Here is a 144179-nt window from a genome sequence, read left to right as displayed (position 1 = left end):
AAGAGACCAGTGATTTTAGATGCCTCAATTTTTGGGCGCTCAACTTCAGATACCTCAAAGGGGCCTGATAGAAAGTGCTCAGCACTCACCCTCTAAAAATCATCCCCTTTAAAATTATCTCCAGCTGGGCAACAAAAATAACAAGTCACTTCTGAAAATATAGGTCTCAATATCCATGGATAGATCTTGGCCTAGAGCCTCATTTCAATTACACAGTATATAGCAAAACTCCCATTGATCTTGACAGACACTGAATTCAGCCACTGAAAATCAATATAGAATTACAGCCTGATTCTGAAAAGTCCCTCAATCAGGCCTCCAGCTATGCAGTTAGGTAACTAATTGTTAGCATTTGGACCCAAAATTAACTGTGGATGCAAAATTGTGCCTGCAAAAATAGTAGCCATTTTTCAAGATAAGGTCATTAGCCAATAAGTGGTTGATATGTTAAGGTGCTAGTCTAAATACAAATGGGTAAGTAGAAGACAGATTTCCTACATCCAAAAGGCATCCTTACCTCTGAGAGGCCATCTAAGCTGAGTGTCCCTGTTGCATAACACAAATAAGGTTTAAAAAAAAAAAAAAAAAAAGTTATGACAATTGTAAAAAATCTTACCCTACAAGGAGAGACGCCTGGGTGTGACATCTTGTGGTTTTTTAAATGTTCATAAACCTGATTCTCCTCTTATAACACTGCTGTTATTCCAATTACTTAAGCTAAGTTATTCCTGAATTGTACTTGTGTAAATGGAAGGAGAGTCAGGCCCTGGATATGTTCTTATCTTTGAGTATTGACAGGATGGAAATGTACCATAAATTTATGGAGCTACTAGATGTAACATATGTTCCCAGATTTTTGTGGGTTGAATAAGTGGAACTTGAATCCAAGTCAACCATGATTTTCTCCCATCTCTATTTGAAACAGACTGGCCAAACCTGGAATCATTTATCCAGACCCTTTATCCATCCAAATTGTGGTGTGTTCATATAATTTCATGGACATATAATGGTTTAATGAGTGAGATAATGGCTCAGTGACAGGTCACAGTTACAATTTTCTGGAATTGGCACTGGGGTCATGTTGCATGCTTTTATGCGTTGTATTTATGCACTTAACAGTTGTGCTTCAGAGATGAAAGGTGAGCTCAGTTCGTTGGCAATTATGTGAAGAACATGGATCAGCAAATGAGGCTCCACTCCAGGATAAAAATGAACAAATGGAGTCACATCAGTTTCTATTTTTATTGTGTTCTGATATTTCTCTTTGTTTAATAATAAGGGGGAGGAGGAATAAGCATCCAAGCAGGCGCCCCCATTTGCAGCTCAGTGTTTCCTTTGCTGTGCATTAGAAAACAGGATGACTGTTAATTTCTTCCAATCTTATTTAAACTTTGCCAAAGGACATCTGTTCTTGTGTGCATGAAGCTATGTTATATTATTAACACTTTGTATGCAGTCGCTACAGGAACATAGACAATTATTTTGAGAGAATATTCCCAATCTAATTAAAATGCTGTTTTATGCTTTTTAAAATTTAAAATACCTTTCATTATGGTGACAGCTGAATTGCTATATCTAAAATGAGTACAGTGAGAAGAAATCAGTTTTAGTATAATATGGATTACAGTGACAAACTAGGTACTGTATGGTTTGTGTCAGAGATAGGACAAAACTGGAGTTGTTTGTTTCTGCAGTCACCTGCCCCCCAAATTTGGAGGATAAACGGGACCTGGATTCAATGTATTCCTGGGTTTAGTTTGTAAAACTAAAACCTGACTACAGAGGTTTTACTACATCCAAATCAGCCCTATATGTTGCTCATCTTTTTATGAAATAGAGATTGGCCAAAACTGGAACCCCTTATCCAGACTCCTTTTTCCACTCAAATGTTGGTGAGTTTATATAACCAAGATCGAAATCAGCTTTGGTTTGTCGTTTGCAAAACCACAAGCTATCTGACATGGTTAAGCAGAACCAAAAATACCTTCTCGTTTCATCCATCCATTGTATCTGTCACCACATTCTGTCACACACCATTAAGTCTATGTTATCCTATATATTGACTATATTATGCGATTTACAATGTGCTCTTTTCTACTGTAGTCATACTTTACACATTTTCCACTTTATACACTTTTCTAGTTTTTTCAAAATATTTAAACCCATTTTTCTGTCAATAAAATTTACTTCATCGGTGATGTAACTCCACTGATGTCAATGGAGTTATACTAACGATTAATTTTATTGGTCTGTTATATTTCATATATGGTAGATTCCTCTTTTTTCTATTTAAAGGGATTGTGAGCTGATAAAGCATCAGATATAAATCCTATATTATTCATACTGAGCCACATTTTCAAAAGAGCCTGATCCCCATACTCCATCTTTGTGCATGTAAATTTGCAGTATCATTTATGCATACAGAAGATTGTTTTTCCATAGGTAAAGTCTATTTGTCCAGAATTGTAAAGCATATTTTGAATATTAGCCCTGATATATGTTTTGTTTCATAATTTGAACGAATGTACTGAAAACAAGATCTCTCTGTTTGCAGATTATACGAAAACTAAAGGCAGAGCAAATAATTAGGAATAATACAACCAGATTCCAAAAGACTTGGATTATTTAGATGATTGGGCCATGAGATTGCAAATGCAATTTGTTGAAGACAAATGTAAAACAATTTGACTAGGAGCCAGGAACCAAGATTTGTGCTAAATGAAACAGACATCCAAAACACTGATCAGGAAAAATATATGGAATTTATTGTAGAAACATCACTGAAGCCATAAAGTCAGTGCACAGCAGCAGAAAAAAAGGCCCTAGATCTATTTTTGCTCAGATGCCATATTTCCATGTCTACAGTATTTATTTGCACATGGAAATTACTCATGAAAAGTAGGCCTGAAAAAATGTGTGTGCAAAGATATGCATGGACCTGGCACTTCACATTTATGAAAACAAGGCCCAAGATTATATCAACTGTTGGAGAAAATACAAAATGAAGACAGTACCATTAGATTAAAAAACAACTTATTAAAATCTTTCTGTAAACCAAGTGCCTAACTGGCCATCATTCCACAGGATTAGATCTTATTCTGTGTTTTGCATAGCACCAACCATGCTGTAAATGCTCCACAAAAAATAGTAAAAGAAGATTATTGCCTTGCCTATGATAAAAATGTGGCAACAAAGAAGATAGCAAGTCTGAAGAATCTGAGTCATCAAGAAAGTTACAGAAAGTTGGCATTGTTCTTGTTGAATTAAAAGAAATTCTGAGCTCCTTTAAGCGTACTTTGTAATATTATGAAAGAGAATGGTAAAATTTGTAGAAATAAACTATCCACACACTGACGAAAGACTCAAAAGAAGGCATATACACTAAAAATAAGGAAACGGAGTAAATAGGGAAGCCAGAAAAAACTATTGATGGAATAGTGAACGGACTAAGTTAAGAGGGAAAGCATTTGATGTAACTGAAGCAAAGAGCAGAAGGATATTCCAGAGACTAGATTTTCTGGTGGGATTCGGCTAGATCAAAAAAAAAAAGACAAAAGTGCTTTGCTAGACTATTCTGGATCTTATGTGTGTATAATGTACAAGTACACTGGTCAGGAGGCGGATCCAGGGTCAGAATGAAGAATCCCATCTCAACCCATGGCAATTGAACGAGTGGGTGAGGACACAGCTAATCTACCCAGATGTAAGTGTGTATGTGTGTTGCACTTTGTGGAAGGAGAGTCTGGTTCTCCTTCTATCTATCCAGGACTGAAATAACTTGAAGCCCACACACTGGGAGAAAGAAGAAGCTCTGTGGAGAACTGCTCAATACATATGCATGAGCGTCTCACTCTCCCATACTCCTGAGCTACTCTGGGCCTTGTATGCACTGAATGGGTGCAGATCCCCTCTTATGCACCCATCCTTACCATTCTCTGGGCTGGTCAATCCAGTACGGCGAGGACATAGGCAAGGTAAGGAACTATCTCAGGTCTGTAACCTGAACCCAAGATTTGGTCCATATTCCCACAGAAGGGGCTATTTGGCTATGACTTGCAGAACATCCTACATATTTTACTAGTAATGCTTAGTTGACATAAATACCCTTCACTGTGTTTTTTAGATATTAGTCCATTTAGTCTGATTTAATGGCTGCCTTACCACTATTTAAACTCAGTTTAGATTTTCAGGGAGTGCTTTGTTAATAGTGAAGGCCTCCAGGAGTTAGGAGATGGACCTTGATTTTCTTAATGGCTGCTCCTCGCTATGGGCGCCTAGAACAGTGGTAATCAAACTTTTTTTTCCACAAACCACTTGAAAATTGCTGAGGGTCTCGGCAGACCACTTAATGATCTTTTCAAATGTTGTTTGCACCGTTAGCTAACTATTGTAACGCGCTTTGGATGAAAGCGCTATATAAAAAAAACTTAATAATAATTAACTTTTTAGTTCTACAAATAAAAGCACACAACTCATATTTTAATATCAATAGTATTGATCTTTCTGATGTGATGGATGTGCCCTCTCTCCCCCGCTGGGGCGGGCAAGGAGGAGGATCTCTCCCTCTCTCCCCCACCACAGAAGCCACAGAGCTGGGTCTGGGAAGGACAGGGGGTCTCTCCCTGGCAGCCGCAGCTCTGGAGCTGGGGAAAGTCACCTCTTTCTCTGACCGCCGCAGCCCTGCATGTCCCAAATTCCCCCCAAACCCTCTTCTCACCCCACTGCCCCCTCCCACCTTCCCTCTATTCGCCCTAAGGCCACCAGCTCACCTTACACATGTGATCTTCTCCAGGGCACAGGCACCTAATTAGTGGAGCCATGCCTGCGCGGCTCCACTAATTAGGTGGGTGGCCTTCATTCTCTCGTATGTGGCCACCCAGGCTCACACCTTAGAGGGAACTATCCGTGGACCAGCTGAATGGAGCTCGCGGACCACTGGTGGTCTGCGGACCACAGTTTGAGAACCTCTGTCCTAGAATAAAGATTTAAAAGGCCCACTAGATCATGGAGCCCATTTGTGACAGTAATTATAAAACTTTGCAAGGTTTTAGGAAAAAAAATTCAACAGAGCCTCTTGCACACCAAAAACTGACCAAACCTGACTACTTTGTGCTCAGATCCATCTCCCTTACAGGACAAAGGCACAGTACAAAGGGTTAACATTTCCTCCACAACGTCTACATCTCGACTAGAAACAAACCAATCAGCCATGCCTTTAATCTTGCCGGCCTGCTAGCAATCCAGCTGTGTTACCACCACAGACACAATGGACCAGGAGTGACATCTCCATCACAATAAACAGCTAAAATAGAGACAATTCATTGTAAACCAATATGAACACTTTGTCAGATGCTAATATAATACACAGCTGCTGAAAATAGGGTCCCACAAATAATGATAAATATTCATTGGGTCTTAGTTATAAAGCTATGAAAAACAGGACTCAAGTTGAGATAGTATTGCAGGCATGGCTTTATTTCAGGCTGTGATGGCTTCTTTCTAGGGCCTACCATCAGATGTTGAGTCCTCTCTTATTCCATTAATGTGAGTAGAAACTGTAGATGCTCAGCACCTATCAGGAGATTCTCAGCTCCTCACAGGATTGGGCTCTTAAAGAGAGGCACATGTGGAGAGAGAGGCCTGGAGGCAGCTGGTTACCAGGAAGAAGCCATAGTGGGTGGCTGGCTGAAAAGAGAAGAGGTCATGGGATCTGGAACCGCCAGGAAAGTGGGGAAGAGAAAGGGAAGTTTTGGGGGAGTCAGGGTACACCTTGTTTCTGATGCTGCTGCCACTGCAGTAGAGGCGGGAGAGTTGGCAGTTCTGATCACTTGAGAGGAAGGCAGCATTTGGCCCTCTCTTTTCTGCTGCTGTCAGTGCTCCAGGAAATCAGTTTCTACAAACTTCAAGATTCTATATGGCTTTGAAAACAACAAGGAGTCCGGTGGCACCTTAAAGACTAACAGATTTATTTGGGCATAAGCTTTCATGGGTAAAAAACCCACTTCTTCAGATACAACCTTCAGATACAGCTTTGGTGGCTTTAGCTGTTCAGGGAGAGAATGAATAACAAAGGGAGGAGCTAAAATGAGGTGAGATCCCTGAATCTCTACACTAGTTGTAGATGGGGGTTCCAGACTGATCAGGACCTACAGGGAGGTGTGCTACACCAGTAAATATTCTCCCCAATTTGAACGCTAGCAGAATACATTAATGAGAAATTCCTTCTATTCAGTGAGATTCTTTCTATTCAGTTATATTGAATTTCATCTTGAAATTCAAGAAAGAAAAGTACAAAGTACCTGACTTAGGAAGGAAAAATCAAATGCACAACTACAAAATGGGTAATAACTGGCTAGGTGGTAGCATCACTGAAAAGGATCTGGGGGGGATAGTGGGTCACAAATTGAATATGAGTCAACAATCTGATGCCGTCGTGAAAAAGGCTAATATCATTTTGAGGTGTATTAACAGGAATGGTGTATGTATTGTCTCGCTCCACTTGGCACCAGTTACCTCAGCTGGAGTAGTGTGTCCTATTCTGGGTACTGCACTTTAGGAAAGATGTGGAAAAATTAGAGAGCATCCAGAGGAGACCAACAAAAGTGATAAAAGCTTTAGAAAACCTGACCTATGAGGAAAGGTTAAAAAGAACTGGGTATGTTTAGTCTTGAGAAAAGAAGACACAGTCTTCTAATATGTTAAAGGCTATTATTCTAAAGAGAACTGTGATCAGTTGTTCTCCATGTTCACTGAAAGTAGAACAAGAAGTAATGGGCTTAATCTGAACAAGGAAGATGTAAGTATTAGATGTAACTAGAAGAGTAGTTAAGTTCTGCAATAGGCTTCCAAAGGAAGTTGTAGAGTCCCTATCATTGGAGGTTTTTAAGAACAGGTTGGACAAACACCTGTCAGGGATAGTCTAGGTTTACTTGGTCCTATCTTAACCTTCTTGAGGTCCTGTCCAGCCCTACATTTCTATGGATTCTGTAGAATCTATGATTCTGTAGAATCATACCTGCAGTCAACTGCTATAAGGTTTACCCGTCAGTATGGGAGAACAGTACATTCTTTGGCACTACACTACTACATATTCTTCCAATTAATTGGTCCCACAAAAAAACATGAACTATGCTACATAGTCCTGAACAATGTTTACTGGACCTTATCTATTAACTATTTGCACATATACAGATACAGACCATTCATGTAAGAATGATGAACCCAAGGCGGGGCAGTAAATATGTAGGTTCTTACTCTGAGTTGATGTGATCTAACACCAGAGCCGGTATGTGGTGACCAGACTGGCTTCCCCGGCAGTGATTTAAGGGACCGGGGCTCCCAGCCACAGCAGGAGCCCCGGGGCCTTTAAATCCTGATTTAAAGGCCCTGCCTCTTCCGGTTGAGGCCACACCCCCGCTCAGAACTCCGATATACCGGTAAGTCCTTTAACTTACTTTCACCCTGTCTAACACAACTATAAAAGCTTTCAGATGGTAGGTATTGTGTCTGCCTTAGGGTGGCCAATGACAAGCATGAACTTAAGCAACTAATATAGTTCACCATCTGGTGGCTAGACTCAGTGTTTGCAGCCTGTGTATTACTAAATCCAAGATTTAAGTGGGAACTCTCATATTCCAAACACTTCCCCATTACAAGATGAATCACACATTGCACAACCTACTGTCGGAGCCTTCTTAATTCAACAGATAAGCAAAATTACAATATTTAAAAAAACCACAGTGATACAGTTACCAGAATGGAAAAATCTAAAATAGATTGACAGACAAATGGATGGATAATCACACTAATGTTAGAAATCGGGGCCTAAGACATTGTTTGAAGGCCTTGTGCCTTCTCTCAATATTTTACAAATGGAAACTGAGTGGTTTATACTTTAAGGGGTCTTTGTTTATTGTGTAGGCTGGTTACCTCAGAAAATGAGAACTAGAGGTAGAACTGACTAGTGAGAGGTACTGTATCTGCACAGGCAGTTTACAGCAACAGGTAAAATTACCGAAAACAGAGTAGGCAATGCCTCCCCTGAAAAGCCACTAGTGTTGATTTAAGAGTATTGTCAACAAGGTACTGGGGAAATAGAACAAAAACGTCTCTAATCATCTGTGAAAGGAGGTTATTTCCACCACACATTTGAGACATATAAAATATCAGAAGCAAAGGGAAAACAGACATATTACATTTTTCACTAAAGAAGTGGAATTACACCAATCTGAGAGTACAGGAAAGGAAAGCATTTCCTCATAAATCAAAAATAAGAGCCCATTGAATAAAGGCTGATTCATCACAATCTAAAACTGTAGTTGCCACCTACACCTCTGACACGTGTACATACACACACAAAATGAACAGAATTGTTCATGAACACTGGCACATCATAATATCAGATGAGTCATTGTGTAAGGTTTTTCAAGATTCTCTTTATCATAACACATGAGGAGGGATGTAGTTAAAGGACAGTTTCATTCTATTACATTTAGATTCAGTAAACCAACGCACATATATTTTGTCCAGTGCTTTGCTGGGTTACTTTTCCAGACATTAGCTACTTTTGAAGTCAAGAGATTCTCGCACCAGCCAACTTTTATGATTAGTCAGAAGATTGCTTGTGAAACTGAGCATCATATGCCAGTATTACTTTTGATAGTTTTTGGCACAAATATTATGCCCTCAACAGCTAGGACTTTTATGCATGCTTCTGTTTTGTAAATTCCTTTTCATTTCCACCTCCCACACCACATCCATCCCTACCCTTGAACATTTAATAAAAGTTATATAATCAATTATTTTAGGCTTGCCGTTCTTAGTGGGTCCAGTGGTTCACATTAAAATGGAAGCATTTATTTTATTGTAATGCTGTGCTTATTGTGAACACTTCAGTAGTTTCTATTCCTATAATGGGATGTTATGATAAGATGACAGCTATGCCACAAAGGAAATGCTTCCTTTATAGTGTCAAACACTGCTCACACAGATTTATTTAAAAAAAAAGATCCTAATAGTTATAAAAATGGAAGCACAACTCAATCTGGGAGACTGTGCTGACTGATTAAATGTAATAATTGATATTTGGGGTTTCATAGAATTTTTTTTTACAGCTGATGTAAAAAAAATTAAAGCCAAAACACATGTGATCCGTGCCCTCTGATTTTAAATCCCCTCCTTATTGATTTGAGTATATCACTCTAGATATACAACATTCAAGCATATATCCAGCTTTTTAGATCCTGAACCACGCCCAGTGGTGAGCAAGTACGATATACCCCAGATGTAACATGCATATCTCCAAGATGACAATCTATGGACTAGTTTACTGGTATTCTGTAACCAACAGCAAACTATTAATCTGCTGTGGCTGCATGGAGCTCCACTGAAGTCAGTGGGACTTTGCACAAGCTCAGCAGTCTGCCCACATACTTTCAGTTGTAGGATTGAGGCCTTTGTCTATCACAAGTCACTGTGTTATGCGGCTTCTTGTTAGTTTTGGGGCAAAGCTACAGCTCATTGCCTCTTAAAATGGCAGCAACCATACCTCTTTTGTTGCAGCTCATTAGCTAGAAAGCTTACTTGGGACCCACAGAGCCCATCTGCAGGATTACAGTACATGTACTGTGGGATGTCTGCTCATCATCCTTCACATTTTTATCTAACACCTTCTGGAGCCCGTGGTCACCTCATCCGTTAGGCTAGTGACATCTAAAATGAATCTCTGCAGTGACTCAGCTCATTATTCATTGTGGCTGTCAATATAAAGCTCATAAAATGTTACATAACTAGCAGGTAGATACTGCCTGCAGTCTGCTGCTCGGTTCTTGATAATAAGCTATTATGCTTCATAGTTTTAGGAAGATAAAAGGGGCTTGGTTCCTATCACATGCTGAAACAGAGAGTGCTCTGCCCTGGCATGTCTTCAGGTTGTGGTCCACGGGTTACCTATCAATACATCCCACACTAGCATCCATCATGTCAGCAGTCTGCCTCCCCTTCTAGGGTCTAGCCCCTGTGGGGTGCTAAGTGCTTCCTGCAAGATGCTAAGCTGCCTCAACTTTTGTTGGCTTTTGTGAGGTGGTGAGTATCTCTAGCTCTCACTGAAGGCGCTCATCATCTCCAGGGATTGGGAATTTACTTGGCAGGCACCTCAGATTCCCCATAGACTGTAATTTTAATCTGACAGGATGCCTGATAGAAACGGTTGTTATAGTAATGGCTAGTTTGTGATCTTTTGGTTGGTGCTTTGCTGCTGTTCTTTTACTCAAATAATGCCTTGCAGACAGTGGGTCTGGTTCTCCCCTGCCTAACACTTAAAGGTACTATCTTATACTCTCTTTGCACAGCTAGGAAGGCAGGGGAGAAATAGCCCAGTGTCAGGAAAAGTTTTGTAACTTCTATCTTTAGTACAGTACCATACATATCACAGCCGGTTCAGACTGTTTACGAAGCATACACCCATCCAAATATAATTTTACACTGGCCTTTTGGAGGATGTGTTGTATAGTCCTTTCCACTCCTCTCTCCCTGCAGATCATTCATAGTTTAAGTAGTAAAATGTATCGTAGAAGCCCAAGGTGGAATTAAGGTAATCAGTGGCCTTAGGAACACCATAACATTGGGTCCTTCATGGCTTCATCCCTGCAACTCCAACCTTGTGCTGTGGTCAGGCCGCCCCCACTGCAGGGGGAGGATCTCAGAGCTCTGGCCCCAGTGCAAGCATGAATGATCTCTACACTGCAATTAAACAGCCCCTTAGCCCAAGCCCCACTAGCCAGAGTCAGCTGACATGGGCCAGCCAAGCGTGTTTAATTGCAGTGTAGACATACCTTTATTGACATCAATGGAGCCAGCACTTCATTCATGGAATAATACAAAGTGGACTGAAGAGGGACCAAGGATCCGGCCCTGTAAGTCAAGACAAAATTATTTTTTCTTACTCAATCCACGTTATGACACAGACTTGAAATCTGTCATTTACACAGTACTTTCTACACTTTCAGAATTCATTTATCTGGGAGGCACAGATCAATTGTGAATTTTCCCAATAGTATAAACACTCTTTAGTCAAGCTATATAATATTTATTCAGAGTCCAAAAAATAAATAAAAAACAATAAAACCAGCAAGTTTTAAAAAAATCTTGTGTGGCTAAACTAGGAACTAGTTCCATTATTTACTAAGGCGCTACCTGTTATGAGTCATGCCTTCTCCAGTGACAATTCTCTTATTTTCTATGGTACACAAAAAAGAGATACAGAGACAGCTGAATCAGTGCATTTGAGCCTCTCCCTTTCTGGCCAGCCCCAGCCTCCCGCTCTCTCTCTCCCACACCCACACCCACTATATACCTGCCATTTCATTTTACCTCTGTCTCACCATCAAAGTATATTTCAATTTCTTCTCATTAAACTTCTTATAAATTCTGATCTCTTTTGATAAGTTTCTAAAAACTAATTGCTCCATAGTCAGGATGGGTGAGGGTGGAAATGGATCTCACTGAGCCATAAAACTAATGTCGTGTGCTGGTAGAACAATCATTTCATTACCATAGGGAAAGGGACACTATGGAATGCTCCCGTTAATTTTCTTTGACAATCCTGAGATATCTGTATTTTCTGCAACGGAAAAACACACAGATCTCTCCCTTCTCTACCCAAATACAGACAACTCTGTCAAAGAGCAGCAGCAACAAGGTGCTTTACCAGTTTGTAGATCTCCTCTATGCTTTCAACTAAAAGCTCTGCATTCAAGCTCTTTTTTGTGAAGACAATACCAGCTGTGGTGAGTAACAAGAAAAAGACCTCAGGCATCAGTTCAACTAACTGCAGCATTTCTGTACCGTCTCAATATTTCTCTTCCACTACATGCCGATAAGAATAGGTACTGTACACATAAAAAAACCAATTAGTCTGAGCTTGGGGCTGTGTGGTCAGCTGGTATTCCACAATGCCAGCCTCAGAAATTCAGAGTGGAATAGACTCAGTACTCGTTATCAAGTTAATAGCTGATTTCATTTGGATCTAAAGCAGTCATTTACCATATGCCCCAGGCCCAATTCTGCAACCCCTTATGTACAGATGCTCAAAGGTACTGCAGTACTTGCATGAGGAAGGACACCCAAAGAAGGGTTTGCAGAACTGGGCCCCAGTATTACGGTCAGTTGGGCTGGCCAGAAAACAAAATTCCAGTTCAAAAAAAATTGAGATTTTGAAAGCAGTTTTCTGTCTGATATAGAATGAAAATGAGACCTTTCAAAAGGTTTCTGAATAAATACAAGACCAACCTACTGCAGAAGAACGAATAACCCCACTTGAACCTGGGTTTCCCACATCCACTGGGAACCACTGGGCTATAGAGTCAGTGTTTCTCTCTCTCTCCTTCTGACTCCATGAATATTTAATTATTCATACAAAATGGGGCTACTCTAACAGGAGAGACTGACTCCATACACAAGTGGTTAAGGCACTCATCTGGGATGCAGGAATCAGGCAGAGCAGGGACTTGAACCTGAGTTTCACATCCCAGGCAAGTACCCTCACCCCTAGGGTGGGTCTCTCACTATTCTTTCCTGAAGCTGAGAAATCTTCTGGACAAAATGGCATTTCCTCATTGGAAAGCTAATTGTTTGACCAGTTCTAATGATCAGCACTGTGATCATTTACCTGCAGGAGGCTGCCCTGCAGTGAAGAAAGACTGCTGAGATTCTCCTCACACAGTTTTCCCACACATTATTCTGTCAGGGGGAAGGGGAAATTTCCACTTAACAAAATGAACAAAAGGTTCTCTTAGAGATCCATAAAGATCACAGAAGACCTGTAGGCAGTGAGACCCCTCTATGCCCTAACTCTTGGCTCCCCTGATCTCTGCTGGCTCCCAGGCAATACCCGGACAGGGTTTCCTCAGCTAGTGTCTGAAACCTGAAGGTGGCACAGCACAGTGTGGGGCCTGTGGAAAAGTTAACCCAGCTCTCCAGCTAAATTTGCTTTTTATATTTAATGTTCTATCAGGTTCACAAGGGATACATACACCTGACCTGGCCCTGCCCATTCGTCAGCAGTAGACCTCTGGTTCTCAGCAGGTTTGGCAACTATGCCCTCAAAGTTGCCATACAAAAGCAAAGGGAACGTAAATGTATAGAACCCAGCTCTGCCCTTAGATACATGGGAGCAGCTCCCACTGAAGTCAGGACATTCATATCCATGTGTCTGAAGGCAGACTAGGGCCCCCGATGTGTGTACAATAGAAATAATTCACCTGACAATTGTCTGGACAGCAAGTTTCAATGTAATTTCATTCTCTGTACTGGGAAGGTTGTGGGACTACATGTAATCTAATTGTCTATGTTGCATGTTCCGAAGACTACACGTAAAACAGAATTTTCTGTCTGGGATGATGGCATTTTGTTATTAATAGAAGGGAGGCTCACAGAGTGCATTTGAGAATATTTGTCATAGAGTTATAGTTCAACAGCAGCAAACAATATTATTCTCTATTTGCAAATATATTCAGTCAATAGATTTTATCCATTCCTTTCTAGGGTGTCTCCCCTCCCAATTTAGCCCACTCCCTGAGAAATCCCGGGCGCCTCAGCTCCCCTGTGCATTGAGGGGTCTCAGTACCTAAACTTTGCTGTTAGGCTGGCACTGTACCTGCTATTAGCCAATATCTAGGGCTCTGCCAGATGAGGGAGGGGGGTGATGGCACAGTAGTGCCAACTAGAGCTAGATATAGTACAGATAAGTGCTATAAATGCTTCCCTACACAATTTTGCCAATGAACACAAATAAGTGACTACCCTCTTACTCCAGCCCTTGGCTTGTTTTAAACAGAAATAGCCATCCATGCTGAGCTGTTTGAATAATTTCTGATGCTAAGTTTATTAAAAGCTCCATTGCTAAGGTTGGCATCATTAAAAACCAAACACACACACACACAAAGCTTCCCCAAAAAGAAATGGAGCCTTTGAAATTTTACATGCCCCAGGAAGAGATCAGGGTTTGGCAAAATTCAGAAAAGGAGTTTTGACATTACAGTGCTTCCAAGATTTCCTATTCACTTTCCCAAAAATCTCATAGCCCGAGTGTTGTTCATCATGTTTCCTACTTATGCCTCATTTTTTTGTTTTGATTACCTTGTTGAAGAGAGGTGCTTTTTAGAATTTTGAAAGAGGTTAGTAACGGGAACAACAAGGGCCAGATCCACTGGTTTGACCAAGGGTTCAGCAGAAGATATGTGGAGACAGGATCAAAGGTAGCATATCTGCACAAGCCCAGGTCCTTGTTGGCACAAATTACAGCAACCTAAGAGATGCTCTAATTTATGCCTGGAATTCATGACCCCCAAGAGATTGTTCTGGCCAAGGCATAAGGACACCCCAGCAATACCATCTGTCCTTGCTCCCATTAGGTGCTGAAAGTGAGGTGGCTTTACACAACCTGAGCATTCCCCAGTTTGAGGAGAAAACTCAAGGGACAATTTAAAGCAGCTTTAGGGCTTCTTTGTGCTGCCAGAGGGGAACAAAGCAGCCAGAGTAGGACCAAGGATCTGGCCCAGAGAATCCTTGTTAAGCACATACAGTGAAACATTTGGAAGGATAACAATGTGATTAAGTGACTAGAGTAGGACTCAGGAGATCTGGGTTCATATTCTGGCTATTCCACCGACTTCTTATGTGACCTTGAGCAAGTCACTTAATCTCTCTCTGCTTCAGTTCTTATCTATAAAATGGGAATAATACTACCTCGTTTCTTGGGCCCTTTGTCTTGTCTCTTACTATACTCATATACCTGCCATGGTGAGACCTTGAACTCATTTGGGACTTCTAAGCGTTACTGTAATATAAATAAAGTTAGCAATCATAAATACAATGTAATCGAAACTGAGCTGTTGCTGACTAATAGAAAAAACAGCATGAGGTCAATAGTTAAATTTGTACTCTGCAGTATGTCTGAATTTCTGACAAGTTTGTGGCAATGGGAGGATATATGCATGTTTTGCATGGAAAACAGCCTGAGACAGTTTGGTGGAATCACTGGTGGCAGCTAACAAACTATTCTGGAAAGAAAGTAAGGTACAACACTGCTACAGTTTCTTAGCAACCAAATTTCCTCTGCTTTCTGAGGGTAACAAGGTTGTGGAATCCTCCTCCTACAGGCAATCTGAAATCAAGGATGAAAACAAGGATGACCCATAATCAGTCTGTGTGCAGCAAAACTGTTTCAAAGCACAACGAAATACATCTCAGTGACAAGCAGCATCTGTTGTTGGTTCAACTGTATTTTACTTATGTCTTAGCCATGGTTAACCCCTGGAATGTCTCTAAAGTGTAACCACTGGAGAGGTAATACCAACCCTGATAATGGAGTGACAAGACTTAGCAAAAGTACTGGGAGAAAAGGAATGTGTAGTTTCAGTGTAATTTTAAATGACAGCCATTAAAATTAAAATCATGTCTCCCCAATTACTGCTCCTCGGAAATTCCTTTTAACTGGCACCTTCCATGACAGCACTCTGTTAACATTCTACGTCTGGCACCCAACCGAAGAACAGATTGAGACAATCAAGGAATTTCTATTGTTGTTCCCTGTGTCTTCCAGTGCTCCCCACCTTAGACAACTAAATTTTCTATAAGGAAGTTTTGCTGACTATTTTCTGTTATTTTTCTGACTGTGGGAAGGAGAAATTGGTAAGGAAAATCAGCTTTCTGCTAATAACTCTCATACCTTTTGTACTGTTATCAACTACCTGCATTGAAATGGCAAGTTGCAAATGATTCCACAAATTTATAGAGTATTAGTGGGCTTAAAATAATAAATAATAAATAATAATAAAAAAAAACCTGGTTGTTAATCACGGCAAGGTAAGTAGAATTTGACTGCGAGCCAGCACATACATTTCCTAAGGCAAGTTTCAATTCGTTCAACACAAACCAAATATGTCAAATCCATAGAGTAAAAAGAAATGGATACTACCAAATAAATTTTAAAAGTAAGGTAAAGAAGAAGTAGTAATCAGTAGCTGATAAAAAACACAATCAATTATTTCCCCAGTGTTCCGAGGTGAAAATGCTGCTTCAAAACCAGATTCCAATGCCCTGTGGCTGGAACAGAACACACAACTCAGTCTTTACTCAAGGAAAACTCCCATTCACACAAGTGAATGAAATTAGATGGGGAATTGGCCTAAACCTCCATCCTGCAAGCTTCTCAGTGTGTCCAGCCCTGTGAAGCAGAATGAAGAACCAAGGCCCTGTTCAGAGTGTTCAGTAGCTTTGTTAACCACCTAACAATGGCATTCCCATCAGCTTCCTACAGTGGAATACGCCTCTGTACTAGAAAGAGATGAAGTAAGATGATGGGCCGTGTTCTTTGCTCCATGCAGGGTATGTGGCCTAAGTAAACCAAGTTAATAAAAGCGTATTTCTCTAGAGAGGCACTGACTGTGACTCTCGCAGTGATCCCTTGCATTTTGGTAATCTATAAAGCGACACTGGTATCAAGTGGTTTATCCATGACACTAATGAGAAGAAAGGAAGGTATAATAGCTTGGAAGGTACAAGAGCTGTGGTCATGTGAAAGGTGAGCCTGGGAGAACTAACTGGATTCAAAAGGAAAATAAGCAGAAATTCAAAATATACCAGTGTCCTCTCTCATAGCATACAAATAAATTGAACATTTTTATTCCAAAACATGGTTCTTTTCACTTAAGCCAAGTTATTAGGCTCAATGCAGGGGAAACTGGGTGAAATTTCGTGGCCTGTGATATACAGGAGGTCAGACTGGATGAACTAATGGTCCCTTCTGGTCTTAAACTCTTTGAAACAATGAAGAAAGAAAGAAAGAAAGAAAGAAAGAAAGAAAGAAAGAAAGAAAGAAAGAAAGAAGCTTGATAGAAGAGCCTATTTGGGTGGAGACAGTGGCACTGGAGTAACATTTCCAGAAAAATTAGCATCCCCAGTGAGGCTGATGGGCCAACCTGAACTCCTTGCTCAAGGCCTGATCCTGTTATGTACTGCATCTTCTGGAAGGTGCTGGGCACCTCAACTCCCATTGCCTTCAGTGGTAGCAGGATCAGACCTTGAGTTTTTCTTCAGTTGTTACTTTAAAAAATTCCCAAAAAACTTCAGTGAGAGTTGGCCGGAGACAGCGTTGATTAACCAGATACCTCAGGATCTGGCCAATCAGACTATCTGCATGAACCATTACTGCTCCCCTGAATAAGCATCTGCAGGATCCCTCCTGGGTAACAAGCCAAATCCTAACAAGCACAGAGTAATCTACAACTAACACTGATTTCCGGATAAGCTGCAGGTGCTCAGCATATTTCAGGATGCGGGCCCCTGTATCTAGATATACAACTATGTAATTATACCATAGTGTATTCAGACCCCGATACAACCTATTTAATGGTGCAAAGTCTGAAGCGAGCCATATTGTCATATATTGAGGCTACATTTGCATTTATCAGCCTCCACCTCTGTTGCACCACAGCATGCTGAGTAGTTCAGTGACTGACGAATTTTCTGTTACACACTGAGGTTGTTAAGGGGTTGGATCTCTTCCTAAGCCTTGGTCTACACTAGAAGTTGAGGTCGAATTTAGCAGCATTAAATCAATTTAACCCTGCACCCGTCCACACGATGAAGCCCTTTTTCCGACTTAAAGGGCTCTTAAAATCAATTTCCTTACTCCACCCCCGACAAGGGGATTAGCGCTGAAATCGGCCTTGCCAGGTCGAATTTGGGGTACTGTGGACACAATTAGATGGTATTGGCCTCCGGGAACTATCCCAGAGTGCTCCATTGTGACCGCTCTGGACAGCACTCTCAACTCAGATGCACTAGCCAGGTAGACAGGAAAAGGCCCGCGAACTTTTGAATTTCAATTTCCTGTTTGGCCAGCGTGGAAAGCTGCAGGTGAGTGCAGAGTTCATCAGCAGAGGTGACCATGCAGAGCTCATCAGCAGAGGTGACCATGATGGAGTCCCAGAATTGCAAAAGAGCTCCAGCATGGACCGAACGGGAGGTACGGGATCTGATCGCTGTATTGGGAGAGGAATCCGTGCTATCAGAACTACGTTCCAGTTTTCAAAATGCCAAAACATTTGTCAAAATCGCCCAGGGCATGAAGGACAGAGGCCATAACAGGGACCCGAATCAGTGCCGTGTGAAACTTAAGGCGCTGAGGCAAGCGAACCAGAAAACCAGAGAGGCATACGGCCGCTCCGGGTCAAAACCCAAAACATGCCACTTCTATGATGAGCTGCATGCCATTTTAGGGGGTTCAGCCACCACTACCCCAGCCATGTTGTTTGACTCCTTCACAGGAGATGGAGGCAACATGGAAGCAGGTTTTTGGGGACGAGGAAGATGATGATGATGAGGTTGTAGGTAGCTCACAGCAAGCAAGCGGAGAAACCGGTTTTCCCGACAGCCAGGACCTGTTTCTCACCCTGGACCTGGAGCCAGTAGCCCCCGAACCCAACCAAGGCTGCCTCCCGGACCCACCAGGCGGAGAAGGGACCTCTGGTGAGTGTACCTTTTAAAATACTATACATGGTTTAAAAGCAAGCATGTTTAATGATTAATTTGCCCTGGCATTTGCGGCTCCCTTGGATGTACTCCCAAAGCCTTTGCAATAGGTTTCTGGGGAGGGCAGCCTTATTCTGTCCACCATGGTAGGACACTTTACCACTCCAGGCCAGTAGCACATACTCGGCAATCATTGTAGAACAAAGCATTGCAGTGTATGTTTGCTGGTGTTCAAACAACATCCGTTCTTTATCTCTCTGTGTTATCCTCAGGAGAGTGATATCATTCATGGTCACCTCGTTGGAATAGGGTGCTTTTCTTAAGGGGACATTCAGAGGTGCCTGTTCCTGCTGGGCTGTTTGCCTGTAGCTGAACAGAAATGTTCCCCGCTGTTAACCACGGGGAGGGGGAAGGGATAAGGGGCTAGCCACGTGGTGGGGGGAGGCAAAATGCGATCTTGGAACGAAAGCACATGTGCTATGTATGTAATGTTAACAGCAAGGTTTACCGTGAAAGAGTGTACCCATTGTTCTATAAAATGTGTCTTTTTAAATACCACTGTCACTTTTTTTTCTCTACCAGCTGCATGTGTTTCAAGGATCACAGGATCGTCTCCTTCCCAGAGGCTAGCGAAGATTAGAAGGCGAAAAAAATGCACTCGCAATGAAATGTTCTCTGAGCTCATGCTGTCCTCCCACACTGACAGAGCACAGATGAATGTGTGGAGGCAGACAATGTCAGAGTGCAGGAAAGCACAAAATGACCGGGAGGAGAGGTGGTGGGCTGAAGAGAGTAAGTGGTGGGCTGAAGAGAGGGCTGAAGCTGAAAGGTGGTGGCAGCCTGATGAAAGGAGGCAGGATTCAATACTGAGGCTGCTGGAGGATCAAACTAATATGCTCCAGCATATGGTTGAGCTGCAGGAAAGGCAGCTGGAGCACAGACTGCCGCTACAGCCTCTGTGTAACCAACCGCCCTCCTGCCCAAGTTCCATAGCCTCCTCACCCAGACGCCCAAGAACGCAGTGTGGGGGCCTCCGGCCACCCAGTCACTCCACCCCAGAGGATTGCCCAAGCAACGGAAGGCTGGCATTTAATAAGTTTTAAACTTTTAAACTTTTAAAGTGCTGTGTGGCCTTGTCCTTCCCTCCTCCACCACCCCTCCTGGTGCTTCTCTCCTCCACCACCCCTCCTGGGCTACCTTGGTAGTTATCCCCCTATTTGTGTGATGAATTAATAAAGAATGCATGAATGTGAAGCAACAATTACTTTATTGCCTCTGCAAGCGGTGATCAAGATCAAATCCGCACAGACACACCCCTGGAACCCTGACCTGGGATATTCTATCTACTACCCAAGATCCATAAACCTGGAAATCCTGGGCGCCCCATCATCTCAGGCATTGGCACCCTGACAGCAGGATTGTCTGGCTACGTAGACTCCCTCCTGAGGCCCTACGCTACCAGCACTCCCAGCTACCTTCGAGACACCACTGACTTCCTGAGGAAACTACAATCCATCGGTGATCTTCCTGATAACACCGTCCTGGCCCCTATGGATGTAGAAGCCCTCTACACCAACATTCCACACAAAGATGGACTACAAGCCATCAAGAACACTATCCCCGATAATGTCACGGCTAACCTGGTGGCTGAACTTTGTGACTTTGTCCTTACCCATAACTATTTTACATTTGGGGACAATGTATACCTTCAGATCAGCGGCACTGCTATGGGTACCCGCATGGCCCCACATTTTTATGGCTGACTTAGAACAACGCTTCCTCAGCTCTCATTCCCTAACGCCCCTACTCTACTTGCGCTATATTGATGACATCTTCATCATCTGGAGCCATGGAAAAGAAGCCCTTGAGGAATTCCACCATGATTTCAACAATTTCCATCCCACCATCAACCTCAGCCTGGTCCAGTCCACACAAGAGATCCACTTCCTGGACACTACAGTGCTAATAAACGATGGTCACATAAACACCACCCTATACCGGAAACCTACTGACCGCTATTCCTACCTACATGCCTCCAGCTTTCACCCTGACCACACCACACGATCCATCCTCTACAGCCAAGCTCTGCGATACAACCGCATTTGCTCCAACCCCTCAGACAGAGACAAACACCTACAAGATCTCTATCAAGCATCCTTACAACTACAATAGCCACCTGCGGAAGTGAAGAAACAGATTGATAGAGCCAAAAGAGTTCCCAGAAGTCACCTACTACAGGACAGGCCTAACAAAGAAAATAACAGAACGCCACTAGCCATCACCTTCAGCCCCCAACTAAAACCCCTCCAACGCATTATTAGGGATCTACAACCTATCCTGAAGGATGACCCAACACTCTCACAAATCTCGGGAGACAGGCCAGTCCTTGCCTACAGACAGCCCCCCAACCTGAAGCAAATACTCACCAGCAACCACATACCACACAACAGAACCACTAACCCAGGAACCTATCCTTGCAACAAAGCCCGTTGCCAACTGTGCCCACATATCTATTCAGGGGACACCATCACAGGGCCTAATAACATCAGCCACACTATCAGAGGCTCGTTCACCTGCACATCCACCAATGTGATATATGCCATCATGTGCCAGCAATGCCCCTCTGCCATGTACATTGGTCAAACTGGACAGTCTCTACGTAAAAGAATAAATGGACACAAATCAGATGTCAAGAATTATAACATTCATAAACCAGTCGGAGAACACTTCAATCTCTCTGGTCACTTGATCTCAGACCTAAAGGTCGCCATATTAAAACAAAAAAACTTCAAATCCAGACTCCAGTGAGAAACTGTTGAATTGGAATTCATTTGCAAATTGGATACAATTAACTTAGGCTTGAATAGAGACTGGGAGTGGCTAAGTCATTATGCAAGGTAACCTATTTTCCCTTGTTTTTTCCTACCCCCCACCCCCCTCCTCAGACATTCCTGTTAAACCCTGGATTTGTGCTGGAAATGGCCCACCTTGATTATCATACACATTGTAAGGAGAGTGGTCACTTTAGATAAGCTATTACCAGCAGGAGAGTGGGTTTGTGTGGGGGGGGGAGGGGAGAGAAAACCTGGATTTGTGCTGGAAATGGTCCAACTTGATTATCATACACATTGTAAGGAAAGTGATCACTTTAGATAAGCTATTACCAGCAGGAGAGTGGGGTGGGAGGAGGTATTTTTTCATGCTTTGTGTGTATATAAAAAGATCTTCTACACTTTCCACAGTATGCATCCGATGAAGTGAGCTGTAGCTCACGAAAGCTTATGCTCAAATAAATAGGTTAGTCTCTAAGGTGCCACAAGTACTCCTTTTCTTAGTGGGAATATTGGTTTCGCTGAGGTCTAACCGAGTCAGTAAACTGCGCCAGCGCACTTTTAAATGTCCAAATGCACATTCTACCACCATTCTGCACTTGCTCAGCCTGTAGTTGAACAGCCCCTGACTACTGTCCAGGCTGCCTGTGTACGGCTTCATGAGCCATGGCATTAAAGGGTAGGCTGCGTCCCCAAGGATAACTATAGGCATTTCAACATCCCCAATGGTTATTTTCTGGTCTGGGAATAAAGTCCCTTCCTGCAGCTTTTGAAACAGACCAGAGTTCCTGAAGATGCGAGCGTCATGTACCTTTTCTGGCCATCGCACATTGATGTTGGTGAAACGTCCCTTGTGATCCACCAGTGCTTGCAGCACTATTGAAAAGTACCCCTTGCGCTTTATGTATTAGCCAGCTTGGTGCTCCGGTGCCAAGATAGGGATATGGGTTCTGTCTATGGCCCCACCACAGTTAGGGAATCCCATTGCAGCAAAGCCATCCACTATGACCTGCACATTTCCCAGGGTCAGTACCCTTGATATCAGCAGATCTTTGATTGCGTTGGCTACTTGCATCACAGCAGCCCCCACAGTAGATTTGCCCACTCCAAATTGATTCCCGACTGACTGGTAGCTGTCTGGCATTGCAAGCTTCCACAGGGCTATTGCCACTCGCTTCTCAATTGTGAGGGCTGCTCTCATCTTGATATTCTTGCGCCTCAGGGCAGGGGAAAGCAAGTCACAAAGTTCCATGAAAGTGCCCTTACGCATGCGAAAGTTTTGCAGCCACTGGGAATCATCCCAGACCTGCAACACTATGCGGTCCCACCAATCTGTGCTTGTTTCCTGAGCCCAGAATCGGCGTTCCACCACATGAACCTGCCCCATTAGCACCATGATGCCCACATTGCCAGGGCCCGTGCTTTGAGAGAATTCTGTGTCCATGTCCTCATCACTCTCGTCACTGCGCTGACGTCGCCTACTCGCCTGGTTTCACTTTGCCAGGTTCTGGTGCTGCATATACTGCTGGATAATGAGTGTGGTGTTTAATGTGCTCCTAATTGCCAAAGTGATCTGAGCAGGCTCCTTGCTTGCTGTGATATGGCGTCTGCACAGAAAAAAGGTGCGGAACGATTGTTTGCCGTTGCTCTGACGGCGGGAGGGGCGACTGATATCATGGCTTACAGGGTTGGCTTACAGGGAATTAAAATCAACAAAGGGGGTGGCTTTGCGAGAAAGAGAATGGCCCCCTCAAGGATAGAACTCAAAACTAGGTTTAGCAGGCTGTTGATTTCACGGAGGAAGGGAGGAGAAAATGAATACAAAACAAATCTGTCTATTTCTTGTTTTGATCCACTTCATCTATCTTTATACATCTTGCTGGCAGCAGACTGTGCAGTACGACCGCTAGCCATCGTCATCTCCTGGGTGCTCGGCAGAAGACGGTGCAGTATGACTGCTGGCCATTGTCTTCTACTGGCTGCAGATTAAAAGACAGTGCACTGCCGGTAGGACTCAATCGCCATGAGATGAAACTTAAAAGGGAAATGACCTGGCTGAGTCACTCCCATGTTTGCCCAGGCACCCCTGACCTCATCGAGGTCGGTTAATAGAGCACCCTGGACTACGTCGACGACGGCTACCGGTTATACTGCACTGTCTGCTGCCAAAAGGCAATGAACTGTTGCTGTCTAGCAATGCAGTACCACGTCTGCCAGCACCCAGGAGACATACGGCGACGGTTAGCTGAGCGGGCTCCATGCTTGCCATCGTATGGCATCTGCACAGGTAACTCATGAAAAAAGGCGCAAAACGATTGTCTGCCCTTGCTTTCACGGAGGGAGGGAGGGAAGGGGGGGCCTGACGATATGTACCCAGAACCACCCACAACAATGTTTTAGCCCCATCAGGCACTGGGATTTCTACCCAGAATTCAAATGGGTGGTGGAGACTGTGGGAACCGTGTGATAGCTACCCACAGTGCAACGCTCTGGAAGTCGACGGTTGCCTCGGTACTGTGGACGCACTCCGCCGACTGCATGCACTTAGAGCATTTGTGTGGGGACACACACAATCAACTGTATAAAAACGCTTTCTACAAAACCGACTTCTATAAATTCGTCCTAATTTCGTAGTGTAGACATACCCTGAGTCTCTCATATCGATATATTTACAGCATGGGCTGTGTTTCCTGTTTTGGAAAGTGAGCCTTTTATTTTGAGTCACTATCTTTGTTGCTAAATAAATTTCATTTCCACTGTTGTTTGGAATGTCAGACTTTGCCTCTGCACAACAAAGTGCACATACCATTTCCAAGATGGACTTCTTTGTAATCACAAGACAAATCAATAACTTTTGCTCACTGGAACATAAAAGTTTAGGTTTCTTTTAAAAAAACAAAAAAAACCCAAAAAGCAACCCATCCCCACACATTTCTAGAATAGCACAAAAATTATTAAGTGCAGGAGCAATTTGAATTACTATCCAAAATGGAAAGTGTTACCTTATGAGTAAAATCCTATTCACAAACAGTGAACAGCAAGTAGCAGGGGAATGACAGAGAAGCAATGGAAGCAACATGGTAGGGACACAAAGCATCCTACTTGTATAGGTCAGGATGGTTCAAGCCAGGTGAAAGAAACATAGGATACCTTAGTGCTGTGCCAGAAAGGTCACCACTCAGGCTGTGCTGTTAACTTCCATATATGAGCAAGACTGCTGGATAGCCGGGTCGCCAGCCTAGCTGTGTCTTGTTTGATTGCACTCCTTCCTGCAGCTGCATGGGCACAGAGAGTGAAGACACTCACTGCTCCCTCTTCCTCAGCCAGTGTTGTCATCATGCAGCACAAGGCAGGCTTTGTTTCAGATTAGTTTCTTACTAATATTACATTTCTGCTATGCTGACACACCCCCCCCGCCTCCGCCCCCATCAACCTCTATCAAAGTCTGACAAAAATATATCAATGGAGTGACCCAATGTTTATTGTTATCCTCAGGTACCTTCTGGGAGATTCATACAATTCAGGATGACTAAAAGCTCACAAGATAGGTGAGCCTGCAAATTATTTGCCTTTGGGGGCTGAAATCTCACATTTTGTGCCATGTCACACCATCAAAGCCAAATTTTAACCCTAGCCCTAAACTTGATTCCCTAAAGACTTAAACTCCAAACCCTAGTGTAGGTCTAATACAGACTCTAGCCTAAAGCTACCATTGCCTCCACAGTTCTTTAAGTAAACACTGATACCATAGATACACAGGTGGTATTCAGTTCAGTAAGTTTAATGATTACTAATACATTGCTGGCATACTAGGAATTTGGGACAGATACTGTAGGATGCTTCATGCTACCTAAGTAAATGCAGGCAGGAAACACTTCTGCACATGTATATATGCAGCATTTGTTACACATAATCTGCCTAAATCAGAAGCAAAAGAAGTATAGAGTTTTGAAGACATATTGACATATGAGTCGCGTTTAAACAATTCAGGTAGCTATGCACAGAATTCTAATTAAGGAGAAGACTCCTTTCTTTTTATACCATAAAGGTACATGTGCAGCAGTATAAGTAAAATGTACTAAAGAATTTATAAAGGCTGATTAACATCTGAATATCAGTAAGAAGATGGTAGTTTGACAATTAATGGTACAGCAAAGCTGTTGATAGAATAATGACTAAAGCTTAATGTCAATCACTCAGTCTACTAGTGTGAATGCTCATCCTTCCTGAAATACATCCATCCACACTATCATGCAAAATAGACTGAACAATGGCATCATGGCAAAGAGATTAAAGGAAATCCAAAAGTGGTTAAAGGAAGCTACCATACTTGTGAAATATGTTTCTAGATGACACTCAGTGGCGGGTAACGATGGGATTCGGAGGTAACAAGATAAAATTTACAAAATGGAGACAAAATAATAATAAACAGCATTAGAAATAGCACATTCTGGGGAGACTACTAATTAAATAACATTTATTATTATTATTGTTATTACAAATAATTTATATAGGCCCTTACATTTACACAGCCAGTATAAACAGAGAGTTGCATTCCTGCCCCAAAGATTTTACAATCTAAATCAGACAAGGGCAACACTACAGGAAAGGGAGGAGGGATTGCTTGGAGAGGGGGGTTTTAAGAAGGGGAGAAAAAGTTGAAGACTGTTGCAGACGTAGGGGCAGCATGACAGAATGTATAAAGCTGAGAGTAGGAAAATGGGATAAAAGGGAGGAGTCAGGTGGGAGGATTGGGAAGAGCCTAAAGAGAGAGAATGCGCAGAAGGAGAAATTATATAGGTGAGGACCAGATTTGTAGGGGCTTGGAGAAGTGGACAATGAGCATGAACCTGACATATTAAGAGCCAAGATACCAGTGGAGAAAGATGAAGTAGTGACATACCTTAGCAAGACACCTGATATGAGCAAGATGGAAAGAGTTCAAGGTTACACAGAATATATGGGCCTGGGAGGGAGGGAGGGAGATCATTAAGGGTGCTGGAGTTGTGAGTGGAGATAAAGAAGGGAGGCAGAGGAAACTGGCTTAATTGCCTCCGTATTTTGTGGACAAGTTATCTACTCACACTGCCTCTCTACCAAATTTCTCTTTTGCCCCACTCCCATCTAGTTTTTACTCCAGCCACACCATTGAAAGTGCCCTAACCAAAGTCATCACCACTTCCCAGTGACGTCCCAAGCTCTCCCATTTATATCCTTCTTGATCCATTTGTCATGTCTTTGACACGATCAGTCATTCCGTCATCTAAAGACTCGTCTCCCGAGGCTTCAAAAGCTTTGGGCTACAGTGGCTCTCTTCCTACCTCTCTGCCCTTTCCTTCCCTGGAGTTCCCACCCACTCTCCATTAGTGTTGTTTTCTTTCTCCGGCCATCCTGGGAGACAACAGTGAGTTACACTGTAACAGCTTCAACTATGACTTGTCTGCTGACAACTCACAGATCTCTCACTTCTCCAGTTTCCATCTCACCTGTCTCTGGCTGTCCATTGGCACATTCCATTTTGAACTCAGAAAGCAAGGCTGTCCCAGTGGTTAGGGTGTTAGCTTGGGGTGCAGAAGACCCAGGTTCAATAGCATGCTCTGCCACAGACTTCCTGTCTGACCTTGGGCAAGTTATTTCAGGTCCCCATCTGTAAAATAGGGATAATAGTACCCTCCTTCCTCATAGAGGTGCTGTGATTGTGAGGCACTCAAATACAATAAGTACTTAAGATAGAAACTGCTGCACTGCAAGTGTGCTCACACGTGAGTGTAACCTGGATAGTGGCTGAACATTGATTATGTGATAATGAAGTGTGGATCTCTAGAGCTCTCCCACAAACAGATCTCCACCACTCAGGTACAATAAAGAGGCAGTAAAGGATTCCAAATGAGAGCCACATGAACAGGAGAGATTCACATGACGGTGTGGAAATCCACCTGTGGATTTGGGCCTTTAAAAGCATTATGCCAGCATCTGGTGTAGCTACCCTAGAACCATGAATGTCTTGTAATATAGGAAATACATGTTATGGTACTAAGCTCATTACAGTGAACTATGTAGCTGAACAGAGAGCAGTTTATAATAAACCAAAAGAAAATCAAACAGAAGCTGTTTTCAGAATGTGGACTGTTACTTAAGTTACATATATATGGCACATATTGTCATTAATTGGTTTTGGTTTTCTTGTGCACACTGTTGTAATGGGTGGAAACTATGAAGTTCTGAGCTCTACGCACATGGAATTTTCCATGTCACATGTTACGACAAGTGCTGGACTCTGCTGGCTAAAGAACATTTAAAGGAAAAAATGAATTCTAACCATATGTTCTGAAATGAAACAATATGCTCATTCTGTTTCAGCTGAAAACTTTAGTGACTGCTGTACAGTTAACAGCGCAGCAATAAAGTAGGAAAATGACCTTGAAAGAGAATTTACTGTGGAACAGAAAATAATTACAGCACAGCAATGAGAATGCACAATGTATATTTCTCACCTTTGACGCAACAGAATATTGATTAAGTTATTTCATTTCCACTGCATTATCTATTGGTCTAGTTATCCAAGGAGAAAAAGGCTGACAACAATGAAAAAGGAGTGGGGTTCAGTTTTCATTTTCACTATCCCAAGCCAAGGCTTCTTCCTCTTTAAAGGATCATGAAAAATAATGTTGTCTAGTGCCAACTGAACACCTAGTATCAAAGACTTCTGAATTTGAAGCATCTAACACTGGGTACTAGCTGAACATGGACTATGTGATAATCAAGTGCGGATCTCCAAAGCTCTCCCACAAGCAGATGTGATTATAGTATAGGTCCTGCCCAAAAAATCCAACCTGAAAAAATTAGAGAATTTCTTTTAGTAGGGCCATTATTTATTATTATTATTATTATTATTTTGGAAGAAGAGTGTGCTGCACCTAAGATGGTTGGTGGTAGGAATATGGGTGCAGTGGGCTGAATGTTAAGCTTTTGGTATGCCCTGCCTAGTGCCATTAAAAAGTCAACGTTTGCCTACAGTGTGATAACATTTCTTTGGCAGGGATAAAAGCTTTCAGAAGCTGATACATCTGGAGGAAGGAAAGACTGAGAAGATGGATTAAATTCAAATCCATATCTGATGGGCAACTTCCCTCCATAAGCCCCCAGAATTAGATGCTCTGTTAGTGGAGAAAGCCTTTTTATACTCTTTGGGGTTGTACTGGTTCAAAAGGTGGGGAGTGGGTACCTTGGAGCTCTCAGATTTTGTTTTGAATGGGATGTCTATCATCACCTGCAGCAATTCTCTGATTCTGTTCTGGGGACTTCTTATTGCCATGAGGCTTTCTCCATAACACACTTATGCAGTGCCTCCCCCAGCTGTTCTCTCTACTCCTTTGTGTAATATGTCTTAATGGCAGGCTTTGTTGTCGTTGTCATTGAATTGACATGGCTGTCTGTGATATCTCACAAAGGTCTTCTTACTGTAAGGCTGGAGGTCCAAACTTTACCCACTGAGGATGATGCTGGCAACTTCTCAAATTAAGTTGCTCCTGACATGCAAAATATAAATGGAGCAGCTTGCAGCCACCCTCATCTTTCACACAGAGGTGTGTCCTGCACAGAGGCCAGGCTCCCGTCTGCTTGGGCCAGGCTGCGACATCTTGAGATCTGTTGTCTCTGCAGGTAGGACTTTGGCCACATCTGATATGAAGGGAGAGGGAACACTGGCACTTTCTATAAATTGGGGGGCAAATTCAGACTCCACTTTTGCTGCTGTGGTTCTGCGGCACAGGGCAGGTTAGGCCATGCCACACTGGGCACCTTTGCACTCTGTGTACTTCACAACACTGCTCTGGGTTTTCACTCTCTGCAGCAGCATGGAGGAAGGCGTGAGGGGGGTGAACGCCTCTGCCCCCTTATTGATCGCTTTCCCATGTCAGCTCATATGCCCAATGATGCCACTGTACTTACACATGCCAACATTAACTCTTTCATTGCTTAGTTTTTGAGTAGCTAGAATGGGTAGAGATTGTGAACTGGTAGCTCACAAAGGGTAGGACATCCAGAAGAGAGACACAAATACAGGTAAAAGGGGAGAAAGGATGCTGGGGACGGGAGAGAAACAAAAAAGGAGAGAATCAGCAGCACATTTCCCCCACTGAATGGGACAGTAAGATCCTGAACAGACAATACGCAATGATCATTGATAAGCTCTTTGGGGCAGCAACAGTGTTTCTGTTCTGTGTTTGTACAGCACCTAGCAGGACATTGTCCGGTCCGTGAGCGGGGCTCCCAGGCGAAGAGTAATAACTGAATGCGTAGCTACTAGAGAGGCTCTATTTGCCCTTTGTGCAAAGCCCGCAGCTCTGCTGTGGGCGGAAGGGAGCAGGGAGGGAGCCCCAGACATACCCAGCAGCCCGGGGACCAAGCCCAGAAGAGCCATGCAGGAGAGCCCCGGGCACTGCACCGGGCCAACCAGCAAAAGCCCCAGAACCGAAAGCGAACGGCCCCAGGGCTCTGCGTTATGAGGCTGGGCCGGGGCCCAAGCTCCCTGCCGCGCCAGCCAAGCTGGGGACGCTGCGGAGCCGCAGCCGGTGATTAGATCAGCCCATGTAACAAGTTTAGGGAGAGCGCTGAGCCTCCTCCTCCCGCCCCCTGTGCGCCCCCGAGGGGCCCGCCTGCCTCGCAGCCAATGGCACGGAGCGAGGCGGCTGCATGTGGCGGCGCTGACCCAGGGCCCGGGCTGGGAGGAGACAGGAGCGGAGCCGCCTGCGCTCCCTCGCTCACTCCGCTCTCCCCAGCTCCGGGCTGCACTTCTCCGCGCGGCGGCGGCGAGCCCAGGCTGCACGCGGCGCCCCTCGGAGCTGCTGCGGCGCGCGGCTGCACCATGGACTCGGACTCCGCGGAGCTGAGCGAAGGGGAGCTGCTCGCGCCTGCAGGTAGGGAGGGCGGCTGCCTGGACCCGGCTCCAGCCTGGAGGGTCGAGCTAGGCGCGGGGGGACGGCTCCGGTCACTTTACACGGTTGTTTTACAGCCACTTCAAGGGCAGGACCGAGCTGCGGGGGACTCGGAGCCGGGATGGCGTTTGCAGAGGGAAGCGGGGGCCCTAGAGGTCCCTGTGTGTGCCGGGGGAGCTGGAGGGGTCCTGAACCAGTCTCCTCCCTTGAGGGACTAAGCCAGCACCTGCCCCGTGCTGCCGGCGGGGGGCATTCCCAATGCAGCGCAAGAAGTTGCTCGCCACATGTGAGCCGGGGTGGAGGGTGGAATTATGGACACGTCAGGCTGGAAGGAGCCTCCAAAGGTCAAGTCCAACCCCCTGCACGGAGGCAGGATCAAGTGAATTTAGATCATCCCTGACAGGTGGTTGTCCAACCTGCTCTTAAAAACCTCCAAGGATGGGGATTCCACAATTGCCCTGGGGAGCTTAGGCCAGAGTTTAACTACTCTTAGAGTTAGAAAGTTTTTCCCCATATCTCACCTAAATCTCCTTTCCTGCAGCTTAAGCAGATTACTTCTTTTCCTACTTTCAGTGGAGAACAATTGGTCACTGTCCTCTTTATAACAACCCTTGACACGGTTGAAGACTTCTCAGACTAAACATGCCCATTATTTTTAACCTTTCCTCATAGTTTTCTAAAACTTCTATCAGTTTTGTTGTTGTCCTCTCTGGACTCCCTCCAATTTGCCCATATCTTGCCTCATTGGAATTGGACACAGTACTCCAGCTGAGGCCTGAGTGCTGACTACAGCCAGACAATTGCCTCCCATGCCTTACATACAATGCTCCTGTTAATACAACCCATACTAGCCTTTTTCACAACTACATCACATGGACAACTCCTGTTTGATTTATGATTCACTATCACCCCAGATCCTTTTCAGCAGTACTAATACCTAGCCATTCTCCATTTTGTACTTGCACATTTGATTTTCCTTTCTAAGTGAAATACTTTGCACTTGTCTTTATCCATAAGTCCTCCCCTGGTGCAGCAGCAGTGGGTTAGCAGGATCCAACAGGTGATGGACTCTGCCAAAGACAGAGAAGTCACTGTAGCTGCCCCTTGCACCTTTCCATTCCTCTGCAACTTCAGGGACAGAAAAAGCAATAACTCCCCTTTTTGTTGTCTGAAGAACTAAGACACTAGAATACAAGGCATTCAGCCAAATTCTGCTCCCTGTTACACCCACTCAGTTGAAGTCAAACTGGTTCCTCTGGTGTAACAGTGTGATTTGGCTTAGGGGGTTAAATTCTACCAGGGTATGTGTGACAAACTGAACATAACAGAGCTTGTCTGGTGACAGATCTGGTCCATTATCTGGTCCAATATAATATTCAGGAGCTGCATTTTTTTTCCTTTTTATCCAGAACTACAAATATTTCACCAAATATTTGGAAGGGAAGACTTTTCCCCCCTCAAGCCCAGACATGCAAAATCCTCAGGCTTTTATTTTTAGAGTGTCTTAACTTGTAACTGTCACAAAAACGTAAAACAGCTGCTTTCTGGTGGCTGGAGCTTGCATAGTTTTTAGGTAAGACTGAAAACCACTGATGGAAAAACACTTTCCTCTGCCATCCCCAACCGACCCACATCCCTAAGTAGTGAGCAAAATAAATGAGTAATCGTTGATTTGTCCAGTAATTGAAGGATGCCCAGCACAGGAAGTGAATAAAGACAGTTCCCTGTAATGCTGGATTTTACATTACTTTACAGTAGTTCTAGCTGCCAGTACATTGTTTTCCAATTTCAGTCCAAAGGGAAGAGTTGTACAATAGAAAGGTCCCCCACCCCCATACATATCTTCAGGTTTTAATTTCATACAATTTCTTGTTGGTAACCCTGACATCAACAAAGCTGTCTACTGTAGTGTCTCACAATGAAAGACTTTCTTACATATGACAGCAGATACATGATTTCTTAATCTAGTCCCCGGAAGGGCCTGATTCATCTGACTTACATTGGTGTAAATCAGGAGTGGCTCCTTTGAGTCAGTGTAGTCACACCAGCAAAAATATGTAAGCGAGATCAGAATCATACCCATGTTTATTGTTGTCTGACTTATGTGATTAGAGTAGACAGAGATGGAAAAGATCTATTAAGAAACATTGCAAAGCCTTCTCCTTTGAGAATGCCTTTCTACAGAAAGTGCCACTCACAATCCAAACGCCCCTTTTATTCCCAATCACCATTTCCCCTTCAAAAATAACCTAGCCCAAGCAGAGTTCCAATCCCTGTAAAGGGAAAAGTCCATTAGAGACTTTGTTATTGATTTTACAGCGATGGGTGACAGTATAGAACTCTAGAATAGATAGGTCCCCTCTGGTGAAGTCTCCTAAAAGTATAGGCTTGTTTCCTATAGATTATTTTTTACTTTTGGCCAGCCTAGTTTTACAATGAGGTAGATCTGCAAGTGATGTCCTGGTGCATATTTTATCATTTGTTTAATAGCTTTGTAAGGTAATAGACAAACATCAGGCTGTCCAGCTCCCCATGCCTCCTGCATTAAGGGAGTGCCCTGTCATGTGTTTTATATTCAGGCTGATATACCATTAAAATATATAATTTCTTCTCAATGATCACATCTTACTCACTGTTTTAAGTTACAAAGGAATGTCAGTATTAGAGACAAGCTGCTTTAAGACAGCTCCTACCAACAATTTGTGGAGATTAAGAGTTTATTTTTTTTAAATGGTTTAGAATTTGCCCTAAACACTTTTTCTCACAGACTGCTAATTTCCAGCAGTTAATGCTGAGCAATGTATTAAACCTCCCTTTCATCCATGCTGTCTTTCCTCCTTGTACAAAATCAAAAAAATCTGGTATCCCCAGTCATGCAGGGCAGCAGAATTAAACAGGTAGTATGTAATTCTTCAAAAGAAAAGCACTATAATGCTCTCCCCACCCTCTGCCTAAAGGACTTGTTTTACTAGCTGTTCCTTATTTGTTTGGATCCACATATGCTCTGAGAAAGCACTGTGTGGTTGGATTCTTTTTTTTTTTTTTGTCTTTTTCGCCTACTATTCCATATGTACATGCAGTATACGTGTGTATGTGGGTGTTTGATAATCATACTGTCAGTCACTACCAACGGCATAGAAATCTAGGGGTTCGCTTATTTCACAACCAGAGGAAAGGGAGGGTGGGGAGGAATTAGTCACTGCGGCACCCCGTGGCAGTGGCCAGAGGTATTCTGCGTGCAGAGCGTAGCAGCAGAATGCCTCCAGGATAGCCAGGAGATGCACATTCAGGGCAAAGTCCTGGTTCTGTTGAAGCCAATGGGAGTTTTGCCATTGACTTCAGTGAGACTAGGATTTCACTCTCAGAAGCAGCACATACACTTTTTAGATGTTTAGCATGCACTCCCTTCAGCACCATTCCTAGTTGGTGTATAGGGCAGGAGGGCCCTGGCCACTCAAGGACACTTAGATTGTAATCACTTTGGGCAGGGTCTGTCTTTTTACTGTGTTTGTACAGCACAGGGGGGTCCTGGTCTACTACTAGAGCTCCTAGGTGCTTCTGCAATATAAATACAAACCACTACCACCCCTTTAAGGATTGAAATACTCCAGCAGTGCTAGTCTTCGTCCTGCACCCCCACCCCTTGCATTCGGCGAGTGCAAACCCCAGCATTCTAGCAGCCCGCTGCCCAGGTACTGAAGTATGCACTTTCGCTGGTCCAGCTGGAGTCTAATCTCTACATTCCAGAAGTCTTGTTTCCTTCAATAACCAATTACAGCTGAGTCTACAAGAGGAGCAGGAGTACTTTTTTCCATGTTTATGAACATCACGGTGGTAACTTCACGTGGATGTTGTACACAAAAAGCTCCTTGAATGCAATAATGTGGGATAAATGTTAGTTGTACTTGAAAAATCATCATCTCCATACTAGAATATCCAGCCATCCGAGACTTGGCGTCCATCACAGCCTCTGTCTCATCCATCCCTACTTTGTACTCAAGCTAACTATTTTAAGATAAATATATTTGACTTTAGTGTCTGGACAGACTTGTCCCCACACTAGAAGTACCAGACATGTCTTCATGCTTTTCAACACACACATTGTATAACCCAGTTTATTAAGGGGGGAAAAGTTACACATTTTGACTACATCCCAAATTTCACAGTAGCACATACCCTGTCCAGCTTCATGATTTTTACTATAGACTAGCCATGCTTACTCCATAAAATGTGATCATCCTATGGAACCTTTCCCCGTCCCCAGAATTGAGCAAGTAATACTTAGGACATAACATAGCCACAGAATAAGAGTGACAGACATCTAGGGAGTATTCTATAAAAAGTCATTTTCAGAAGCAGAATCAAGTTTTTTAACTTCATACTGAAAAGATGCTGAAGAAATGAGAAGTTACCAGTGAAGGCCCTGATCCTGCAAAGGCTTCGTTTTAGGCATGTGTGTAGTCCCCTTGAAATCAGCGGGCCTAATTTAAAATCTATGAAGACTAAGCCCCTGTGCTAATCTGGTCCATTTTTCTGCAGAAAACAGGCCATAGAATTTCAAGTTGCCTGCAGTAGTCATGGTATGTCATTGGTGTCACGGAGTGAGTGACAGAAAGAGAGAAGGGCAGATCCTCATCTGCTAGCTATCTCAATTTACACCAGTCTTCTATCATATTGGTTTTAAAACGTATTACAAGCTCCTAGCTCAGAATACAGACTGCTGCTTTTTTTTTTTTTTTTTTTTAAACAGAGAAGTACTGCATTTATACTCTGATCACATGAGGACAAAGGGCTAAATTACACCACTCTCTCTCCTATAAGGCAATGTAAGGCCCCTTCTCCCCCCATGAAAGTTTATTCTATCACAAGCCTGATTCTGGAGCCCTTTTTAGACCAAACTCTCTCAGTGATCAATGGGAATTTGGCCCAGGCACGACAGCAGCTACGGTCCCATGTAGAGTTCTCAACTGGTGAATGGGTTTTATGGAATATTAACACTTCACAGTTTAGGATTTTGTATGCTGCCAGTGGCCAAAGCAAGTATACACTATGGACAAAATTCCTGGCCCTGTTGAAGTAAGAGGCAGTTCTGCTATTGACTTCAATGAATTAGGATTTTCCCCTATCAATTCAGGCACAAAAAGCTTAATGCATATTAAAAATTGATAAATTATCTAAACTCTACCATGGGAAATAAATATGCAATTAGTAAACAGTATCAGATTTTAAAATGATTCATTAATATAAATAGGGCTCTAAAAACAGTCATTATTTATTTGGAGCTGACCAGTTATGTTATTTAATTTGGACTGCTTAGCAAGTCATTGTCTGCAAATCATTTACCATATTATATGATCTGCATACACATTTGTGTGTGAGCAGCACAAGTGTGTTTTGTATTTTATCTGGATAAGTACAATCAAAAGCCATTCTAGACAGAGCCAAGATACTTTTGTAAACAGACTTATTTTAGATCTTAGATCTTGGGAGACAGGCCAGTCCTTGCTTACAGACAGCCCCCCAACTGAAGCAAATACTCACCAGCAACCACACAGCACACAACAAAAACACTAACCCAGGAACCTATCCTTGCAACAAAGCCCGTTGCCAACTGTGTCCACGTATCTATTCAGGGGACACCACCATAGGGCCTAATCACATCAGCCACACTATCAGAGGCTCGTTCACCTGCACATCTACCAATGTGATATATGCCATCATGTGCCAGCAATGCCCCTCTGCCATGTACATTGGCCAAACTGGACAGTCTCTACATAAAAGAATAAATGGACACAAATCAGACGTCAAGAATTATAACATTCAAAAACTAGTCGGAGAACACTTCAATCTCTCTGGTCACTCGATTACAGACCTAAAAGTGGCAATTCTTCAACAAAAAAACTTCAGAAACAGACTCCAACAAGAGACTGCTGAATTGGAATTAATTTGCAAACTGGACACCATTAACTTAGGCTTGAATAAAGACTGGGAGTGGATGTGTCATTACACAAAGTAAAACTATTTCCCCCTGTTTATTTTCCCCCCCTTTCCCCCCGCCCCTACTGTTCCTCAGACGTTCTTGTCAACTGCTGGAAATGACCCACCTTGATTATCACTACAAAAGGTTTTTTTTTCTCTCCTGCTGGTAATAGCTCACCTTACCTGATCACTCTCGTTACAGCCATTGTTTCATGTTCTCTGTGTATATAAATCTCCCCACTGTATTTTCCACTGCATGCATCCGATGAAGTGAGCTGTAGCTCACGAAAGCTTATGCTCAGATAAATTTGTTAGTCTCTAAGGTGCCACAAGTACTCCTTTTCTTTTTGCAGACTTATTTAGAAACAGAAAAGTAGTGTTATAAATAGTAATGTTAAAATATCCTGGGGCAAAGTTCTTCGAGTTGGGAATTATGGAGGTTATGCAGCATTGAAACTGTATCTGCAATGTTTGCAACTACTTTTTGGAATGGCACAGTGATCATTTGTGGAATTTATGTGGCCATAAAGGCTGTACTTTATCAGGGTGAAAACCTGGGATTTGTTTTTTATTTATATTTTAGCAAGTTTTTTTTGCCTTTCTGTAACAAAGGTCTGAATCAGCAAACTGGGAAGTGTAATAGGGTCTAGTCAGGAAGAATCTGGTAAGACATTTACACAACAAATAAGCAGTATTCATAAACACTGGGAAAAGCAATTGACATGTTGCATAAAAGCCACTGTGCATTGCTTCAGGGCTGCACTCACCAACAGTGTACCCAGCTACTTGGATAATGGCAAAGGGCTCTGTTCACCCCTCTGCTGGAAGGCACAGAGAGGTTAGCAAAGCTGGATGAAAAGTGACAGAAGTATGGAGTAAAGTGGAGTTGATGCAACATAGTCCTGCCTTTCCCTGGAAACCTGTAGAAGCCCCTCTGTGACCTAGGGTTGAGGACATAGTGTAAGCAGGGGGAAGGCCAGGGAGCAGCTGTTTCTCATGCAGCTATTGGATCCTGGGACAAAACTGCCAGGAAACTGCAAAGGCTTCATTTTAAGCATGTGAGTAATCCCTTCAAAGTCAGTGAGCCTACTCTTTGTAGATTTTAAAGCTATGGTGATAATCTAGTTCATCCTTGTGCATAACACAAGCCATAGAATTTCATGGGGATGGCCCTTCCTGGACATGGGTTAGAATCTGCAAGATGATGCTCTATTTACCACATTAATCCTTGGAATCTACAGTGTTTGCAGGCTGCAACTCTTTCTCCCATCCAAGTGGCCACTACTCTCTATCCAGTGGGAACTCCAAGTTTAAGTCATGGAGTTTGGTTGGTTTCCATGATGGAAGAGTCAGTCAGACCTCAAACGTGCTGTTACTTTACCTTAGCAATTGCTGCATCACATAACCATTTGTTACTGTGCTGTAGTGTTGGTTCCTCAAACTGATGGTTTGCTTCTGTTTGGAATTTAAGGCTTAATTTTATGAACACTCAATAGAAAGCAATGTACTATTCTCGGGCACTTCTCATTGTAGCTGCTGACAAATCAGAAGTGAATTCTCTTACTTCTACCTCTCTCACTGCTCTGCTAACTGGCTTATCACACAATCTTGATTTTTCAGCCTCATTCTGCCTTGGTCTCCCAAGGCTGTGCATGGACAGTTGCTGGGCAACACAGATTATGTGCTATCAGTGATACTACCTCTCATAACTGATAATGAAGTCCTTCCTCACTGCCCAGGCAGCGTGCTGTTTTTCCTTCCTTTGCATCAAGAAAATTCGGGGAGCTGATTTCTGTCATTTCCTTCCTGCGGCTGCACTTAAAGATTCGATGATGTTTCATGTAATAACACAAAACGCCCTACGGTTCCAGGTGGACACAGTCTTCTCCACTTCTTTCATGTGCTGCATTGCAGAAAGCTGTTCAACCACCATTGTGTTACACTTCAGAGGTGAATGTTTATTTCACACAGGGTGGTGTGAGATTTAGTTTTTGCGGGTATAACACGGAGCTCCGCTGTTGGAAGTTCCAGTAGAAGTGAAATTCATAGGGCTTGTGTTTTTTAGGGTTTATTAATTTCATTTGTCATGGTTTAGTTTTAGCAATTTGAGTTTTATGTAGATGCCCAAAAACTCATAGTTTTATGGGTTTTTCTTTTTCTTTGTATATACTATTTGTTATGTATATTCGTTCCTCATTTCAGCAGTATATACTGTAATGAGTAATTTCTTTCTAATGTTCCCCAGTGTGCTTTAATGTAGTGCTGTTTCTAACAGCACTACATTAAAATGCACTAGGCAACCTTTAATGCACACCAACAGGTCTACACAGACCAATTAATACACAACACTTCAGTGTGCTTTAGAAGTCATATACCTGTTGTCCAGATTGCTGTTCTGTGTAGACAAGCTGCTAGATCCAAGTAACCATTTCTGGTGTTTCCAGTGCTTATTGGATAAACACCAATTTAATTTGTTTTATATTGGGGGTATTTTATAGGTTAAACCTAAAGTAAGAAGCTCTACTTCTGTACCATAATAATCTGCTAAATAAGGACACAAATAAAATCCTATGAAAGATTATTATTTATCTGATAGCTATCTTTCCTCTGTTTTGATTTGGCCAAGAAAACCTTGACATTTGCCTAAGGTTAAAGGAAATAATGCAGAGTTACATTTTTCATTTTAACCCTGAATGTTTATATTTACATTTGTAACCCCTTGGGAGTTAAGTGCTTGACAAGCCCACTAGGCACCTATCTGCATCTAAAGGCACCTAAATATCTTTTAAAATATGGCCATTAGTTCTTGGACTAACTGCAGTTGGTTAGGTTTTTCAGACTTCACCCCATCCTCCCCCAATAACTAGACCTTATCTCTGTCAAAAAATGCTCATGAGCCAGTATATCTAACCTACATACGATTATACACTTTGTCCATCTTTTCTCCCCTTAACATATACTTGTTTTTAAGAACATATTGATATATTAGTCATTACAGCTTAATTTCGGGTATCATCCTCGTAAGAAGGAATTTGGCATTATCAGGACAGACATGGCTGAGATTTCTCTTACTGGACCACTAAAAGGAGATCAGTCTATTTATCTAAATGCAATTGCCACTAAGGTTCCTTCTCAGAGCACTAATCTTATAGAGATCACACTGAGTAGATGGAAAGCCAGGAACAAAACAGATTCATAAGATAGATGAATACCGGTACCCACCAAAATTCCAGGCTTCTGCCATTAATTTTTGGAGTAAGTGAGGTGTCTGAAGGTTGAGAGCAGCTCCAGCAGTCAGTTGTTGATCTGCTGGTATTCAGTTATCCTCCAGACCAGTGTACCTTCTGCTGTTCTCCAAGGAGGTTGGGGGAGAGATTAAGTTTCTTTTTAAACTATATAAAATCGTTAATTTCAGCAAGCTGTAAAAGAAAATTGCACTGATTTTGGTTTGTGCAAGTGGTTTAAAGTTCAGTTATAAGAAGGGTGACTTCTCAGAAAGTAAAAGACCAGATTATGGCCTTAGGAACCAGTGTCATTTTAGGGTCGATACTGCAGATAACACCATAGCATGGCAGAATCTGGAGACATTCTGCCTGCAGTGAATACGGGCAGGTAGAATTCTACAAGACGGAAACATGAGGGGTGTCAACACCCATTAAAAAAAGAATAGCATGTGCTCCTCCCACCTTTGAGGATGCCAAAAGGCAGTGCAGGACCAGGGCCATGACTCTGCCCCTCCTCTTGGGTGTCTAAGGCCACTGATGCTGCTGAGTCCATTGTACCTTGATCTCAGGATTGTTGTAGCCAAAATTTTGGCTACAACCTGTCACCTTTACTCCGCTGTGTAGGAGCAACTTTACTCCATTACGCAGCTGTGTAGGAGCAATTGGAAAGCTCCTTTGCTGTATTTCCACCTTTCATATCTCCAAAGTCCACCTTTCTCCATTGCTAATACCAGGATCATCTCTCATCTTAATTATTTTAACTTTTCCCCTCTCTGGCCTCGCTGCCTCTCACTCAAGGCTCATATCTTGCTACTGAAGCCATCTGCTCCTGGTGCTCTGTCCCTGTCACACCCTTCCTTCTGCAAATTCCCCCATTGACAAGCTCCTCATCTTTGTTTCTCAGGCCCTGCATAATTTCCCCTTTTCCCCCCACCCTCCCATCTGTGTCATTTCCACACATACTTAATTCTCTTTGCATTCTTTCCACTCCTCTCTCCTTTGTTTCTCTCCTCCCATTCTTGGCTTCATCCTTCTGCTATTGAGACAGACAGTGGGTCTGTCAATAGTTTATATGTCATGACAGTAGAAAATTGTTAAGAGGAAAAAATCATATTCCCTTTGTAGTCAGTAGAGATAGAAATTGGTTGTTCTCAGCAGGTTGACGTTATCTCACCCCTATAATAAAGGGCAATGGACTTGGTTAGCAAGGTTGTTTAAAGAAAAGAGATCAAGAAGGATTTTGAAATTCTGAATGGGCAGACATGTAGGAACCTGCCAGAGAATGAGACAGACAGCACACCTGAGCAAACAATCGTGTGGGGAAAACGAGCGTAACCTAACCTTAATATGATAATGGATATGAAACATTTGGACTTCAGCAGCAGATCAGGTGAGGGAGATACATGTATCTGGCTCTGGACACAGCAGCATGAGGCTGTCAGACTGACCAAGGGAGGTCAGAGAAGGGAATTGCTTTCCAGCTATGTAAATTTTCCTTTCTCAGTAGAGAGGCTAAGGGATGCCTGCCTCTCCGGGCTTTGGCATAGTATTCATATGAATTACATTATGAAGACAGTCTGAGTAACAGTCTCTTTCCATTTTTAGAGAATCTTTTAAAAAGAGTTTGTTGTGTGGCATTTCACACAGACTGGCCCCAAAAAGAGCAAAGTTCTTCAACCTCTGAGGAGAAGGCGCAAAGGCAAGAGGTATCTGGAGCCAGTCCTTACTCGGTCTCTGGCCAAAGCGCATGGACAAGGGTAGCCTCTTCCAGTGAAGTGTCTTGCAGAGGTCTAGCACATGCACACCTACGAGACGACACCTAGGGACCCAAAAGGAGGAGAATGTGAGTTGGTGGAAGTGTGAGCAAAAGTGAGTTGCAACCTTTGCTCTGGTCCTCATCCAAGAGCTCACTCCCCTCCACTTCTGATACCATCTTAAACCCACTTTTTCAGGAAATCCTTCCTCCTCCTCATTGCTGTCGTGTGTGATTTGGTCTTGCCTGAATGAGATAAATTTGGATTCACAGCATACATGTTCCCTGAAGTTCCATGTAAATTTACATCACTTTATACTGTGAGTAGTTAATGATTGTTGCTCTGACGTGGAATGCAGTTTGTTTGCTTTGCACAGCTCACTTAGGCACAAATTCCCTTAGCACAATCCTAGAGGGGTACAAGAGACTTGTAGCAGCTGGATTTCTGTTAATACCATCATTCCATTTCCTTATTTTATCAGAAATAAATGGAGTTAGATTTTCTTGCGATTACCATAAATCAGCAGTGAGGTGGTGGAAAGGCACAACAAAAATACCTCTGCCGCCTGCACCCTGAAATACAGAAGCATCACCTGACCTGCAGAATAACCGTACGAGGCAACCACAACTGTACAAGGTTTATCGATTATACCCCAGCATACGCTGGGGCCTGAGACAACATTTCTATAAATATGGTTACATTTTCCTGTAGCCACATTTGATGGAAATCCATATCAGATATGTTCCATTATAATAAACTGGTAATTGTGGGATAGTTTATTTTTCATACTTCTGAGAAAGAGAGGGAAGAGGTGGTTAAGCTTCTTACTGGTGAAAATAATTTAGATGCTTATTTAGATCATCCCTGGCAACAATGCAAGCAAATTCTCTGCTGTACTGACCATATGGTTATATAAAAAGAGATTAAAAAGTTGCTTGAGAATAAAACCCTTAGACACTAAACTAGCTTTTGTAGCAATATTTTGTCCAGTTAATCAAGTGTTTTTTATAATCTTTACAAGCAGCTTTGATTATGAAGTTGAATGTTACAGGCTTCCAGTCTAATGCAGAGTGAATATTTTAAAAATGGTATTAAAGTCTACAAGCATAGTCATTCCAGGAAAGAAGTTTATTTTATAAGAGCACGTAACTATTCACATAACAAAGAGACAACAGTTTACAGAATACAGGCTATTAGCTTTTTGGTGCTTGTATGTAATTCCATTAACAGCTGCTTCTCATTACCTTTAATGGGAAACACATATGCACACCAACAGAACAGATCTTTTAAATCATTTTACACATTTCAAACAAATCTGAAAGACTAAAATTGCTGGGACAGATTCTGTCCTGTATCTCCCGAGAGGCACAGCTGTGGGACAAAGGGAAAGGAGACCCCGAGTCAACTTTGTGCCACCTGGATTCTGGGCTGCTGTCAGGGCCAGAACAGCCCAGAATTTGAGCAATCCCCCAGCCTGCCTCCCCACAACTGTCTATGGACAGCACCACAGCCCAGAAACCCTGCAGCCTAGGGGCAGAATGGGTTACATATAGCAGCCCGATGCTGCTTCTGTGCTAGGAGAATTCCCCCTAACCCTTTGCAGCTCCTTTCCAGCTCTTGAAGCTGCATATATGGACTGGGGTGGGAGTCAGAATAGGTGCCACTGGCTTTACTAACATGTTTTCAGTATTTATAAGTTAATGTGAAATTCACTTAGACACACACATGCACACACACCTGTTCCATGCAAAAAACCAAAGCTAGTGTTAATACAGCTGTCACTTTGAAATCCAGATTTCAAAAAAGGTAAAAAGCAAGATTTTGCAATGTTAAAACTGAGAAGTCACACCCCCAGAAAGTCAGGAATTCTAGAGCTGAGTCTGAAAGTTTCTTCCCCTGCCTCCTCCTGCTTATGTCATAATGTACAGAATAAAAAGGAATCACATTATGGGAGAACATTCTCCTGCACACAAAAGGGAGTTAGACACCATGCGCTACGTTGGCTGCAAAACTGATCTGACTGGTTCAGGGAGGACCACCCAGAGAAATAATGATCTGCCTCTACAGTGCCACAGATTGTACACCACTCACCCCTTCCTGCTGCCAGTGTAGCATTGGAAAAGTTGACAGCTACATTGTAGCTAGAAGTGAGCCGCCTAGCCCATGTAGACAGGCTTGCACTAGCTCGGCTCAAATTCCCATGCTAAAAATAGCTGTGTGGCAGTTGTGGCACCAGTGTAGGTTTGGACTAGCCACTCAGGGGGTAGAGTGGGTACAAGCCTCTGCTGATACACAAATATCCACACTGCTATTTTTAGGACACTAGCTCAAATTGAGCTAATACAAGCCTGTCTACCTGGGCTGGAGGGCTTGCTCCCAGCTGCAATGTAGACGTAGCCACGTTGTGAAGTGGCAACTTTCTGATATTCCAAGAGGCAAACATTGGATTAAAGAGGTGCACAGATCTCAGTTACAATGTCAAAGGGATGAACAGTAGGTTGGCCAAACTGTACATTTGGAAAACCGTACATTAGGAAAGTAGACAGATCCTCTTTAAAGCCCAGAGTTAATATAAATACTTAATCGTTGGTATGGGACTGGGAGATAGGGAAATCTTGCAAAAGTTTGCTTAATGATGCAAAATTGAGTGTGTCTGATGATGGTCCCTTCTGACCTTAAAAGTCTATGAGACAGTCAGGAGAGCTGAGTTCTAATCCCACCACTGCCATTTACCTGCTATATAACCTTGAGCAATTCATTTAAACTCTGTTTCCCCTCCCACCTTTTGTCTGCCTTGTCTGTTTAGATTTTAAGCTCTTTGGGGGCAGGAACTGCCCCTCCCTTTGTGTTTTTACAGTGCCTACTACAAGGGGCCCCAATCCCAGTTATACAAATAAATAGAAAGTAAAACGAATGCAATGCACTGGGAGAATGATAGTAATTGTAAAATTCATTAATACAGTTGCCATAATATATCAGTCATGAAAATTTCACAATAGCCAAAAGCCAAGAAGCAATTTCATATCTGACACTTGCTCTTAAACACCAAGGATATATATGCTTTCTGTGCTGGGTGGAGTAAGGGAAGTAAGGGCAATAAATTGCTCAAAGGAGATTGCTGTATGGAAACTAATTAATCTTAACCACACTTGACATCTTAAAACAAATGATTAGATAATTCTTTAACAAGCCATGCCAAAGCAAAGGAATGCTACAAGTAATGATAGGAAATTCCTATTTTCCCTTTTAAAAAAGCAGCTCAAGAGAAATCAGCAACATATTTCCATCCTTCTATTTGCTTCTGATTCAGATTGTCTAGCTATGTGGCAGAAAGCATGTTTGGAATAAAAATAGAATCCACAAATTGAAACTATATGTTTTTTTAAGCACACAGTTCTTGTACTGAACTAGAGAGAGAAGCCCTTTCACTGAAGGATAAGTTACCAGAAGAAAATGTTTGCCACTGTTAGCACGTTCATGACCATTAGCATGTTTTCTACTGTAGCGGGGATCTTCCAGGTTTACTCCCTGCAAATTAGGGATGGGCTTCAACAGTAAAGATCAAGTCCAGATCTGAACTCTGCAAAATTCAGCGACTGGAATTGGATGCAGGGTTTTGGTTTGGGCCCATCTTTACTGTTGGTTTGTTGTATACTCTGCAGCTCGAGGTTTTAAGCATCTAACGTAGCTGAGTTAAACAGCCTGGAAGCCAACAGGCCAACTCACCAGCCAGCGTATCTAAAACCACTCCCAACAGCATGCATATTTCAGTCCCGTTTCTTCAGGGCTTGAGTTTTAGTTCTCCCAAATAGACAAAACAGTTTAATGTAAATTCTATGAACCATGTGCCATCCCCTGGCCCAGAGTCTTCTGCTGGAGTATCTACTCCTTGCAGGTCTCACTCCTCAAAACCCTTTGCCTGAGAGTTAAGGAGAGTCTTTCTGCCTCCTTTTGTTTAGGTTTTCCTCCAACAACTGCATTTTTATCCTACAGCAGGGGTTGGCAACCTTTCAGAAGTGGTGTGCCGAGTCTTCATTTATGCACTCTAATTTAAGGTTTTGCGTGCCAGTAATACATTTTAATGTTTAATGTTTAATGTTTAATGTTAGAAGGTCTCTTTCTATAAGTCTAATATATATAATTAAACTATTGTTGTATGTAAAGTAAATAAGGCTTTTAAAGTGTTTAAGAAGCTTCATTTAAAATCAAATTAAAATGCAGAGCCCCCCAGACCGGTGGCCAGGATCCGGGCAGTGTGAGTGCCACTGAAAAATCAGCTTGCATGCTGCCTTTGGCACGCATGCCATAGGTTGCCTACCCCTGTCCTACAGGATTGTGCTCACAAGCCAAACCTCAGGCTGCCCTTTATACCCGGGCAGGTCTAGTTCTAAGTCACCCAGCCTCCATCAGCTGATCCCAGGATTTACTCCCTTTCACCTAGAGAACTGGGCTGAGCCTGACACAAGGTGCATCTGAGCCACATCCCCATTAGAGAGAGAGCTCGGGGTATACACAACCCTTCATTAACAGAGCTGAAACAACAGCGTTTGGCCTGTAGCAACACAGGAGTAGAATTCCCTGCCATACAGCCCTTTCAGTGGATATGCTGGTCATACATCTCTCATTCTGAAGAGCCACTGCTCAGACTACTACAATTACAATTATTGCCAACCCCAAGCATTAAAAAAAAATAAATCAGGAGACTGGGGCTCTTGCTATTTGCCTTCTGGTTTGAGCCTTTAGGGAACTCGGGTCATGTTTTCAAGCGGGCTTAAATATATGAAAAGTGAGATTCTGTCATAATCACTTGTTTCCATGAACTGGAGTTTTAAATATGAGTTAGCAACACTGCCTGGGGATTCAGTTTAGAGGACTTAGGGGTTTTTTAATACCGTTAGCTTTCATGAATTTAATTAAAAAGGTACATTTCACTTATTCTGCCAAGCCTCTAGGGCACAGCTTGGCATTAGGGTATTTGGAGGCCCGCAAGCATTGCGGTGTTAGGGTTACATAACACGTCTGAAACGATCCAGTGTCTCCATCTTGATTGCCAAAATATTTAAAGGAATAACATGGCAATGTCAAGCATGTTGTAGCATCTTTCAAATAACTAAAGGTTTAAATACAGTAACTCCTCGCTTAACATTGTAGTTATGTTCCTGAAAAATGCAACTTTAAGCGAAACGATGTTAAGCGACTCCAATTTCCCCATAAGAATTAATGTAAATGGGGGGGGGTTAGGTTCCAGGGAAATTTTTTTCACCAGACAAAAAACTATATTTTATACACACACACTATAAGGTTTAAACAAACAATTTAGTACTGCACACAGTGATGATGATTATGAAGCTTGGTTGAGGTGGAGGAGTCAGAGGGTGGGATATTTCCCAGGGAATGCCTTACTGCTAAACGATGAACTAGCCTTCGGCTGAGCCCTCAAGGGTTAACGCGTTGTTGTTAATGTAGCTTTACACGCTACAAGGCAGCACAAACGGAGGAAGGGAAGACAGATGTGCATTGCCCCTTTAAGTACGCTGACACCACATTCTTTTTAAGGGCAATGTACTTAGATCAGGAAGTTGAGACAGCAGCTGTGGCCAGGAAGCTCTCTCCCTCCTGAGCCCTGTTGTGTCTCCCCCTGCTCTACAGATGGGGTAAGCAGGGGGCAGGAGTAGGGGGAAGGGGGACACCCTGACTTTAGTTCCTCTCTTCCCCCCTCCCCTGCATGGCAAGCAGGAGGCTCCAGGTAGCAGCTCCAAGGCAGAGGGCAGGAGCAGCACACAGCAGTGGGTGGGGGACTGACAGCTGAACTGCCAGCAATTGGTAACCTGCTGGGCAGCTGCTGCACGGGGAACTTAGGGGGTGGGAAGCTGATAGGGGGGCTGTTGGTCCATCCTGGTTCCAAGCCCGCACCACTAGCTCCAGCGGGCTGCTCTTCCTGCAAGCAGTGGACAAAGCAAGCGGCAGCCAAACAATGTTATAAGGGAGCATTGCGCAACTTTAAACGAGCATGTTCCCTAATTGATCAGCAACGTAACAACGAAACAAGGTTAACCGGGATGACTTTAAATGAGGAGTTACTGTAGGGTGCTCAGCATCCATACATCAGAAATAAGAAGGGAGGATTACACCTGAGAAAAGCTCTCTATTTTTTCTATTGTATTTTCATTGTGTAAGCAAAAACATCCTTGTTATACTTTATTCTGCATTCCTGGATGAAATCTTCAGCATGTTGGTAAACTCTTCGGGGGCAGCGATTGTCTTTTTGTTCTGTGTATGTACATGCGAGCTCTGATCTATGACTCTACCACAATACAAAGAAAGTATAGCCTGTTTCCTTTTCGGCATAGAATCAGTAGGATTGAATAGGAATGTGTTCCTCTCCCCACTAGGGTTGCCAGTCCTCCAAGATTGTCCTGGTATCTCCAGGACTTAGAGATTAATCTTTAATTAAAGACTGTCTTGTGATGAAACGTCCAGGAATACATTCAACCAAATTTGGTAACCCTACTCCCCTCCAGTATGGAAGTATTTAGCTATTATTGGCTCATTCCTCATGTGTTACTAGCCATCTTCTGTTAAATGACTGTGTTAATTCTTTTAGTTCTGCCTTTAAGTTTTTCTCTTCACTTGGGGTGAAGTTCAAAGAGGCTTCACATGGGGCTTAAGCAGTACACAGTCCTTCTGCTGGCCCTCTGACAGAGGTGAATTTAGTCGATGGAGCATATAGTAGTAACATGTGAGGAGTATGTCCAGGAGGAAATACTTCAATCATTTCTTCAAATTGCTCATTTTGTGCTACATCAAGGTACCGTTACAAGATAAGAAAAGAGGGTTGGAACTTGATAAGACACAAGACAGGTAGAGACCTGAACTGTTTTCATGGAAGAGTCAGACAGCTCTTTGTCATAGTTTGGGTGTTGAAGACCAACACAGACTGCTCCTGAATGGAGCTGAACAGGAGTTACATTTCGATAAGGATGATGAAACCGGAAAAAGCTCACATCAAACTCAGTGTTCTGCTCACCACTTCAATAAAAAGAAAAGGAGTACTTGAGGCACCTTAGAGACTAACCAATTTATTTGAGCATAAGCTTTCGTGAGCTACAGCTCCGATGAAGTGAGCTGTAGCTCACGAAAGCTTATGCTCAAATAAATTGGTTAGTCTCTAAGGTGCCACAAGTACTCCTTTTCTTTTTGCGAATACAGACTAACACGGCTGCTACTCTGAACACTTCAATAAAGTTTGTCAACGCGACATTTGATCTTGTTGAATCTGAAGAAGCCAATTTTCTGAAACCAACTTTTTGAAATGAGCACAAATCCTTTTTAAGTTATTAGTGAACAGCTACATTTTCCTTGGAAGAATTATTTTTATTACTTCAGTCCATTCTATCACTTGTTTCCTGCTACTTCTTACAATTTTAGGCCTGTGGACTCAGAAAAATGTACACGGCTATTTGGCGATTAAACACTCATTTGCAGGAGGGGCACCATCATGGATCAAAGCATTGTGGTGCCAAGCAATGTACAGACACACAGACAAAAAAAAAAAAAAAAAAAAAAAGCAGCCACACAGCCCCTGCCCTAATGAGCTCAATCAAATTTATGACATGATGCAACATGAGGATGTGTGGGAAAGGGAAGGTGAGGTCATAGTAAAGCAAGTAAGTTACCATATATTACATACAGTTCTTGTATATAAGAATCACACTCCAGACACTGGACAGTAGCCATTTCTGGGTAAGACATGGCAGTCACTCTGCACCAGGAACATTAAATAGCAGTCTTCAGGAAAGGAGATTAAGAACTCCACTAATGAAACTAGAGATAATTTTTAGGAGTTAGAATTAGTCGTTTAAATAGGAACCTCACCCCTAAATTAACTTTCCTGATCTGGTGAAATCATGGAATCTTTTAATGACCATGAGTGTTTAGTTCCTCCTTTTGAAATAGAACACCTCTAGGAAACAGTGATTCTAACACCAGGCTGGGTCACAGATGTTCAAAGGGAAGAAGGCCACCTTTTCAATCATAACTGCTGAAGGCTGCCTTGGAGGTCTGTCATTAACAAAGACTTTATTGTCTTTTGAGAATATACCTTATATGGAAACATGAGAACCACCTTTTGCATCTATAGGCAAAGAGTTTTCATAAGATCAGCGTTCCTTCTGCAGTTTCAACTTGAACACATGCTCTTGCAGCTGCAATTAAATTGTGGCTGCAAGTTCTCTTATTGCACTGGTACTTATTTGTGGGTGCAAATTGCATCTGCAAAAAGGGAAGGTGGGTTTCAGCCCCTTTAAAAATATACCCCTAAACATAAACCTCTGATTGACTCCACAGTATTTTGCATCTTCTAGTGGGAACAAAAAGTGGAATTAAAGGAATAGCATGCAGATTTAATGGGCAATAGATACACAATTTGGCAAACCTGAAAATACCATTTTCTACTTTAAACATATGTTTCACTGATTTTCCTCAACAATGAAAACAATGCCATATATGGCAGAAGTAAAATCTTACAAAAGTAGGACTGTTCCTAACATGACTCAAGCTAGACTAAACAGACAGTCTCTCTCTGGCTCTCACTGACTTATAACATGAAAAGGAACATGGGAACCTATAAACTACAAGGAAGATTACTGTCCTTTCATAGGATTATGGCTTTCCCCTGGGTTATTTTTCTAAGCAGAAAAATTCCTTGGAGTATAGGAAAGGGAAGACTCCTTCTGTGGGAAGGGTAAGAGAAGTGCTTTGATGGCCCTTCAGTTACCTAAGGGAAGGGGACATTGAGCTTGTAACCAGACATACCAAAGGACCATCCAAGGAGCTTGAGCGGGTCAAAGATCCAATTACTTATGTCAGATTTTAGTACTCAGAGACCATTGGGAGTAGAGGAGGATAGAAAATTTACGGGCACTGAGAGAGAATGATTGATACTGTACCTCTCAGGCAGCCTTGTGTAGGTTCAAAGGAGAACAGGTTCATTTAACATGCACATGGTTGGCCAGGTTGGGGAGCACCCAATATTTACCTCTAGTTCTTCGAGTGAGCGCAATCAGCAGGGATGGGGGCTGCCACTAAGGAAAGATTAGCCCAGAACAAAGGGTATGTAACTTTTATTTACCCACAGATCAGGTGAGGTTAGCAGTTCGAGACACAAAGGTTTGGTTTATCAGGGTTAATGAGCATGTGGTATAGTAGTCAGTTGGGCTTAACTTTATCCAATTTAAGGTCAATGGGAGTTCAGCCTGCACAAGGAAAGTAGGATCAAGCCCACAGGTTAGACCAAGAGCACTGGTAAAAATGGGAGTTAAACCCACGTATCATGAAAAAAACCTGGTGCGCAAAATGACTGGCACCGATGCTCACATATCCTATTGCCAGATATGGGCTGTCCAGGCTGAAATTCAGTTGTAGGTGTTAAAGGGGTTAAAGTGTTCATAAAACCTCTTGAAACAAAAAAGCCTTGAACATCTCAGCAGAAAGCAATATGAATTTAAAGTACATCTCCAAGAAGAATTCAAGCGTCACCACTAACGAAGACTCATTCCAATTAACTCTACTTCTCTATGTCATGTAAGTTTGTTTATACCGGTCAGCCCCACTCTTTTGATTTCTTTCATGTTACACTGTGTTCTTGCTAGAAACAAAGTTCCTCCTGTGATTTCAGCATTAAGGTCAATGGGAGTTTTGGCTGCTCAGAAAAAACTCAGGATTAGTCCACGTGTTTCCAAGTCTCTAGCCAAAGATTCCCAGAGCCCTGCATTCAGTTACAAGGGACAAGAGCTAGATTTGTAGAAATTCAGACATTTTGCTTGGTGATTTCTCAGTCCATCCTTGTAAATGAAAAGCAGGCTGGAGCTGTTGTCTGAACTAATTCAGTTTATTTTTAACCTCTGCTATGCCATTGCATAATGTGCTGCAGGAAAAGGAACCGCCTCTCACTGCCCCTGACCCCCACTGCATCTTTTTGGCACCACTTTGACAGGATTCAGAAGTGCAATAGATATGTAAAAATTATTTTCTTTTTAAGTAGATTCAGGTTTGTTTTCTGAACCGGTTAGTGAATTTCTGACCATATTAAAGGTGAGACTTAAATGAAATGAATATTTCAGTTTGATAATAGCACGGTTTCTGCTCTGTAGGAAGCCTGGAGCAAAACAAAAATCTAATCACATTTAATATTCCACTCAGACTTTTTAATCAGTTTCTACATACCTGATACATTTACGAGGACGCTCTTGCCTGTCTCACTGGGTATTATAAAATGCTCTTGGATATGTTTGGGCAATACAGAGTAATATGATCCTTAGCTGAGCAATTCTTTGGCCAAAGAATTGAGGAATTTTTTCAGTACTGAAAAGAGATAGGCAAGGGCCTTTGACTTTGATATTTAGGAGGTTTTTTTCAGGTTCAAAAGTTCCCAGCATAGCTAAGAAGGCTCTCTTCCTTGGTTTCCCCCTAAACAAAGACAGGTTTTTTTAAAAGTGGTAGAGACCTTTCTCTGCTCTAAGATAAAAATGAAATCCAGAGTTCTAGCTATATGATGTCACATGTGAATGGCAATTGCATAGCAAGGTGCAAAGTGACTTAATGAGCTTTGATGGAGGTTGTTGAAATTTTGGTTGTTAGGATGTTATTGTCAACTTCCTTGAAAAATTGACTATTTTTGGAATCCAGTGACATAGTGTCACCTCTGCTAAAGTATTAAAATATTGTAATTAACTATAAGCACCTTCAAATGACAAAGTATTTCAAGAGCTCAAAAGAGCAATAAAGAAAAGATAGTCCACTAAGTTAGCCACAGGATTTTTTAAAATTACATTTAAACTTTCTACTATTAATAACATTTAAAGAATTCTCAGTAGTTCTTTGCATACTTTATACTGAAGCAGTATGCCTTTACACTGAAACAATTGCAGCCTTTATTCAGGCAAGCTTTGTGGTCAGAAATCCTGGTCCAGGGGATTGGGTGCCATATGTGTCTGTCTTGTTTTGGGAGCTGGAGGCAGGATTGTGTTTTTCCAACATTTTAGAAGGAGATTTTCAAATCCACAATTGGCACTTGGGTGCCTAATCAATTCTGTGGGAATTCAGAGCCTAACTGCCATTTGTGGCTCTGAAAAATCTCTCCCTTACAACCTAAAGGTTTAAGGTGTAGCGTTGAAGTGGGCAAGTAGAAAGAAACTGAAAATAATTAACTAGCTAGCCAGCAAATAAACCTAGGAGTAAGATTCCGCTCAGTGTCTGGAAATACTGTTATTCGGGTTTCTCTTTCACAGTCTCCAACTTACCTCTCATGGTTGCTAGGAAACCACAGCATTATAGTACAGTAATCATTTCCAGTTCATTCTGAGATGTAGTTAATTAGCTCATGTGTGAAATTTGGTTCAAAAGAGAAGCAACAGAATAAAGTTTATGTTTAACTATCTTGTATTGCACATTTTACAAAACGGGGGATTTATGCTAGATCAGTCTGGTGACAAGAGAGCTTTCTGAAAGGATCATTTTTTGTTTGCATGTACTGTATAATATTTGGGTAGGATCTACAAGAGAATCAGAGAATGGGGGGAGGGATAGCTCAGTGGTTTGAGCATTGGCCTGCTAAACCCAGGGTTGTGGGTTCAATCCCTGAGGGGGCCATTTAGGGATCTGGGGCAAAAATTGGGGACTGGTCCTGCTTTGAGCAGGGGGTTGGACTAGATGACCTCCTGAGGTCCCTTCCAACTCTGATATTCTATGATTCTATGAGTAGTTCTGCCCCTAACTGTGACATCCCATCCTGCTGCAAACACTAATGAAAGTTCACAGCTTGAGTCTGAATTCTGACAGCCACAATGAGAGAAATCAATGTGATCAGGAGAAAATATGAGCATTATTTTAGGGGGAAGAGCCCTGCTTTCTGACTCCCTTTCCTCACATCTCATTTGGCACATGGGGTTACCTGTCTGGCAATAGAATGGTCTATCTTTGAGTGGACGGACTACAAATCAGGGATCAGTTCTGTGAAGAGGGGAAGACAGTAGGGAAGAGGGTTACAGATTGGAGGGAGCAGAAGGAAAGAAGAGAAGGTAAAACATTAAGGATACTGTTGCTGCTCCTTTTTGTTAATCATCCCCAAAAAGAAAAACAAGGAATCCACTAAAACTGATTTGTTAATAAAAAAGGCTTTGGGTATATAAATATACAGTAGAACCTCCCAGTTATGAACTGACCGGTCAACCACTCACCTCATTTGGAACTGGAAGTACACAATCAGGCAGCAGCACAGACCAAAAAAGCAAATACAGTACAGTACTGTGTTAAACATAAACTACTAAAAAAATAAAGGGAAAGTTTAGAAAAGATTTGACATGGTAAGGAAATGGTTTGTGCTTGTTTCATTTAAATTAAGATGGTTAAAAGCAGCATTTTTCTTCTACATAGGACAATTTCAAAGCTGTATTAAGTCAATGTTCAGTTGTAAACTTTTGAAAGAACAACCATAACGTTTTGTTCAGAGTGACAAACATTTTAGAGTTATGAACAACCTCCATTCCTGAGGTATTTGTAACTGAGGTTCTACCGTATTAGTATATTAACAGTCACTTGCTATCCCTCCTTCTCTGCATCCCTTATTTACCTGCACAAGGTTCAATATTATGTTTTTATGGAAATAATCACTGGCCTTATTTGCTGGGAAGATCTCTAATTAGTGCAGCTTAAAGGAAAGAGTTTTGTATTTTATTTCCATTACACATGACAATCTGATATTACATTAGGAAAGAAATTTGAGTCCGCTCCAAATACAACTGCATGCCACATAAAGCTCATAACAGGTCTGTCAATGCCTTTCTATTGTTGTAGCAGTGTTGGTCCCTGCATATGAGAGAGACAAGGTGGATGAGGTAATATCTTGTATTGGACCTACTTCTGTTGGTGAAAGAGACAAGCTTGTGGTTTTAAAACACCATGTAGACATACCCTCAGAGTGCACACAAGTTACGTTTTGGGTATTCAGTAAACAAGACTTTGGATTCTGTTTCTCAGTATAATATTCTATGAAGTTCAGAAACTTCCTATGGTGCATGCGCAAGGTCCTATGAGGTAAGGAATACAACTCACATTGTGCAACTCACATTGAGATATTACAGTAGTAACTAGGGGCACCAACTGAGATCAGGGCCCCCACTATGCTAGGCATTATACAAAATAAACAGCGAGGCAGTCCTTGCCTCAAAGTGCTTACAAAGCTAATTAGACAAAGCATGAAGGAAAGGAAGTATTATCCTTACTTTACAGATGGCAAGTTGAGGCATAGAGAAATTAAGGGATTTATCCAGGATCACACAGGAAAACTATGGCAGAGCCAGGAATTAAATCCAGATCCCCTTTTTTAAGCAAGGTACAAGCTGGAAGTGTTTAATTTGCTGCTAAGCCAGACATCAGTTGATGTGGGACTGAGTCTGTTCCCATAAAGATAAATGGTAAAGTTAATGGGTTCCATCATGAGGTTTTGGCCACCATCAATACCTTTGAAAGTTCTGTTTCTCCTTCATTTTGTCATAGTTTTGGCACATCTGTAAGCAGCGTTAGCACTCTTTCACTTGCATTGCTATGGAATTTGCAAGCCTTGCTACAGTAGAAGGAGCTCCATATGTCATACTAAACAAGGCAAGTACAAACTAGTGTGCGAACAGAGGGAAAAATTACAACAGAAATAAACCAGGAAGCCTACATCAGCATGTTACTTTAGAGTTACTAGCTGAACAGCACTTCAGATTATTTTGCTTCCAAATACTGGTATATGTATTTTTATCTATACATACACACGTACAATATTATTTGCTCTTATTACTGTCTTGCATAATTTCACACATTTACTCATGAACAAATCACATTTCACTTCCTTAGGTATGCTCTTGCCCCCGTAGTCTATGTAAATTTGCTTGCAGAGCTTTGTATCTTCCTATCCTTTGTTTTTTGCTTCATAACTGTACATACACAGTACACGAGGTCCTTTGTAACTTCCTCCTTTCCCAAAAGATGTTGGCTTCTCTTATTTTCATACTAAGATCCTCATTTCCGTCCTGGATGCCATTTTCTGTGATAAACTGCACAATCTTGAAGACATCCTCACAATGATCCTTCATAGTGTGTTATGGGGACTTTCCATATAGCTTTGCGTTCAAGACTTCTGAACACAGCAAGGGGCTATTTAGACAGCAAGGGTGATCAGACAGAGCTGGAGGTGTTGGAATGAGGGCTTTGGATGTATCTTGGTGGAACGTCTGAAGGGGACTCTTGACTTTTCCCATGAGTACTCAGCTCCAGCCAGCACCACTCAGATTCCAAGGGGGACCTAAGCAAACAGTAGGAGTTGCAGCATGCACAAGGAACATGATCACCACCTACTGTTCACAGAAAAGGTATCAGAAGAGTGGGTTATGTCAGGGGATGAAAGGGCTGTGACTGGAAGAACATTAAGCTCTGGTTGCACAAGAATCAGTATGTGAATGAACATGTGTCATATTTTTAAGGGTGCCCACTCTCCCGGGACTCCTCTGGCCACAGTAACTCCCAGAACTCCTGTGGTGGGGAAGGCACAGTAGGAAAGGTAATGTAGCCCCAGGCTGTCATGTTTTCTTGGGCATCTATGTGTGGCTAGAGGGGGGTTAAGTGTGTGTGTTCCCCTTCCGTCTCCCAGTCCACCCTGATTTGCTTACTCTTGCCTCCACCTAGCTCAGATGTAGGATTTGAGAGCGTTAAGACAAAATATACTGCTTGAAGGGAACAGGTTTAATTAGGACATCAATTTCCAATGGTTTAAAAAAAAAAAAATCTGTAAAAGGACAAGTAGTTCTTCTTCTAAGTACTTCGCCAGCCGAGAAACCCTACCTTGTATGAGTTATTTGAAACCCAACTTTGTTCTAATAGTTCAAGATTATTTTTTATATCTGCTGGGGAAATCATTGCTGTAGCTCCATTTTATTTTCCAAATAAGGAATCACCACAGAAGGTATGACCCTCATATCACCAATCTAATAAGCACCTTCGTTATGCACTGCATAGAGACAGTCATGTTCAGGAAATGACTGACAACTCAATATAAACAGTTCTGCCTGGGTTAGATCTATTAGGTCTTATTTCCCTAGCGGTGGTTATTAACCTATGCAGTGCCATCATTCTGGGTTATGATGGTTTATCAAACTGGATATTTTCTACAGTCAAAAACTTCAGTATTTTTCTGTACAACATACTCTAAAAGCTTTTAAAGTCTGCTAATATTTTCTGAGTATTTAGAATTACCAGTCCTTAGAAATCTGTATGTATATCTATAGCTTTTTCCATTGACAGAATACAAGATACTCAAAAGTTACGACTCATCTCTCAGCTCTCTACTTTTCTTCCTCTTTATAATGATGTAAAGACTGATATATCTTCTAGGAAATCAATGATTATATCATTTTACTACTGATTGGGATGTCAAAAAGCTTTTAGATGTATTGTAAATAAACAATTTGAGATAGGCCACCAGATTGGCTGCCACCCAGAAGAAAAATGTTACTGCAGCTTAGGAGCAGATCAGTGCCCTTATGGAAACAAGCCCAACAAATCAGCGGTTGTCAAGGGACTGGAGAAGTTTAAAGCACAAGATTGGATGCTGCTGAAGGAAGAAAGTAAAATTCACACCAGTGCAGGGGGCATGGATAAGATCCTCTTCTCAGTAAGAGCCCGATGGAAAGGTCCCATTGACTTCATTGGGCTTTGGTGGGGCTTTATACTGAATTCAAGTGATGCATAATGCCTTGTTCAGACTCTCTGCATTTAGATGAATTTCATGCATGGGGAATAAAGATATGAATACTTTAGATATTATGGGGTGAAAAACCATCCCTGAGCAAGGGGATCAGGAAGGGTCTGCTGCACAACCGAAGCGCCAATTAACTGGTAAGGGTTTATGAGGGACGTAAACAGTATGAAGGGCTTTGCATGACTCCTTCTCACAGTAGTGAGTGTCACTCATAATGAATAGTTTTGACTAAATCATAAAGATCTTAAATTCTGGCTTTAAATGACTATTCCCCATTGTTCTCAGTTGGTAGTGAGAGTTCTGTGAAGGCTTCCTGGCCCCTTGCAGTGAAGAGAGAGCTGTAGGAAGCATGGCACTGAGTCAATTTGTGCAGTTTTGGTTTTTTTAATGACGAATGCTTTATGAATACAAAAAGGTGTGTTTCAATGTGCTGTTGCCCTTTGATCTGTCACAGGAGTGCAATGAGGCGTTGTAGCATTCTGTGAGGCTCATGGGTTCTTGCTGCTAATCTTCAAAGATGGTGCAGCATTTCACCATGAGGATTTAATTCCCTCTAGTATATTTTGAGTTTGTGGTTTCAAGGACTGATGTTGGAAGTAGTGAGCCACGTAAATTAAGCCATATGCTGTGGCTCACCAATGTATTTCATTAGATTAACTCTCAGCCTTATTTAGGGCCAGGATTGTTATACTGTAGCACTGACACACTCACCCCTTCTCCTGTTTATTAGAAGACATCTCTTACCATACCATGGCTTGGGTCAACTGCTACAGACATGTAGTCTGTACTCCCCACACTCACTAGGAATAGCCACAGTTTCTATCTATGCATACAAGGTGTTGGAGAATTGTAGAGGTGCTCTGTAATCTACCACTCTGAGCACTTACCATCTCCATCATTCTCAGCTGTTAATTTAATCCAGTCCCTGCAGTACCCACCTGTCCAGTATTTCCTACGTAATCACATAAGGTCCTGCAAGCCTGTTGACTCCTATGGGAGTATTATGCCCAGAATGCTTCCAGTACTGAACCTTATGTAAGGTAAGCTTCATAAAAACCAGCACCGTGTTTTGATCTCTAAATACCAAATCCTGAATATATACTCTGCAGAGAAGGCCCTAACCCAGCACAGTGATGCAAGTCCACTCAGTAGCCAGTGAATGAAAAAGCTATGCAGGATGATTGCATGCTTTGAGTACTGAGGAGAAGGGCAGATAGTGGAGGTTTCAGGGAGATGGAGAAACAGGACTAATGTGCTTGACTACCAGGCTTCCTACAAGTTCCAACCAAAACTCCCACATGGAGAAAGAGTAGTGACAGCTACTATTATAGCATATGGGCCAAGGCAGCAGTGGTGGAGGTGCTGGGCCAGGCCTTTAGACAGCATAGAAGGATTGCAGTCCCTCAGTCCCAGTGGAATTCCCCTACGGCTCTCTTATCTCTTTTAAGTGCTGTAGTACTTTAGCTTTCAAAGGGAACTTGAGGGACAGCACCATGGACTATGCGCCCAAAGTGTATCCCTTCCAACATGAAAGGAAACTCTGCAGCTCAAAACTTAGTTGAACAAGATTTTTCTTTTGAACTCACAGAAAGCAACCCAAGGAAAGAATCAGCAACATACACAGTACAATACAGGCTCCTATTTCAGCTGGCAGCTATGGAGTGCGCTTGTGCTGATCTATTTCTGAACTCCTTGGACCAGAATAATTTCCATCTTTGTAAATCATTTTTCCAAGTAACACAATCCGATTTCAGTTTGCTAGCCTTGACGCATGAGAAACCTCTATTTAAGCCTTGTAAATGTTCCTCAGTAACCAGATGAACGCCAGTAATGTAGCCAATAAATAATCTACACAAAGCCCAAATGAGCCTATTAAGTGTCTGCTCTGGAGTGCCAGAAAGCAGTGGTTAGTCCTGTGGCAATCCCTTTAAAACGACTGACTCCTGCAACATAGAGAGCTTGTGTACACTGGATAAGGGAAATTGCCTTTCCTTGTCACAACAATGTTATGTGCCTTTAAGGAGAGAACAAAGGGAACTCTGCAGTAACATTGAGCAATTTACTGTGCCAGATGATGGAAGGGCAATACCTGGAGAGATACAGAACTCATCATCCAACAATCTAGTCAGTTATTCACGACTTTCTTCCCACTTTTTTTTTTTTTTTTAAACCTCACTCTTCTCCCCCACAGCCAGCCAGACACTGGGCAAAAGTCTGCTCTGTGATGCCCGTGTCTATCCAAAGTAAATCCATTTACTTCTATGATGTTACTCCAGATGTGCACAGATCCATTATTACACATTCCCACAATGCTGTGACCATATCCTCCAAGGCCGGTACTTTGTAAACCTAGATCCAATATTTCCCTAATGTTATACCTAGGGTAACAGCGCTAATAACTGTGGTGAAGGGGTGAAATTCCTCTGTGCGCACAGAGCCAGCACAGGCCTTTGTATCACACAAGCAGTGTGCATAGGTATTGTGTTGGGGTTCTGTACAGGTGTGAATTTCACCCAATATATTCAATAAAGTATGGAGTTTTGGTTAAGCTATCATCTTAGCTCCACCGCCAGTGGAATGCTGGTCTCATTCCAGACTTCACCAAGAACACTGAGGTAGCCTTTAAGATAAGTTTCTTGTACATTTTCATCAAACAGACAAAAAACATAAGTGAGCAACTTTGAATCTTAAATTTTATAGATCAATACAACTAAAAAGAAAGCGGGAACCACTTCACATAGTGAATAGCTACATGAAGACTCCTATTAACTCCAATAACATGAAAAGATACAAAAGAAAAGTGCTAGGCTTTTGTTGTAAAACATTAATAAACTATCAACTTCAGTCATAGAGACGGTATGAAAGGCATATTGAACACAGCCATACAGAGAAGTTAGAGGTAATGCCAGCCTGTAATCTCAGTGAACATTATCACTTGGCTAGCTTCTTCAATAATTAGCTGAAGTCATCCCAAATCTTTATATATTTAGGAAGAGTCTTGTTCAATCCATAGTTTTTCTCAAAAGCAGAAATTTCTCTCAATCATGTAAAATAATCCTGCTGAGTTGGTGGTAAATAGCATTTCCTCCTCAGAGCAGGCTGGATTTAACCCATATTACGATGACAGTAACATATCCTTTTGTGACTTACAAATATTTTGTATTCCACTAAAGTCATTAACAAAATACATCTTGGAGATTAATACTGCCCTGAAGCAACAGTCACCATGGGCCATATCATGCCATTAATTTTAGACAGAACTCATAGTTGAAATCAGTGGGGAGATCTGCATAAAAATGGGGGCAAAACAAAGTCATAAATCATGAATTTACATCTTCTAAGATAGAATCTGAAAACATGACCATGATATATGCTCAGTAGTACAAGCAATTCTTTTATGTCTGCAGTGTCAATTGCTCTCCTTCAGTCCATTTAAAAAGAGATTGCATTGTTATAATTGGTTCCCAGCATGGAACAGATCCTCACCTGGTGTAAATCTGTGCAGCTTTATGCCAGTTTACATCAGATGAAGATCTGGCCCCGTATTTCCAAAAGATTTTTTTTAAAGTCTATTAATATGGATTAGAATTGTGGGGTAAAGAAGATGGGAAAAATTGCAACTTTTGGGCCAGGGACTATGTTTTCATTAAGCTGGCATAGTGCCTAGCATAATGATGCTCTGACCCGTTTTGGGCCTTTAGCTGCTATTGATATATAAATATTTTATAGTAGGTTTGCATGGAAATAATAAAAAGAAAAAAGAAAAGGAGTACTTGTGGCACCTTAGAGACTAACCAGTTTATTTGAGCATGAGCTTTCGTGAGCTACAGCTCACTTCATCGGATGCATAGCATATCGTGGAAACTGCAGAAGACATTATATACACACAGAGACCATGAAACAAAACTTCCTCCCACCCCACTGTCCTGCTGCTAACAGCTTATCTAAAGTGATCATCAAGTGATCATCAAGGAAGGCCATTTCCAGCACAAATCAAGGTTTTCTCACTCTTCCCCCCCCCACACACACACACACACAGACACACATACAAACTCACTCTCCTGCTGGTAATAGCCCATCCCTCTTTGAAACCTCTCTTTATAATGCGCATGATAATCAAGGTGGGTCATTTCCAGCACTAATCCAGGTTTTCTCACCCCCCCCCACACACACACCCCCCCTCCAAAAACCACACACACAAACTCACTCTCCTGCTGGCAATAGCTCATCTTACAATGTGCACAGCAATAATCCAAGTTTAACCAGAACGTCTTGGGGGCGGGGGGTTTGTAGGAAAAAAACAAGGGGAGATAGGCTACCTTGCATAATGACTTAGCCACTCCCAGTCTCTATTCAAGCCCAAATTAATAGTATCCAATTTGCAAATGAATTCCAATTCAGCAGTTTCTCGCTGGAATCTGGATTTGAAGTTTTTTTGCTGTAAGATAGCGACCCTCATGTCTGTGATTGCGTGACCAGAGAGATTGAAGTGTTCTCCGACTGGTTTATGAATGTTATAATTCTTAACATCTGATTTGTGTCCATTTATTCTTTTACGTAGAGACTGTCCAGTTTGACCAATGTACATGGCAGAGGGGCATTGCTGGCACATGATGGCATATATCACATTGGTGGATGTGCAGGTGAACGAGCCTCTGATAGTGTGGCTGATGTTGTTAGGCCCTGTGATGGTGTTCTCTGAATAGATATGTGGGCACAGTTGGCAACGGGCTTTGTTGCAAGGATAGGTTCCTGGGTTAGTGGTTCTGTTGTGTGGTATGTGGTTGTTGGTGAGTATTCGCTTCAGGTTGGGGGGCTGTCTGTAGGCAAGGACTGGCCTTTCTCCCAAGATTTGTGAGAGTGTTGGGTCATCCTTCAGGATAGGTTGTAGATCCTTAATAATGCGTTGGAGGGGTTTTAGTTGGGGGCTGAAGGTGACGGCTAGTGGCGTTCTGTTATTTTCTTTGTTAGGCCTGTCCTGTAGTAGGTGACTTCTGGGAACTCTTCTGGCTCTATCAATCTGTTTCTTCACTTCCGCAGGTGGCTATTGTAGTTGTAAGAATGCTTGATAGAGATCTTGTAGGTGTTTGTCTCTGTCTGAGGGGTTGGAGCAAATGCGGTTGTATCGCAGAGCTTGGCTGTAGACGATGGATCGTGTGGTGTGGTCAGGGTGAAAGCTGGAGGCATGTAGGTAGGAATAGCGGTCAGTAGGTTTCCGGTATAGGGTGGTGTTGATGTGACCATCGTTTATTAGCACTGTAGTGTCCAGGAAGTGGATCTCATGTGTGGACTGGACCAGGCTGAGGTTGATGGTGGGATGGAAATTGTTGAAATCATGGTGGAATTCCTCAAGGGCTTCTTTTCCATGGGTCCAGATGATGAAGATGTCATCAATATAGCGCAAGTAAAGTAGGGGCGTTAGGGGACGAGAGCTGAGGAAGCGTTGTTCTAAATCAGCCATAAAAATGTTGGCATACTGTGGGGCCATGCGGGTACCCATAGCAGTGCCGCTGATCTGAAGGTATACATTGTCCCCAAATGTAAAATAGTTATGGGTAAGGTCAAAGTCACAAAGTTCAGCCACCAGGTTAGCCGTGACATTATCGGGGATAGTGTTCTTGATGGCTTGTAGTCCATCTTTGTGTGGAATGTTGGTGTAGAGGGCTTCTACATCCATAGTGGCCAGGATGGTGTTATCAGGAAGATCACCAATGGATTGTAGTTTCCTCAGGAAGTCAGTGGTGTCTCGAAGGTAGCTGGGAGTGCTGGTAGCGTAGGGCCTGAGGAGTGAGTCTACATAGCCGGACAATCCTGCTGTCAGGGTGCCAATGCCTGAGATGATGGGGCGTCCAGGATTTCCAGGTTTATGGATCTTGGGTAGTAGATAGAATATCTATAATAAATATAATATATATAAATATAAAATATAATAAATAATAGTTGCTTTAACGCAGACAAAGACTTAGGACAAGCGTTGGAAGACGTATGGGAAGAAAAACGCCTGGAATTCTTTTTGTTCATGTTCTGGCCAAATCCTGCTCATTTTACTCACATCAGTAGTATCATGTAAGGCTATCCACATGAGTAAACTAAGCAGGATTTGGCTCTGAAGCCCTTAGTTATTAAAGAAGTGAATTTTGATTAGGAGTGAGAGGCAGCTAAAAGTAAACAGGAAACAAACAAATACTGCTGAAAATGAGCCAGATACCAGAGCTGGCAACTGAGAGTCTCTGGAGCCACCAGCCATTCTAATCAGGGTACAACTGAAAGCACTGTGTTGAGACCTATTCTCTGGCACTGGAGAAGAAAATGGCTGTTCATTCATTCTCTCTCAAACTCTGTGGGGTTGGACAGGAGTGACGGAGCAGAATAGATCCCTTATGGTAGCTGTTGAAGGGGAAATTTTTTTAAATGCTGGTGTTGTCGTCTGTGTTACTAACTCCTAGCACTTATTAGCACTTTAGAGACATTAATACTTAATCCTCCTCACCACTCACACTGCTTATTTCACTTTTGGCACATCTCTCTGTCAGACAACAGACTAGCTCATTTCACTTTCTGGATTTCATGCATTAACACAATGCTGCAATGTTGCAAATTCTGCAAGGAAATGTTTAAAACAAACCAAACTTTTTCCATTGAATGTTCTCATGATTCCACACAAACATTTCTAGTACCATAAAGTTTTGCTAAGCATTTCCCCTCCCCTGACCAAACCTAAACATTAAGCCGAAACTATTCAACAGGGACCAACTTAAGCTGTGGATAAAAACAAACAACAACCCTGCAACACAGTGATTAGTGCGTATAGATCCTTTGGGGAATGCCTGTGATTACAAAACAGCTTTCTTGATAGTTACCACACAGCATTGCCTGTATATCACATGGGAAAGATGTGATTGTGAAGGGGAGTGACAACAGTTCTGTATTTTTGTCTTACTTCCTTGTCATCCCCAGGGTGTATGTTGCATCTATAAATCTGCTATATACCACTGTACACTTTGTGTACTGATAACTTAGCATAATATGCCATTTATTTTAATAGGTTAACTCTTGAGGCAGCAGAGTGAAGGAAGGGACCAGAGACCCTATAAATTGTATTTGTGCCATTGCTGTGTTTTGTCTGAAGGGAGCAGAGGGGTGGGTGATTAGAAGGAACCAGGTCTTTTCTACTCTTTTCAGTGAATTCAGTGCTCATGAAAGGTACTTTATTGACAAACTTGGTATTGCCCCATGCTTTTCCACAAAACAGGGATAGTCTGAACAGTGGTAGAGCGAACTTTGCCATGGCCTTGTCCTTGGTCTCTAGGAGTAAGAGAATATCCCACTCAATCCTGTGCCAAGAAGAGTTCCAGTTGTAGAGATGTGGATTGTCCACTAGAAATGGGACTAAGATTTTAACATTACATCACTGCTACCAGTGCCCTGACAGGGAAAAGAGAAGCAGCAGTTGCTGAAACATTGAAGGCAGAAGTACTTATATAACCATGTGATGGGAGATATGAAGAGAATTGCAAAGGTTATTTTTTGGAGGGGGAATATGGGGAGTGTTCTGCCTTGTTTTCTTGCATCTTTGTAGCTTGGGGGAAATTTATTAAATTTGTTCATTCCCTTTACAGAGCAGTTAAGGAGGAAATACCTCTGCTGTTGGAATGCCAACTGTCTATAAAATAGCAAAGGAAGAACAAGTCAACAGATGTCATGTCAATCACTGCCTGCTGGCAATCATTTCCTAACCCCACAACCCAACGAAATACAGTACAGCCCTATTTCAGATGTAGGGTTTTCCAGTTATAATGAGTGACTATCTTGTCAGACTACTGCAATCACCTAGGAGAATAAATGAAGGCAAATTTCATCATTGGCTAACTAATGAACGTCAGAGAGTAATGGTTTAAACGTTCCTGCTATTCTAATGAGACATGCAGAGAAGGAAATGTTTCCTGTGTTAGTTTTCTGGATAGGGAAAATGCAGTTTTATGGAAGCACTGTGCAGAGAAATAGAGTGTATAGTTCTAGAGCCAACTGCACTTAACATACAGTAGCTGATCTGTCTGAAAAGAATGATAGCCAAGCAACTACATAGAATCTATGGGTTCTGAAGACTTCATAAACCATGACAGCACACCTTAGTGGAATGAGCTAATGCTATCGCAGGGTTATTTGATTCTTTAGCATCTAATGCATGGGTACATCCAAATCTCTCCATCCTCACCTTGTGCTACTCCTGAACCTGGTCTTCTATTTACTGTTCGTCTGGCCTAGCCCTTCTATCCATTCACTTTTAAAACTAAGCAAGGATATTGCTTTCTTTAAGAAGTCAGTCATAATACACACATTCTGACATTAGTAATTTACATTCCATTACTCCAAACAAGTCATATTATCATCTCATGACGGAAACGAGGAAGCAAGAGCAGACACAATAAGACTTCAGTGATCTCTTTGCTGGAGAATTCACTATAGTAACATGTAAGCACATCTAAAGAGCAGTTAGTAGAATCATTCCCCCTTTGCACTTGCTGATCCAGTCCCTAGCCTTGAAGATTAGAGCCGGAATACCACAAAGACGTCCTTCCTGAATTCAAGCCATTACTTCAGTCAGTGTCCCCTGGACTGTGTGTGCTTAAGGATAGTAGCTTGTGAGAAACTGGAAAATTAATGCCAAACATCATACTCAATGACCATATAGTCTGAGAAACGAATGACAGTGTAACATGTATCTCTTAAAATGTATAGTAGATTACACTCAGATTACAATCCCCTTTAAATAACAATCCATCTAGAAGAATTATGGAAGAGCATCTGGTAGAGGTTAATTCAGTCTCATTTGAGAAACTCTTGGGATCAAACCAAAAGGAGGAGTGGGAGGCAAGGGGAGCATATTCTGTCATGTGTTATTGTCATGCATAAAATCACAATTGTATAGGGCCAGATTCTGCTGCCTTTACTAACACTGAAAAATTCATCCCTCTGTGAAGAACTGAAGTCAAAAAAGGCTCCCATTACCTTCTACTGGAGTAGGATCATGTCCTAAATTCCTTTGACCCTACTGAACATTAAACTGCTTTACTACTTTAGGTGCAGTTTCTCTGGCAGGAAAGGCTAGTGCTTGGAGATACAATGAACCTCATAAATAAAATAAGAGACAAAACCTTTTTCCTTCATCATTTAATTCTTTAGTTTCTCTGAGCAAATGCCCAGGACATTGCAATAAGAGCTTGTTATAAATGCTTGTAAAATGACTTTTTTAGAACAATGAGGTTTAGAGGGCAAAGATGGGAACTCTCTCTCAATGTATATTTTCATTGTTTATTTTATTTTTGCACAGATAAAAAAAGCAAGCAATACAACTAAGATCATTCATACGTAAAAACAAAACAAGTAATAGACACATGATTAAACAGCATTAGACAGTATAGTTACAAGTGTATCCAGTGTTTCCCAGGACACATTCAGAGGCATACATTTTTTATTTGATAGAAGTGGTGACTAGATATTGAATGGTAAAAGTGTAGCATATTGTCTTCCCAGGGTTTATTCTGTCCTCACAATATAGCACTGAGCAACAGTATTTCCTAGCCCAAATCCATTACATAGGTAATCAGATTTCTCAGTTCATCTTTGACTGACATATAACAAAATTCATAATTATTGTAGCTGCCTGGATTAAGAAAGGGGGAAAGTTCAGCATTGCCCAGTATAAATTCCTGCATTCCGCTCTCTGAATCACTATTTACAGTTTTGTGTTTCTAGCATTAATGCTGCCAGTTACAGAAGAAGCTAGCAGATGATCTTGAGAGATTAATTTAAAATTGATTTAGAGTTTGTGTATAAGTTACTGAGCCCTGAGATGGGAGCGGGGGTGGGAGGAAAGCCACAGCAGAGTGGCTTTAGCATAATCTGCTCCAGGCATGGATGTTGGAATGAAGCCTTGGGAAGGCTAGCTCATTAATTATCCTTTCGACCTCAGTGGCCATTAGTTAAGTTCTGAGTTTTTTAGAATGAAAACAACAAGTCCTAAAGTGCTGCTCTGATTTCCAGGCATCCTCTTGACAGAGAAAAGGGAGAGAGGTTTTTGCCATTCTCTGATCTCATGTCCTTGTGTGATGCAGCCCTTCACTCCTGACTTCTTCACAGAAACTGTGCAGACTCCCCTGGTTGTGCATTCCCAGCACCCTTTAATTTTAAGTTCCTCCACCACTACCACAACAATCCCCATGCAACAATCTATTTACATTATCTACAGTGTTTTTGGCCCACTCCTCGGGGCCTCAGGGGAACAGAGGGTTCCCTTCTCTGAGGCCTCCATGTGACTCGTCTCAGCTAGCCCTGTTCCCCTCCCAGTCTCTCTCGCCAACGATTCTTTACTGTGCCTCTCTATCAGACCTGGGGTCATTGACATTTTTATCCCACCCAGCCAGCCAGACTGATTATCTACCTCCATCAGCTTTCTCTGGGGAACTAATTGGCATCTCAGGGCAGGTCTACACTAGAAGCACTACATGGGTGCAGCTGCGCCGCAGTAGCGTGTCTGGTGAAGACGCTCCATGCCGTCGAGAGGGCACCCTTCTATTGGCATAGCACCAGTGAGGACATCGCTTAGGTCGGTGTTACTGGCATCACCCAGGGCAAGTCTTTTTCGCACTTCGGAGCGACGTAAATTAGAGGGCTGGGTCACTTGTTAGCCTGTAGCACTCTGTCACAGGCTTCTTCACAAGTTATTGCTTGTATATTACAGTCAAATAAGTGCCAACGGAGGTAATACTGTGCCAGCTTCAGTGGGCTGCCAAACGGCCAGGTCTACACACTGTAAACTTACATTGGTGTACCCGAGTTGAAAAATCCACACCCGAGCGATGCAGCAATAGCGATCTAACCCCAGGCGCAGACAGTGCTATGCCGACAGGAGAGCTCCTCCCATAGCTACTGCCTCTTGTGGAGGTGAATCAGCTACTCCGACTGGAGACACTCTCCCATCGGCGAAGCAGCATCCTCACTAAAGCACTACAGCAGCGCAGCTGCCCCAGTCCCACAGCAGTTTATTAGGTGTAGTATGAAGCTGCTCTAAGACTTGTCTGGGGAGTCCATGTGCTGTAAGAAATGGCTTTAGCATTCGTATCTCTCACATAGGAAGCATCATAGCTATTAAGTATGCTAGAAGGATCGAGCAGCTTGGAAAGCTCGGACATTTGTTTTCACAGCAAGCACTACAGTATTGAAAGCGTGGGGAAAGGCCACTGAAAAGTAGTTAATAGTAAATTGTCTTCAGGCTTTGAGCTCAAAAGGAGTACAGGCAGGCAGCTGGCTGATGGGAAGATGTTATTTCTAAAATAAATTTTGAAAGAGACAGACAAGCAACCACGAAGGACTATGCTGCAAGATGCTGAGGATGTTCTAGGAACCCTGAGTTCACCCCAATAGGAATGAAAGCCTGGAACAGCCAGCGCCAAGGAGGCCCTCAGCATTCTGCAGTGTTCAGCCCAGAGGAAGGGAAACAGATCACTTCAAAAGAAACTATCTGAATAGACTTGGGGGGAAAATAAAGCTGGCCAGCACTTGAATTTGGCAACAAGTATAACTCCATTAAGATCAGGTCAGCTTGGTTTAAGTTCTTCATCAAGTGAAGCTTCAAATGCAATTCAGTGTAGGACTCAATGGCAGAAAATTAGCAACTCAAATTAGTGATAAATAAAACCAGAAAGAAGGCTAAAACAGAGCCCTCCTTCTCCAGACATGAATATGGTCCATTAACCTTTTTTGTTAAATATTTTAAGTTGTGCTATGTCACTGTAGGCAGACCGCAGATTTTCTGTTATTGCCTAAGTAGTGTCGGGAAGTTTCCTTCACTGAATGATGATCATTAGCAAACGTGAAATCATTTAGTGAGGTTTAAGAACATTCAGCTTGTTTACTAGCTGGCAGAGTTTATTTAAACACGACCCTAACAGTTTCTACCTTATATAGCAATAAAACACATGCACTGATCTTTATATCTGTTGCCTAAACATTAGGCCATTATTTTCCAAGTGTTGTGTGCAAATGCTCAGGAAGTACTCAAGCTTATTTCTGGTATGTGGAGGAACATTAACTCATGACAGGTATACTAATTCCTTTTCCATAATAGAATCTACTTAGATTGTAAACTGTTTGAGACCAGGCCATCTTTTAATACAGTGTTTGTACAGCATCTGGCATAGTAGTGTCCTGGTCCCTGCATGGGGGCTTAGATGCTACGATAACACAAATACATTTAGTTTCAGCTTTTCAGACAACAATCCACTTTCCACTGCCCGCAATGCACATCATGATAATAGTTTTATTTCCGTTGATAAATATTTTACATGGATGGAGCTGCAAGTTGAGAGACTCAAACAAACAGATTGCCAGAATTGAGACCAGATTGATCTGGTCCTTGATTTTCAAAAAACCATCTGTGAAAGGATGCACAGCTCCCATGAGGTGTCTAGCAGGGCAATGGTTAAAGCCCCATCTCTGAGCTGGGAATTAACATTGGCACCCACCCTCCGTAGGGGAAACCTAACAGGGAGACAGAGGGCTGGACTCAGCTGACAATTTTCCCGTGCCCTGTTAGAAGAGAGAATGATGAATAAGAAGATCCTCCCACCCTCAGTAACGTAGAACTCCCAACCAACTCAGTGGGAGCTTTGTCCAAGCAAGGATGGCAGAACTACACCTTGAGATTTCCTATAGCAGTCACTAGGCTCCAAATCTGATTGACTATGGTGGCTTAGAGAAAAATTGGGATTGTATGCCATGAATCTGTTAGGGTGAAAAAGGTTCTCCTTCTTCTAATGAATCCTCAATCATATGAGCTAACTGTTCTGAGTATGGACAGTATGATGAATCCAAGCTGCTTCATCCAGAATCAGAGATGATTATTCAGATTGGGAGCTTTCCCATTTTGGGGAATAAGAGACTGGAATTGACTGGGTTGACTATCTCCCTTGTAACTCATCTTTGTCAGAACAAGATTTATGTAAAATTGCACACTCTAATTGACTATTTTTTTTTAATTCAGAAAGCCAGTAGAGCATCCGTCTAAACAGTATGGATGTATGTACGTACTCCATTTTAATACCTTTTAAAGTAAAGTGTTTTGCTCCTTTGCTGATACTTACAAAAAGTCTTGTGGGCAGGCCCAAAAGCAATATCCCTGTATTTACTACTTCTCTTTGCACACTCTTGCCTGCTGCCTTTTCTGTTTCTAGTACTCCTAGTTTGAAAACAAGGGATTGATTGAAGTTTGAATTGCCACTGCATTACACAGCGCTGACAAATTGAGTTTAGATTTCACGTTGAGCACAACAGAGGCATGCAGACACTTAAACTTAGTCTACAGAGATTTTGTACTGGTATGACCATTTCAGTTAGGAGTGTGATTTTATTTTAACCGATACGCCCCCTAACAAGGACACAGTTATACTGGTATTAGTGTGCTGATATAGCTTGTTTCCCTTCCCACAGAGAAATAACGTATACTGCATAAGCCCATTTATAGCTGAATCCATGCTAGTCAAGGCCATACAACTCTCATGTTTAGACAAGGCTAGATGAAATTGTCTGCAGTAAGCATCTAAAGGGATCTCAAAGTTTCTGTTAGAATAAAACATTTTTACATTTAAGCGAGTGATGTGCTAGCACACAAAGCTAGCAATGGTCAATGCTGATATCAATAGTCTCATTGGATCAAAGAGGGAAGAGATCTTTAAGGCTGCTAGGTTCTTACACAGAGATCTTCAGATCTGATTTACAATCTGTGTTATAAATTAGAGGAACATCAGCTAATCAGAATCCAGAGAAATACAACTGTCTGCTTTAAATGACAACGAAAATCTCACCACTATGTATGTCCAGTCCCAAGGTTAGAGCCTGGACCAATGTCCCTGAACCATGTTAGATCCATTTACCATATGTTGTAAGTGAAACAAAACAGTTCTTATAGAATGTAAGGGCTTGTCTACATGGGGACATACAGGAAAATTAATCTAGGCTAACTAAGGCAAAATTACAAAAGATTATATAATTCCTGTCCTGCAGTCAGTCATAAGGGAATCAGGGGACACTCTGTGGCTGGGGGAGAGCTGCTGCTCATTTGGTGAGAGGTGTGTGGTTTGGGGAGACCTGTAGCTGGCATCCCCTGAAAAGCTACACTAGCTGCAGTAACTCCTGCTCACTTTCCCAGTGCTTTAGAGCTCCCTTAGATACTCCGTGAGGCCTGGTGCTTGGTGAACTCCTTGCTATCTAAGCCCATAGAGCTGTGACTCCCCACACACACACTTTATGCTGCTCAGTTTACACTGGGACTGGAAATTCTGTTACTGTGAATTACAACAGTTTGCATCAGATAAAATAACCTAAAGTCTTGCTGTTGTCTCCAGTCCTCTGCGAGATCTACAATTATGATAGAACAAAACAGAGTGAGACAAGTTCATGCCCTGTGAACCTCTCAGGGCAGGAGAGTCTTACAAACTTCAGTCCCCTGTCAGCTCATTACAACAAAACCAGCAAGGGCAGCAGAGTGACAATGCAACATGCACATGTCCACACAATGCCTACATTGGGTTTAGCGTGCTTTGGGAGCAAAGATTTTCATACACTTAACTCTTACATTGGGAGAATTTAAAAATCCATCATCATGGGACATTGTAAAGTACAGTGTGAAGTACAGAATATTATTCTGAGGGGATGGGCTTTACGCCTATAAACCTTGGGAGTGTGCCTTTAACATGTGATTCGTTGAAAGACAAACATCTTCTGTTACATTCCTTGAGCAAGGAGCAGCAATATCCATTAATGGAGGCTAGGAGAAAAAAGTTTGGTACCATAGGTCAAAGCAGCTTTCACGCATGTTACTCCAGTCTGTTGGTTCCAGGAAGGTTAACTATGTGGTCACTGCCTTAAGTATAAGGGCCAGATTTTCTAGAGAGCTCAGCACTCAGCCTATCTAGCTCTTCAGAAAGTCATAAACATCTATTAGGATTAGCACTAAGTAGCAAGGTAACTTATTTAATGTTTATGCAAATTATCATTTAGAAAGAAGAGGTACTACAATGAATAATGTGTTTTATTTGAAAAGCAGTATTAGTCACAAGATTTTAAAGGATCTATCATTGCTTAATATTCTCAGTGGCAAATTATACTTTGGCAGGAAGATCATTTCTACTCTTGATAATTACCACCTTTGGGGGAAGATGGTAGGGGAGATCATTAACTACTCTTCTTTTAGAAAGGTCCATGAGAGGTTTCCTTCATCGTGACAGTTGGCCTAGTGTTCATTACATCCCTGAGATTTCCACAGAACTCAGGACATGTCTTTATTGAGGAATAAATACTTCTGTCATGACTATCAGGAGTTAGTTATTGTCCAGTCATATAATTTTCACAACAGGACATTACAGCAACAAGTATAATTTTTCTTTAAAGAGGATAATTATCCTTATAATTAGGTGTCTGTTACACAGCACAATAACTTCTTTCTAAGTGCACATTACATTACAAGATAAATGTATTTCTTGAAAGAAAGCAGGTCTCTAAGAAATGTCATGATGGGAGGAGAAAAAAAAACAAAAAACAAAACATTTTCAAAAGATTTAATTGAAGCATTCACGGCTTAACGCCCAGAATTTACTATGGTAAATATAGTAGAGGATAGCCTGAAAAATCATTGTCAGTTATTGAGAGACCTACCCGATTCACGATGTCTACTAAGGTTTTAAAAGCTCTATGCAGTGTTGTAGCTGTATTGGTCCCAGGATATTTTCTTTTATCACTTCACCCACCTTATCTCTTTAAAAGTTCTATACAGTGGTGTCCGTGAGTCACACACGTACATCAGACAAGGTGCTGTAGTAGTTAACACATTTCACCACAGTGGTCACCCTAAAAAGTCAGTATTTACCACATGTTGCTGAGATATCACAGTCATTCCCTATCTCAAAGTACAGAGAAATGCTATCATATCTCAGACAACACAGTGTAGTAATTTCCACTCCAGCTGCTCTACCAGCAATACCTAGAGACCATCTGGGTGATAGAAGCACATTGTATTGCTATACGTGCAATATGGGGAGCTAAATCGCATGTATACAGCCCTGTCCGTGGGCATAGAAGGGAAGGGGATATGTCATGGGGTGCTCACTGTGTTAGTGGCACCTCCTCAGGAGGTTAGCTCTTTCCAGGTGCTGTACCCTCCTCTCATGGTTTCTTCACCCCTCCTGTCTCGCCCTGCAGCCTTTCACTTCAGGAGCTACAGTTTCCTCTTCGTGAGTTGGCTCTTCAGCCAGGTCACTGTGGTCCTCCCCTTCCAGAATATCAAACTTTTCTAAGGCAAACTGCCCCAGACAGTCCACTGTCCGGTGTGCACCACTTCCCCAGCGGCTGGTAGGGCAACCCAGGCCTGCCCTCTACTCTGGATTCCAGCTCAGGGCCCTCATAAGCAGCAAAGGTCTGCCCTATTCTATCCCTTACTGCTTTTCTCCTGAGCCTTTCCTACCTTTCCAGCTCTCTTCCTTCCCTGGGTTTGCTAGCCTAAATGCCCTCCTCCCAGGGAGTAACTAGCTCTAGCCCTAAACACATCTCACTTCTCCTTGTGAGAGACTGCAGCCTACTTCCCTGCCGCCCCTTTCTGGTCTCAGCTCCCGGGTGTTATCCAGGCCCCTCCTGTTCCTGTCCTGTCCTGTCCCGTCCCATTTAATCAATATCTGCTCTCTGGCTCCTTCCTCGGGTGCAACCTGGGGAGTTAACTGGCCCACCTGACCACCTTAACTCCTTCAAGTCTTGTGCGGGGTGGACACCCCATCACAGGGGCCAAACCTGGCCATTGCCATGCTGATGGCTTCCTTCCCTGTTTAAAGAATGCAAAGCACATGAATTATGGCTTCCTTTCACATCTCCAGCTCCCTGCAATGAACCTCTACTGGAGCAAGCCTAATCTGTCCTGACTACTCCAGGGAGGTAGACTGTTGTTTTGATTTGTGGCTACAGCATAACTACAATATACCATGAAGTGATCCCTTTCTGGCTTGGTGTTGTGGCATATTGGGGGAAAACTAAGCTGGAGAGTTCAGGGAAACTAGGCTTTGGCAAGCATGTGTTGTTTAGTCTATTACTGCTTGACTTATTGCAAACTCCTCCCTGTTCTAATTCTTGCCTTTGATGTGCGAGTTCATGTTCTTTGTGTATTTACTCCTGTTAAAATGCTCATTAGGGGCATTTTTCTTTTTGACATTTGTTTGCACTTAGTATCAAAATAATCTTCCAGTAACACTGAAAGTATTTAAATATTTTTATAAAGTGCAGGGTTCAGTATATCTAGAAGCATTTTTTTAAAACTTATAGTAAACAATAGATTGGAATTTATTGCCACACTAGCCAGCCATACCCACTCCTTCTTACAGCTACTGGACTTTTCCAATTAAGGTAACAAGCATGGCTTGTTTTTGGTGTGTGTTTATCTTGGTGTATAAGCAAACTCTTCCATGTTTTTAGTTATCAACCGGCAAACTTTAACCAATAGGTGTTTTGCTTCTTTGGCTGATACAGGGAACACCACACCTTTCCTTATGTCATAACACAAAAGAGTATAAAGTCAAAATAGGGTTCACTTGAAAGTCAGGTTTCACAGAGACTATTTCCTACTTTGTGATTAAATGGTGCTTTTTTATAGTGATTGTAGGTATTAGAAAGGATTGAAGGGAAAGCAGCCAATTTTTAATTTTGCTATTTCCCCGCTTATGGTAGTGCTGCTATTTTCCAAATGCCCAAATCAGTGAGTACATACGATTAATGGTGTTAGTGTCCCCGTATTTGGATGCTGCTAAGCTCTCCTCCGGTTAGTTGTGTACCATAAAACCACTGGGTTTAGTTTTTAAATGCGTGGAAGTTCTTACCTTACAAGGTTTTGCAACTTTCACAAATAACTTCATTGCTTTTGCTTGCTTGGGCCACATTTACGTTATGTCCAAAACACCACAGCTGTATCACTTATGAAGCATTTGATGTTTAATACTTCCATTTCTGGTGCAATGAAGCTGGGCTAATAGTGTATGATGACAAACCTCTCAGTTAAACCTTCCAGAGTTATTTCCTAGTTCAAGTCCTGCACATAAGACTCTTGCCTGCAATGTCAAATAATAGTGGTACATAATTGCCAAATTGTGTCAGTTTTTAAGTGGATACAATTAAATAGATTCTTATGAAGCTCACACTGTGGGTCAGTTTCATCTTTGGTAGAACTCCATTCACACCAAGGGAGCTCTATTAGAGATGAATTTGGACCAATCATTTTAAAGTTAACTATAGGGCTGATATTTTCAAAGCCATCTAAAGGATTTGGACATCCAATTCCCATTCAAATGAAATAGCATCTAGATCCCTTGAATATTTTAACTGCTGAAATGTACACACGCCGCACAACAAGGTGGGGTGAGATATCATCTTTTATTGGACCAACTTCTGTTGGTGGAAGAGCCAAGCTTTCCAAGCAACGGAGTTCTTCTTTGGGTCTGTCAGCCTGAAAATTTTTCTCCCTCACCAACAGAAGCTGGACTCATAAAAGATATTACCTCCCCAACCTTGTCTATTTAATATCCTCGGACCGACACAGCTATGCCGCATACACACTCAGAATGGACAGATCTAGTCTCCCACTCTCTGTTCCCCGTATTTATTCAAGTATTGATTATGGGCTCATGAGGGAGAAGAGCTGTCTAAAGCAAGATCCTGTGCAAATTCTCTCGCATGGCTTTATCAGACTACCTCATTCCTGACCCTCTTTTCCCAGCACCCTTAGTTAGTCCATGCCTGGGCCTCTCTTGAAGAGATGATGCCAGATGGTGAGGTGGTTTTGTAACATACACAAAATATAGGAAGACAACCCAGTTCATTTCCACTTCCAGATCAAGTCTGAATTTCAACTCCTATCTTGAGACATAAATTATTCCACTACTCTATTGTGCTAGCTAACCCCATTCACTACTGGCCAGGAAGTGCTTTTTTATAGTGATTGTGGGTATTAGAAAGGACTGAAGGGAAAGCAGCCAATTTTTAATTTTGCTACTTCCCCACTTATGGTAGTGCTGCTATTTTCCAAGAGCCCAAATCAGTGGGTACATAAGATTAATGGTGTTAGTGTCCCCATATTTGGACACTGCTAAGCTCTCCTCTGGTTAGTTATGTACCATGGTTGTGTTTTTTTAGTCCTCTCTCCCAGGTTGTTGTGAAATCAAACTGTCTTTTTACACATGGGAACATATTCATAATAGCCATTTAAAAGCTTTAGAAGTTTGAGCATGGGGCCCTATAGACTTGCACATGTTTAACTGGCCTTCTTTAAAAATTACTGATAAATTCCATCTGGTCCATAGGATTTGATGGTTTGAAGTTGAAGTTGTCAGACACATGGGATATTTCTGCTGCGCAGATCCTGCAGTTACACCACAGTAACATGCACACTAAGAGCAAACAGGCTGGTTGTAGTGTTGTCCTACAATCACATTTTGAATACTTTAACTGCTCCTTTTTCTACCAGATCCTCTGTCCTACTGCTCATTTCTACAACCTTAATCTTAACTAAGATAAAGGTCACGCACAACTTTACTGGAGCCTGATAATGGGAAATAAATTAATAGTGTACTACCACTAACTACCTTGTCTATAACTCCTAGAAATAAAGCCATGGAAGTTATTTACACAGCCTCTCCTTTCTAAATCCATGCTAGCTATTTCTTATTGTACAGTCATGATTCTACCAAGCAGTTCAGTACAATTTCTTGCTCACTTCTTGCTTAATATGAGTACATTTAGTACAACAGTTTACAAATGGTTAAAACATGATGAATAGATGTTACAGATAGGGATGAGCAACAGTTATAAATAGGCTTGGAAGGATTAGATTTTTATTGGTAAATGTCAGTAAATGTCAAGTTCTTCATACACACAGAAACCAATAAAAATATTTCCACCAATAATAGACATTTACAGATAGGCAATGTAAGAAAAATTATGCTTGAGAGCTTTAGAGTTTGATTTAAAGATATTTACTTTGTATATTTGGACATGTTGATAATTTTAGTTAAAGGTTTAATGTGCCCTTAATATAAAGTGTAACCTATTTCTTTTCCATTACATTCAAATTAACAAATGTACCTAACATTTATTATAATCAAATCCACTTCTAGCAGGCATAAGTTACTGCTGGAAATTTGATGGAATGCCCACTTTTTCACTAGCTGCACTATTGTTAACTCCAGTCTGTTCCTTATATATTAAAATGTGTTTAATTTTAAATTGAAGCCTTTACATATTCATGAATATCTTTTTAAACAAACAATTTAGGTAGTAAATGGTTTTTAATGAGACACTATGGTCCAGCTCCTCAAGGGTATTTGCAAATAACTCCCATTAAAATCAATGGGAGTTAGGCACCAAACTACCTTTAAAAAATCTGTCCTTGGTAATTACCTCTACACTCTCATGTGCCCTTTTTACCTTTAGCTTGAGGTCAACTGAGAGCTGAAGACCTGTGCTTATTACACTGTAGGCACAAACATAGACCATGGCAGTGCAAGTTCCCCTTTGTAACTAGCACCAGGTTGGGGGACCTGGGTACAACCAGATAGTCTCATGACATTTAAAACATGGATTGGTCTTGCAGTGTGTGCATGAGATCACACAACATTTTAACCATGGTCGGAACCCCTGCTTCAGCCTTGGGCTTTTACAGGTCTAGAATTGTTTGGAAACACAATGTGTGGTGTCCACCCTGGGAGACATCTTTGTTGTAAAAGGGTCTCCTAACATGGTGAGATTGACCGCCTAGATGGGTGCTAACAGCCACAACTCCCATTGTGATCAGCTCTCAACCTTTTTCTTTCAGAGGCCCTGCCCCAGCAGGCTATAAAAGCTCCACCTCAACTTCTTTTCCTGCATATAAAAGCCAGGGCCGGCATTAGGGGGTAGCAAGCAGCGCAACTGCCTGGGGCCCCACACCACAGGGGTCCCCACAAAGCTAAGATGCTCAGGCTTTAGCTTCAGCCCCAGGTGGTAGGGCTCAGAGCCCGGAGCTTCAGCCCCACACAGCAGGGCTTCAGCTTTCCGCCATGGGTCCCAGTGAGTCCGACACTGGTCCTGCTTGGCAGCCCCCCTGAAACCTGCTCTGGTCCCCCAGGTGGCCCCAGGCCCCCAGTTGAGAACCACGGAGCTGGAGGGAAGAAAGCAGTGTAGGCCCCTATGATTGTTGATTAAGTTACCTAAATTGCCTATTTCACAGTTCTCAGTGTCAGACATGCAAAAAGGCTCTGACCAGGCATATTGGATCAATTGTAAGGCAAAGCAAGAAAATTCTTTTCTATCCATCCTCACATAACAGGAGGATGCCAACGCAGTTATAGCAAACCCAGACATGAGTGACTCCTGGCCAGGTCCACGCTACAGTAAACAGGGGACCGGCTAGCACAGATTCCCTGTCGAGCACAGAGAGGGATTTTTGTCTGTGCATCGTATTAGCCTTATCCCTACCCCTCGTTATCATTCTTTAGCAGTTTCTCAGGGAAGAAAAAAAACCCATCCAGAACTGTCAGTTGTTGTACCAGCAACAAACTGCGCTTGAACACAATTGCTGGTAACATGGCTTTATATTTCATGTGGACTGGGTCTGAGTCTGTTTCCATTAATAGTCATGCAGAATCTGCTTTGTGAATTGTGTTTCTGGGAGTGTGCACGGTTTCTGGTAATCCATGCAATGTGTATATAATAAGTAAATGCATATTTACATGCAAATAATATAGCTGAGCACTTAGTCCTAAACATTTTGTACTCTATTCAGCCATCTGGAATCAAAATATTTTGAGAATATTACAGATGGTCTTTATTTTAGTTTCAAAATCTCTTAAAACAAATATAAAGACTCTTTATAGCCAGTCTTGTCTCTACATTTACCAAACTTTTTCAGCATTTCTAGTATGTGCTTTTGGATTTGAGTCGCCATGGTAGATATGCATGCGCTTACATGCCCTTTTCATCACCAAGTGCCAATAGGTGGGCACTCACTCCGAGAAAGAGCAGGAAGCTTTACTGGTGCTACCCTAACCTGAGGATTTTTCAGCTCTAAACTTTGGTTGCAGCTCTTAAGGAAGCCACTTCAGCTTCAGTTCCTGGGTGATGTAGCCACACTCCTCCCTTTTCAGACTATTTCCTACTTCTAAATGTGACTAGTTTTTTACTCATCATCTGTATTCTACCAAGGACCTCATTCTGGATGACGAATGCAGAGCAGACTTCCTGTCAATATCTTCTGTAGATATACAGTGCCGTTTGTGTCTACAAAGAATGATAAATGGCCAAAATGGATGTTGGTAAATGCCTTGTCCAACATCTGTATGGCCAGCAATTGGCAACCAGTTATCCTCTCCTAGCTGTTATGATCACAAAATACATATAGCCAAACAACTGAATGTCTCATTGTTATATTTTTACATATGCCATTATTTGCCTTCCTCAATGGGTGTTGAGACAAGAAGTGAAGGAAGTTACCCATATACTGGGCAAGCTGCTCTGCTAATGTAAATGCACACAACTCTGACTTCAGTTGAGTTTTGCCCATTTACACCAGCAGAAAATTTAGCTGGCTGTATCTGTCACAGATGGAAAAATGCAGATAGGTAAATACAATTTATTAATTGGTTGGTAGATCAAAAATCTTTCAGGGCCACTTCTACTCTATGTCCCAGAGGGGGGATATTTTGCCTTTGGATAGCTGATTTCTATAAGAAATATAAGCTAGACAGCTTTCTACTGGCTGCGCATATGAGGATGCCAAAGAACATTTACTGTTCCAGTGAAAGTCAGTTATTTATACTTAATAAACTGGCTTCTGCTATCAGTATAAAACAAGTTCTGCCTTAAATTTTGCCCTTTTTGCTTAAACCAGGTCTTTGTATTTTTGATTAATTTATCACAGCTGCAGAAATGCAAATCTGGAAAGCCACACTTTCTGGAGGATGGCAGATTACTAGAGACCAACAGCTTAGTATGGAGGTTGCTGACAAAATATTTCTGATACAAGTCATCTGAAGTTTTAGGGATCTGCAGTGCAGATCTGAAGTCAGAAGTAGTCTCATTTCAACAGATGCTGAAATGTCAAAATTCCTAATGCAATCTAATCATTACCCAGCTACAAGCGGTTTTCTGTAGGTTCAGTTTTTAAGGGTCCTAAAAGGTTAACAGCATTTACAGAATTGTTTGTACTCTGTTCTGTTACTCAAGGGAGAGTAGGAGATAGAAACAAAGGAGTTATATTTTTGAAGAAAGCACAGCTTAAGGCAGCAAGATAGGACTTCTAGAGTAAAACTTTGTTCCCCAGACCTCATTAATGTCTGAAATCTAATCAGTGTGGCTAGCTGTCTGTGATCTTTGAAAGGCAATCACTGGCTTGGTACCTGAGCTCTGATTAATACTTGGAAGCAGGAACCCAAAACAAATAGCCCTCTCTCAAACATTTATATGTTCAAATATTTAAAAAAATCTGAAGTTGGCTCTTTATCCCCCTATAGTGGCTATTCAACAGGGTTTATGAGTCTGCTACTGCCTCCTACTTGGTCCTTTAGCTCTACCCGTAGCAGCTCAGGTTTTTACATCTAGTGGTCTGGGGTTTGCTCCTTGCCTATGTTACTTATAGCATCATTCCTGATATTTTAAAAAGACTAAAAAAACCCACACTAGACTTTACACACTGATCTGAACAAAAAGGCTCAGGCTTGAATTCTTCAGACAAGGAGTTCTACAGCTGGGATCCTACCACTGCAAATATTGTGGCCCTTGCACTCAATTAGACTAAACCTGGTTCGCTCTAGCAGCGCTAGCCCTATGGCGTGCGCCTTATCTATATTTTAATTAGGGCTGTCGATTAATCTCAGTTAACTCATGCGATTAACTCAAAAAAATTAATTGTGATTAATCACAGTTTTAATTGCACTGTTAAACAGTAGAATACCAATTAAAATTTTTAATATTTTGGATGTTTTTCTACATTTTCATATACATTGTATTCAGTGTTGTAATTGAAATCAAAGTGTATATTATTTTGACTACAAATATTTGCACTGTAAAAATGATAATAGTATTTTTCGATTCACCTGCACTACAGTACTTGTGTGAATCTTTGTCGTGAAAGTGCAACTTACAAATGTAGGGGGGTTTTTTTAAACACATAACTGCACTCAAAAACAAAACAGGGTAAAACTTCAGAGCCTACAAGTCCACTCAGTCCTACTTATTGTTCAGCCAATCGCTAAGACAAACAAGTTTGTTTACATTTACAGGAGATAATGCTGCCCTCTTCTTATCCACAATGTCACAAGAAAGTGAGAACAGGTATTTGTATGGCACTTTTGTAGCTGGCATTGCAAGGTATTTATGTGCCAGATATGATAAACATTCGTATGCTCCTTCATGCTTCAGCCACCATTCCAGAGGACATGCTGCCATGCTGACGACACTCGTTAAAAAAAGTGTGTTAAAATTTGAGACTGAACTCCTTGGGGGAGAGTTGTATGTCCCTTGCTCTGTTTTACCTGCCTTCAGCCATATATTTCATGTTGGATGATGACCCAACACATGTTCATTTTAAGAACACTTTCACTGTAGACTTCACAAAACGCAAAGAAGGAACCAGTGTGAGGTTTCTAACCAACCCAAGGTTTAAGAATCTGAATTGCCGTCCGAAATCTGAGAGGGACAAGGTGTGGAACACGCTTTCAGAAGTCTTAAAAAAGCAACACTCCAACGCAGAAACTACAGAACTCGAACCACCAGAAAAGAAAATCAACCATCTGCACGTGGGATCTGACTCAAATGATGACAATGAACATGCATTGGATTATTATTGAGCAGAATCCATCATCAGCATGGACTCATGTCCTCTGGAATGGTGGATGAAGCATGAAGGGACATATGAACCTTTAGCGCATCTAGCACGTAAATATCTTGCGATGCCGGCTACAACAGTGCAATGCGAACGCCTGTTCTCACTTTCAGTTGACACTGTAAACAAGAAGTGGGCAGCATTATCTCCTGCTAATGTAAACAAACACATTTGTCTTAGCGATTGGCTGAATAAGAAGTAGGACTGAGTGGACTTCCAGGCTCAAAAATTTTACATTTATTTTTAATGCAGTATTTTTGTGCATAATTCTACATTTGTAAGTTCAACTTTCATAATAAAGAGATTGCACTACAGTACTTGTATTAGGTGAATTGAAAAATGTGATTTCTTTTGTTTTTTACAGTGCAAATTCTTGTAATCAAAAGTATAAAGTGAGCATCGTACACTTATTGTGTTGTAATTGAAATCAATATATTTGAAAATGTAGAAAACATCAAAAATATTTAAATAAATTGTATTCTATTATTGTTTAACAATGGGATTCATTTTTTAAAAATTGAGATTACTTTTTTTAATCGCTTGACAGCCCTAATTTTTATATGGCAACTGTGTCCCTAGCATCCAGGCACATGGCTTTGGAAGGTTATGGAGGACGAGGCCATTTCTGAAGTAACCAAGTCACATTCTGTTCACAGCTTCATAGACTAGGAGTAGGCCTTTGAAAGTTGTTGGGAGGTAAACACAGAGCCAATGGAGTTCACAGAGCAGACAGGTGCTGTGTCCTTCTTAGCCAGCATTGTCAAGCCTGCAGGAAACATCACAGCCTTGTGATAGCTGTGGATGGCCCTAGACAGAATGTGTTACAATTGGCTCTTGCCCAAAGGAGACAAAAGCAAGGATCAAAGTAGCCCACCAAAGCAGAGGCCCACCTGCGAGGAAACTGTGACCCCCTGTGAAAAGAGCTCACATTCAATAAAATGTACATTGTTCAGACAAAACAGAATCTCCCTGGAATTGCTGCAAGCCGGTACTGTACTTTCATGACCCAATACTGTACTCCGAGATTAAATCTTATCAAATTGCCATAGTGGTGACAAACTGTTATGTTTAAAGCCTACTAGCTTGTGTCTTATTTTATAAACTCCCAAAGTTATCAAGTCAGTGTAAGAAAAAAACTGCCCTGATAAGAGAGAGACTTCAAAGAAAAATATTTTTTTAAGAAAAATGATTAAAATACAATATTTACACTGAAATATAAAAATCTGAATTTTATTACTTCCGTTTTGTCATTAATATGCAATATCATAAACTAATTTTTCAGCCAGCCTTCATCTAGCCTCTAATATTGAACGCTTGTTTTAATGTGTGCAACTGACTGCAGCTACAGACGGTATGTGCAGCTTGTGTATATATACTCATCATGAAGCAGACTCCCTAAAACCGTAATTTACACACACAGGCTTGTGTGCACAAAACAGGGTGCACCAACATTGCAAAACTGATTCTTTGCAAATGAGGGCCCACCCAGTCCAACTCCCATCACCTTTAAGAGGAATTGGATTGAGTCCCAATGAAGGCCAGATCTAAGATAATGGGCTTGTATGTTTAGATACAGAGGAGAAAGGCTATCAGAATACTTCATCATGGATGAAGTAATCTGAATAACTGAAATGTACGTTTTACCAGTGCTAACCATTGTTTCCTATTATTCCTTTCTAAAATGTTTCCCTGATTGGTAAAAAGAGGCTGTTTAAGACTAGGAATTTTAGCAATAGCTGTGTGGAATATTCCTTTTTAAAATACCACCCTTAATTCAGTAGTTATCAGATTAAGAGTTGTTTGCACTAATTCATGTCACATTTAATTCAAAATTAGTCACTCAATTTGCATTTTGAAACACACACCCTGCACACACACACACACACACACACACACCAAGCCCTGGTTAATTACACAGCTGTAGTAGGCAACCAGCAAAGAAATATAATGCTTGAACATTCAAAGCTTCAACATCTTCTGTTTTTTAAACTAGCAAAAAAGAGCAAAAGTAACTGAACGGCCAATTTTGGAATAGTCAAAAAAGTATTTCATATGTTTTGGTATCAGATATATGGGGTAGTGAAACAGTTCTTCTGGAAAATAACTTGCTTCTGAGATTACAGTGAATTAGAACATGTTCTCACTCTATTTTAGTAAGAATCCAAAACAATGAGACTCAAAATATCTGAGACATGAAAGTGCCAATCTTCAGCGGCATTCAGCAGCTTTACATCACTCAATCCACGTGAGCACCCCAAAACTGGGATAGCCAGTCTCAGGAGGATCATTCCAATGCAAAAGGGATCCTCTAGCACTGTAGTGCTGATGTAGCAGCCAGCTGTGCCAATTCAGATATTTCTTAGAGGTGGGGAGGAGCAAATTCCAATTCCCACTTGTCTCCTCCCACAGGAACCCCAGGTCTCTTTCAGCTAGGGAGTCTCCCCCCCTCTTTTACCCACACAGCACATGAGCGGATGCTGCCAGGAATCGAGTTCTGAAAGAACTCCCCTGCACTCCCTGTGCACCAGATCACAACACTATTTGACCCAGCTGACCTTCTATATGGACAGGTGGGTGGCCAGGCGAAATTTGAGCAGCGCTGCAAGGCTGTGCACCAGGTCACAATCCGACTCACTGAAATTTGGCTGAGCTGTCTTTCCAGCCATATGGAGGGGTGGCCAGGTCACGTGTCAGTGATGATGTGACCACACTGCCGGAGCAATGCTCCAGACCGTTCCAGCAGCAGCCATCACACTGATTTAGTCTGGGGCCACTGCTCAAAAGTGGTCAGGCCATAGTCCCCCAGCTCCACAGAACTATGGGACTTTGAGCAAGTGCAACCCCCGCCAGCCAGCCCTCCTTTATTGGCACCACTTGTAGCAGCTCCTTTACCAGCTTCTATGGCTCGGGTTACCCTGGGAACCATTGACAGATAATGTAATGTAGAGCGGCCTTCAGCCGCATTACTGGAGAAATTCTATGGTTATTCCTCTCCTTTGGGCCTTTCTCCAGTACTGGAATAGGTCTTCAGAGGTCAGCCTAGTCTCCCTAAAGGGCAGCAGCCTCTGAGAATCTATCCAGTTACAACAGCTAGATACTGTTATTGACTCAAGGCAGATAGTGCTCCAATAAAGTTCCCTACCAACCATATGTTGGAAACACTACAGCTTGTGCATTGGGGTTTATGGGGCACTACCTGCCCTTACATTTGCTAGAGCAGGAAAGTGAATGACCCCAAGGTGGGGCAGAAGGGGAAGATGTCTGGGTATTCACTTTGTAGGTATTGCTGCAAATGTACATAGATTCAAGACTAGTCTCAGCAAATGAGAGTTGTTTCTCTGTAGATTCTCCAGGGCGAGGACTAGGCCTTCTTTTGAGTTTGTTCAGCATTTAGCACATGGTAGGTGCTACCAAAAACATAGTACTTAGTCCCAACCTCTCAAAACAGCACTTTCCAATGTACCGCACACCATGGTGAATGTTGCAATAATACCTAGACTGCTGAGCTACTCACTTGTGAGAGAGATGAAAAAGAAGCCCCGTTTCACCATTGTTTCCCTTTTAAAAAAATGTATAACCATGTTCTGCTTGATATCTCATAGTCATTAGGGGGAGCTAATTTATCCTTTCCACTCCACAAAGTGACCGAGAGTCACATTAGAGCTTTGTTTTTGCACCAGGGACAGTAGCACTCCGCTTGTGAAAAGTTTGTCTGTTAATTTAGAGTCAAATCCTGTCCTTGGGGACATCCAAAGTTCAGATAAGTGAGGATCCAGCTGGTGCGGACAGAATCCCTCTTCCGTGGCCATGGAGCTGTTCCACAGGTACTATTCTACTGGAGTCTCAGAATCCTATGGGCTCCACGGGTGCTGCTAGAGAGAGAAAAATTAGCTGTCCAGTTTTCTGTGTTATCTCCCCTATTCCTGCTTCAGGCTAACAGTTCACTGTAGCTTCACTCCCCTCACTTTTGGTCTATCTTATTCATTTAGATTTTACACTCTTGGGGACGGGGACAGTTTCTATGTGTTGGCGCAGTGCCTAGCAGAATGGGACCCCAATCTCCTTGAGGCCTCTACAAGCTACTGTAAAATCCAAGATACCCAGGTTTGATGATGATGGTTATGTAAAAAACTGCTCAGATATTTTTGTTCTGCAGGAGAAATTCCTACAAAAGCTCAAATACAAATTACTCTGTAAAAGTCAGTTTCTCAAATTAGGCACATTGGCAAGAAAGCCAAAAAGGCACCATTATTATAGATTAAAGACATAAATTTATGTTTATGGATATGTGCAGTCAGCTCTTCTAAAGATGCTGCCTAATCATTTCAAGCATGGAGCAATAGTGACACCCAGTGACCAGATTTATAATTCTTCATGGACCTCGTATTTCTCAACCACATTTAATCTTAAGAGTGTCTTTGACAGGTAATTTACATTTCTGTGCACGTTGTCTCAACAAAAGCTTTCAGGTGAGGAAGCTTTAATTTTAAAGCTTTGTCTATTTTAAAACCAAGAATATGCATGGAGTTTTAGTGTTTGCAAAGGACAAAGTAATAAAGTAAATGTATATCTTGAATATTCAGTTCCTACCATCTACAACCGCCCCCTTCCCTCCCCTGCCCCCGATTTTAGGAATCAAAAACTGGGATATTGACACTTGAGCTGCTGAGGCTTTGAGGACTGATGGAAAAACAATATTGAAGACATGACCTATGCTTGCATTTCTAATGCACCTATCCCTGAAGTATTCACTGAACGTGTCAACCATAGGCATCTTATAAGTGTGGCTAACAAACAACAGGCTGTATTACATGCTGTTAATTTGCCACTATATGCAAAGTATTTCCGAAGTGCAATTAACTTTTGCTTTTTTTTTTTTCTCCTCTGCAATAGGTCTCGATTGTTTCAGTTCAAAGAACCTTGCGCTGCAAGCACAGAAAAAGCTCCTGAGTAAAATGGCTACCAAAACTATGGCTAACATGCTCATCGACGACACAAGCAGCGAAATATTTGATGAGCTATATAAAGTCACTAGAGAACATACAAGGAACAAGAAGGAAGCTCACAAAATTATGAAGGACTTGATTAAAGTGGCAATAAAAATTGGGATCCTCTACCGAAACAATCAGTTCAACCAAGAAGAGCTGGAAATCGTAGACAAATTCAGAAAGAAGCTGAATCAGACAGCCATGACAATTGTCAGTTTTTACGAGGTAGAATACACCTTTGATAGAAATGTTCTCTCAGAACTCCTGAATGAATGTAAAGACCTGGTACATGAACTGGTAGAGCGACATCTGACACCCAGGTCCCACGGGCGTATCAACCATGTCTTCAATCACTTTGCAGATGTGGAATTCCTCACTGCCTTGTATAGCCTTGATGGGGATTGCCGACCATACCTCAAAAAGATCTGTGATGGAATCAACAAACTACTTGATGAGAAAGTCCTTTGAAACTTTGCCTTTTACAAAACAAAAAAACTCATTCCTAGAGCTGCAACAAACTGGCCATACTTGGTGAGTTGTGGCAAAGCTTGTGAGCTTCCTTCCTACCATCCTCCTATTACACGGACTTAATCAGAAACCAGCATGTACTCACTTGGCTTATTATGAACAAAACAAAACAAAACCAGAAAGCTACAAATTGTAATTCGCAGTTCACAGGGATTTCAGCCTTTTCAAAGGAGGGGAGTCAATGGGGCTGCTGATGCTTATTATTCAGAACAAGATCACAGCACATCCTAACCTCAGTATCTGTGTTGGGGTCTTGTTGTGTGAAAATGAACCTAAACTCAAGACATGTGGCAGCGTCAAAGATAGAAGGGAAAAGGCAGAAAGGGTGTTGCATGGAATTGACCCCCAAACTGTTCTTGTATATGTTTTTATTATTCCTAAAAAAGATCTCCAAGGCTTAGATGGAAAATGCGGTTCTGATGGGCACAAGTTCTCTCCTTTCAGTAGTGTCAGGAACCGATATGAGAGCACACCTCCAATTTTGCAGGTGATTAAGACCATACTGGAGAGCAGAACTTTATAAAAGGGGGAGAAGTGAGACGAGTAGAGAAGCTTCTTTAAGAAGCATGTTCCCACTGGAGATTTTTGCTTTGCATCTGAGACTAAGTGAGAAACTTTTATTTTGATTCTGAAAAATAGCTCAGTGACTCTAAAGTCAAACATAATGAAGAAACTAAATAATGAAGTACAACATTGGCTTCAATAATAACATGGGTCCCACACCGTGACATCAAATAGGCTTAGATTCGAGGGCCACGCTACTTCCTCTGCAATTACTGTTTTCACTTCCAGAGCATAGATTTCCTGCTGAAGAACACCATGATATAAAGAGCTGAACACCTGACAGGAATAGTGATATTATTGGATCAATGAAGCCATCATTTGTCCCTTCCTTCTTCACTGAAACACCATTTCCACCTGCAAATAGCAAAAGCTCTCAAAAGACAATATTCAATGTATGGAACAACTTTTCAGCCTTGGCTTAGTGTATGTCCATCGTAATTAATTGTGTTTACAGTCAAATAGTGAAGTGTGGCAAACGGGGGCCCAAGCTGGTATTTTCACAGTGCCATCTAAGTATAGAACATCCACAGCTCTGTAACTAGGGCTTGTTAACATGGGAAAGTTATGAGCAACACCAAGGACCTATTGCATCTTATGCTGATACACATTAAAAAAAGCCACCCGAACACACACACCAACACCTATTACAGAACAAGGATGAACTAAAGAACTTGCAGAGAAGTTACAGTGGTTGCAACAGTACAACTGTCCTGGCGAAAATCCAGATTTTATAATCCCTAGTCCAGAGCATCACAAAAGAAAACAGCACGGTCTAGTGCTTAAAACTACCAACTCAAGCTCTGCCACTGATGTCAAAGATTACAGACATGTCACTTAGCTTCTCTGTGTCACAACCCGTAAAATTTCCCCTTTATAAATTGCTCTGAAATTATTGGATAAAAAACCCCACACTATATAAGAGTTTAGCATTGCTATTAGGAAACTAAGGGCTTGGATACACTTGCAAGTTAGAGTGCATTAAAGTAGCCCCAGGCGCCCTAACTTACAACCCGTCCACACTGGCAAGGCATTAGGGCACCTGGACTCTGCAGCTGGAGCGCTCCTGGTAATCCACCTCCACGAGAAGCATAACACTTGCTGCGCCTTGGCTGAAATGCCCAAGCATCAGTGTGAACGAGGTGTTGCATTACTGCACTCTGATCGGCCTCTGGAAACGTCCCATAATCCCCTTAGGTCAAGTGGCCACTCTTGTCATTGTTTTGGAATCAGCTGCAGGAATGCGGATATGCCCTTTCAAAGCTCTGTTTCTGACAGCCAGCTGCTTATCTGCTCCGGGACAAAGCAACCATTAGTGTGGAATGTTGCTTACTGGGGGGGGGGGGGGGGGCGGCAGGGGGAGAGAGGTCTGCTGCTGTCTGAACTTACAAGACAGCATGCCGACACGCTCTCAGCCCCCCAAAAACGCACTCTCTTTGTGGCTATGCCAGTGTGCTTGAATCTGACAGTGTGGACACACTGCCGCGCTTTCCCTACTGCGCTCTCCGAGGGCTGGTTTAACTCACAGCGCCCTACGTCTGCAAGTGTAGCCAGGCCCTAAGACTGAGGAAATCCTGGTACCAAACGAAATGTTGGCAGAGAATTATATTGCTCGTTATTGAGCTGAGGTGAATTTTGTCTTTTAGAGGCAGAGGGAAAATGCGTTACCAATTCATCTGAAAGCCAACTTTGTTGTGCTAAAATCTCCAAAAGTGAGATTAATTAATTAATTTCAACCTTTACATTGCACCCATTAATCTACAGGCACTATCTGCAATAGAGCAGAGCACGACAGAAAGAGTAGGCTCTATGATAGGACATTTTCGTACCTCAAGGCCTCCTAGAAGCAAGACATTCACTGAAATATGCCAAGTGGTCAGTCTAAGAAAACAAGTTGGTCTACTCAACATAGGTGGGTGAGAAGGAGTTTTCTTGTACTGCCTATATTTGAGAGTTCAAGATATTTTCCCCAACGCAAATCAGGGCAAAAAGTCACATTTCAAAAACATCCCCGGGGGGGGGGGGGGGGGGCAGATTTTTGTTTTGAGTCAATCCAAATGTTTCATTTCAGTAATTTTGACTTTTTTTTTAATTTAAATAAAAGCCTTTTTGAGGCTCATTAACTTAAATTTCAAAACAAAAAGTAGTTTTGAGCCAGCTAAATCAGAATTTTTCACTTCAAATATTTTTCTCAACATTTTTTCAATGTGGGAAATTCATTGAACTTGACCCTGTTCTGTGAAAACTTTGGTTTGGCAAATCAGCATTTTCTATAGGTCAAGCATTTTAGCTCCTTATAACTAGCGGACATAGACCTCTATCACTAAGTGCAACAACATATCCGCCAACAGCAGGTATGTACAGTTAGCCAAAATATCCATTAAGTTACACAGGGCTAGATCATGGAGGAGTCAAGTCCCACCAGCTAAAGCTGGCAGAGTTCATTTCCCCATCTGTGCTGCCTTGATTGCAGCACAGATACGTTGGTGTCAGGTTGGAGCCATAGAGGCTGCTCTCTGTCCCATGCCATGGCCTTTTGATATGAATAATTTGTGCAGAGTAAGAGGCATCTTATATTCCCATACTTCCCTGGACAAGTGCATGCTGCAGGTCAAGATCTGGCCCTTAAAACATGGTACTTAGGAGGGAACCCACTAAAAAGAAAATCTACAGCAGTATCAAATGTTATTGTGTCTTGATGCACTAACCTTTCCCTGTTTTGAAATTCTGTGAATTTTATAGCAACACCCTTGGCTTACAGACACAGCAGATTTATAGTACATTTAAAACTCTCCCCCCACCATTGTGTTCATCCACTCCCACAGCTCTAAAGATACTTCGGTTTGAGACAGTACCTCCTTTTAGATGACATGCGAGTGACAGATAACCTTGAAGACAACACAGATGTCAAATACTGTGCCAAAGGGTATATTACAATAATTAGATGCATATTTTTAAAACTCATGAAAAAATATGTATTTGAAAGCTATTTCGTTACGTAAGCAATGCTTACAGAGCAGATCACTGATCTCATCAGTATTACAGAGAGTTGTTTTCACATGTAAACATTATTCAAAATACTATAGTAACAGACTTCAGAACATTCTCTTATACTTCTGTCTTTTCTCCCCCACAAAACAAATATGTCATATGCATTGCAACAACAATCCCATGTTTCCTTTATATAGTGCAATTGTCCTTAGATAGCTGGATACCCAGCTACCTGATTCTGATACTAAAGGGGTACAGTTGCACATGAACAATCAGAAGTGTTCTTTTATCTCATCTTCGAAGAGTGTATTTCAAATGCACAGGAAAAAAAGCCATTTAAAATGGGTAGGCCGCTTGTGTTGGAGCGATTTTCCACCCATTTCCCTTTAATCCACGAAGCTTCTGTTCAATAGCAACTTATGTGGACTGCCCTTCTGTGGCATAATACAGAGATAAAATCTGGGCAGAAGGACTTGCAAGATTTGCCTTAAGTGGTAAAAATGTAGGCATTCTCCAGAACCATATTTAATAATCTACATTTACATACAATATTGGCCAAAATCTGCCCCAAAGCACTACTTATCAGACTGATGGGGGGTGGGTTTTTTTTGAGAGTATATAATACATCCAACACAAATCCTAGTGCACAGAGCATATCAAATTTCAGAGGGTGTTTTTATTTTGTTTTGGAGCAAGCTAAGTGCATGTAAGATTTAAAAAAAAAACAAAAAAAAACAAAGCCAGAATAAAGTTGCCATTCAAGAAGGAGGACAGCTGAAAGAAAAACGATACGCTGTATGTGGTTTCTTTTTATGTCTTGCATATATCAGTATTCAGAGTCTGGTATTTTAGAAAACAGCCAAATGTCTGTCATTTTATTTATACATTTTAGTAGCCTTAAGGTGGAAGAAAAAATGTTTTCAAGTATTTCTGATACTTGTATATCCTGTATATTCATTGTTTACTTTTATACTGGTGGCTTGGTTTGTAATAATATTGGCAATGTTCAAGTCACCCATAAAGTATATGATGTATTATCATAATATTTGTGGATTAAATGATTTGTGATTACTGTATTTTTGGTTTCCTTTAGTTTTCATTTTGCTACCTTGTGATGGGGTGCTCTACTCACCACTAGGATGGTGCCTCCTCCTGACCGTTCTGGGAATTAGCCTTGCAGGTCAATGCCCCTTCCCACAGTTGCATGCCTTCTCTCCATCCTTCTCTCTTGGACCGTAACCTCTCTCTCGCTCCAGGAGCTGCCTCTTCTTGACTCGGCCCTCTGGCCAGGTCACTAAATATGTTTTCCCCTTTTGGGGTATCAAAGTCTTTCAACGTCTCTCTCCACACTAGCATTCTCAGGCAGTCTTCCCATTCACTACCCCCTGGTGCCACTCCCACAGTGGCTGGCAGGGGAACCCAGGCCCGCCCTTTACTCCAGGTTCTGGCTCAGGGACCCTCTAATCAGCAGTCAAGGTCTGTTCCCTCCTGCCTTTCCCTGAGCCATTTCTGAGAGGGGGGAATGCCAGAAAAAAGGAGTTTGCCAACCTCTCAACCCCTTCCTCCCATCCAGGGAACAACCAGTGGTGCTGGAACATTTTTAATAGTGGGGGTGCTGAAAACCAGCCCCCTTACCTCCCGAACTGAGGCTGGAATCCCAGGCACATGGGGCTGGCAGCCAGCACCCCTGCACTCCTACTTCCCGCACCTATGGGAGTAACTGTGAGCTACCTGCCTCTGCAACTTCCAAACACTCCTGCCTTCTCCCAAAGGGTCACTGCAAACTTTCCCTCTGCTTCCAATTTCCTGTCCTTACAAACCCAGCCCAGCTAGTTCCTCCACAGCTGGGCTTCCTCACTCAGTGGATTAATTGGCCCCCTGATTGCCTTCAGCTGTGGTCTGTGAGGTTAATTAGCCCCCTTTTCAGTCTGTATTAACCATTCAGGGCAAGTGTGGTGTGAACAAACCCATCACCTGTATAATTATCAAATGAAGTTCATAGGCGAATTCAGAACTTTTAGTATCAGTTGCTACTTTAGATCAAACAATGATTATTAAATCATAAGAGGTCATCAGCTTTAAGTGTCTATGCAATTGCAACCAATGTTACCATGCATAGAAATTTAGCACTCAGTAAATGTAAAATACATTGAAAAACTACATTAAAAGAACATTATTAGGGTTCCAAAGTCAAAAGTGAGGAAATGCCAGAATTAAGGCTGTCTGCACAACCTTAATTTGGCCCCATTGTGCATATGAATTAGGATAGACTAATTATATGATCACATACTATTTTTTCCTCCACAGGACCCCTGCCTCACTCAATGCACAGGATGAACAGTGCTCACATAATGAGCAGCTATTCAATATTTTGTTTTCTCCCCATCATTCAGTGTGGCCACAAGCCTTAGCTACTGTATTCTATTCAAATGCTGTTCTGCGGGCAGAAGTGTTCATTTCCTCAGGGGGGTTTCTGTGGCACTCTGTTGTTTCTGAATGCTTCACGAACATTCATGAATTTATTTTCACAACATCCCTGTGAGAGGAGCATTTATCACAGAGGTGGTCTGGCTCCTCCTGCTGGAGAATTGCCATGCTGCTGTGAGGGGATCCAAATGCAGAGTCCCCTGTGTACAGAGCTAGCTGATTTTTTTTTTTTTTATTAAAGGATACAGGTTTTATTTCTTTTCAGTTCAGTCAAACAATCACAATCCTGTATAATATTAAACCCCCGTTTTGATGACGATTCCATGTTGATCTTAGAAAGGCTACCACTGCAATGTAAAATTATTACAATTATTGTGGATCATTCTAAAATAAAATGAACTGAATTCCATGAAGAGGCAAGACGTTTCCTTAAATTAAATATTAAGGTGGTGGGTTTACTTTGAGGCCATTCTCTTACACTCTAACTTCTGGACCATTTACATGTGTCTCCTTTGTGCTGCATATACAGTCAATGGTGAGCAGAGAGATTGAAAGCAGCTTCTTTATCATTCAAGTTCTGTGGTCATTCAGTGGCTTCAAAGTGCGGCAGCTAGGCAGAGTTTAGGCTCTGTTCCTGGCTTCTAGGCTTGCATTCCACAAGCAGATCTTATGGCTGACACCCCTCTTTGCAGTGAGGACCCTGCAGTACAATTGCCTAGGCCCTGACACTTGTGCTGTCTTCCCCACACTTCCCCGCAGCTCTTGCACGTTCCCCAGAATTCCACCTAAAATGTTGACATCTTTAGGGAAAACCCAGTGTGAGCCAACAGCCTTTGCACAGGATTTTAAAACACCATTGCTCTTTAATAGCATGGGTGTGGAAAAGCTGACTCCCCTCTGGCACATCCCATCAGGCCTAGGCATGGCATGAGCAGGGAGAATAAACACCATCCAAAGTCAGGGGCTGACTTACCCAGGCCAGACAGGGAAGCGCTGAGCCAAAGCTGAGGAGGTGCCTTTCCACACATCTTTCTGGACTCACCGTCCCAGTCTTCCCCCAGCCCTAGTATCCATACCCAGTCTCTTTACCCAGCCAGTCCCAGTTGCCCCCGGGCTCCTTGGCCAATCTCTCTCATCCCCCCCACCTCAGCCTCCAGTGCCCCTCATTCTCCCATTTCCTGTCCCCACTGACTGAGTACCAATCTCCCTCCCCAGGCTCCTTGTCCAATCTCAGCGTCCCACCCCCAGCTTCTTGTTCAAGTTCTCCCCACACACTCCAGCCCTGTGTCCCCTCCCCCTTCCCCAGTCTCCCCTTTGACTCATCTGACCTCAGTTTTCCCTCCACTCTCTAACTCCCAGTCCCCTCACCCTACACACTTCCCTCCCCAGCTCCCATTCTCCTTGCCCAGACAGACCCAGTCCCCCCCCAGCTCAGAGTTTCCCCTTTACCCCAACACCTAGTTTTTCTCTCCCCCTCCATGCCTGTCTCCAGTCCCAGTTTCGGTTTCCATTTCCCCCTCCCCACTCAAAGCTGCTACTCTGAAACCACTCAAAGTTCTGACTCTCATCCCCTCCACATTCACAGCAGACCTCTTCCTCCTACACACTCCTTAGGCCCATCATCAGGTGATATGCTCTCAGTTTAATTGCAGCTGAAAGTAGCTCAGAACTGCAATTGCAGGGAAAGTCCTGCTCAGTTCCAGGCTTGAGTATGCTCAGCGCAGACAGAATCTTTGGGAAATTTAGCTGCTAAAATCTAAGAGGCATGTGCAAACTGCAATATTTCCAAGCCAAATTTGGGCTTTTGGGGGGAGGGGTGTCAAAAGGCACATCCCTGACACAAACTCAGGCTCCCTGACAAATTTCAAGTCCCTGCTCCAACACTAAGGTGGACTAGAGCATTTCAAAGAAAAGGATTTCCAGAATTTTTTTTAACATGGACAAAACACAGAATTTTTCCCTAGTCTCATTCTCAAACATCTGAATCATTTTGGCTGAAATTTTCCAAAGCTTTCAGCCTTAGGCAGACTCAGCATGGAAAATTTCAGCCCAGATGATTAAAGTTCGGCAAAGTTATAAGCAACTAAAAAGAAGTGTCACACACCATTTACCAGCCCTGCTTATAATAAACCACTTTCAGCCTGGTATAGAAGGCAGAAGATTAAACACCATATTCTTCACTTCATTCTTGTTTAAATTAACTTGTGTCAAATATTTTTATGTATGTAATAGTAATATTAAAGAATATAAGTATGATTCAATACATCCTGAGAAGGTGGCTAGTGGCATTCATTATGCAGTCTATTTATTAAACAATATGAAGCACAATAAATAGTACTGAGTATATGCTGTCTTACTTATTGCAAATATGTTGTAGAATAGTGTATAAGTGATGGATTCAAAATGGAGTTGGAAGCTACACTACAATAGTCTCATTTCAGCAATAACATTGCAAAAGAAAGTCTTACAATAGATGTAGAAGTAGGTTTATTTCCCCGTCCCTATGTAGAATGTCAGATAAGTAACAGTGTCAAAAAGAGAGAGACACACACATACACTGAGAAAGGATTGTCAAGTTGTTTTAGGCCAAAAAGAGGTCTAAAAATGGTGTCTCAAGCGTTTGCAAGGAAAGCAGCAACGTAATATCTGGGTGCTATATACAACCATCAAAATGACTACTATCCATTAAACAGAACAAGTCTCTGCTCCTGCCCAAATTATGGGATGAGCAGGGATAGAGACTTATGGGAAGGGGTATAATGTGATTGCAATAGGGCAGTTTTAATTCATATTTAGAAATACAATAGATATGATGGATATTCCTATTCAGATGTCCCGTTGAAAATATTTTCAGAGTATCTGAGAAAAAAATGACAACTAAAAAAGATAAAATGTGGATTGTGAGAGCAAAAGCAGTACTGCAAATGCAGACAGAAGGAACAGGTTTTTTCCCCCAACAGCCTCTTCTCTAACAAGGTAGCAACTATCAGCACCAAAAAAAAAGGATGAATTACTACATAGTGGCAAGTACACAAAAATAGACATTTTAGGGCAGGCCTACACTTAAAGCACTGCAGCTGCACCACCGTAGCACTTCCGTGAAGACACTATTAGGCCAATGGGAGACCTTCTCCCACTGGCATAGTTAATCCACCTCCATGAGAGGTGGTAGCTATGTCGACGGGAGAAACCCTCCCCACCAACGTAGTGCTGTTTACATTGGCGTTAGGTCAGTATAACTGCGCTGCTGAAGGGCGTGGATTTTTCATATCCCCAAATGATGTAGCTCTACTGATGTAGACCTGGCCTTAGAATGCTCTTGTGAGGTCTGGCTATCTTTTTCTTTAACTCCATTACAACATGGGCACTTTGGAAGAACTGGCTAATTATGAATGTCAGATGGAAAATAACCATTGACTTTGCTAAACATTGTAAAATATCTGTCCTCTTTAGAAAACCGTTCAACTTCTCCCATCTCTATAACTCAGTTCTATTTACATGGGGCAATTAAAGTATTATTCAATGCCCTCTGATGTACACTGTATATAAAATCCAATTTGCAAAGATTTCAGTGTCTTTGTTTCTGTAGCAACCTGCAAAAAATGTCAAAGAGCCCTTAGTTCACAATAAAACACCAAAAGGAAGTTGTGTCATTCTGGTTCAGTCAGACAGGAGTTAAAATCCTACACTTCAATAATTACATTTTCTCTAACTCCAATGTAGCTGTAAAATCAAGCCTGTGACAATTCTTCAAGCATAACTGCTAAATGCAGACACAACATTGGGGTTTTACACAAGTTATAAGACACAGAAAAATTTCCCAATTTTAAATTAAGTCATGGTGGCTATTCCTGACCTCCAGGTAAAGTCTCAATCAGATCTATTCATCCTTATGAATCTGTGTTCCAGTAGATTCCTAGGAAGAGTAAACCCTGCACGTAGCTTGCGGGATTTTTAGAAATAATTTGTACTATGCAAACTAATAAACCAATAAATTACAAGGAAAATGTCAAATGCAGATGTGCACATAAATGCAGAATAACACAAGAAAAAGTACAGTGTATAAGTGTGTGAGCTTTAACTACAGCCACATTAGAATATGGCTAGTCTTGTAAATGGTGGTTAACACATAATTAGGCCTCAGTTTGACACACGTCTCCTGACCCCTGGTTTTAACTCACAGAAGCTGACAACACATGTGTGCAGCAGGGAGTTACAGAACTGGTCCGAGGAAGAGAGTTCATGTGAATGATTCTCCTATCCTGTACACTCTAATGCCATCTAACTTTCTCTTGCTTTGCCTTCCCATGAGACTACACAGCCTGCAGTGGCAACAGTAGCTTTATAGCTGCATTAATGCTCTCTTCATGGACACAAGAGAGAAGATGGATGGGTCCCAGATGCATCCCACTGACTGCAAATCTTAGTTTTGGGAGAGTGCAGGTGGGAAGAAAGGGGAATTAGCAGAAATAAAGGGAAATCCTGTGCCCAATCAGAGAGAGATGAATTTCACCTTACAATTATTTTATCTTCTGTCAGTCCTCACAATGTGGTTTCCTTCCTTCCTTCCACAGGGCATGGTGGCAGCTTCAGAATTGTCTATCAGATTATTAAGCACAGGACAGACTGTTCTGTCACAGAATTGCCCATAAATTCTAAACTTGCAGTAACTCTAGGATATTGCTAAAACACCAAAGACATTTTTAAAAATAGGGGTTACTTACTAGTAACTGCTGTTCTTCAGCACAGCACCTTCAGCATTGAGCTGCAGAACTACGTAAAAATGCTGTATCTGCTGGGAGTGCAGGAATGCCCTTGAACTTGGATAAAGTCATCTGCTCAATTGAAATGTGGGAATACACTCCTCCCACACATCAGTTCCTTCTCCCTAGCCCTCAGAGTCCTGAAACACAAACCACTATGAGCCACAAAAGAAGGCAGGTGGGTAGTTTGAAGGCACAGAGGCAATTTTTGAGGAACAGTTACTCGTAAGCCTCAGGGAATTCCCACTTGTGGGAGATTAGCAAGCGAGCCCTGAAGAGGGCGAGGTGTTCTAGGCAGAAATGGATTGTAGCACCACCTTACCAAAACACGTATTTCTAAGGCTAGCTAATTAGCCTGCAGACATGAGAGACAGTTCCGTTTAGCTCTCTGCATTGGAGGCAAAAGAAAGAGGTGCGCTCCCTTATACAGAAGGGATTACATCATCTTAACCGAGACACTCCTGGCACCCCCCAGTGGACACTGCTTTTTTATATAGTTGTATACCTCAATTCTAGAGGCTGGCTTTCATACATGGGAATACACAGAAGCCCTTGAAGAAGAATCAGACATTTAATATAGAGACTGAACGATGTCTGTGGTTTGCCCTACCTAATTAAAAAAAATCAGAGGGTAGAACAGATTAATGTCTACATCCTTTTAAAAGTAGAGAACTTTAACAGGTAAGGCAAAATTTCCTTTGTCTTATAAAGGCTCAGGTCTCCATATCTCAGAGCTGGGACCATAGAGAATTAATCAGTACAAAACATGAGTAACAAAGGTGGGCTATTTAAAACTGGAATTATAAATTCTTATATTATTTTGTAGAGCATCTTTTAAGTGCTATACAAAAGACAAACTAAAATAAGAACAGAGTAATTTTTTTCCCGACAGCACTGATGTGGTTGCCAAATGAGAACTGAGAAGCCTGCAATACCTCTTAAAAGGTTTTCATTATAAAAATTAGAGTAAGGATAATATAAATTGTTGTAGAATTACCTAAATAAACCCAGCTATGCCCATCTCACCACCACCCTCCATTTTACAGATCAGGAAATTGATGCAGAGAGGTACAACTGACTTGCTCCAGAACAGATGCATTCAGGGCTACATTTGGAGCCCCAGAATTCCCAGTTCCTGCTCCAAACTCTAGCAGCAATGTACCATATGAACAGCATGCTCAAAGCAGACAGCCCCTTCCCTAAAGAGAGGTAGACAGGGGAGTACAAGGATACAATATCCACAAGACAGGCTGTGAACACAGCATACCAGTAGCCTAAGAATTGTCAAGTTTTTTTTGTAGGCAATAACACCATTGCACTAATCAACTCTAGGAATGATGAAAGCATGAATGCTCAACCACACAGTTTTCCTGTGGTGCCGAGTTCATAATCTGGCTCAATTCCAAAAAGAATATGAAGAAGCCATGGGATACAAAATGCTGCTGAAATAATAGACTCAAAGATAGTGTGACATCTACCCTTCGTATACCTGAAGCTGAATATGTGTCATTACTAATTGCTATGGTGAGCAAACTTAGTGAAACACATATGTTACATTCTTTGTCACTATTTTGTTGCACTGAGAAACAATAATCGAAATGGGGGCTAGTACTCTGTCATTCAACATGTAAAAACAGGCACGTCTGTCCTTGCTTGCTAACACATCTCATTTAAGTTTTATGTACACAATGCTTGCCAGTATAGACGGAGCATTTTTCTGTCTTTTATTTAATCTCTTGGCAGTGGGAGTCTAGACCTGCAGCCATTAAATTACAAATCATCTATGTTGGGGAACAATTCTTCAATAATATTAAATGCCATTATTCTAATAGTACCACTGTTAAGGTACACAGCACCAAAGACACATGCCCAGTTAAAACAGCTGTAAAACTGGGCTGGAGATTTTATTAGATGCACATTATTAAATTACAGAAAAGTGTAAACAAAGAGATTAACACAATAGTTTTGGTGGACGATCTAAAAATAAAGGCTGTACCTCGGGTACAAGCGAGCAAACCCCTGTATGTCACAGCAACATAAGACCCTTGATTGTTTTCTCAGAATCTGCATATTTACAGCTCAAAGTGCATTAACTATATGGTTACATTAAACAACCAAGGTGGAAAAAACTAAGGATAAAGAGGAGCATCATACCTACAAGTAAACAGAAGGCATTACTGGTTTGTTTCATATCAGGAGAGACTTAACATCCCATTAAAGAAATGGTGAAAAATGCATAGGCTAGAACAGATATTTCTGTAATTTTTTTATAATACACTGAAATCCAATTATAGCACCCAACTTGATTTACATTCTGTACTAGCAGGGAAATTAAAATAAGCTTTCATTCATACAAATTGTCCCAGAGCATTAAATATACATTATTTAATGCATGCAGAATGTTTAATATATTTACAGACTTAGTGCATTTTAATAAATCCCTCAATTAGAGGGTTTTGTAATAGCAGTGACCAAAAGATCTTTTATGTCATAGTACCTGTGGTAATATAAGACAATTGGCTTAATCTCTAAAAGAAGTTATTAAAACAATCTTTATGATCACTGGTGTATCAAAATTACATTCTTTATATGATTTTATGAACATTTAACAAAATGAAGCAAAATAAAAATAATTAATACTTTTCTTTCCTTAAACACTGATGTTTGCCAGATGAAAACTGAGAATATTAAGATATCTCCTAAGGTTTTCCTTTTCAATATAAAAAATAGCATAAGGATAATGCAAACTGATGTAGAATTCCATTTCCTTTGTATGCCACACTTGCAAGCATTGTTTGCACAAATGTCAATTCTTCTAAATTTAAAGAAAAATAGCTACTTGTGAATTACTGTAAAGTTGTGCGAGACAGTGATGTGTTTCATTTGCTGTCTAAATAAATGCAGATCACAGGATTCCAAGGCGTAGATGCTGGGTTTTGGGAATGGTAGTGACAAAGAAGGGGAGAAACAATTCACACACACACACAGCATGCATGCTAGGCTGATTAGATCTATTAAGCCTTATAGCTTGTCGACACAAAGCAGCAATGTACACCATGTGGGTGTGATTTCGAAAGCTCACTAACACATTGTGTATTAGTTGGTCCGTATAGACCAGGGATCTCAAACTCAAATCACCATGAGGGCCACATGAGGATGAGAACATTGGCCCGAGGGCCACATCACTGAAACCTTTTCATACAATGATACAAAAGTATAGTCAAACATGAAAAAAAATGAAGAGCAATATAGTGTGCTATTAAAAGTCAATGTATTAACTTTTTTCAAAACTGTAATATGAAGAGGGGTTTTAATAAAAATATAAATACTCAGTAATTCATCTCACTCAAACGACAAAGCACGCATTTACTTTTAGAATTACTTTGGTTAAAGCCTTCCCTTTGTCCCCTGCCCCGCCCTCACTCCACCCCCTTCCATAAGGCCCCGCCTCTTCCCACCCCCATTCCAACCCCTTCCACAAAGTCCCCGCCCCAACTCCACTCCCTCCCTGCCCCTGTTCCAACCCTTTCCCCAAATCCCCACCCCGGCCCTGCCACATCCCCGCTCCTCCCCACTTCTTCCTGGAAACTCCTAAGCACTGCCAAACAGCTGTTTGACAATGGGAAGCGCTGGGAAGTAGGCGGAGTGGTGATGCGGCATGCTTGGGGCGGGGGCAGGAGGGGAGGGGAGCTTGGCTGCCGGTGGAGTCGGCACCCATAGCAGGCCACAGGAAATAACTCTGGCCCATGGGCCTGTTTTTGAGACCCCTGGTGTAGACCCTGCCAGTGCACACTGAAAGTTCCCTAATGCACTTCAATACACAGCACTAGAGTAAAATGCACTTGGGAACTTTTAGTGCGTACCAGCAGTGTCTACCTGGACCAGTTAGTGCACCTTAGAAATCACACCCCCATAGTGCACATTGCTGCTCTGTGTAAACAAGCCTTTAGAAACACTCATAACCACACAATACATCCAAACCATGTATAAGCAGTAATTTACAAAGACTGATAACCAATCAATACTGTAGATAATTAGCATTATAAAAGAAAATTCAAAGTAAATTCAAATGTTTCAGTCCAAATTAAATACACAGCACCTTCAATACTGTCACACAGCTATGATAAATCCAGGCTTAATATTTTCCTCTACTATCCTTTTGAAAAATATCTTTGGGACATGCACAGTTCTTTTGATGAGTGTTACAGACTTCTACCAAAGGCAAGTGAAGAAGAGGAATAAAATGAAAATGACAAGGAGCTGCAGATACCATACACATGACTTGGATAGCAATGGATCTCCATCCAATTTAGCCATCATCACGCAACTCCCAGTTTTAGACACCTCTCCCATTCTCCAAAGACTGTCTGGGTGACATGAGTCAAGTCCTTAACTGGTAAACGACCAAAAGATCACGTGCAGTACTTCTGACCATTTAAAGCCAGTGAAACAACTATGAAGCATGCACTTCTATCCTCTGTGGTAAGATAACATACCACGTGCAACAGCCAGTATGGGTCTTGTTTCCAATAGTGCTTAAAATGCAACTTTAGAAAAAGCTCATAAATGAAGTAAATGGTAATGTTACAGACAAGCATTTGAATCATTTTTACAGTATAAAGCTGACTTCATAGCAGTGATGTTTTCCTTAAAATAATATTTAAGTACTAAGTAGCTGCTCCTAAGAGTAAAGGGTTGCTATATACAAAAATTACGTAATAGAAAATAAATACTTTCAATCATCTACAATAAACTAAGAAATATACATTTCATTTAAACAGTTAGCAATACTTCATCGGGTCATCTGTCAGCAACTGTAAAATCCTGAGCACATTTCTGCAGGCACATCGTGGATCATTCTGCTTTCCCGTTAGTCCATACGGCACATGCCAGCTGGGGGGATGAAACCACTCTTGAGTATCGTTTTAACTCATTTTGCTTTGGTAAACATTTGTGTAACCCTGTAAGTCTTTTGTATGCATTTATTTTTACACCAATATGTTAGAAAAGCAGGCACTGTTGCAATTAAGATTCCTCCATCACCTTTTGACACAGATATAGTAAACTGTCTGGAAGAGCAGAACAAGAGGATCTAAACCACAGTGCCAGTGTCCTTGCATGAGTACGACAATGCAGCAGACAGGGGACTGATGGAAGTAGCCGGCATGCCACTATTCCCTCATTACCTTAAAAACAAACAACAAATAACTTTAAAACTAAAAGATATAATTGCAATTCATATTAAATATAGTTCAAATTGAAGTGTGCTTTCAAATGTAACATTTTTCTGCCCTATTCTTCTCTCACACCTGCAACTCATCTCATGCTTCACCAAACATCAATCCTAATTAGCCCCCGTCACTCCCAATTTCATGCCTTATTTCATACAAACCTTCAAAGCTTGCCTGCCAATTCCCTCACCTCTTTCAAAATACTTCTGAAAACATATCTATTTTGGGAAGCACTTCAGATAAAAATGAGAACATGCCACTCTATTATTTGCCATTGTATTATACCCACTTATACCTTTACACACCAGCCCCCAGCATCTGAGCAGACTTACTAAAGTCAAGGGAGCAATGACTGTGTAGAGTTAGTTACTCACGTGCACAGGTGTTACAGGATCAGAGTCTTAGACTGTAAACTCTTTGGGGCAGGAACTTATTTACTTGGCACAACCTATGTGCTGTGCAAAACCCTGGGCACTTACAGCACCAAGGTATAGAATATAAATGTTAATTCACTCACCAATAATTTCAACAATATGGAGCTTTAATTTCTGCTTCAGGGCGTTCAGAGCTACTGAGAGAGATCCCTGAGAAGGTGACATTTTTAGATTTTGTTTCACATCATTAGAAAAGGACAGCCACAGTCTCCCAAAGTCTTCAGTGGTAATTTTCATTGGTCTGAAAAAGAATTAAACACAAATCTGAGTCTGGATATATCTGATCTCCAAAATAATCTGTATCTGAAACCATTATATAGCAAAGCAAGCAAACTATTTTAAAAATGCACTTGTGGAAACACAAACCTTCCACCCCACAATATGAAGAGCCTGAATTGCTTTTTACAGCCCTCTAAATTAAAAAAAATAATAATTTAACTTAAATCAAACATTAGTGCTGACCAACTTCAGCATAATGCCACTTAAATGTCCAAGTTATAAGCCCCTTAAATAAAGAGTTTACTATGGAAACCTTATAAATGTCACTCTCAAGTACAAAGTCTAATTTAAAAACTTAAATTGGCTGCTTGAACACAAAATGTTACTTCCACTACTTCAGGAATGAAAATATTGAGAGCTAAAAAATAAAGAGCATGAGCTGTTTTTACTGTAAAAGTGGTCAGTCCTTTCACACAATTTGGGTCCCTGAATTTAAAATAAACTCAGTTTCAAAGATTTACAATTTACTTTCTGCTGAAGCAACGTCTTTATTCTCCTTTCTGTCCAATCAATTTCATTCAACACTCCAAAAGAGTATTTAGTATTTCCAGTGAATGTGTCCAAGTGAAAAAGCATTAGGTAGTCTTAAGGGATTTGTACTTAGCTCTTAAATTGATAATTCAGTGGAAATCAATATTTTGGATAATCTAGGTAATTGAATCCTTTCTAAAGATAATTATTTGGGCAGACACCAAAACTAAGCAGTCAGGGGTATTAACATTCTTTACTATGCAAAACCTTTGTGGCAACATTACTAAGTGCCTTGTCTCACCACAAAATACCATATTTTCCATAGTAGCAAATAAGTAGTAGATACTAAAAAAACTAAGTGTTAGTACAGAACAAAACAGAGTTAAGCTTTTATAGTGTGGTTTTGAGACAAGTATTTTTTTTATTATTTGAAATAAAAAGCTAAGCTCCAAGGAGAGAAGTTGGGAAGAGGGAGGAGAGAAGAGGAGAAAAAGTTTCATGCCTGAATTACTAATCTCAGTCTCTCTCATAGGACAATGCAAGGAATTTAGATCATGCCATCTTAATTTACAACAGAAAAACTTCTCACTATCTCAAATATACATTTAAAAAGCAAAAGAGAAGGTGGCAGAAAAGCCTGTGAAAGTCACTATGTATATAATTTTTAAAGCCATGAAAACGATGTGAACTTTAATGCTCACTGAAGGTGTTGGACTGACATTCCTAATTTCTGAAATCCTCAATTTATAAGAATAGGCACAGCAAGGCAATTGCTGTACTAGCCTCCTTACACTGCCCCTGCTATGAATGCTTAACCTGGACTGATGACTATTTAAGATGAGCAGGTTGCTCACTCTCCATGCCTAGTCATTCCATCATCTTTCTGCTGAGACTGCTAACAAAGGAGCCAGTTGCGATGATGGGGGGGAATGGTGATGGCATTACTGGCCTCTAGGAACCAGACTAATGCCAACACACTTATTTCACATATTAATAGGCCATTGACAAGTGGTGACATACTGTACTAACATTACCAGTCTGAATTAAATTAAAAATCAACAGCCCACAGACAGAAGCTTCTATTTCCCATCATCAGCCTCCTGAGCCATCCTGTGCTATTTACTACTTTGACTGCAATACCAGATTTTTTTTTTTTTTAAAAAGAGTCTCATTTTATCAGTGATTTACCTGATGAAATCGGACAGTGAGAAAGTTAGTGAAAACTCAAGATGAGTATCCGTATCTAGAGGATAACGAATGGAGCCGAAGAGAATGCCCTCTGTACAGACTTTTTCCAACTGCACACACTTTTGGCAGCTTTCCATGCTTTGAGCTTCTATTACAGGAAAACGACAGCTAAGACTCTCAAAGATCTACAAATAAAGAAAAAAAGGTAACAGAAAATATTCAGATTACTTTCAACTAAAAATTGCTAATCCAGAGTTTACAATCCCTGAACGCACCAGGACTGATTCTGATCTTACACACATGTAACCTAATTGACTGCAATGGCATCAATCCCAATTTCCATTAGGTGTGAGATCAGGATCACAAAGGACAATCCCACCCTACCAGGCACACTAAATTACATTTAACTTCTATGGAAATACAGCAGTTTCACTAGTCAAACAATGAAATTCCAAACACTCAACTCAACAAAATGCTAACTACTTCTCTACCAGGATTTTATTATAAAATAGCCATGTGTCTTAGCAGAGGGTAAACAGGAAATCTTGTAAACAGAGAATGCGCTTTGAACTGCTCTCTCACAGTACTCCATCATTGCTGAATAAAACCATAATACTGTTGCATGTTTTATCCACCACCCATGACTATTGTACTGCTGGTTCAGGTTTAACTGTAAAATTGTATAGAAGTACACTTTGACTATTCAAAGTGAATTTAGTGCTCAGGAAAGTTGTTGAACTGACAGCCTTGGAAACTGAAAGCCTTGATTTATCCTCAATACACGTTCACACCACAGACAGTGAAACTGCAAGATTCCCCACACTGTGCCAACTGTATGCAAAACCACGAAGTGGATACCACGTCTAGGAATGAGGATAATTACATTTCCATCAACATTCAGCCTTTGGCTTCTGCTGAGACTGCCACTCTGCCACCGCACAGGTGCCAACTGTGGTAGCAGTCTGTGGTATGGACACTTGTCAGCTAAGAACAACATAACCAACTAGACATGTGATGGCAGCAACCCAGCATGATTCAAACCAGAAATTCTAAAAGGAAAAAGGCATCAAAACCCATTACCTGTTAAAGCTACTTCTAATAAGCCTTTCGCTTATTTCCACTGATCCAGTTAGCAATGGACCTCCGCAGAAACTGAGGTTTCATGACTCCGTACCTGAACTCCCTTTCAGTGGATTCCCTCTCCCCTCCGACCCCAAAAGTCTACCCTTCTGCTTTTGAATAGGAGACAATTTCTATAGATCAGTCAGCACTCTTATGAACATTGATTATCCAATGCTCAATACTATCACTGGCATATACTGTCATTTTGAGGATATCTAACCATGTTTCGGGGATGTGCAAGTGGCTACATCTTGGAATATAGCAAGATCCACGGACATTTATAGCAATCCATAAATACTTTTTAGGGTACATCTACATTTGAGCTAGGAGGTGTGATTCCTAGTTTGCAAACATGTACCCATGTCTCGCTAGTGCCTAAAAGTAGCAGTGTGTCCTCAGCAGCACAGCTGGCGGCTCAGGTTAGCCACCTGAGTACATACCCGAACGTACACAGGGAGGCTAACCCAAAGAGCCAGCCATATTGCCGTGGACACACTTTTATTTTTAGGCAGTCACTCAAGCAGAGCCAGTGTGGATATGTGTACCCTTCCCAGCTCAAATGTAGACATACTCTTAGATTAATTAACACATGTAAAGGTTTGAGGTTCAATCAATAAGATTTTTCTATTACATCCTTAATGGTTTTTTTACCTTGATACTCCTTTACCAACCATTATACAAATCCCAGATGTAGCTGAAGTCCTAAAGAAATCTCTAAAACATCTTGATTGCTCTCACTACATGAGAACAAGAATAGTAACATGTCTGATTCCTTAAAAGTCATAAAAAGCTTATCAACTGAACTACCTGAAAAGAAAAACTCACTGTATGTCATAAGTAAAAAACAGAGGAAACCAATGGTTCTCTTCTATTGTACAAGTAACAATTCATTTTCTTACCTTAAAATGCTCTGCATTTTCAAACACTACGGTCACAGTTTTGAGTGGTGAGGTGCTTTTGTTGGCAACAAACAAGATAAGCAGTAAACAGTCATCTGTCCAAACTTTACACGAGTTCATAGTCAGGATGTCACTGCTACAAAGCTCTACTATTTCTGAATGAGGGTGATCAGCTAGTTCACCTGGTAAGCAAAGACTCACGGGGGCCTTATTGGCAACTATATCTGGAACACTTTGGGAAGGCTGAAAAACTTCAATATTACTATCAGCAAACAAAGAGGATGTTGATAGTCTACAGTTTGAAAGCTTCTCATCCAGTCCAGCTTCTGTTAGGGATTGAGACGTATCAAATGATACACTAGCTTCCAAAACTTCTGAAGAAGTCAGTGAGACTTTCCTTAATCCGAGATGTTCATTGCCCTGAAAGTTTTCCTTATTGTTAGGAGCTGTATCAGGTAAAGGACTGAAAGGCAAGGTAGCAATATTCTGGAAACTAGATGTTTCTTTGCTATTCTGGGTTTCACTTATTTTTGATTTTTTTTTTAACTTCTGAGTGGTGGAGTCTGCTTTCCCCATCTGAAGAAAAAAACAGAAGAGATTTTTATATTTATTTTTTTTAACTTGGTGATTGGCTGAATTAACAGAGTGAAACCTGTCTGGAAGGACCAGGGACAAAGGGCAGATAAAAGTCAACTATCCAACAGAGGTGACCTTTAAATAACGGTTTGTTTTAAAATATGCACTGGACACTGCATGGGACACTTAAGAAGTTACTTTGAGGGCATTAGAGTTGTTTTGTAGTGCAGGCATCATTGTGGTCCCTGTACAGTTAGGAAATACTTTATCCTCTGTTGAAAAGCATCTACATGTACATAAAGGTTTTGCAGAAAATCAGGGATAAGAGACTAAGATTTGAACAAGCAGTGCTAATAAAGGTCACTAGAAGAAGAGTCTTTGAATGGTGAGTGATTTTACTTCTCACATTCTACCATACCCAGGCACAAGTTATGGAAAATGCGTCAGTCTTAACACGTACTGCCAGCTATGAGAGCTCTGCAACCTCCAAGGGCTCTCGAAAGCTGGGTTAAAGGTAGTGAATATTCGGGAAGCTTAGCATAGCTTGAGCTTTGTGAGGAGGCAGGGCAAGCAAACACAGGGGAGTTCTGGCTACTCAGGACAGTTCACTCCAAAGTCTTTAATAACCAAAGAAGTTGCTTGATTTAAAAATCTGTCATTTAAAGTATTTTTTGCTCCTTTCTTTTTAGGAGCCCCGATAAACAGGTTCTTTAGGCAATGACAATATCCTTTTTTTAATTAATGTCACATTCTAAATGCTACTGAAACGCTGATTTGAGGGCAGTTGAATATAAATAACAACTAATTAAATACAGCTATTTTGTAAACTTTTTTGTAACTTGTAATTTATAAAAATCACTTACCAGACTGATAGTGTTGTTTGACCCTAGCCCCACAAACAACGTTGATGCGAGCTGCTGCTTCTCCTTGTCTTCCTCTGAAAGGCTGACTACCTGTTGCTCAGACTGTGTCAGAGGAGGATCAACTACATGTCCCATTAATATGCTATCCTGAGGAACAGGTTGTGTTTTATCTTCTTTTCCTGTTTTGTTCTCTTTTTTCGGGAGGTAGCCTTCTTTCCCCCATAGTTTTCTCACACCATCAAGTTTCAGACAATTGGTCCTAAAAAGATATGTAATAAAGCAGGGTCAGCTTGTGAAAGTGCTATTCCGAAAAGCAAAGCCATTCTTACAGAGATTTCTGTAAATCTGCACACACTTTGCACTCTAACATCCCAATAGACAGGAGAATAGAAACTAGCCTTCTTCTGTCTCCATGGACATTCCATGCTAGCAACTTTCTCTGCTAATAGCTAAGCACCCCACAAATGCACACACAGTCCCTGCTGTGAAATCAGCAAGAAGTGGATATACTATACTATGCCCAGTTTGCTCTCAGCTATTTAGGTTTTTATATACATCAGCAATTACAAAAAACTCTCTTTCCTTCACTTGTTATAAATATTTTTATTGTAGATTTGACGATATGTAATTTAAGTGGGGTCACTAAAGGTGAGGAAGATCCAGGAAGTGGGATTTAACAGACATGGGCCAGATGCGGAGAAAACTGACTCATGCAGACACAAGTCTCATTCTTGATATTGATATTTCTGTTGTTCCAGCAGAACTGAATTGTTTTGACAGATCATAATCATCTAGAGCAGTGGTTCCCAAACTGAGGTTCGTGAAATGTTACAGGGGGTTCTCGGGAAAAAATTCCCTAATGGCAGACAGAGCTGTCCCTAGGACCCCGGGCAGCATGGGGCTAGCAGCCCAGAGCCCCTGGACTTCCAAGAGCTAAGCAGATCAAAGCAAGCATATCTATCACACTGAGGAGATTTAAACTTCAAGACTCCTTATAAAAAATGTAAAGGGAGGTGGATTTTTTTTTAAAATTAAATAGGCAGCTAGTATTGTTTTTAAAATTATTATGAAGAACATGTTTAAGCTTTTTGTAACGTGCGTTGTTTGCCTGGACTGCTCAAGACCTGAATGCTTCTTTGAGTTGGCTTCTTAAATATCTTCATGCTGTTTCACATCTGATACTCCCTGATGAAACATAGGAGCTTTGTCTTATAACAGGCTTATTCAAAGTGATACAAGCTACGAAAGTGAGATGTTGGAAGAGTGATGCCGTTTTCATAATGTAATAATAGTACTGTAATGATAAATAATAATAAATAATAAATAGTGTGTAATAAGCATGGTCATAAAAACAAATGTTATATTTCCAAGATCACTGCTTTTATAATTTATACTCAGGTATAAGAGAAAATCCCTGGAAATATTCATTTTTAGGAGGAGGTTTGTGAGACTTGACATTTTAGTGAAAGGGGTTCACAACTTGTTAAAGTTTGGGAACCACTGATCTAGAGTGAGGCACTTCCTTGGATAAATTGGGCTAATCCCATGTAACGCTTTGAAGATTAGGAATGAGATCCAGAATTTGACAAGGTGTTCAATGAGAAGCCAGGTGAGACTGGAATACATTATTTCATAGAAGTATTGCACTTAGTAAGTAGTGAAAACCTGTAATATACTTGAAGATGTAAAGCACTTTGTAAATGCTGCACATCATTATATGTTTGGACTTTACTTTACAAATCTGAGATGAGTTAATTTTCTATTCAATTTAAACTAACCTCAACACCAGCAGAGCCTAATACCAGCACAAGAATATGCTTGAACACTCTGAACAGACTCTCAGATAAAGCACAAGACTTGCCAGACTTGTAAATATTCTATGGCTGTAAGTGCAATGAATGAGTAGGGTTTTATGTTTTCCCTTGTGCTAATAAAAAGAGAATTTCTGACTAAGTTCACATTTCTGAAATTCTTCAACAATACTTGTGAGGAACATCCAGCTGTTCCAGGATATTTTAAAGATGTTAAGTCCCATTTAATAACTAACTAATTTGTGTGGAACTATAATTATTCACGGATCTCTGAAACTTAAGGAAATTTCCTTTATTACAGAGTTTTGTACTGTCTGAAGAATAAGATTCTGAAAAGCTTGCACTTTCATGCATAAATTTCTTCTAGTTAATCTGACAAAAAAGGTATCCTTGATTATTTCTTTTTTGTATACTGGATTAGCATAGTGATTTCTTTTTACATAATAGCTGTTTTCAAGATCTACTGTTCTAAATTAAGTCCCATGTGATTAAACAAGTAGCAAGAAGTCAACCCCTGACAAGAACATAGGTTTAACTGCACATGAAATTCTATATTTGAGTTCAAAGATCGAAAACTCACTCTTTCTGTCCTATCTCGGCACTATTACCAGACATGTCTGAACCAAGAGAAAGACCAGCAGGAGATTGCCGGCCAGTAAAGCCGGACGAAGACATGCTTGAAGTAAATGACAATCCATAAGGTTCAAAATTCAGAGCTGCAATACAGACAGAATGGCATTTATCAAGATGGATCATAAAACTTAAAAAAAAAAAAAAAAAATCTAGCTCCTTTAGAAAAAGAAAAGTTATTCTAGCTAAGATTTGTCAATTTTCAGCCTTTACATTAAGGATTTTATCCTTATTAAAACCAGCTGTTCCTGTTGCTGATTTTTTATTTTATTTTAGACAGATAGGCTTTTTCCTCTCTCAAAGAAACATGTACACATACACCTTCTTGGTTCGTACGTAAATTCACATACAACTTTTTTTTAAATTGAAAAACATCAGAAGTTATATTTTCTCCCCTAAAAATTACTGTCAATACTGTTTTTTTATTATTATTTTCAAGAGACATTGCACAGGACCAAAATAAACCAACTTTTGCATGTGCTCTTCAGACTGCACATCCTCTAATGTGTTTTGAATTCACATTAAGTTTGTCCACGCTCTCTCTCTCACTCACACACAATTTTTTAGAGCACATACATATGAGAAGCTCTTCACTGTTTCATGCTTATCGCACTATTCTCTTGGCAATGGGGTATGTAGGCCATCATCGAAGCTGCTATGGTTTTCTGTTCAGATCCTTAACGGGGGAAAATAACCTTTTGTGTTTGCAGGAGTTTTCTTTGAGGGCGTAGGATTGGGTTTTTACTACATTTTTTAAATATAACACTTTGATTTAAATTATCACAAACACTTAGATCTTCCAGAAAACCACAAGGTTTTCATGTCAGTGAACACACTGTCAGCAATAACATTATTAAATTAAAGTTAACTATTTCACCTCTTATTAAAAATATGTCTAAACCAGTAGAAGATACTAATGACTACCTGAAGAACCACTGTTTGTGTATTTGATTTCTATAAATGTTTCCTTATAAATCCATAAGGAAACTGCACACCAGACCGCCACTTGGGGATGTTTGACAATGTAAATACCAGTAATTCAGCCATCAATTCTTCCACATGAACAAAGGGGAACTAAATATATTTGCATCTACAACCAATATCAACGTTAAATACTTCTTAAAGTGTGATTTTTTTTATATTACCCGTTTCCACAGTTAAGTTTCACTTCCCAGAAAAAGAGGACAGTAGATGCCATATAATTTAAAAGAAAGCCAGGAGTACCTACCTTACTTAAGAAAATCGAATGCTAGAACTATCCATACTATCCACAAGACTATTGTACTCTCTGATTTTCCACAGCGAACCACAACATTCTACACTTGTAATCTTCCTTGGGACTTCACTTAAAACAATGTTTTGTGCCTTTTTACACAAAATAGCTACAAAATTCATTTTAAATATATACTAAATATAGGGTAGATCAAATACTTCTGCTCTTAGATCTATAGAATCTTTCTACCTAAGGTTTTTATAAAGGAATATCCCCTGTTATCTAAACTGTTTATGTAAGTAAAGCAAAAGTGATATTTCTTCTAAAAAACAAAGCCCAGAAACCAATCAAAAAAAAAATTCTGATTTTACTGACAATAGTGTGGCCAAGATGTGAATGCTAAGCACTATAAAACTTGGAATTCCACGCTTTTATCTTTATGTTCTTGACTCCAGAGCAACAAGATATTTGTAGATGAAGTTACACATGCTAATCAGGTATGGCATTAGCCAAGTCCCAAAGGGAGCTTAGTCCAATCTTCAATAAAGAAGAGTTTTTTGGATGAATCCTAGTGGCCAAGGGTGAGCTAAGAAAGTGGCACAAAGTAGCAGAGGGTCTGAAGAACATCACAGAGCAGCCTGAGATCCTCTGCATAATCAAAAGCTGAATATGAAAGACAGGGTCCCGGTGCACACTATGGGTTTGATCCAAAGTTCAGTGAAGTAAACTGGAGAATTTTAATCAACTTCAATGGACTCTGGACCAGGCCTTGTTTGTAAGCACTGCAACCTATAGCCTATGTAATTCAGGAAGCTGGGCAATATGATTCGCTCCTAGAGTTGTGGATGACATTTTTAAATGGAGACGTAACATTTTGGGGAAGAAGATGTAAATGGATGGTGTTCTTACACCAACGTTATACTAACATTTTAATTTGTTTTAATTGTTTGGCTAATTTATCATACATTTAATAAATACAAACCAACAGTCACCTTTTCCCTGAGAAAGCTTCTCCTCCTGTCTCTGGTGATGAGGTTTATATGGTGCTGCACCACAGCTAAGTCCTTCAGCCACAAACCCATCTAGGAAAGATAAGGAAGCATCTACCTACGTTGAATTCAGAAAGACAGTAATAATCAGAATCTTTCCATTAAATGAAACTAATATTTCTTAACAAAGGAACTTTCCATTTTATAAAAATGCAGAGTGCTGACATCTCACAGTTCTCATACCCGCATCACTAAGAAGATAATGTATTCCATACTTACACTATGGGGAGTATTTTGTATATAGAAGGTATTGAGATAACATGTTAAAACAGAACATCAATTTGGATGGTAGTTCTTAAACATAATTAGCTTCTCTACAATTTTCCAATCTCACTGGTATGTTTGGACAAGAAATCTTGAACAAAAGAACTTGCATCCCAACACAATCTAACTGAACACCATGTAAATATACTAATTTTACAGTAAAATTAGTACGGGAGGTAAACATTTCCCTTCCCAAATACTATACTTCAATTCAACTACTAGTAGGCTGTTCTAACAAAAAGTAGAACCACAAAGACAAACTAACGCTGTATAACACTGGATACACAAAAGGCTGAATTTGCCTTCCTAAAAAAATCATTTTATAAAACAACAAATATGAATATAGCATAGCAAATGACAACTTCATTGCCTCTTAATATCACCAGCACATCAAGACTTATCAAGAATCCCGTTAAGAGTGCGTATTGCAACTCATTCTAAGTGATTTGATAGATTTGCATCTTTCCTCTTACACATATCTAAATATAATCATTTTAAATATGTATTTTATAGAAATACATGAATCTTTAAGCACAGAATACATATGTTACAGTTATCTTACCATTATCTCATCACAACTGGAATCAAGCGGAAGCACGTTTTTCATCAGCTCCTTGTTTTCACACAAATGTTTTAATTCAAAGGCATATTGCCTCATGCATGTGTCTAGAGAAGTGCTGAATTCCTGGATTAGTTTATCAACTGTTTTAGAACAAGGCATACGGGATGATATTTTAGTGATTGCAGTCATAATCCAGGCTTTAGTTTCAGAAGTAACAAAGGTCTGCTTCAGCAACCTGTGCAGTTTTGTTATAATGACTTCTGGATCACCATCATTTACAAGGTAGGAATACTCCCCCAAAACCTATGAGCAAGACACAGATATAACAGACATTCAGTTAGTTACACAGGAATCAGTGCTTTCATCTTGGAAATTAATATGTAATGCTAATAACTAACATAAAATCCACCTCACATTGAACAAACCATTATAAGATAAGGAAATCCTTTAAATTCTGGACTTGTACAAAATTCCTTCTAATTATATATCCACCTAAAATAAAAACAAGAAATATACTGTGGAAAGAGCCATAGTGTCTGGTGGTTTTCGAGTATTGCTGGCTGGTCCTCAGTTTAAGATCACCTCACTGTAGTTCTACCTACTCTACAAAACTGACCACCACTCAGAACAGTGGTCAGCAACCAATCCTCTCTAACTCTGAAAATAGTTTAATTACTAGTGCAGAGCAGATCAAACTACTTTCATTTATTTTAAAAAAAAATCAATCTCAATTTAAGGTTTCTGTTTGCAAATCAATAATGTTTTCTATAACGATGCCTGTCATGTCTACCCTAGCAATTAAACTGTTTTCAGCACTGGTTCGAGAGGACCCATTTGTGACAATCATAGTCAGCAAAGTGCAGATTTTCTAGTGCAGATAGGGTTTTCCAAGCTATATTTCAATTTTAAATGGAAAATGTCTGAGATTACATTTTACTGTGTTTGTGAAAACGCACGTGAAATACATCCATAGGATGCCAATTTTTGGTTCATTAAATCAAGTAGCTGCCTAGTACAGTGTTAATCCAATACCTATACAAGCACAATTAACCATCTGCTCAGTTTCCAGTTCAAGTAGAATCTGCTTGCTTTCACAGGTTTCACAGAATACAAGTTCAGCAGCTGGGCAGGTCATCATAAGGTTACGAATGCTTTTCACACACACATACAGCCTTACTATGGAAAAGACAGAATCTCACAGCCACTGAAACAGGTGCTTGTAGAATAAGTTTCAGTGTAATAAGTTTTTGTTTTTTAAAGAGAATATAAAGTTTAAAAAGCCATCACTTATGACAGGCAGTTTTCACATCTATCATATTTTCATACTGCATCAACCTTACCCAACTCATAACTTGAAGAAATTTCTGTGGATAAAAAGTATCTTCCTCCTCCAGCAAAGAAAGATAAGACTGGACAGCATAAAGCCGTAGCTGCTCATCTTCCTTTTCATCATCAAATCCTAAAAAGAAAATTACACATTATTAAATCTTTGCTTAAAAACTTATGCTACATGTGTCATGGAATTCAAGACAGATTTAGACAAATAAAACCAAGACATTAGCTAACAAAGCATGGTTTCTCTTTACAGAATTCAGTAAGTTACCCACCTTCAGCCAGCAGCCTCAAGAAGTTGTTTGGGATGTCAGAGTGCATTACATCTCCTCCTACCGAAAATACTGCATTCATAGTCTGGATGAACCACTCATTGTCAGGGGCATATGTATCCAGAACATTAAGGGAAGATAAAATATACACTAGTGTATTATGTTTATCTATTTTTACTTACAATCTGGAAAAAAAAAAAAGAAAGACATAAAAAGTTTTGAGGGCATACACACATATGGAATATCTGGACAGACAAGTGTTTGCTATGTAAATGTTTTCCAAGCTAAGGAAGGAGAAAAAGGACGAATAGGGCAGTTTTCCCAGAGCCTGCGGTTCCAAAAGTGTTACCATATGGAACTGTGAATCTTTTTTCTTCTAAGTGTTTTGCAATCCCAAAGCATGCACCATTGCTGTCCTGCAGTGTTCTTATTTAATGAGGATGTTTTTCGGACTACTGGGGATTTATTTATTTATTTATTTTAAACAAAGCCATATCATGCTCCACAACTACCTATTTCATTGGAAGAGCTGCACTCTACTAGGAAAACCACACTCACAATTAGGAAGTGCTAAAGTCTAATTCAATAAGGCACTAAACTTCTTTTCTCCTTCAGATTACAGTGCATGTTTTTTAAAGTTTTCTTTTAAGAGAAGGTTATTAATATTAACTTAAAAGGTGAACTCCAAAGCAAAGCCCAAATGCTTCAGTGCCCTTTACTTTGTGATGAAATTTAAAAAAATCCTGAGATCATTATTTCTTCTGTTTATTTTTTTAAATTTGAAATAAAGAATTATACAATCCTGGCTTCCCTCTTTTTCCTGGAAGACCACAAAATGATCTTTGGAGGGTGTGATTAGTGATGTCACATGAAACTGTACAGAAGCTTTGGCTCTAAATCTTCAATAAAAGAAAAGGATATTTCTCAGCTAATTCTGCTATTTTGCCAGTTAAGTTGATGATGGTATATTCTTCCTTGCTTTGTCTTAAGTAGTCCAGCATCTTTTGAACTATGACGGTTACATTCTGCCCATTGGTAATTCTGTAGAGAAGCTCCAATGTCTGAAGGGGAAAACAAAAGAAACAACATTTAAGTAACTCTAATCACACAACACAGGAGTGACACACAGACAGGAACTTAGTATATAGTGCCAAATTGGACAAAAATCTTAAACACAATATATTTTGTTTTATTCTCCAATCATACTGGCATTTATCTTCTTAAGAAATGTTTTTAGAATGAAATATAAGATTTGTAGAAAAGGAAAGGAGAAAACAAAGAGTATAAAGAGGACCAAATTTTCTATAGAATTCTTTTCACACAGTTACCAGAGCCGAACAATATAAACATGCCTTTGTTTGATGATGCCACTATTGTAATATTAAGGGCATTTACTCTAAAATGACATTAATATAGCATGGACTTTAAACATTAAGCTCTCTTTGTGCGTGTTCAAAAATCAACTTACCTCCCTTTTGATGATAGGATCAGGATGGTCTAGACACTCAATTATTGTCATTTGGTGCTGAAGTGCCAGATTTGGATCCTGCTGGATAACATAGGTCAGAGCCTTCAATCCTAGAAAATAAGTTATTGCACAGAGATATGACAAAAGATCACATACACATGATCAGATTAAAATCTTCTCGCTGAGATGATCAGGTATCCTTACCTAAATACTTCAAATTAATTTTAGGTGATAGAACAAATTTCCCAATGCATTTGGCAGCCTTCTCAAGCAGATCAGATTTGGGGCAAATGGTATAAATTGTTTGCACACATTCAAATAAGATAGCTGGTGGGAAAACAACAAATGGTAAACGGCAGTAATTTAAGAATATACATTTCTATAACAATGCATTTTCATAAAAAAGCTAGCACATACAAGTAAAAAATCTTCATGTCAAATGACGACTTTCTTTGGAAAGGGGTTGGGCTTAATATTTTAAAGCAATCAGATATGTGTGCTGCATGTAGATTTCTGGGATCTAAAATATTATCCCATGAAATATTTTAAAACAAGTGTTACTGTTTAGATGTGAATAAATTTCCTTCTTTCAGGCAAGCAATAGCCCTACTGCATCTCCCATGAATGTGATTCACCCAACTAGAGGAGATATCAAGATTGTCCTGTTTAGAAGAGGCCAAATAATGTAGCTGGACAATGGCTAGGTTGGGTACATAGCCACCATTGCAGAGTGGGATTTCAATTACTTTGCACAAGTGACTAGAAGTATTTTCTCTGCTTTATCATCCACATACCAGGAAGATGACATCAGAGGAAGATGATGTTTGTGTCTTAATGTAGAAAAATTTAGCAAGCAGCTATTGTTAGTAACATGAAAGCGAACAGAGGGCATCTGGCAGGGAGCCTAGTACAGTTTATGTAGTAGAATAGATAGATGAACTGCAGAAAGGGTGGGCAGAAGCTCAGTAGTTTGACTTAAAAAAACACAACACCACAATAATATACTTCTCTGTCAACAACAGACAGGACTTTGGGGTCCAACAATGGATTATTAAGTTTTTAGGGAGAGAAATTTATCTAAAACTGGTTTGCCATTTACGTTTAGTGTATGGAAAAGTTTGAAATGATTTTGTTGAACAGAAGTTTCCACCATCCTGTATTCTGACTGACTTTCAGGAAAGGCACATTCATATGGACTTGGGAACTATCACAGCAGCAGTTATGAAGTCATTACAAACAACCAAGATCAACAAACCTTATGACATAGACAAAAGGGACAAGAGCTCAGAGGCATAATTCCTCTTGAGGGAAAAAAAATATTTCTGCTGGGAAAAGCTAAATGGGAAAACTAGTGAAGTGAAGGAAAGGAGATACAAATCAACCTTTTAGGGCACCAATTTAGGTGAGTCAATAGCAAAATTCAATATCCAAGTTAGATTGCCAGTTGGTATTTAGGACCATAACAGCAATTCACATGTTTTTTCCACATCTCATATTAGGTTAGCAACCAGATGAAAAGACCAGAATCCATCAATTGTTAGCAATTAAACTAAATATGAGAAAGGTATGTGCACTAACTGTGCAGCTACATGCAACAAGCTAGGAATGTCTTCAAGGTATGGCTTTTAAATATTAGAGAATTGGCTATATTGCAACAAAGAAATCAGAGATTTTAACATTTTCACATTGGCTTGGATCATAGATTCTTTAGCACTTTAACAACAATTAACATATGGTGAGCAAAGGAACGCACATGTAAATTCTGTTCTCTGTGTACATTTCACTTGATAAGTGCCAAAATAAGGCTTTTCACATATGGTTGTCTACTCTGATCCCTAAAGTATTTAGCATTCAGTCTGGGGAATCCAATTTCCTCTCACTGTGCAGAGAATTTATGCACATTAACTCTCTTGAGAGTTGCATGTGTAAATCCATCATACACTAACAAACCCCTCAATGTCTATGTTGCTGTTTGTGCATAAAAGCACACCTCTGACATACAAGCAAAGTGAAACACAGTGAACGGATGGTTGTAAGATTTGACAGATGTTTCATCAGCGTATCATTTGCCAAAAAAATAAAATAAAGGGATGGGGGGGTATTCAGCATTTCACGTGCACCTCACTTTCATTAATGTTTAGAAAATACACCTAGTCAAGAAAATAGACTCCTAGAGCTTTGGGGCATATGTTCCACTGTTATTCAGCCACTTTCAACACCACATCTTAATTGTCCATCGATCGCTGGCAACATTTATGGCTTCGTTTTAAAACCATGAACTACTACATTTTTTAAGAGTAAAAGAACAGTTGTTAATTTCGTGTTCTAGAACCTTGGATATTTGTTCTTGAAAGATAGCAAAAACAAGCCAACCTACCCACACATCCTTAAAACTCTCCATAGTTTGCAAAATGCCCTTATGAGTTGGAAAGTATTGTTTCTTGTTGATTCTGCTCTATTGTCAAATATTTTTTAAAGAGTAAATTAACATGGCCGTTTGCAACAATTATAAGATTTACGGTAGTGCCTTATGTCAAAACACACTTTCATAGGCATCAGTGTCAATGAGCTCTGGAAATAATTTTAACAGGAGGTTCTAGAGTGCAACTCAAGAGATCACAAATGTGTTTGTGAAAGGAAAGGATAGCGTACGCGCGTGCGCACACACACACACACACACACACTTACTTTTTGTTAAGTTTCTTAACTACTAATCATGTGGAGGATTATTTTATTTTTTTTAAAGAAACCTGAAGTCCAGTCCTTCCTTCTGACACACAAGGCAGTATCACTTTTTTTTTTTTTTTTTTTTTTAAAGAAAGTTAGCTACTAACTATAATATGAATACACCTGTGCAATTGATGATTTCGCAAGTACAAGATGTTGCATATTTGAGGAAAAGAGCAAGCCCAACATAATTTGGAGGACTTTCACATAGTATGCAGCAGTTTGAAGGCACGCAAATTTGGATCTACAAATATTTAGTTGCTTCCCATTAAATAAATATTCTTCACTTCAAAAACATTTCAAAACTACATTATACAGGAATATGTAATTTCTGTTCATGTGTTAACATTACTAACATTATGTTTCCTTGCTTTATAATTCACCAGTCACAATACCCAAATTCATGACCTCACCAGATTACTAAACAAAAGAATACATAGTTAATCATGTAAACAGCACAATAACTAAACACTTAAATTTTCATTCTTTGCAAATATTTGTACTTATACAATATATTCTCACCCACCATATGTAATATTATGATTTATTTCTGCTCTTCTTAAAGACTCATCCAGAACATCATACATTAATTCACTTGTCCTGTTACAAAATAAAAATTGTAAAAAAGTTCTCACTTTATTTGAAGCCCAGTAAATTAATCAAAAAAACCAAACAAACCCCCCCCCACCTGTATATACCTGTTTAGTGAAAAAACAACATCCTAATCCTACAAGCTGCTCCACATGATTTCAATGAGACTATTCATATTAATTAATTCTCATTAGCGCGAGTAAGGGCTCTACAATCTGGCTCTAAATAGCATCTCACAAGATGTTTGCTACTTTCAAATAAGCCGTCTATTGCATCAAAATAGACTAAAAATACATTCCTTGCTGATCAGTAAATAAGACAGACTTTTTGGTTAAGAGGAATAAAGAACACAAACAGCTAAACCCTTACAAAGGACAGCATTCTTTTTACACTGTCTTGTCTTGGATTTTCACTAGGATCACATTATCAACCAAATTAATGGAAATTCTGACCTCAAGTCCACAAGCATCTCTCACCACATATCCCATAATCAGCTGCCTGACCCACACAGGAGCTGAGAAACAAGTCAAGTATAACAACTTTTCAATAAATCACTTTTTACAGTATTTGTTAATAAAGAGCAAATAGAATGTATTAATCCTTTATTTTCCTTTGTGTTGTGAAAGCACAGTAAAAGTTATGTATTACCACAAAATAATGACTCACTGTGTATTCTTTCTATTTTCAAAGAATTTATTACATAGAAGAAACTGGTTACCTTGGATCATCTTTTCCTAACAGCCCCAGTATTCTTAAGAGCTGAATTTGTAGCCATGGTGCTGGCACACTGTGGTAATTGAAGTCTATAGGAAGCTTTCCTCCCACTACCTGCTTTAGAATGGTTACAAAGCTCTCTGTCAAGTCCTTGTATCCAGATGCATTTTTCTAGACAAGGAAAAGAGAAATACAATTCAAATATTTTAAGTACAGTGCCTCAGAAATACACCATAAAGCCATGACAGGAATATAATCTTATTAACTATTATTCAATGAATAATTTCCTATCCTATTCCATTTCCTAATCCATCATTTCTTCCTCTCAAACCCCAACATCAACTCCTTTTTGCTTTAAGCTTTAAGTGTTTTCCCTGTATTTTTAACAAGACAGTGAATATGACTGAAAGCATTTCCCTTGCAATGGTACACTGAATTCACAGGCAATCCTCAGCATAATCTATAACACACTGAAAAAAACCTAAACTTTAGACTTAAAAACAGAGCCTTTATGCCAAAGGTGCTGATCACCAGGGTCAGGCTCCGAAATGGTCAGCTGGGGCTTTGTCAAGGGTTGGAATGCTAATGAATATAGTACAGTTATGAAGGTGAATCGTGGTAATCTGAAGACAAGTTGACAGACTATCCTTCCAGAGTGATTTTCCTACAGAACAATTTTACAGTTGTTTGTACATTTTAAAAAACAGCCTATATGTTCAATTAGGCTTCTAATTCTCAGCCTACCTTAATCATTTGAAGGTAAATCTGTAAAGAAGCAGCCATGACTCCAACATCCCTGTCACACAGGGCTTTCCGGAACTTGTCATGGATGTGCTGGACTTGGTTGGGAGCAATGAGATAGAATTTATACAATGCCTGAACTGCTTTTCTTCGGATAATTTCCCTAAAGAGAAACATTTTTCTTTAAAAGATCAAGCAACTTGACCCTAAATAGAAGCTTTACTTAACCTAAATTGTTTCTCTATATTATGAAATAGAGACTTTATTTTTAAGAAAACTACTGACTTTGTAACATTTCCCACTTTTATAGCTAGTTAGTTAAAATATTAACTAATCATCACATCATGATGCCTCTGAAATAGTTAAATATCATCATTCAAGTTTTACAAATGAGGATACCGAGACAAGAGAGAGGATAAGTAATCTGGCAAAGGCCACTTGATGAGTCAGTGGCACAGCAAGCGTAGAGTTTAGTAGTTCCTGGAGTTAGATCATGCTTCTGCTACCTTTTAGTTTAGCATGTACACCGCGCTAGCTCTGTATGTAATGTTATTAACTACAAGGCCTGATAATCAAAGGGCTGAGCACCTGCACCTCACCAGTCTTCAGTGGGGTTTGCGCATGCTCAGCTTCTCCAAAAATCAGGCATAGATCTTTCTGTGATGTAATGAATTCCAAGGGTACAATTTGTTACTCCATTTATACTACAAACACTTCTTAACCCACATACACTGTATAACAGTATTTCCACATGTATAAAGTTACATGACATTTATCCATCAACAATGCTTAAGCAAAACAAAAGACATTCATTATGCAATCAAGAATGCACAAACTAAAGCGGGTAGGGCAGGGAGAGACACAAAAGGAAAATTTGGAAAGGAACACAAAGTTGTGAATAATGACTAAGGAAGGATTCAGAGCAAAAACAGTATTTAAGAGAAATATTTATGTACTGAAATAAAATATCTAAATTTTAGGACATCCCAAGTTCATAACAATGCTTGAAATCCTTCTCAGTGAATACGTACTTAGAATGCTGAAGTTTGTCTTCTATGAGGGGAAGTACAGCTGGAATCATTTCCCGTGGAAAGATCTGGCTGACAACAGTAAGTGCCATACACACCTCAACCAGATTAGTGCTCTGCAAGTCCTGTCACAGTCATTAAGACAACAAAATGGTCATTTCTAATTTAAACTATGGGAAACTTTTCATTTCTAAGGCCAAATGTGGGAAAGCTTCCACTTTTTATGCTATACTGTGAAGCACTGCTCTCTAATGCTCTGCTAATTAAGGGATTGTTCAATTTTTCTGTGACATTTTCATTATATTTGTTTAATACTGCTACAGAACTTGAAACTATAAAGGATACATTAGATTCCCATAAGAAACTTGGTTGAATAGTCATTTTTCTTATTTCAGTGTTAACTGATAAACAAGTAGATTTTATTAATGAATACACAGTTTAGAATTAATTGGCATTATATTGGAAAAGCACTGGCCTAAAAAGTTAGTGTAATGTTTTTCTCCAAACCTCCCATAAAGCTGTACCTTCACAACTGTGTTCACAAGTAGAAGCAACAGTTCATGATTTTCATGGAGGAATAAAGAAACAGCCAAGTAACCTACAAAAGAAAAAAAAACAAAAAACCTCCATCACCTTTTCCAGTTATAAACTGTTTCCAAATGTTAACAGGAAAACGAAAGACATCCAGAGCACAAAAGTTGACGGCTCAAATCATCGGTGAAAATACAGGCAGATTATAGGATCTCTGTGGGTAAGTCTAGAAAAGGGGGGAAAACCCTGCGGCAGTGGGTTTCACAGCCCAAGTAACTGACTCAGATTCACTGCTGTGCGGGATGGGCAGTTTGCTGTGTAGATGCACCCTATTTTTTTTTAACTTCAGGGTTTAAATTAACTGGTTTTTTATCATCTGGTTGCTTGGAGATATTTAGCTGGTCGTACTGTTCAGTAAGGATGGACTTGAAACCCACAAGCTGTGTCCAAAATTAAGAAGCCTCTGTAACGCTGTCAGATCTAAAGCGCTGAGGATGACATCATACAAGAGACAATTCATTAGAAAATGAATGCTTTTTTCCCCCCACACTAACAAAATTATATTCTCCATAGACCAGACAACTACCCATAAGCAGCCTGCACTTCATTTTTAAGGACGGAGACACCAATATAGCAAATATTAGTTTTAAGAGAATTATTGTGTCCCAGTTTATTTACTACATTAAATAATTCAACACTATATATTTTCCAATGTTACTCAATTAAGTTATTCTTCTATTTATTTGGATTGGTAATTATAAAACAGACCTATTCAAAGGAGCTCTAGGTACTGTGACATCATTAAAATAACACAATCAAACACAAAAAATTGGTTAAAACTGGTCATTCCAATCAAATAGCACAAATCAACCCACATAATTATAGCAGAGCAAACAAATCCTCTATCACAGCTCAAACCCCATTCATGCCCTCACCCTCCTCAGATACCCAGGAAATCAGACGGGGCTTGGGGCATGGCCTGAAGGTCACAGACTTCAATCATGTGGAACTAAGGAGGGAACTAAATTCCAGAATCAAGGACCCTGATGGAATAAGCACCTCTTCTGATCCCATGTGATTATCCAGAAAAGGTGGAACTGTTTGTGGGTCTCAGACAGGCAGGGCTCAGGCCTTTTAAGGTTTTACTATTTAGATTCCACAAAGGGACCAATAGATAGGTCTTGAGCCACTGGTGAAATGTCTCCTGTTATGATAAACCTCTAAACAATCAGATCACTGCATTCTGGACTACCTTCAGTGTCTGAATTAATTTCAGGTGTAGCCTACAATGAGTACATGGCAGTAGTCTAGTATCAGTAAGTGATAAAGACATGGACTATGGTAGCAAATTCCATATTGCAAAGAAGAAACCACAGCCTTCTGGCCAGACATTGATTTTTAAAAAACAGTCTTCATGGTAACTAACAGGTGCTACCTTATTGTCTAACAGCAGTTGTTTTCTAACTGAACTCTCAAGTGGCAAACTTCAACGAAATAGGAGGTTACAGTGTGATGGGCACAACCCTGCAGTCAAGAAAGCTGATATAATCCCTGCCAGCCCCTTCAGAGGTTTTTCCCAACCTACCAACATCGCCTGTGTCATATCTGGACTTGGCCTCAATTAATTTGTTCTCATTTGTGCCTAGATTGCCACCTAACATTCAACCACAATGGCAAGATCAACTGAGAGGAGATGAACGTACTGAAGACATGAGAGCCCATGCCATCTCACTAACTCTCCCAGAAGCCCCAAATATATATCCAAGGGGGTTGCATTATGGAATTGTTCATCTGCCTCTCTTCTGGTTCGGGGTGTGCGTGTGTGTGTGTGTATATGTATATGAATAAGAACATACGAATGGCCCTACTGGGTCAGACCAAAGGTCCATCTAGCCCAGTATCCTGTCTTTCAACAGTGACCAGTGCCAGGTGCCCCAGAGGGAATGAACAGAACAGGTAATCATCAAGTGATCCATTCCCTGTTGCTCATTCCCAGCTTCTGGCAAACAGAGGCTATGGACAACATTGCTGCCCATCCTGGCTAATAGCCATTAATGGACCTATCCTCCATGAATTTATCTAGGTCTTTTATGAACCCTGTTATGGTCTTGGTCTTCACAACATCCTCCGGCAAAGAGTTCCATAGGTTGACTGTGCGCAGTGTGAAGAAACTCTTCCTTTTATTTGTTTTAAACCTGCTGCCTATTAATTTCATTTGGTGACCCCTAGTTCTTGTGTTATGAGAAGTGGTAAACACTTCCTTATCTACTTTCTCTATACCAGTCATGATTTTATAGACCTCAATCATCTCTCTCATTAGCCGTCTCTTTTCCAAACTGAAAAGTCCCAGTCTTATTACTCTCTCCTCATACGGAAGCCATTTCATACCCCTAATAATTTTTGTTGCTCTTTTCTGAACCTTTTCCAATTCCAATATATCTTTTTTGAGATGGTGCAACCACATCTGCATGCAGTATTCGAAATGTGGGAGTACCATGGATTTATGTAGAGGCAACATGATATTTTCTGTCCTATTATCTATCCCTTTCTTAATTATTCCCAGCATTCTGTTCGCTTCTTTGACTGCCACTGGACATTGAGTGGATGTTTTCAGAGAACTATCCACAATGACTCTAAGATCTCTTTCTTGAGCGATAACAGCTAATTTAGACCCCATGATTTTATATGTATAGTTGGGATTATGCTTTCCAATGTGCATCACTTTGCATTTATCAGCATTGAATTTCATCTGCCATTTTGTTGCCCAGTCAGCCAGTTTTGAGAGATCCTTTTGTAGCTCTTTGCAGTCTGCCTGGGTCTTAACTATCTTTAGTCATTTTGGATCATCCGCAAATTTTGCCACCTCACTGTTTACCCCTTTTTCCAGATCATTTATGAATATGTTGAATAGGACTAGTCCCAGAACAGACCTCTGGGGGACACCACTATTTACCCCTCTCCATTCTGAAAACTGACCATTTATTCTTACCCCTTGTTTCCTATCTTTTAACCAGTTACCAATCCATGAGAGCACCTTTCTTCCTATCCCGTGGCAGCTTACTTTGCGAAAGAGCCTTTGGTGAGGGACCTTGTCAAAGGCTTTCTGAAAATCTAAGTATACTATATCCACTGGACCCCGTTGGTCCACATGCTTGTTGACCCCTTCAAAGAATTCTAGTAGATTGATGAGGCATGATTTCCCTTTACTAAAACCATGTTGACTCTTCCTCAACAAATTATGTTCATCTATACGTCTGACAATATTGTTCTTTATTATAGTTTCAACCAGTTTGCCCAGTACTGAAGTCAGTCTTAAAAACCTGTAATTGCCGGGATCACCTCTGGAGCCCTTTTTAAAAACTGTCATCACATTAGCTATCCTCCAGTCATCTGGTACAGAAGCGGATTTAAATGAAAGGTTACAGACTACAGTTAGTAGTTCTGCAATTTCACATTTGAGTTCCTTCAGAACTCTTGGGTGAATATCATCTGGTCCTGGTGACTTACAACTGTTTATCAATTTGTTCCAAAACCTCCTCTAATGATACCTCAATTTGGGACAGTTCCTCAGATCTGTCACCTAAAAAGAAGGGCTGTTTGGGAATCTCCCTCACATCCTCAGCCTGGAAGACTGATACAAAGAATTCATTTAGTTTCTCCGCCCTATCGTCCTTGAGTGCTCCTTTAGCACCTTGATCGTCCAGGGGCCCTACTGGCTGTTTAGCAGGCTTCCTGCTTCTGAAGTACTTAAAAAAAAATTGCTATTACTTTGAGTCTTTGGCTAACTGTTCCTCAAATTCTTTTTGGGTTTCCTAATTGTATTTTTACATTTCATTTGCCAGCGTTTATGCTCCTTTCTATTTTCCTCACTAGGATTTAACTTCCACTTTTTAAAGGATGCCTTTTTACCTCTCATTGCTTTTTTTACTTTGTTGTTTAGCCACGGCGGCTCTTTTTTGGTTCTCTTATTATGTTTTTTAATTTGGGGTATACATTTAAGTTGAGCCTCTATTATGGTGTCTTTTAAAAGTTTCCATGCAGCTTGCAGAGATTTCACTTTTGGCACTGTACCCTTTAATTTCTGTTTAACTAACCTCCTCATGTTTGTGTAGTTCCCCTTTCTGAAATTAAATGCTACAGTGTTGGGCCGCTGTGGTGTTTTTCCTGCCACAGGGATATGAAATTCAATTATATTATGGTCACGATTACCAAGCAGCCCAGCTATATTCACCTCTTGGACCAGATCCTGTGCTCAACTTAGGACTAAATCACTACACAATCAATACACACACACACACCCCGAACAAAAGGAGTGACAAGATGGAGGATGACTCCACAAGAGAACCTTTGAGGCAGATGAACAATTCCCTAATGTAGCCCCCTGGGACTGCTCACCCAGGAAAGAACGGAGACACTCAAGATCCCTGTCCACCATTGCATACAACTGTAGAGTCAGCAGTACCAAAGACAATTGAACAACTTTATAATATCAGCTTAGACACCTACTCATTCTCCATTACTAGTAGATCCTCAAACCAAAGCAATGAGTGCTGTTTTTTGTCCAGGATATCTGAGGCATCTAGATACTGAAAGACTGGCCTCACACAACCTTCTCAATAATATTACCTACAAGGGAAGATATGAAACTGGTTGACAGTTAGCCAGTTTGTCAATCTCTTGATCAGAGACCATATACAAGCAGTCTTCAAAAGAGATTGCACCCTGCCTTCCACAAGGTGTTAACAATTCCTATGAACATCACACTGAGCACCTTTTCACTGGTCTTCAATAGTGAGGAAGGACATGGGTCTAAAATTACAGTTTCTGATACAAGATTTATCCAGCTCCAGTGCTTGAGTGAATTATACCAGCTGAAATTCAAACACAGAAAACCTAACAGTTATTTTACCCAATATATTGCCTTGCTATTGTGGATGCAGATAATTTGGCCCACATCTGAACTATTTTCTCTGCAACACAAGAAATGTCTTCACGAAAAAAAATGAGTCCTTGTGGCACCTTAGAGACTAACAAATTTATTTGGGCATAAGCTTTTGTGGGGTAAACCCCACTTCATCAGATGCATGGAGTGGAAAATACAGAGGCAGGTATAAATACACACCACATGAAAAGATGGGAGTTGCCTTACCAAGTGGGGGATCAGTGCTAACGAGCCAATTCAATTGAGGTGGAAGTGGGCTATTTTCAACAGTTGACAAGAAGGGGTGAATACCAAGGGAGGAAAAATCACAATAGCCCACTTCCACCTTAATTGAATTGGCTCGTTAGCACTAACCCCCCATTTGGTAAGGCAACTCCCATCTTTTCATGTGGTGTGTATTTATACCTGCCTCTGTATTTTCCACTCCATGCATCTGATGAAGTGGGTTTTAGCCCACAAAAGCTTATGCCCAAATAAATTTGTTAGTCTCCGAGGGCTTGGCTACACTTGCAGACGTAGAGCACTGGGAGTTAAACCACCCTTCGGAGAACGCAGCAGAGAAAATGCTGCTATGTGTTTACACTGTCAGCTGCAAGCGCACAGGCATGGCCATATTAGCAGCTCTTGCAATGCCACAAAGAGCAGTGAATTGTGGTAGCTATGCCAGTGTGCAAGTGGCTGCACTGTGCTTTTCAAATGGGGACGGGGGGAGAGAGTGTGACAGGGAGTGTGTTGTGTGTATGTGGGGGGAGAGACAGTGTATTTTGGGGGGCTGAGAGCGTGTCAGCATGCTGTCTCGTAAATTCAGATAGCAGCAGACCCGCACCCTCTCACACATGCTCACAACAGCAGCATTCCACACTAATTGTTTGCTTTGTTCCAGAGCAGATAAGCATGCTGGCTGTCAGAAACGGAGCTTTGAAAGGGGATATCCGCATGCCTGCAGCCAATTTCAAAACAACGAGAAGAGTGGCCACTTGACTTCAGGGGATTATGGGACGTTTCCGGAGGCCAATCACAGCGCAGTAATGCAACACTTCGTCCACACTGACGCCTGGGCGTTTCAGCCGGGGCGCAGCAAGCTTTAGGCTTCTCGTGGAGGTGGATTATCAGGAGCGCTCCAGCTGCAGAGTCCAGGTGCTCTACATGCCTTGCCAGTGTGGACATCTCAGGAGTTAGGGCGCCAGGGGTTGCTTTAATGCACTCTAACTTGCAAGTGTAGCCGAGCCCTAAGGTGCCACAAGGACTCTTCATCGTTTTTGCTGATACAGACTAACACGGCTACCACTCTGAAACCTGTCTTCACTAAGACACTTGAATCAGCAACCTCTTGGAGATACCCCAGATTAAGCAGAATGTCAACTCCTTGAAACAAATCTACTGATAAGACTTTGTAGATAAAGAAGAGTTTCATATCTCTGTTTTGTTACCCATACAATATGTGGTGTAAAATTTCAAAAATTCTTTTACACCATCAGTCAGATTTCTCCATAGACTTCTGCACTGGCGCTCTCGTTATCTTCCCTCTCGCCTCATTTGTCACAAGCCATCTCTAACTCGAGGTGACCGATGTGTACAAAGACAGGGAAGAATATGCTTAAAGGGCACTGCACTAATATTGAAAAGAAAAGATTATAAAACCCTATAAAAACATAAATACAGTTGAATGTTGGAGAACCAGCACCCTCAATTTGGAAGCACTCTTACTCCACTAAATATTGTCTCTTTAATATTCCACTTATATTATTTTAAGAGGTTATTTATGACAACTATATATAAAGTTTCCACATGGAAATTGACCTTCAAGCCAGTGTGTCTCTTTGAAATACAAGCATTTTCATTTAAAGGGTATGTGTCTACTGTTTACTAGAGCGGATATTCAAAATTATTAAATAATACAAAGGTGGTGGGTGGGTTGTTTGTTTTTTTATGGTTTCCCCTCTGCACCCATTTTTCAACCAGGTACTTAAAACTCCTTCAAACTAAAATAATTTTATATTTTCAAATTTTGAAATATTAAGTTGAATTTTTTTTTCCCCAAAAAGAAAACATATTGAAAATAAACTTTCAACCAGTTCTTGTATTTACTATGACTTCCAACCCAATTTCAGGGGACATTTGTGGCAATTTTGAGCGCAATATTAAGATATACCAGTCTTATACACATACCAACTCTTTTTTCTAAAAGGTTTCCCTGTTGTGCTAGCTTAATAGCATGGATGTATCCGAAGGAGGACTCATATCCCAGCATTTCACAATAGATTAGTCTCACCATACATTCTTTCATCAGTCTCTGAAATACCAAGAATGAAATATTAAGAAATTTAGAATAGTTATAAGTGCTCTGTTCCTCTTTGCAGCTCTAACATATTGAGGTTTGAGACTTTGACAAGTATATATTATAAACAAAAAGCACTACTTTTTCTAAACACAGAATTTAACATTTCTAAAATGAAAGTTTATCAATATTTGATGTGATACTAATGTTTCAAAACAAATTTAAGTTAAACTACAACTGAACTTCATCAAATTCCATGCATAAATATGTTATCTGGTTATGAGTGGCATCCTTGCAATCAAAACAAAATTATGACCATCATGGGTATTAAAATGAATAGTCACAAGGCACTGTACCACCGTACGTACAATACCACAAATTATTCCACATCCCATTGTTGTTGTATCACCAATGGGAGGAAAGTGGTCAGTGCAGTCACAAATGGAAGAGGAATGGTTCCACTAAATACTTTCTCTATTAAAAAACATTTTTGTAGTGCGGACCACAACTTTATAAAGCCAATAATGAATGACAGATTAAACATGATCTTGCAGTGTGACAATGTCGCAAAAAAACACATACCATACTAAGGGTCTGTATACACATCGAATTATTCAGGAATAATTATTCCTGAATAACGTCATGTGTGGATAGACCTATTCCGGAATAAGAGTATCCACACATGGAGTTATTCTGGAACCACTTTTACTCTTTAAATTCACGTTACCTTAATCCAAATTAATTTTCAAGTACAGATAATCCCTAGATTGCATATACAATGGAACTGCATGCTAGGTTAGAAAGGTAATTATTATGAACACAGAAGCATGCTTGTCTGAAATCTGTAATGATTGGTCTCCATTAGAGAATTCCTTGACTAATCTCAAGCAACCAGTGGGTGGTAACTTGACAGATGGTAGAACCAGTGTTCTGAGACAGCACAAACAGATGGGCAGGAGAACTCTAAGGGTATGTCTTCACTACCCGCTGGATCGGCGGGTAGTGATCGATCAATCGGGGATAGATTTATCGCGTTTTGTCTAGATGCGACAAATCGATCCCCGAATCGACCCTGTACTCCACTTCGGCAGGAGGGGTAAGCGGAGTCGACAGGGCAACCGCCGCAGTCAACTCACCGCCGTGAGGACGGCCAGGTACTAAGATACTTCAGCTACGCTATTCGCATAGCTGAAGTTGAAGTTGCATATCTTAGTTCGAACCCCCACCCCCAATGTAGCCCAGGCCTTAAACTGCACTTGGGAGGAGTAATTGGACATGCTCAGCTGCATCACCCGATTTCCCTGTCTACACTAGTACTGCAAGAGTACAGAGTGACCCACTACAAGGTACAACAGTGGCAATACTTGCTCCAAGCAAGCACAGTTGCAATAGTACTCTCGCTGCTTGGGCACCATTGCAAAAACCTGGGTGTAGACATAAGGTGTATTACAAGTACAGCATGTTCTTGTAACGGTGCTAACAAATGCAAGATTTCTCTAGTGTATACCAACTATACCAAACTAGTATTCACTCACCCCGCCAAGCACAAGTCTGCACATTACTATTCTTAAATTCAGTCTACAGTAAAGGTAAATTTCATTACAAATAAGACTAAAACTTACAAGTGTTGTAGTGGGAGCAGAAACTGTGGCTTTCAAATTAGTTTGTTCCTGTTGTATTAATTTTTCTTCCTCCTATAAAAGAATAATTTAAACATTTTTAAGATCTTGCATAATTTTGGGGGGGTTAAAAAAACGAAACAAATGATGGCAAGGAAAGCATGAACTATTAGAATTCTATCAAAAATAATTTATATAATCTTACGGTCTTCATTTGTTTTTTGTATAAATAATATTACAAAGCTATTACACTTCCAATTTCACTAGATTTACAGCTTCAAAGGGTTTCACTAGATTTCCATATACTGCTTTTTTAAAAGCACAAAAAATGGTATACTTTCCATATCTACACTTTCATCTGCTCACTCTTCCATTGGCCTGTATTACAGTATACATAAGTTTATTGATTTAAAAGGGTCTAACAGTACTTCATTTATATTCTTGGACTTGGAAAATATTTTAAAGTGCACAGTTTTAATACATGCCATTCAAAACAAAAACTGCATTCTGCAGCCATTTTGCAAGCTCAGCAAGCTTGGCCCTAGTTAGGACTTAGACCTGGTCTACACTAGCGGGGTGGGATCGATCTAAGTTACGCAACTTCAGCTCCATGAATAGCATAGCTGAAGTTGACGTACTTAGATCTACTTACCGCGGTATCTTCACTGCGGTAAGTCGACTGCTGACGCTCCCCCGTCGACTCCGCCTGCATCCCTTGCCCTGGTGGAGTATCGGAGTCGACGGGAGAGCGCTCGGCGGTCCATTTATCGCGTCTTCACTAATGCGATAAATTGACCGCTGCTGGATCAATCGCTCTGGAGGTAAGTGTAGACATGCCATTTGATGAGACCTCTAGTGCCTAAACAATTACACTGGTAATTCAGCCAGTAACACCCTTTCTTCTAAATCGGTATTTGAAATAATACACAGCATGGTGTCAGGGAATGATACGATGCGTTATTTTGGACGACAGATAACACTAAGGTCCTGCCCACTTGTACACCACGCACTCTTAGAAATAGAAAGGGATTTATCTCTGTATCCTGGCCAAGTTACATCATCTTATTTACACCTACTCTAACAAAAACTGATCACTGTGTATTGCATTCATATTTACTCCCTGTACTAAACTGGAAAGATGGTCCAATGGGTAGGGCTCTAGACTCTGGCTTTGAGATCCTGCTCTGTCACTGCCTTCCTGTGTGACTATGGACAAACCATTTAACCTCTCGGTGCCTCAGCTCCCAATCTGTAAAAAAGGGATTTACAGCACTTTTCTACCAGAGGCGAAGTAAGCATACTAAGTATAAATATATTAAAGGTAGGGTCACTAATTTTGGTTGGACGTATTCCTGGACATTTCATCACATGACAATATTTAATTCCAAAATCTTTAATTCCTGGAGATTCCAGGACAATCCTGAGGGTTGGCACCCTAATTAAAGCCTATGAGGCACCCAGATTCTATTGTAACTGGGGCCATATCAATAGGCAGGGTGGGTAGAAAGAAAAGCATGTTTCTGGGCAGAGCTGAACAGGTGTGTTTCACCCCAGAGGCAGCTGCCAACACCTGCTGACCTTCCAGATTCAGGCTTTTCTACCCCACCCACGGCAGGGGCGGGCGGAGCTGCTTGGCCGAAAACCCGTCTGCTCTAATACCTGGCGACAAGGACCCCCATGGCTTCGCGCTGTCCAGAACATGAGACACACGCGGCACGGGAAGCCAGGGACACGGGTGAGAAGGGAGACCGCGGACCCAGCCTCCCCGCTCGCTTTCAGCCTGGGGTGGGGGGTGCAAGGCCATGACTACAATCAGTGGTGAGCTGGAGCCGGTTCGCACCGGTTCGGTAGAACCGGTTGTTAAATTTAGAAGCCCTTTTAGAACCTCCTGGTACAACCAGTTCTAAAAGAGCTTCTAAATTTAACTGGCCAAAAGTGGCGCCTTAGGCGCCGACTCCATGGGTGCTCCAGCCCTAGAGCACCCAAGGGGAAAATTTGGTGGGTGCAGAGCACCCACCGGCAGCTCTCCGCCCCACCCCCGGCCCCAACTCACCTCCGCTCCATCTCCGCCTCCTCCCCTGAACGCGCCACCCCGCTCTGCTTCTCCGTCCCCCCCAAGCTTCCAGTGAATCAGTTGAGAAGCAGGCAGCGGCTTTGCACTCAGGCCCAGGGAGGCGGAGGTACAGGGGGGCGGGGGGCACGAGGAGGGCCGCCCATGCTGCAGCAGGTAACCCGGGGGAGGCCCGCAGGGGAACCACTCCCCACCCCAGCTCACCTCCGCCACCCTTGACCTGAGAGAGAAGCTGCCGCCTGCTTCTCAGCCCTCCCAGGCTTCCCGCCAAAAAGCTGATTCGCGGGAAGCTGGGGGGGGGGGGGGAGGGGGCAGAGAAGCAGAGCGGGTCAGCGCGTTCAGCGGAGAAGGCGTAGTGGAGGTGAGGTGAGCTGGGGCCGGGCACGGGGCAGGGAGCTGCCGGTGGGTGCTCTCCACCCACCAAATTTTCCCCGTTGGTGCTCCAGCCCCGGAGCACCCAGGGAATCCGTGCCTAAAGCGCCACTTTTGATGTGATCAGTGGGGGAGCAGCCGCTCCCCCTGCTCCCCCCCAGCTACGCTCCCCCACCCCTAGGAGCCAGAAGGACCTGCCGGATGCTTCCTGGGAGCAGCCCCAGGTAAGCTCCGCTAGGACTCCCCACCTCGCCCCCCCAGCAGGTGCCGCTGGCTCTTAGGGGTGGTCACCCACTACAATGGCCCATGAGACCCTCCTGCCCGGTTCTGGGGGCAGTCAGGGGACAGGGGTGGATGGCACAGAGGTCCGGGGGGGGGAGAAGTTGGATAGGGCAGGAGTCCCAGGAGGTGGGGGTGGGCAACGACCCCCTCGTGGGGTGAGGAGGGAACCTGCTTTTAAGATTTTGACAGCTCACCACTGGCTACAATTCACAGGGGAGAAGGTCCGGCCGTCCAGGGGCCCAGCCCCGCGGAGCCACCCCGCTCCCCCACCAGCCCGTACATGTTTGGAGGTGAGCGCGGTGATGCTCCGGATCAAGCCGCCCAGCCGCGAGGTGGCCGAGACCCGACCCGGGCCCCCGCCGGGCCCGGCCCCCGGGTCGTGCTGCCCCAGCAGGCCGGGCAGCGCGCTCAGCGTCCGCTCCACCACGTCGCTCATACCCGGCCCAGCCCCGCCGCCGGCGGCGGCCCCCACTCGCAGGCTGCCGCCTCCCGGAAGGGCAGGGCAGGGCCTGCTCCCGCCCCCGCCGCCCCGTACTTCCGGTTTGCCTGACTGAAAAAACTTTATTGAGGCTCCCGGCGCGGACAGCGGACACTGGGGCGCTGCTGGTGCGGGGAGAGAGGCGCCTAGAGCGGCGGGCTCCTGGGGTCCAGGCAGCCCGAGTCCCCGCCAGGTGATGTGGGACCTCAGGGAGCCATGCGGAAAGCAGCGACCCCCGCCTGAGCACCGTGCCTGACCAGGCCTGGCCCCGCAGACCTGAAGGGCTGGGGCCCGAGGCGCTGCCTAGAAGCCCCTGCGGGCGGCAGCTTATACAGTTCTCCCGCACAGGCCGTATGGATCCACCCCAGCGGGCTGAGCATGTGGGGCCGAGGCCCCGGCACAGAGTAGGAGTCCGCCCCTTGAGCACTGTGGGCTGCTCTTGACAACTCTGGTTTTCCCCCTAGGACGCTTGTCTGAGCTTAGGGGGCATGGAGACTTGGCATTTCCTCCGGCACAGAGAGGGGAGAGTGCCCTGCTCATCAGCTTCACCTCGGCACAGCAAGTGGGCTGCATATGGACCCGGCTCAGTTGTGTGGGGGAGCAGAGCTGGCCATCTGCTGTGCGGCTCCCTGCTTTCGCCACTGATCACCATTGGTGAGTGGCAACGCCCAATTCTTTGAGAGGTTTCCTGGCCTCCCTTAACTCCCAACACCCTGCCACACACAGCCTGCTAAACCTGAAGGTGGAGCTGAAATTCCACTTTCTAAACTGGAGCGCACAGCTAGGGGATTCAGTCTTGACAGAAGGATCCTGGAATCAGACAGGACTGCTCGCACAAGGTTTTGAAACTTGGCAAGATTTGCTTTAGGTAACCTCTCTTCATAAGTCCTTTCACAAAATCTCAAAACCCTAGGATGGTCACTCATCCTGCCAACCCGAGAGGGACGCAGTGGTTGGGATAGGTTAGTAAAATACTTATTTTGATGTGTAAAAGCTGTGACAAATCAGTTACATGCTTATAGGTCTTTATTCATCTGTGAAAGTCTGAAAAGAATGAGTTTAAAGTTAAGTAGCAGAATTAACTGAATTTTCAGATCCTTTATTCCAATGGAAAATATCAATAAGAGATTTTTCTCTTTTTCTTCAGTAGCAGAAACAACAAAATAAACCCCAAAGAAATAAATTAAAATGCCCCAGGGGGCTAATTTGTTAAAGTTTTTCTGAGTAGCTTTTCATTTAGAGATGAAAAATTTGTTTTTACAGCATCCGCTCTTGAAAGTGAAGAAATGTGTGTATACCGTGGGACATGAGCTTGATCTTTCAACAATGAAGTCAGTGGGAGTTTTGTGATTGTCTTCAATGGGAACAGCATGGATAAGGCTGAAAAACGAAATGTTCAATCACACGCTGATTCAGATTTCATAATTAAATTGAGAGATCGTGGCAATGTACGATCATTTTCTCAGTTGTGATTGTTTTCTTTTGTACTGTGAAATTACTCTCTCCAGACACATTACCCATAATATTCAGTAAGCATCTACTTTGTAAATAACGATTAATTTAAGAAGAGTTTCTTTTTGTTGTATATTAAGGTTGTTCTTTTCCTCCATCTTGTTTTTAAATTCTAATTGACAGTTTTCTGTCAGTGTAAATGCAGACAGAGTAAGTAAGGAGTGAAACATCCTACCCAATACCTGATCTTTTTTGTTTTTAAGAAGCCCCTTTTAACCTTTAAATTATTAAATCTGAATCAGTTTCTGTTAAATTTCAGTTTCTGTTTTGTAACCTGAAGAGTGTAATTATCAAAAGCTAAAGCTTGCTTCTTTTTTTTTTTTTTTTTTTAAACTTGGTTCAGCAATAAATATTGGGCTGGATCCTATGGTATAGTGTCATAGAATCATAGAAATGTAGGATTGTAAGGGACCTCGATAGTTCAACTAGTCCAGTCCCCTGCACTGAGGCAGGGCTAAGTATTATCTAGACTGTCCCTGACAGGTGTTTGTCTAACCTGTTCTTAAAAACCTCCAATTTTGGAGATTCCACACCCTCCTTAGGTAACTTGTTCTAGTGGTGTGATGCAGCTGCTGTACCAAACAGCTAATGGAATGTGGTTGGAGAGACCATATAGTCAGCCCTGGTACAATCACATCAATGTAAAATGGATTATCCAGTGGCATGAAGCTCCCGAAAGGCTTGGCCACCTCCATCCTGCTGGCATAGCGGGTGTGGCTGGAAGAAAGCATGTACCAATCTCTGGTTGTGGTTTTAGCTCCTTAGAACAACTGGCATCAGTGAAAGCAGCCCTCAGCCTGCTCTAGCTCTTATGCTGGGCAATTGGGCCTGTTCACAGTGGCCCCAGGATCACAGGAGCGGAAAGGTGCCACCACTGCACCACACCGTCCCTACATGCATTCTGTACACTTCAGACAGACCCGGGATCTGACACATCATTTACAATGTTGTGGCTGCTTGTTTGTTTCAGTACTGTCTCTTTAACTAGCATGTGGTTTTGATACTGCAAACACTAACATTATTATTATTTATATTACTGTAGGAGCCCTGTTTATGCACTAGCACCCCATTATGCTAGTTGCTGTACAAATACAGAACAAAAAGACAGTCCCTACCCCAAAGAGCTTACGATCTAAGTATGGGACAAGAACAACAGCCGAATACAGGTATCTGGGGGAATATAAGGAAACAAAGAGACAGCACTGGCCAGCATGACAGGCTGTGAGTCTCAGTATACCAGCAGCTTAATCATTTTCAAGTAGTTGGAGGCATCATGGCAAAGAAGAGCCTTGAGGAGGATTAATGAGGTAGTTTTGTTGATGTTTGTGGGGAGCTTCTTCCAAGCATGAAGGGCAGCATGAAAGAAAACATGAAGGTGCTTGATTGAAATTTTAACAAGTGGGTGATGGAAGTTGCCTTCATAGGCTGGTCAGAGGCAGGATTTGACATCTAAATAGTGAATCAGACAGAATAGGTATGGTGGTGATAGGCCATGAAAGGCCTTGAAAATGAAGACAAGTAGCTTATGTTTGTTGTGATAGAGAAGGGGGAGCCAGTAGAGGGATACAAAGAGAGGGGTGACCTGATCAAAGCGACTGGCTAGGAATATGATCTTTACAGCAGCATTCTGAATGGATCTGAGCAGGGCAAGATTGTGTTTGTCAAGCCCAGAGAGAAGGGTGGTACAGTAATCGCTATGCAAGACAATGAGAAGAACCTTGATGAGAATTTTGGTGGGTGGATAGGAAAGACCATATCTTAGAAAAGTTATGCGGGAAGAATTAGCAAGATTTATAGAGCCCAAATCCACAGGTATCCACAGACCATTTTTGCGGATCGCAGTGTGGATGGTGATACAAATTCTGTATCCACACAGGGCTCTACAGCATACACTGACCTGAACAGAGCTGCTGGCGCCCAGCCTGCAGGCTCCAGTTCAGCTCTCTGAATCACACAGCAGTGTGCTGAGCATTCTGGGAGGTGTAGTCCCCTGATTACTTGGAGGGAGGAGGTAAACTACAACTCCCAGAAGGGATTGAGCCAAGCACCATAAGGTGGGGTTGCTCTTTAAATAAGCAGGCGGTAAACTGCGTGCATTAGAGCCCCTGCAACGGGGTTGAGGTGTCCAAGCCCCCCACAGGGAGGGCGGCATTGCATAGAAGGACCCAGAATTATAGCCTCCCTGCTGAAGCGGGGAAGGAGGTACGGCAGGGTCAGAGCAGGTGGCAGGGCAGGAGGTCTCTGGGGGGAAGTGGGGCTGGGAATTGGGTGCTTGACACAGCCCTGTGTCACTACTGCGCAGTGACCTGTGGAGCTGTTTAGAGCCCTGCAAATATGCGGATATCCACAGACTATTTTTGTGGATCGCAGCTCCAGTGCTGATACACTTTTTGTATCTGCGCAGGGGTCTAAAGATTTAGGCATAGCCTGGATGTGAAAACAGAGAGAGAGGTCCAAGTCCAGGATGATGCCCAGGAGTTGGTCTGATTCATATGATTTTGTTGCTCTCAATAGTAGTTGTTTTGTTGCTCTCATACAAGCAAGAGCCTTAGTAAGTAAGCCTTCACATCAGAATGCAGCCCTTGAGTGTCACTTATGATTTTTGTTCCACCTTTAAACTAAACCTAAGATTTCTTAGCTGTGAAAAATAATATTTGTGGTGAGAAAGTGAAATCCTTGAAATTCATGAGTCTGACTGTCTTCAGATACCATTTTTTTCCCCCATGCAATATTCCATCTTTTCCAACTAAGATTCATTTTATATGATCGCATTTAGGTCTAGTTTCACAGATATTAAATTACAACAGGTGCTAAAAGCAAAAGCCTTGTCGTCCTCAGCAGTTTGACACTGAAGGAGCTTAATCCTCATTTCAGTGGCCCCCATCTCTTGCTTTCTTTGTCAGTCACATACCTCAGGCTTTGGCCATGACTCAGAACTGCCCTGAAACACAACAGTGTAACTTCCCATGCTTCTATATGGAAGGAGAATCTCACAGATGATGCTAAGAGTGGAACAGAACACGCATCAAGACAGCAACGGCATAAATATGTGGAGGAGGGGACCACTGTGGCTAACTTACAACCTCAGTCTAGATTTCACCCCCTAAAGGCAAATGCACTGTTTGTCTATTCATTTCTCTCTGATCTCTGAGTCAGGCATTTCTAGGCCTGGTATACTGGGATTTTCCACCAGTTGCTACAAGCTATGCTCACATAATCGTTGATGTATTTTTGAATACAGATGTGAAAGCTTTTTTCCATTGCTGAATAGTAAATAGGGGAAAATCCTAGTCCCACTGAAATCAGTGAGAGTCAGTCAGCTTGCTCATGATCGCAGAATAGCAGGCTCTCCATTTTGCTAAGGTTGAATGGCCACTTCCATTTAAAATACAGACATACACCTTTTTTTTTAGTTTTGCATGATTTTCTCAAATTCTTTTTGGATTGAAATATCCCATATTTAATTTCAACCCAAGGATTAATTGTTTTAGAGAGTGAGCAAACTGTGTCAACCATTTTTGAGTTATATGATTGCAAGGGAAAAAAAATTTTTCCTTATATGTCTGATCAGAACATTTGACTTGAAGATAAAAGCTTTAAATTGGCTGGCTTGTTTTTGTACCTCTCTGATATTAACAAAACAACTAGGAGGAAACTCAGGTCTGTAGTCTGAAAATTAAAATATTTAAAGTTGACAATTTCATGAAGATGTATTAAAAGCTTTCTGTTTGTGTTCTTAGATATTTTAAGGACTACATTTGTTAAGGACAACACAGTTTAGAATATCCCTTTTGAAGACTACTGTGTGACTGAAGCTGGCAAAACTTCTAAGCTTTGCACACCGATGTCTTCAGTTAAATGAAGATAATTATTCTCTTAGTGAAGATGATGGAATTTGCATAAGCTCTGGAGGATGATTAGCTCAATTTTATTATTTATTATTTTTATTGTGGTAGCACCTAGAGGTCCTAGCCCCATTGTAAAAATAGAACAAAGACAATCACTGCCATGAAGAATATGTAATCTAAGGCCTCAATTCTGCAAAGAGTTACATACTTGACTAACTTGATGTGCAGTGAGTAGTTCCATTGAAGTCAACAGGACTACTTGCCATGCATAAAGTTATCCACATATATAAGTATTTGTAGTACCAGGGGCCAAGTCACATGTTATGTGACTTACAAGCGCTGTTAAGGATGACCAGTTTTGGGTATTTCTATTATGGATGATTCAGGTTGGCTAATAACTCTTTTCCTAACAATTTCTTTCTTTCCCTTTAAATAACAAGGATGCTTAATGTGGAGATTTAGCATTAATGCAACATTAAGGTAGAGAAATAAAGAGCACAAAATAAAACTGCTCCCTTCGCGTAAGGATGCAATGTTGCATTCCTGTAATATATTCAATTCCTGCTTTTCTTGTTAATCATAAACCTGAAGAGTGGTTATATCCCAAAATGTGACTGTAAAATAACGTTGATGGAATCAAAATTTATTCTCAGTGTCTGCATGTAAAATGTACTCAATTTACCAATAAAGAGTTTGGATTTTTTAGTTGCTATTCCTTTAAATTCGTCCTGGCATTTGACTGTCAAATTGTCTGCTTTCTGGCTCATGCGTCATCACCGGTAACAAATAATTCTACAATAGGAGCTTATTTGATAATGCATGGGCCAAAATAGAATACCACACATGCTTTTTGCCGTCTGTGTCTGCAGTATGAAGAGAAGTAGGAAAGAGTAAAAACTTATTTTTGTCTGTAAAAAAAAAAAAAAAAAAATAGATGATTCCAAATAAAGCCACAGATTTATTGAGAAAAAAGGTGGATATTTTTTACCAAGTTACTTTTCTGACAGTGATATTCCTTCAATATAGTCTGATGATTAAAGGAGAATGTGAAAGGAGGATATTGATATAATAGGCATCACAGAAACCTGGTGGAGTGAGGACAATCAGTGGAACACAATCCTTCCAGGGTACAAAATTGGAAGGACAGAACAGGTCGTGCGGGGTGGGGAGTGGCACTATATGTCAAAGAAAATGTAGAATCAAATGAAATACAAATCTTAAATGAATCCACATGTTCCATAGAATCTCTATGGATAGTAATTCCATGCTCTAATAAGAGTATAACAATAGGGATCTATTATTGACCACCTGACCAGGACGGTGATAGTGATGATGAAATGCTAAGGGAGATTAGAGAGGCTATCAAAATAAAAAGCTTAATAATAGTGGGGGACTTCAATTATCCCCATATTGACTGGGTACATGTCACCTCAGGATGAAATGCAAAGACAAAATTTCTCAATACTTTAAATGACTGCTTCTTGGAGCAGCTGCTACAGGAACCCACAAGGGGAGAGACAACTTTCAATCTAGTCCTGAGTGGAGCGCAGGATCTGGTCCAAGAGGTAACTATAACAGGACCGCTTGGAAATAGTGACCATAATATAATAACATTTAACATTCCTGTGGTGGGAAGAACAGCTCAACAGCCCAACATTGTGACATTTAATTTCAGAAAGGGAAACTGTGCAAAAATGAGGGGGTTAGTTAAACAGAAATTAAAAGGTACAGTGATGAGTGAAATCCCTGCAAGCTGCATGGACACTTTTCAAAGACACCATAATAGAGGCTCAACTTAAATGTATACCCCAAATTAAAAAACACAGTAAAAGAACTAAAAAAGAGCCACCGTGGCTTAACAACCATATAAAAGAAACAGTGAGAGATAAAAAGGTATCTTTTAAAAAGTGGAAGTAAAATCCTAGTGAGGTAAATAGAAAGGAGCATAAACACTGCCAAATTAAATGTAAAAATGTAATAAGAAAAGCCAAAAAGGAGTTTGAAGAACAGCTAGCCAAAAACTCAAAAGGTAATAAAATGTTTTTTAAGTACATCAGAAGCAGGAAGCCTGCTAAACAACCAGTGGGGACCCTGGACGATCAAGATACAAAAGGAGCACTTAAAGACGATAAAGTCATCACAGAGAAACTAAATTAATTCTTTGCTTCAGCCTTCACAGCTGAGGATGTTAGGGAGATTCCCAAACCTGAGCCATCTTTTGTAGGTGACAAATATGAGGAATTGTCACAGATTGAAGTGACACTAGAGGAGGTTTTGGAATTAATTGAGAAACTTAACAGTAACAAGTCACTGGGACCAAATGGCATTCACCCAAGAGTTCTGAAAGAACTCAAATATGAAATTGCGGAACTATTAACTATGGTTTGTAACCTGTCCTTTAAATCAGCTACTGTACCCAATGACTGGAAGATAGCAAATGTAACGCCAATATTTAAGAAGGGCTCTAGAGGTGATCCTGGCAATTACAGACCGGTAAGTCTAATGTCAGTGCCTGGCAAATTA

General features: G+C 41.3%; 2 protein-coding genes across 2 annotated transcripts; one reads left to right on the top strand and one right to left on the bottom strand.

The window, feature by feature from the left end:
* Window positions 1-30069: 30069 nt before the first annotated feature.
* On the top strand, window positions 30070-89385 carry TNFAIP8L3 (TNF alpha induced protein 8 like 3). The gene is made up of 2 exons (XM_074964771.1): window positions 30070-30283; window positions 86894-89385. The coding sequence occupies exons 1-2, from the start codon at window positions 30232-30234 to the stop codon at window positions 87454-87456; spliced, it is 615 nt and encodes a 204-aa protein (XP_074820872.1). The 5' UTR covers window positions 30070-30231; the 3' UTR covers window positions 87457-89385.
* Window positions 89386-101843: 12458 nt separating this feature from the next.
* On the bottom strand, window positions 101844-136254 carry AP4E1 (adaptor related protein complex 4 subunit epsilon 1). Its single transcript, XM_074966341.1, has 21 exons — window positions 136099-136254; window positions 133097-133168; window positions 131366-131489; window positions 124248-124321; window positions 123727-123848; window positions 122699-122858; window positions 121959-122125; window positions 121176-121249; window positions 118127-118249; window positions 117923-118032; window positions 117376-117515; window positions 116458-116570; window positions 116191-116309; window positions 114851-115153; window positions 113968-114082; window positions 111713-111848; window positions 109322-109580; window positions 107883-108458; window positions 105862-106046; window positions 104007-104164; window positions 101844-103444 (listed from the first exon to the last, which is right to left on the bottom strand). The coding sequence occupies exons 1-21, from the start codon at window positions 136252-136254 to the stop codon at window positions 103284-103286; spliced, it is 3447 nt and encodes a 1148-aa protein (XP_074822442.1). The 3' UTR covers window positions 101844-103283.
* Window positions 136255-144179: the final 7925 nt, after the last annotated feature.

Source organism: Natator depressus, chromosome 10 (assembly GCF_965152275.1).
Source record: "Natator depressus isolate rNatDep1 chromosome 10, rNatDep2.hap1, whole genome shotgun sequence".
In the NCBI taxonomy this organism is placed as follows: Eukaryota; Metazoa; Chordata; order Testudines; family Cheloniidae; genus Natator; species Natator depressus.
The sequence above is the reverse complement of the archived record's forward strand: the minus strand, read 5'-3'. Positions and strand labels throughout refer to the sequence as shown.

Coding starts and splice junctions, on each gene's coding strand:
- TNFAIP8L3 (XM_074964771.1), top strand. CDS start 30,232: ATGGACTCGGACTCCGCGGAGCTGAGCGAAGGGGAGCTGCTCGCGCCT. Junction 30,284..86,893: donor GGAGCTGCTCGCGCCTGCAG/GTAGGGAGGGCG, acceptor CCTCTGCAATAG/GTCTCGATTGTTTCAGTTCA.
- AP4E1 (XM_074966341.1), bottom strand. CDS start 136,254: ATGAGCGACGTGGTGGAGCGGACGCTGAGCGCGCTGCCCGGCCTGCTG. Junction 121,250..121,958: donor TTAGGAAAAGATGATCCAAG/GTAACCAGTTTC, acceptor ATTTTGTAACAG/GACAAGTGAATTAATGTATG. Junction 104,165..105,861: donor TCACTGTCCGATTTCATCAG/GTAAATCACTGA, acceptor ATTCTTTTTCAG/ACCAATGAAAATTACCACTG.